Genomic DNA, 144,179 nt, shown 5'->3' with positions numbered 1-144,179 from the left:
AGTTCTCTGATTACAGCCTTTAGACGGCAGAACTATTCCACAGGTGAGGCAGATTTTACTGGTTGTCTCCCGGGTTACAGGTCACCTGCCTTCAAGCAGTGAGCACCAGAGCTAACTCTTGGGTTGCACAAATCTCACAGGCTCAGGCTTCATACAGCAGAGCTATCCTAGGGTTACACCAATCTCACAGGCTCAGGCCTCATACGGCAGAGCTATCCTAAAGGTACACAGATCTTACAGGCTCAGGCCACATACGGCAGAGCTATCCTAAGGTAAACAGATTTTACTGGCTCAGGCTTCATACAGCAGAGCTATCCCTAAAGTTCCACAAGGCTTACACTCTCTGGCCTCAGTCAGCTGAGCTACCCTTTGGTTACACAGATCGTTCAGGCTCAGGCCTCATACAACAGAGCTATCCTAAGGTTACACCTATCTTACGAGCACAGTCCTCATACAGCAGAGCTATCCTTAAGGGTCTACAAGGCTTACACTCTCTGGCCTCAGTCAGCTGAGCTACCCCTTTGGTTACACAGATCGTTCAGGCTCAGGCCTCATACAACAGAGCTATCCCTAAGGTTCCACAAGGCTTACACTCTCTGGCCTCAGTAGTCTGAGCTACCCCTTGAGTTGCACAGAACGTTCAGGGTTAGACCTCATACAGCAGAGCTATCCAAAGTTTACACCGGTGTCACCGGCTCACGCAGTGGAGTTATTCCTGGGGTTACACCAATCTTGCAGGCGCAGGCCTTGTACAGCAGAGTTGTCCCTAAGGTTGCACAGAGCGTACCTTTTTCCAGCCGGGGCAGCATAGCTATCATTAAAACTACACACGTCTTACAAGCTCAGGCAAGAAAAACTAGAACTGTTGGTGAAAGGTGAAAGGAGGCCATATTCATAGGCTACACAGATATCCAGGAGACACACTTCAGAATCAGCTTGAACATTTTACACAAAGCCACAGACACATACATGATATTATTGTCTTCAGTTCAAAAGGGTGGAATAATCATTTATGCACTTTCTTCTTTCCAGGCACTGGCTTCGATGCAGAGGATGGTGAGTACATTAGACAATTTATCTGTTTGAAATTCTTGTGTCACTCACTAACTTTCAGCCAGGGTCACTGGAATTAATCAGCAAAGGAGGGCCAAATTATGCTGCATAGCTGACTAAATTATGCCCCCCTAAAAGGGAAATTATTAGGTGCAACCCAGCGTATTTTTATGCATCACATTTTTTGCAGCATTATTTAACTTTTTTTATTTTAAAATACATTAATACTGCATGGACAGACGTTTCACACAGTTAGTATCGTTTTTTATATTCTGAAACATTGTTTCATAATCAAAATAAGGTACATCAGTTTAAAATATCTTAAAAACAAAAATAAAACACACCTACAAACATCAATAAATGACATTAAATATCCATAAAATCAATGAAGGGGGTGTAAAATCACAAGGGGCATTTGCAACCTGGCTTTGTGTGCCTTTTAACATTTTACTTCAAATTATCCAAGCTGCATACAAGAATTTAAAGGCGGCCACCACCTTGATCGAGGTCGTGTCACTTTTGCACAATCTATATGCCTCTCCTCTCGACGATAAACAGAGGGATCTACCCATGGGGATCTACACATCTACACACCGTTAGTACCATTTTAACACTTAAATGCTGCAACTATCTTCTAAAAGGTGACACGTTATAATAATAATCCACATTTGTAAAGCACACGTAAGGGTCTCTAGGCGCTGGGGGCCGTCGGGAAGATTAAGCAAGCTATTGCCCAGAATCACATGGTGCTGGGCTAATCTGCAGCCGGTGCCGGGGATCGAACTGTAATCCCCAGATTCCGGAGTCAGCCGCCCTAGCCGCGGCGCCACACCTCTTCCCAAGAGGTTAACGTTAACATTTGTAGAAGGTTTGTCGCTGCACGGTTCCATGTGTGGTGATTTTTTTCACTAACCTTTAATCTGTTTGAGTTGAAAATATTTTTGGGGCAAAATATATGAATTATGCAGCAAATGGTGGATAAGGTGGCAACTAGTGCAAATGCATAATTATGCAAAAATTGCCCGGTCATAAAATCATATAATTCTAGTTGCCCCGCTTATAGCGCCGCCAGGCAAGTGCAGCTGTATCCTACGGAATATCTTTGCCAAGTTCCACTAACATCTGGGTAGATTCTTTCTTTAAAATTGTGCCTATTGTAGTGCATGAATGCCACTTGGGGCACACTTGTTTTAGTGCAGTAGTGCATTTGTTCCCCAGCTAAGCTGTGTGCAAACATGCATTATCTCAGAGAATTTTCAAGCTAATGCATGCGCTCAGGACAATAAAAAGTAGCACCCAGACACCTTCTGTGCTCGCGCAGAGCAGAATACGCGACAGCATTTTGTCACATTGTTTATACATGACGCGATCTTCCCATATGGACGTCACGTCCCCTTCCTGTTTAGCCACATTTATGGCCTATAACTACACGCAGCAGTTCACCCCAGAATTTGTGCCTTAAAGAAGGACACTAAATGAATGACATATGTATGATAATGACTCTTGCATCAGTAGAGCGCTTGTAATGAAAGATCTCGTACCTCTCACTCATCATTATGTATCGCTGTTACACACCACTGAAGCGGCCTGTTTGGCTTTTTTTCCCAGTCCAGGAGGCAGCTTTTGGAATACTTTGCCTAGCTCCGGAGGGCTCACCTGGCGCATAATGTGTTCAGTCCAGTGGTCTCTTGATCAAAAGACCACATCTGGAGCAGTGTCTGCAGTTTTAGAGGCTGCATCTGGAATGTTGTGTCACGTTCTGGCTGCCACATCTGGAGTACTGTGTGCAGTCTGGAGTGTGGTTGTGTGATGGGGGTAGATCTGAGGAGTACAGGGTGCTGGTGATGGAAAAGATCTGGACAGAGCTGGAGGATATGAGATGGCAGACAGGTTTCTTGAAGCGACAAGGTAGATGGTCACTCTTTGGGCAGTATTAACTGATGACCCACTAGAAGCGCGGAATGAAGTTGGGCTCAGACACATGGGGCAGTAAATTCCTTCTTTGTTCACAGGTGTGCTCGAGGGCCTGGAGCGCCGTGACGTCAATGAAGACCAACCGCCATCGCAGAGCGTAGCTGATATCAAAGTAAGCAGTGGGCAGGTAAACTCTTGGAAACTTTGTGGGACAGCCCCATTTTGAAACCAGGACATTTCATAAACAAAGAAGAAGGAATACATTTTTACATCAACCGATGGGCACAGAATGACCGCGTTCGTCAACACATAAACGAGGGACTAAGGGAATAAATGCACTGTAATTTTTAACCCAGTATCATACCTGTTAATTAAATTGCTTTCAGATAATATATGGTTACTAAGTCCACACATACAAATGTCCCTCCCACTGTTTTCTGTCGACCCTCTTGAAAACAAGGACATGATCCAAATTGGACTGTGGGTGAACCATCTGGATTATCCTGGCAAATCCGGGTGCCTGGTCCTGCTACAATTTGGTAACACAGAACTTCTTCTCTCCTATTAGAAAAAAACTATAGTTAGTTAATAATACGGTTAGCAATAAAAAAAAAACACAATTTTTCTGAAGAATAAATATTGAACTCGAAAGGTTGGTTTCAGTTACAAGCCATCCAGAAGGTAGCCAGGATTGGACTGAGTTAAGATACATTAACCTCCCACCCTTAATTAGGGTGATCAGAATTTTTAAAGCCCCAAACCGGGACATTTCCCCAAAATAGAAGAAGGACTACAATTTACTTCAACCCAGCCCACAGAATGACAGTGCTCCGTAGCAGAGAATTACAGAAGATTCAGTAAGAACATACATAAAATACAATTTTTAAGGCCAGTAGCTTGCCTGCTAATTAATTGGCTTGTGTATAGCAGCTGCTAACTATCCCTGGTTTGCAAAACATAAAAAGATACCTCCCACTGTTTTTAGCTGACCATCTCTAGAAACCGGGACATGAGCTTAATTTCCTGAAATCTGCAGGAACAGCTGGTGAAAAACTGGGACAGTCGGGCAAATCCGGGTCCCCTGCTCACTCTACCCTTTATTAGCGTTTAGGTACAATGCTACTTCCAGCACCTGTTTCAACAAGTTATGTCTCGCAAGAAGATGCCTTATTCTCGGCTGATTTACTCCTGCACTAGACAAGGTATCCCTAGGTCAGCTCTTCAGTTGAACGCAATTTTTAGCTGTCTGTAGGTATATTGGAGAAATGTCCTGTGAATCCTGAAGCCCAGCCAAAGAGGATCCTTTGGTCCTATGCGTGTATCCTTGCAGTCCCCCTTATGCTTCTTGATGGGGGGCTTTGCTGCCCTATATTCACTCTGTATTTGTGGCCTGCAAACCTACAACCCCTTGTACAACAAACAAAGTTGAATATGTACTAATTTAAAAAAGATCTGGAATATATATATATATAATGCATGCCTAATGCAGGCAACAGCGGTAGGGTGAGGTTCCTTTTATTGCCTTTTGTGTTCCCCTCCCTAAGGTTAGAGGTAACATTGTTGAGGAAAGGAAGCAAACCATGTCCAAGTGCTTGTATGTTGCCATCTTGTGGCCAAGGAACTAGAAAGAGGACTGTGGAACTAGCATTGGGAAGCACCAAAATGGCTGCTCACTTCAGTGTCAAACTGTGTTGATTGGCAGATTTGTTTCTCCAGTCTCATGAGTCTGTGCTTGTTGGTTGGTGGTTCCAGAGTGGTATGCAAGGCACGTTGGAGGCTCCTGGGCCCGGCTCTGTTTACTATGCATATGTGGTCTCCAAGTGACAATAAAACATTTTCTTGAGGTGTGTGAGAGAGTGGTTGGTTGAATACAGAAGGATGAAATCCTTTCATGGGAGTGTTTTCCCCATAGTGGCTGGTTCTGCAGGAATGGTACCAGGGTCTTTGAATGATTTCATCAGCTGTACCAAGGTATGCTAACTGGGTGGAGACCCATCAAGTGAAATGACGATGCGGGTCTCTTATCCAAAGGACAGACCGGATGTCGCCAAACTTACAGTACTTGGGTGGAAGGATTGGGGGTTTGAAAAGCAACAGAACATTTGGGAGAGTGAGTCAGTTTGAGGTACATTTCTTGGTCAATAGAATTCTGGCAAACCTTTGGAATGATGTAGGGCCACTTACACAGTGGCAACTAATTTTCTAATTCTAGAGTCCGAGGAAATTTGCTTGCCACCAGAAAGAGGGGCCACAAAGTTTTAATAGATGTCCCTGCATTATTTTAAAAAACATTTACACAAAAATGTGTAGCCCTATTTGCAGTGGTCTGAATACTGACGTCAGCCAAAGCCATGTTGTCCGCAGAATTTAAAGATCATTTATTTCCATGCCCAGGCCCAGCTCCTTAAAGGGGCCATTCAGCGAATACGGTTTAATCCAATCAGACCTCGCCAAAGGGGGGCACCTAAATCCTGGTTGGTGGATCAGGGCCGGAGACCACTGGATATATTTTCTTTTAACTTGTTGGCCCGTTTAACCCCTTCCATGCTGATGACGAACCCCAGCCGTCATGCACTACGGTGCTCGTGTGCTGATGACGGCTGGGGTTCGTCACGGCCCGCCCCTGTTCGTGTTGTTTACAGCACACCAGGGGAATCGCGGCCGCATGGAAGGGGTTAAAAGAGAGACTCAAAACAAGAGAGCAGCAGACTGCAACTTGCCTAGTGTCCGGTGTGAGTTGCTGACCGAGCCACGGTGTTGTTTTTTGTGTGTCATATAGTTGTCTACTTATAATAGTGAAGCAACACAAAAATTCCCAGTATGTAAACGAAACACCAGGGCTGGCTGATAACCGTGCTTTAAATGGGTCGGGACTGGTCGGCTCCCGTTACCGAAGCCTCTCAGGTTCCTCCTCCTCAGTACCAGGCGCTCTCCTAGCAAAATGGAGAGTACTGGCACAGGAGAAGGTGCAGACAGACATCTGACAACAAGCGTCTGCCCTGCTTCCTGCTCAGCCATCTCGCAGCTGTTGTGTTAAAAAAAAAGTGTCCATCACTTAATAAGAGCACGTGCCCCCGAAAACCTTTGAAGGTGAATTGTCTGGACCTTCCCCAACTACTCCCCCCTCCTTGGAGAGGAGTCCAGCTCAGCCTGAAAAGCAAAAGGAGCCATCTGTATTTTTACCGCGTGAACTCGTTTTTCAAATCTATCTCTTTCTTCTTGTCCTAATAAGTTTAATTTGCTTCTTTCTCTCACAATTTTTCTGTTCCCTAAGGCCCAGCCTTAAGTGGCTCTGTTGCTCTCTTACTACCCCCCACCCACCAACTCACTGTTGCTTTTCCCGGTTTCCACATCCTTTTTAGGTGCTTTAAATTTGGTAAAATAATTTTGGTGGATCAGCAGCTGCTGTTTGCTGCTGGGCCACTGCACCATACAAAATAAACTTTTGCACAAGTAAAATAAAATGTTTTTATTTACCAATCCAAGTAGAGTCCGCCATCTTGGATTGGGTAAATGGAAAAAAAAATGGTGGCAGCTCATGCTTGGTGACACATGCACAAAATGACTCAGTGGCCATGACATTGAGCCATTTTTTAAATATTTAGCTATAGCAGAGATCTGATTATAACTGCCATAGGCTACAGATTTAAATCCAAGTGGATCCTGCTCAGACTTCCATGTTCATAGCATTAATACAATGATAACCTTTTCGGTTAAGTAATAATGGAAATTTTTACTTGGGCACCAACAGGCTTTTTTGTGATGTTAGGTATATTAATGTTTAAGTGAGGGAATTATATTTATTATTTCCTTGCACAGGACTGGATGAAAGAGCACATGGAAAGCGTGACGGGGGACCCTAAACCTTTGCAGGCGATGAGCGAAGTCTTAGATCGATTGGCCAAGGAGAACCAGGATATCCGACGGATGCAGGCCGAACTGCAGGTACCGCAACACCCATGGCATGAAAGTCCACATTTTGCATGCAGGTCTAAGTGCTGGCCCCACCCTCCATCCACAAGGTTTAAAGTCTTTCGTGCTTTATGTAGACCGAGCTACATCCCCCAAGGTTAAATACTGTCATGGTGCTTGGAGGTAGAGTTGCCGGTAGGCCCTTCCCTCGTAAGGCTTCCTCTCTTTCTGTGCATACAGGGCCGAACAGCAGGTACCCGCTCCACCATCTCCAGAGTTAAGGACCCTTATGGTGACTGCAAACTGAACCACCTCCCCAGCTTATATACCAGAATCTCATAGTGTTTGCAGACCAATCATGCAGGACCCCCACAACCCTACCCCAGAGCCTATAGAGACCGGTCGGTTGTGCATAAAGGCCAAGAAGTACGTACATCTCTACCAATCCGAAGTTGAAAGACCTCTATTGTGTATGCAGATCGAGCTATGGCCCCCTCCTCTTAAAGACCCTCCTGGTACTTGGAGACATGTGGCAGGTAGATCTTTACCCCCGTAAAGGCTCCAAACGCGCTTGTGTATGTAGGTCCTCCTCTACACCAGCCTCAGGGTTATGAATTCTTATGGTTTATCCAACATGAACTGCTTCCTTGGCTAATATCCCAGACACTCATAATGCTTGCAGGCCAAGTATGTGGTACTCCTCATAGCCCTACCCCAGAGTTTATAGTCTGGTTGTGCATGTAGGCCAACTTGCACATAATCCTGCCTTACTCCAAAGCATAAAAACCTCTATTGCGTATGCAGTTCGAGCTACAGCCCTCCAGGCTTAAAGACCCTCACAGTGAGTGCCAACCGAGCTCCACGTACCTTCTTGCACATTAAGGCTTAAAACCCTATCTATTGCATGCTGGTCAAGCAGCGAGGGATTCCCCCACTCGTCTCTGTATAAAGTACCTCTTACATGGGCAGCCATGACTGTGGTGCATGTGTTCAAAGGGCTGCAGGTCCCCACTCCCCCAACATTCAAATCCCAGTCCCCCCCCACCCCCCCTCCATCTCCGAATCTGGCAGTCCACATCACTAAAGCATATAGGTTGATCTGTAGGTAACTCCTAATTCAACAGCTATGCCTCGTCACCGCCCCATCTCACCTTCGACCTGTCCTCTGATATGAGTGGTCGATCTTGCTTTGCGGAGAAACAGCTTTCCCCGCTGTAGAAAATACAGGTAACGATGCCATCTTATAGGTACCAGATGACTCCATATCATTGTGAAAACAATGTTCCAGTCTGTGCTTTCATTCAATAAAACAATGTATTCTGGTAGCTGCATCCTTGACCCACCTCAGATGAACTAATTGCTTTGAATATACAGAGTTCAGTGGTATGTATAAGGAAAGAGTGAGCTGGCATATCGTCTGTCTTTTGATAGGGAGACACCTGCTGGCCTTAACCCTTCACACCCCTCTACCCTTCTTCCCAGGGTCACATACTTAGAGATGCTAAATGAGTCTCACATCTGTCCTATCCGCTAGTCTGAACCTTCCCAGCAGAATTGAATTCACATGATTAAAAATATAATATTAATTAAACAAAAAATAGAGCTGTTTGCCTTTTTGTCTTGTTGTAAATGCTCTTAAGTGGCAGCCAGGTAGTGTGGTAACCACACAAAATAGTAACATAAAAGTTAGCATCACATTTGAGAATTCTGTATCTACAAGCAAATGCCAAATTGATAAATGACATAATAAGCAAGTTCTTTGTACTTTTTAGGCTCAAAAAGAAGAGTTGCAGGCCCTACTAAATAAGAGCGAAGGGGAGAAGGTGTCAGTAGGTTCCCAACAGCAGAACCTTCAGGATGAGAACTTGAGGCTGAAAGAGTCCCTATTGCAAGAAGAGACTGCTCACCTCTCAGTGCGGGAGGAGCTCGAGGCCTTGAAGGAGAAGGTGCAGGTCTGGGAAAAGCAAGGCCTGGACCCGGAAAGCATCGCTGCAGAGAACGCTAAACTGAGGGCTGAACGCGATGCAGAGGGCCTGCAGATTGAGGGCTTCTTGGCACAGAAGGAGATGCTGGTGGCCGAGGCTCAAATGCTCCGACAAGAGCTGGACAAGCAACGAACACTGCTGGCCTCCATACGGCAAGATCTGGAGAACCTGACCAGCGATGATCCCGCTTTGGAGCTTGACCCGGCGGTCCAGCAGCTCCGGGAGAGCTTGGTAGGCATAGGAAGCAAACTTAAGTCAGAGCTGCAGAGGTCAGAGACCTGGGAGAAGAACTATGTTAAAGACCAAGAACGACGAAAGGAAAGACCCAGCTTTGTAAAGAAAGGTAGAAGCCAAATAAACGAGCCCGATGGTTTACCCAACACCTCAGCCTCACCCGAGGGGAAACAAGAAACCTCCACAAAGTCCTTTGAATCCACCTCCTCTCCTCTGAAGGAATCGGCGCAGGCCTTCATCCGGGGTGAACGAAAGGACAAATGGAAGGAGGCAGCAAAGGACTGGAAGGAAGGCAAGCATAAGAAGCATGTCCATTCAGAGTCCGAGGATGAGTCAATGCACAAGAGACACCATCATCGGCAGGATGATAACGATCCTCAAGAGCACAAGTCTTCTGAGTTTGTTGGGAGGAAGAACGAATGGAAGGGCATTGTGAAGGACGGAAAGTGGAGAGACCGTGTCGGGACCTGGAGGGAGGGAGCTGCTGACCATCACCACAATGGTATGGAAAAGAGGCAGGAGGACCGGCGTCACCCAGAGAGGTCCGGGAATGGTCATCACCCTCATAAGGAACACCATACGTCCCATGATGGTATGCAGGAAAAGGAAGGAGACTCCCAGGAGAACAGGCCCCAGTGGCAGAAGTCTGTAGAGGATGGAAAGAAAGAACACAGGCACCATGATCACAATAAATTTTGGAAGAAGTTCTCAGATCACCAGTATCGAGTCCCCGAGGGGTGCTCTGGCGTGACTGACTGCGCTCGTAAAGATGGCATGGACCTCTTTAATGTTGAGCTTGCACCAGTGGATAAGCAAGAGTTCACACAGCTGCTGCGGGAATATCTGGAACTACAAGAGTTAGCAAAGTACCTGCCAGAGCTCGACAAGTTCTTGAGCAAGTTCTTTGAGAGCGACATCTTTATGCACGACAAGATGCGCTTCCGGGACTTTGTCAACGATGTTGAAGACTACCTAGAGGACATTGCGACCAAGGAGAAAGGTGACGACGATGCTGTGGATGACTTTGACAAGCACGTCTTCAAACATTACTTTGGTGATGCGGCCATAAAAAAGAGGTGGGTAGAAACTTTATATAGTTTGTGTTTTGTTGTTGCACACCTGAGTATCACATTTTCTTCATAGTGGTTCCAATTGTAATAAAATGAGAACTATGAAGTCCAATGCAACAAATCTTCAAAACTATTTTTACTCCTGCAAAAATGTTCATTGCCCTAGTGCAAAGGCTTATAAAAGAAATATTGTTGCCCAAGACCATATGTTACGAATGAGGCTACATTTTACTAAACAGGAATGAGCTAACCAGTTCATATAATAAAGTTGTAGGTTTACCGTAGAAGACCTACTACAAGCTACTCAGTGCAAATCCCCACCAGACGCGGTGTCTTTCGCTCAGCCCACTCTGTAAATGACAACCCACACACAGAGCGACACCACGATCGATACTCTATGATCTGAGCAACATGGTTGAGCAGGGGAGCGAATTTATGACTAATGTGGTCTGTAATATAAATTTAAGCACACACCAGAGGTTGGTGATAAGTCATCAAATTTAATTTTTCTCTATTAAGGCAAACTGAGAAATGTGCATTCATCCTTCCACATTGTGAGTTTATAAACTCTGGTAAAGTGAGATTACTGGATGAAATTCTTTCTTCATGCATGTGTGCCTGATTAGAGGATGGCATTTGTGAGAAGTTGGCCTGATATGTAGTGTTTCCAATTCTGGAACCACTTGGTATCAGTCCAAACAAACCCCAAAGATGTCTGGTTGTAAGTCAACCTTGTTAGACAAGCTATCCTAGTGGTAGCATGGACTAAGCAGCCTTAAAGGCTTAACTTAAGAGGTCGTGTTAAGCGAGCTGTTTTACCACATACAATCCTGTAATCAAATGAAAGGACACCACACAAGTATATATTGTAAAAATATATGTATTTATTTCTAAATTACTCCCCAGTACTCTTTATGAGGAAAGGGGCACAAGCGTTAAATCAAAAGCACAGTAAAACATATAAAGTTGCACAATTATGGATGAGGGCGGGTGGCCACTCAGACCATATACAAAAAAAGTGGTATAAGGAACACTTATCGAACAATGGTTAGGCCTAGGGCCTAGAGATTCGCTGGGAGCAGTCAGGACTAGCAATGCTGAAGTCGGGAGTAGCCCACAGGAGACGGGTGCAGCACGGAAAGTGCGGCTCGCACCAATGCAAAGTCAATGGTGCGTAAAAGTTGGATAAAGTGAATTAAAAGATACTTCCGCTGAACCTAGGAACACAAAACTTTAGACACAGACCCTAGAGGTGTGTACCAGTGTAAGGACACCGGCGTTGCAAAGTTACCTCACCCACAGGCCGTGGGTGCACAGGGTCGAAGTGGCGTCGGATTCTGTCACGCAGGTTCTTGGTGCTTGAAGCTGATGCAGCTGCAGGCGCTGTGAAGCAGAAGTGTCCGGTGCGATCCAAGGGTGGATCGAAGTAGAAAAGTACCTGAAAGCAGAGGGGACAGAGTCTGGGTCACTCAGCAGTGACCAGGGTGGAACCAGGACGGAACCAGGCAATGTCGGGCGCAATCAGGCGGTTGTCGATAGGCTTCTCTCCGCTGTCACGTGGGCTCTGGGGCATCTGCGACGTCCAGGAGCAGGTCACGATCTGTCCCACGTAGGCTCTCGCCGTCAGCACCGTCGGCTTCAAGATTGCAGCAAACAGCACTTGGCAAAAGCAATCCACGCGGAACCGGGAGATTGCTTATCACTCGAACCAGGAGGGTCAGAGTGGGGGCTCCTTTTCACAGGAGCTGGTGCAGATCTGGAGCAACCAGAAAAGCAAGTCGTATTTCAGTTTTCGTCGGCACAGGGGCCACAAGCCAGCTGGCAAGTGACCGGGCCAACGCGTCGAGCCAACACAAGCAGAAGGGCCCCACGCAGCACTCGTCGAGTGTGGAGGGGTGAGCTTTGGTGCAAGTGGAGCTCGGGGCTGGGGCTTCTCAAACCCCGGTGTACAGCTTCGAGGGTCACTCGTGGGCTGCACGGTCAGCGTCTCGTGGCCTTTTCAAGATGGCGTGCCCCACACTTCCGGTCGCCTCCACGGGTCTCAGCTCTGCAGGGACTGTGGATCGGGCAGGGAGAAGGCAGGCAAGCTTGATCTCGTCGATCTCTGTCGCTCGAGTCCCAGCGGGGACTGCAACAAAGCAAGGGTCGAGGGCTGGATGGTACCTGTTTGCACAGGGTGGTCACTCCTTGACCACAAGGGAGATTCTTCAGTCTTCTCACGTCGTGTAGAAAGTCGAAGGGTCCAGAATTCGTTTCTTATGTTTCTTCAGGATGATCTGAGTTGCATTGGCACTGCTCCCCCTCTTATTCCAATCTGAGGGGTGGATCTCCTGCTAGGTCCCTCCCCTATGGGTGGGACCAGGAAGGGGGGTGGTTAAACCCCCTTTCCTTTGTCCAGGTCTCACTGGAGCTGGGGCTGGGCTGCCCCAGAACCGGTTTGACCGGATTATGCAAGGGGAAGCCTTGTGCTCCCCAGGCACTGTCTGGTTTCATTCAAACCTCCCTGCTACAATCCACTATCTCCTGTCTGGGGTGGTGTCACACCTCCCTGTGACAGGAAATCCTTTGTCCAGGCCTCCTCTGCTGAGTTTCGGTCAGCAGCAGGAGGTCAGACATGTGTCTGTGGCAGAAGCATCCATTTTGTGGATCTGAGGCTCTTTTAAAAATCAACCGCGTTTTAGCAAAAGTAACATGTTGTCCCCTCTAGAGGGGTGGAATGCTACCCCCGTCGCCAGGACTGGCGAGGGGGTAGTATTCCAAATCGTATGACACCTTACACGACATGTTTTGATAAAGCCAAACCAAAGTTGACATATAACCGCGAGGATTATAATGCACTTAATAGTATATGGTTTGGCATTATCCCGGAACAGCTAAGGGAATTGGTCCCGACAGCTGCAGACAGGCTCAGCTCATGCTAGAGCGCCATCTCACATTAAACCACGCACTCTGCCTTCAGGATTGTTAAGGCCTGCCATAGGAGTGGCTCACAGGTTTATATGTGTCCAGATAGGTGTAGATATAGGCATACTATATCTAAGCAAGGGGTGATTACACCACCTTGCCCCAGCTGAGTGATCAGCCAGTTGTGTCAATTTTAGATAGCCAGCCAGGGGTGGCAAAAGATATGCTGCAGCCCCTGGTAGGCCTTGGATGCACCTATGCCCTGGGCACCTATAGTGCTCTGTACAGGGGCTGATAAGGTGACCCAAGCCAATCTAGTTATGCACCTAGGGTACATGGAATCCATTTTACAGAGAGAGCAGATAGCCTGGGGCCCTGATTAGCAGGGAACCAGGCCAACTAAGTCGAAAACCAGCTAAACACAAGGCAAAAAATCTGGGGTAACCATAGTCAGGTAGCCACCTTCCTACACAACCCCCCCCCCCCCAAACGAAAGGAGATAAGGCTATCCTTGTCCAGGTAAGCCTTTATTGCCTGAGTGGCCATATAAGGAAGTACCTGCACTAGCATGGGTACCCCCTGTCTCATGGTCCACTAAGCAGTCCCTCACCCTTGGGGTATCAGAGGGTCTCCACCATAGGGAATCACTACCTTGGGTGTGTCTTTGCAAGTTAGAAGGCTGGTTTGGATATGGAGTTTTGAAGTGAGGCTCCACTAATTTAGGACTCAGCTTCCTCCAATTATCTTCCACCATGTGTGCCCTTCTCTCTTCAACTGAGTTGCACTGTGCTCTCAGGGTCAACCTCTGGCTACCTAAAGCTGGAGGCTGGGTCCCTCTGTTTGGCTGGCTGGAGGGACAGTTCAGGTTTGGGCCCTTTGGGTCCCAGGTTTGGCTGTGCCCAACAGAATCCATCTGTGGGAGGTCCCTAACTACTTTTAAGGGGGCTCCCTCAGGAGTTTTTAAAGTTTTCACCTCACTAGGGCTACTAGTTTTGGTGCCCCTAATCTGTTGATGGGGGTGCTTTATTTGACAGGGGGCCCTCCGGGTCTCACTGTCCTTCTTGTCCTCTGCAGCCCTGGGCTGACTAAGGCAAGGTAGAGAGGGGCAGGTTACCTGCTCCAGACTGGGTCCCACCTGAGAAGGGTCCACTGTCATCAGAGGCTCTGTCAGGCCAGGCCTAACAACCTCTGGGGCAGTTCCTTCATCAGGGGTAAGATCAGTTCCCTGAGGAGGCTGATCCTGTCCTACTGTCTGGTGAGGGGGAGATTTCTCTTTCTCCGCCATGCTCTCAGTTTGGGTGGAGTGATCCATCATTTCAGGCTTCACAACACACATATCTGTTTGAGTTTGGGCTGTGGCCATCACAGCCCCACCAACCTTTTCAGGAGGAGACTCAGTTTGGGTTTCTGCTGTTATCATAACAGCTTTGCTATTCTGTTTTGGAAGAGCTTCTTGTAAAGATGGGGCAGAGAGTTGCTCAGCCCTACCAACCCTTTCAGGAAGGACATCTTGAATTGGGGCTATAGCCAGTACAGCCCCACTAACCTTTCCATTTGAGTTTACCATTCTAGAATGGATTTCCTGTTCAACCTCAGCCCAGGCTGAGATTTCCAAATCATTACCCAGTAGGCAGTCTACAGGCAAGTTTGGTGACACTGCCACTCTCTTTGGGCCAGTGACACCTCCCCAGCTGAGACTTACTACTGCCATGGGATGATTTGTTTGGATACCATCAATGTTTGTTACCTGGTATGTGGCACCTGGTAAAAGTTGCTTAGAGGGGACTATACAGTCAGCCACCATGGTGATGCTAGCCCCTGTGTCTCTAAAAGCTTCAACTTTCAAACCATTGATGATGGGTTCTTGTCTATATTTGCTCAAGGTATTTGGGCAAACAGAGAAGTTGGCAAACCCCATGCCAGTCTCATAAACAAGATTATTTGGGGATGGGGACCTGGATAGGCCAGGGTCCCCTTGGGCTCCAAAAGTAAACCCACCCAGATTCCTGGGTGTGCTCCCACTTCCTGGGGGATTACTGCGGACAGTAACAGGAGGTGTTGGAGCTGACTTTGGAGGTATGTTTTCTTTATTGCCATTCTTGGGACAACAGCTGTCTGTTTTGTAATGCCCAACCTGTTTACAGGCATGACAATAAGGCTTTTTCTCAGTTGATGAAGTGTCTTGGGACCCACCCCCCTTCTTGGAGTTTTGGGGCCCTGGGGAAGTGTTTTCTTTACTTTTATCCCCACCCTTATCTTGAGGCTTGGTAGACTCCTTCTTCTGGTTATTGTCCTGATTCTTAGGCCTAATCCTGGTTCTGACCCACTTATCTGCCCTCTTTCCCAATTCTTGGGGAGAGGTCAAATCTGAGTCCACCAGGTGCTGGTGTAAGAGCTGGTTCTGACAATTACTTAGGATCTGCTCCCTCATAATCAAATTATACAATCCTGTGAAGTCATGTACTTTGCTGCCATTTAGCCAACCCTCCAGAGCCTTAGTTGCACAATCAACAAAATCAGTCCAGTCCTGAGTCTGTGTCTTCTGGGTGTCTCTGAACTTTAACCTGTACTGTTCAGTGGTTAAGCCAAACCCATCTATTAGAACACTCTTCAGGACTTTGTAATTGCTGGCATCCTCATGTCTGACAGTGAGGAGCCTATCTCTCCCTTTCTCTGAAAAGGAGTACCATAAGATTGCTGCCCACTGTTCCTCAGGAACCTGCTGTACCATGCAGGCTCTCTCCAGAGCAGTCATCCATTTGTGGATGTCATCCCCTTCCTGATAGGGGGGCACAATCTTTGTCAGGTTTCTACTATCATAGGACCTGGGTTTCTCTTTAGGAACTTTGCTGCCACCAGTGGCATCTAAGCCACACAATTTTCTTTCTCTTGCTAAAGCAAGTTTAGCTTGAGCCAAGGCTGCCTCTTCCCTTTCTATTTGGAGTTGGACAGCCCTCATCCTGGCCCTATGCTCTTTTCTCTGGGAGGGAGTCATCCCTCTTTGAGATTCTCTTGAGGCACTAGAAAGATGAGAGTCCCTTGATTGAGATCTCACCCTCCTGTTGCCTGGGAGAATTTGGTTATGAGATCTGGAGTGGTGCTGGCCCTCTCCATTCTCATGTAGGTCCAGGTTGGCCTGGTTAAGCCTGGCAACCTGTACCTGGTTTCCCCTCTGATCCTGATCTTCAGGCTCTTCTAAATCAGAGCCTTCCTCTTCCTCTTCCTCTTCTTCATCTTCTGGAAGATTCTCATTCTCAGGGGAGTGTATCCCTTCACCTGAATCTAAGGGAGCCCGACTCACCTTATCTAAGTCATCCTTTTCTAGGATAGCTATTAGGGAAGGAATGGTAGGGCCTCTGCCCCTTTTTAGCCCCCTGGCTGTGCACAAGGCACTCAGGTCTTTGTGGCTAAGGTTGTCATATCTGGATGTTGTCCCTATAGGATCAACTATTACAGGAGCAGAGCCTGAGGCTCTACCTGTATCAGACATGACTGCTAGTGAGGTGTAAGTGATGCACTTACCTACACTAAGTGGTTTCCTACTGTACCTTGCTAGTGAGTTGTAGTCAGGGTGTGCTAATCCCTTTAATCTACAACTACTAAGTTCAGTAGAACTTAATATGCTAAGCTTTTGATTTATATGTACCTAGAGGTACTTGATGTGATCTTTCAATTTGATAAAGATTGCAATGGTAAAACAAACAGCAAGCTCAAATCCGCACCGCTGCACACCAATGTGAGAAGTTGGCCTGATATGTAGTGTTTCCAATTCTGGAACCACTTGGTATCAGTCCAAACAAACCCCAAAGATGTCTGGTTGTAAGTCAACCTTGTTAGACAAGCTATCCTAGTGGTAGCATGGACTAAGCAGCCTTAAAGGCTTAACTTAAGAGGTCGTGTTAAGCGAGCTGTTTTACCACATACAATCCTGTAATCAAATGAAAGGACACCACACAAGTATATATTGTAAAAATATATGTATTTATTTCTAAATTACTCCCCAGTACTCTTTATGAGGAAAGGGGCACAAGCGTTAAATCAAAAGCACAGTAAAACATATAAAGTTGCACAATTATGGATGAGGGCGGGTGGCCACTCAGACCATATACAAAAAAAGTGGTATAAGGAACACTTATCGAACAATGGTTAGGCCTAGGGCCTAGAGATTCGCTGGGAGCAGTCAGGACTAGCAATGCTGAAGTCGGGAGTAGCCCACAGGAGACGGGTGCAGCACGGAAAGTGCGGCTCGCACCAATGCAAAGTCAATGGTGCGTAAAAGTTGGATAAAGTGAATTAAAAGATACTTCCGCTGAACCTAGGAACACAAAACTTTAGACACAGACCCTAGAGGTGTGTACCAGTGTAAGGACACCGGCGTTGCAAAGTTACCTCACCCACAGGCCGTGGGTGCACAGGGTCGAAGTGGCGTCGGATTCTGTCACGCAGGTTCTTGGTGCTTGAAGCTGTTGCAGCTGCAGGCGCTGTGAAGCAGAAGTGTCCGGTGCGATCCAAGGGTGGATCGAAGTAGAAAAGTACCTGAAAGCAGAGGGGACAGAGTCTGGGTCACTCAGCAGTGACCAGGGTGGAACCAGGACGGAACCAGGCAATGTCGGGCGCAATCAGGCGGTTGTCGATAGGCTTCTCTCCGCTGTCACGTGGGCTCTGGGGCATCTGCGACGTCCAGGAGCAGGTCACGATCTGTCCCACGTAGGCTCTCGCCGTCAGCACCGTCGGCTTCAAGATTGCAGCAAACAGCACTTGGCAAAAGCAATCCACGCGGAACCGGGAGATTGCTTATCACTCGAACCAGGAGGGTCAGAGTGGGGGCTCCTTTTCACAGGAGCTGGTGCAGATCTGGAGCAACCAGAAAAGCAAGTCGTATTTCAGTTTTCGTCGGCACAGGGGCCACAAGCCAGCTGGCAAGTGACCGGGCCAATGCGTCGAGCCAACACAAGCAGAAGGGCCCCACGCAGCACTCGTCGAGTGTGGAGGGGTGAGCTTTGGTGCAAGTGGAGCTCGGGGCTGGGGCTTCTCAAACCCCGGTGTACAGCTTCGAGGGTCACTCGTGGGCTGCACGGTCAGCGTCTCGTGGCCTTTTCAAGATGGCGTGCCCCACACTTCCGGTCGCCTCCACGGGTCTCAGCTCTGCAGGGACTGTGGATCGGGCAGGGAGAAGACAGGCAAGCTTGATCTTGTCGATCTCTGTCGCTCGAGTCCCGGCGGGGACTGCAACAAAGCAAGGGTCGAGGGCTGGATGGTACCTGTTTGCACAGGGTGGTCACTCCTTGACCACAAGGGAGATTCTTCAGTCTTCTCACGTCGTGTAGAAAGTCGAAGGGTCCAGAATTCGTTTCTTATGTTTCTTCAGGATGATCTGAGTTGCATTGGCACTGCTCCCCCTCTTATTCCAATCTGAGGGGTGGATCTCCTGCTAGGTCCCTCCCCTATGGGTGGGACCAGGAAGGGGGGTGGTTACACCCCCTTTCCTTTGTCCAGGTCTCACTGGAGCTGGGGCTGGGCTGCCCCAGAACCGGTTTGACCGGATTATGCAAGGGGAAGCCTTGTGCTCCCCAGGCACTGTCTGGTTTCATTCAAACCTCCCTGCTACAATCCACTATCTCCTGTCTGGGGTGGTGTCACACCTCCCTGTGACAGGAAATCCTTTGTCCAGGCCTCCTCTGCTGAGTTTCGGTCAGCAGCAGGAGGTCAGACATGTGTCTGTGGCAGAAGCATCCATTTTGTGGATCTGAGGCTCTTTTAAAAATCAACCGCGTTTTAGCAAAAGTAACATGTCGTCCCCTCTAGAGGGGTGGAATGCTACCCCCGTCGCCAGGACTGGCGAGGGGGTAGTATTCCAAATCGTATGACACCTTACACGACATGTTTTGATAAAGCCAAACCAAAGTTGACATATAACCGCGAGGATTATAATGCACTTAATAGTATATGGTTTGGCATTATCCCGGAACAGCTAAGGGAATTGGTCCCGACAGCTGCAGACAGGCTCAGCTCATGCTAGAGCACCATCTCACATTAAACCACGCACTCTGCCTTCAGGATTGTTAAGGCCTGCCATAGGAGTGGCTCACAGGTTTATATGTGTCCAGATAGGTGTAGATATAGGCATACTATATCTAAGCAAGGGGTGATTACACCACCTTGCCCCAGCTGAGTGATCAGCCAGTTGTGTCAATTTTAGATAGCCAGCCAGGGGTGGCAAAAGATATGCTGCAGCCCCTGGTAGGCCTTGGATGCACCTATGCCCTGGGCACCTATAGTGCTCTGTACAGGGGCTGATAAGGTGACCCAAGCCAATCTAGTTATGCACCTAGGGTACATGGAATCCATTTTACAGAGAGAGCAGATAGCCTGGGGCCCTGATTAGCAGGGAACCAGGCCAACTAAGTCGAAAACCAGCTAAACACAAGGCAAAAAATCTGGGGTAACCATAGTCAGGTAGCCACCTTCCTACAGCATTCTAACAGAGATATTTCCTTTTATTAATGTTGGTAATGACACTACAAGTAAGATTGCACAATCACAACACTACACTTTTCATTCCACTTTGCACACTTGAACACATTTAATAATTCTAGGAATTTACTTTCACTTCTCTGAGAGTTGGTCCCTCATTCGCCAAAGCTCAGAGTGCCTAGAATAGTGTTAAGCATTGGCATTAAGCACTGTATACAAAATATTGTCATTTACCTTATTTTTAAATAGTGTGCGTCTTCTGAAAAATAAGCGTCAACTTGTGGTGTTCACAAATTTCCCAAGGCAAGGAATGAGGAAGCGATCTTCACAATATCTTAAAGGGAGCTAAAGTAAGACGATGAGAGGGCATCCTTGGTGTACAGATCTCAGGATGTCACTTTAGTTGATGACATCATATTGGTTTTGGGACCAATTGTTCTATTTAACACTAGAAATACTTTGACAAGTGAAATCTTCCCGGTCTGCGTAGCAGGTTCATTCGGTGTACTGGCTTTCATCAGGCAAGCTCTCGTCCACAATACACCAAAGCTCAACTTTCTGCTCGGCTTGAGGTGGTTGCTGCTACCCTCCCCTAAAAGACTCCTTACAACATGTCATATTAAATTCAACATATCCAGTCAGTAGTCCGCCTGTGTTCTGTACTGTGTTTGTATCACAAGGATGTGACGAGTGGAAAGAACATGCACTCGCATTTCACTGCAACGTGACACGCAAGCACTTTCAATTCACCTTTATGATCTAAACACTCCGCAGAACTCCTGCATATAATTTTTTCACACCAAACTCACAGCAGAGACAAACAATGTAGTGCTGGACATGTTCAGTTTTTCCTTGCAAGCTAAAAAGTGGCAATACTCCACTAATCATTTGCATTCCTGCAGCTTTTCCTGCCTTTGTGCTGAGAAATCAGCTTCAAAGCACAACATTTGGAAGGTTATGAGGTAAGAAGGCTTTGTGTGTTTATTTAAGAAGTACATATGCAGTGGAATGTGAACAAACCTAGGCTGGAGAGTCTTCAAACTAAAAGGTGTGGGTGTATGTCCACGTCACCATTTAAAACTGGATTAATCTCAGTCTTTACAAAGTTACATTTGGGGTTACTTTCACAGCATATTTACTTGCTCAACCCTCCTCTCTGTCCCTATGTATACACAATAGTAATGGACTGAAAGCCTTTTGAGAGTACAGTGTGTGTCTGCGTTATCTGTTGGCGGTTCCTCTAATAACATATTGTAGGTCTCAATAATTCCTTTCTAGGTCCTCGAAGAAAAGCATCCACAAGACAAAGATTCATAAAAACTACGATGAAGACATGGGGCCAGTGCCCCAAAATGATCGGCCCAAATATGTCAAGTCTGAGCAGCGCATGAAGGAAGAGGGGCCGAGTGTCCACCACAAACTCTCCAATCCATTGAATCATGATAAAGAAATGAAGTATCCAAACTCAGAACAGCATCACAACTCTGGGCGGTCAAACCGTGGGAATAAAGCACAGTCCGATTACTATCTGAACAACTCAAAAACCTTCAAGCACCCCAAGGAATGCCAATCTTATAACAACCAAGATGACTTAGGACATGATAAGTTCTTTAAAAAAAAGCAGTCTTATCGCAAATACGATGACACTCAATATATTGAGCACTCGAGCGAAAGTCAGTCTTATCACGACCATGATAGCTTTAAACATGAAACATCTCCCAAAGAAGGTATGTTTTCTTACCCACATGACAACACCCAATCATTCAGAAATGGGAAGAAAGTCAAGCAAAGGCAATCAAATCACCGGCATGATGACACTAAACCATTCAAGAATGAGGAATATCCCAAGGATAGTCCACAAGGCCACCAGCATGCTGACGGCAAATCAGTAAAGAATGGGAAGAATAACAAGCGAAGGCAACATGACCAGCAGTATGATGATGCCAAGCTGTCACAAAATGAGAAGAATCACAAGCTAAAGCAATCTGACCATCAGGATGATTACGCAAAGCCATTTAAGAATGAAAAGAACCACAAGGAAAGGTCATCACGCCACCAAAATGAGGAATCCCACTCGTTCAAAACTGAAAACAAATTCAAGGAAAGATCGCCTGACCACCACAATCACGGCTCCACACATAAGGAGAACTTCAAGCAAAAAGAAAGGACATCTGACTACCACCATCATGAGTCCAACCATAAGGAGAACGTGAAACAAAAGCAGTCTTTTCATCACCATGATGATGCCAAAACCTTCAGCCGTGATAAGGACTCCAGAGAAAGCCAATCCATTCAACACCATCATAGACCCAAACATGAGAAGTATCAAAAGGAAAGTCACCCTCATCACCACGACTCCCCCCAGCCTTTCAACCACAGACACCCTATGAAGGAGGATGAACCTTATGATGACGACCACAACGTCAACACATTTATCCACAAAGACAACCTAAATAAGGAACGATACAAGGCTCAGGATGGAAAACATAGCCGTTCCAACCATGGAAAACACAAAAGGGAAGATCAGTCAAGCCACCAATACCATGACGATGCCAACAACTTCCATAATAAGAAGCACCACAAAGAAGGAAGGTCTTCCCACCACAACCACCAGCATGGTGGATCAAAGGCTTTCAAAGAGGAGCGGCCATCATATGATCACAATCATGAAGAATACAACCACGACCAGAAAAAAGGGCATAATAGGGGCAGACAATCAGACCATCCAAAAGTTGAAGGACACAAGGAACACAACCACAAGTAACCTTCAGGCCACGGATAAGCCCTCGGAGGATGGTGCAAAGTGGACATGCAAATTTGATAACTTTGTTACCAGAGGTGCCTCCTGCTCCATTCAGCAAAATGAGCATGATGTGTTTCTGCAATTTTGTAATAATCTAGTAATTTCTTTGTACACCTTATGGGTTCTTGTACACGGAGGCTACTATTGTTTGAAATGCAGCACCACTGTTATTGCTAGATCGTTAGCACTTTAATCAGAACTAGCTTTAGATACCTAGTTTTAGCGGTCTAACGTCTTGCTAAATTACTCGACTCTCCTAAGATGAATGAGTTTTTGAAGACGGTTACGAGTGCACGTGCCTCATTTATTCCTGTACCCAGCTGGGCCTTCTCTGTTAAAGCTCCTATCCGGGACTGTTCGGCACCTAGCCTAATGTTCCATGTCCACCATGTTTGGAATGGGAGCCATCGTCCTTACAGAGGTCTACTTCCAGATCTCTAGGCACTGTTGAGGTAGTAGATTCTCTTTAAGGTATTTCGATCTTCTGACATCCCATTGGACCTAGTCACATTCCCCAAAACCTTTGCCGGGACCGTCCTTTGGATAAATAGTCTTTGGCGCTGGTGTAAACGCAACATCTGGGTCATCTCTTTAATTCCCTATAATTTTTTTTTATCCTTCACCTTCGTCATGACTCGTCTTTTTTCATTTTTTTAGTTGTTTATTTACTTCGACAATCATCTTTTCCACCAGTTTAGGACTCTTGACAAGTGGCTGTGGTCATTTAATAGGTTTATCTTTTGGTACCGCCATACTCTTCCGATGTGCCTTAGGTAATGCAGAACACTGGCTTCTGCTATTGCTGTAAATTATAGGTACATGATTTTCATTATTGCTTCTTTTAATGATGTCATTCCTGCTGTGGCCATGGGTTAAAATGTATAAAATTAGCTCCCTGAGAGATGCTTTCCGGGGGTGGGGGTGCACTAAGTATTCTCCGTAGGTAAATCCTTGGGTGTTTTTAATTTCCTCAAATCCTTCTGACATCTAAAACCTCTGAAATGTATTTAAGACTTTGCCTTATTAAAATCAAATCTACTTCCCATAATGTTAGCTCCCAGCTCCTAAGGCATTAGAACAAAAGAAATCCTTCACTTGAAATTGACTTTATTTTTTATTTTTGGGAGAAAGTGGCTACCATTTTGTTTTTATCTGTAGGCATTTAGTGCTTGTGACCATTAGCTTACCTTAGCACTCCATATCAACTTACTACGCCTGAGGTGTAGAGACCTGACTTGTAACTAATGTTCAGAGATACATTGCTTGTAAGACGTCTGAATCACCTTTTCACCGCCCTCGGCACTCGTAACTTACAGGTAGGAAGTAGGCATAAGGACTACAGAATTCTGAGTTCTCTGTTCCTGGGAAGAGGGAGGAACAAAAAGGACTAAATGTTCTCACACAAATACTAGTTTCAAATTTGCTCAGTAATACAGTGATAATGTTGCATACAGGGCAGAAAATGTTACCTCAGCAAATGGACCTGCAGAATGTAAAGATTCCAGGAAACAAGCTACAACAAGTAATGGATTGGCTCGCTACTTTCTAAGTTGATGTAGTAAAACCTGTTGTTAGTACTGTTTGAAGGATACCAAGGAGCTAAAGCAAGGTCTTGCTTTTTATTCTTTTCCTCCTTTTTCTTTATCACACTCAACTTTCTCGTTAATTCTTTTCTTTAACCTAAACTTAGACTGCTTTGCCTAACTTTTCTGAATCTCCTTTTGCACCCTTCTCTTACACGTATTTTCGCTTTCTCTCTTTTATGATCTTCTCTTTTTTTGTTTCTTTCTCTTTCTTTCCTATTTCTTAAATTATACACCCCTTTTGTTATTGGTCCACATTTTCTCTATTCTTTTGATCTTTTTTGCTCTGTTTTTCCCCTTCCTACTTCTGTCTCCTTTTTTGTCTTGTTTCTTTCTTAATTTTCTCATATTCTTTATTCCTCTAGCTCCATTTGTTTGCAATATTTGTCGCTTTTAATCTACTTTTTTCTCTAACTTTTTTTTCTGTTTTATGCCCTTCTTTCCAGCTGTCTCTCTCTTTTCTTTGGCACATTTTACTTTAAAATGGTCTCTTGTTCTGTCTCCTGTTTATCTATTTTAATTTCTTTCCATTTTTTAAGTTTCTGTTTTGTTCTTTGTGTTCTGTTTTCCCATTTTTCTGCCTTTCCATTTTTTCCAACCTCTATCAAAGTTGATTTATCCATGTTTATAATCTTGTCACATTTTTGTTTACTCATTTCTCTCAATTTTCTTTCTCTTTTTCATAATTTTTCTCTTCTCACCGTTTCATTGTTTTCTTTCTATCCTTCCTCTTTTAGTGTTCTGCTTTCTCTCACTCTTTTGTTTTCTTTCAGCTTTCACTTTGTTCTCCTTATCATTTTGTTTCCTCTTTGTCTGGCTTCTTTTTTGTTTACGATTTGCATTTTCTATCCCCTGTTTGTGCTTTTAATTGTCTCTTGTTTTCTCATCAATAGTTCAGCTCCAATGTTCCAGCTTTTTCACCATCCTCTTCTTTTATTTCCATAGTTATCATTTCTCGCCTCAACTTTTCACATGTTCTACCTCTTTCCTTTTCGCTGATTGTCCTTTTTCCTTTATTTCTCCTTATATTTCCTCTTCCTCTGCTCTTTTTCTCTTTCCTTTCCTTTGACATTTCTTGTACTATCTTTCTGTATAGTTTTTTCTTTAAGTTGCTCTCCTTTTATTTCTCTTCCCACATTTCCTTTCTATCAATTCTGTTTCAACCATATATCCTTTTCTTGTTGTCTTCATTTTCTTATTCAGTGTTCTCTTTGTAACTTACTAAAATGTCCATTTTATTTGCTTTACATTTTTCTTGTACTCATACTCTGCCTTTCTCTTTATTTTTATTTGCTTTATCTTTTGTTTTTTCTCCCTCCTCTCTTCCCTCACTTTCTTTTCTCTCTGATCATGGCAAATTTCTTTATTTTCCCTCACTTTCTTTTCTCTCTGATCATGGCAAATTTCTTTATTTTTCTCGTCCTTGTCACTTTCTCTTCTTTGACCTTGTTTATTTTATTTCTCACTGTGATGCTTTTGATTTCTCCATTTCTTTTTCCTTTTTTGTTCTCCTCCATCTTCTCATTTTTTAAATGTTGCTTCATATTTTCTCTGTGATTTCTATTTCGCTCTGCTCTTTATTTCAATCCATGTTCTCTCTCATTGTTTGCTATTCCCATGCTCCTCCTTACTCTTTCAAATCTTTTTCTATTTCATTGGTTGTTTTTTTACTTTTTGGCTCCTCTTTTTCTCTTACCTCCATATGCTAAGTCTCCTCTCTTACTCGCTTCTCTTGCTTTTTTCCCCATTGCCTTTCACTGAACTTCTCAATTTTATGTTTTCTCTTTCTTTTTTTTGTCAACCTCTCAGTTTGTACTCTCCAGGCCAGTCTGCAATCTTTCACTCTGGCCTTTTATTTTCTCTTTGTGTATGTGTTCTCCATTCTTCTTTCGTTTCTCCCGTTTCTTTTGCTCTTGCTTTTTTTTTCTCCTCCCCCCTCCCCCCTTTTTTAGCTTTCCTTTCTAGTGTCTATTTCATGTCCTACCCCCACCATCGAAGTAGCATGCGTTAATGAAGACTGTTATCAGAATAATAGAAGCTTCCAAGGACTTTTTGAAGATGTCAGATTTCTTAATATTTATACTCATATGATAACTACCCTTACTCTAACACCACCCCATGTCTCCAGGTTGTTTTCTACAGACTGATAATGCACTGATATAACTAATTTATGAGATGTGACACTTTGAGATGTAATGCAAGTATTTAAATTGTGTTTGTAGGAGGGTGTCTATGTGCCCTATTTCCCTTTTGCTGCTGCCACTGAATCTTTCCTGAATTTCTGTTTAGTTTGGGGGGTTTTGCACATTAGATAGAGGGGAACAATGTAGAATAAAATAAGTTTGTGATCTGAAATTATGTTTGTGGATTTTATTTCATCCTGAAAGTGGCTTTAATATGAGAAGTAGTCTGCAGAATGTTGCTTAATATAAGTGTTTTTGTGCCGCACGCCTTCACCGCAAGAAGGTTTCTTGGTATAGTTGACAGGTAACTACTATGTAATGTTGCCCAGCTCAATAGTACTCCTTACATTCGACCTCAGAAGGATGAAAGGGTGAGTGAACACCAAACACATTTTAGATCCTTCAAGTTTCTGATGATGAACATTTGAAAATGTCCTTTGGGATCCCACGGCACAGATGAACTGGGGCCTTATATACAGAATCTGTTTTCGTCCTTCTGAGAATGTGTTTCCACTTCATTCATATAGGGTGTTTTTAATGTTTTTAATTGAAGTGTTGTTTAATTGTGTCAGGCACAGTGAGGATTGAGGTTTTAAGTATGTTCTGGGAAAGGACGAATCTGTCATGGAGTTCTGGGATCTTATGTCGCTTCTGGGAAATATGTCCTGAGGTCCTCCATAGTGGCCATTCAGTGTAAGTGGGTGAAAGTATTACATTTGTAGGACTGAAGTTAATCACGTGGCTGAGTCGCTTCACACTTGACTTTTTCTGACTCCACAAACCCATTGCTGCACATCATGCACTCAATGTATGTTTGCGTGAGCCTGGCGTGCGGATCCTGTTTTATGAAGAACAACATTGTCCAATTAGAGAATAGAATTGCATGCTGAACGTATATTAAGGAAAAAAAAAGTTTTGGCTTTTTTAAACAAATAAATTTTTTCATGGAAATAATCAATGACAACCCCAAACTCAATGTTGATGACCGCTTCCGCTCTTCCGGATTTTTTGCCAGTATTTATGGGGTTGCTAAAGTCTCTATTTAGGAATTCTGAATGACCCTGTTTGCAGCTTTTCTTGAAAGGGAGCCTCATTCATCCAGAAAGACTTGGAAAAGGTGTGATATTTTATGAAACGTCCATGGTGAATGCAAACAGGTATTTTCTGTACAGCAGAGTCCGAAGAAGGGCTTTTCAGAGCTTGACAGTGAAGGTTCCAACACGTGTCTCAAATAGTGGTGGCTCCTGCGGAACAGAAGTGGTGAGGCAGCACGGGGAGAAAAAAAAGAAAAGATTACTTCCTGCCGACCACCGCCTCGGACTGCTTCTGTTCCTGTTGACTCCCGGAAGTGCACAGGCTCCCAGACCCCTAAGCCAATCACGACGCTGTGGTCATGCTGATAATACTATTACCAGCATGAGAGAAGCACTGGGATTGATCTCAGCGGCCTGGTTTGGTGCTCGGATAGGGCCTGGGAGCCTGTGCCTATTCTCCACCTGGCTGTGGAATACAGATGAGTTGGAGAAACCTAAGTGCGCTCGTCAGTTTACCAAAAAGGGACGGTGCACAAAGCAGTACAGTTCAGTCAATTTCCAAAGGTCTTCAAAAAACGTTATTGTTCAATTTCTTGGTTAAAAAAGCCTCAGCATCAGCCAACGCGTTTCGTTCCTGTGGAACTTCGTCAGGTCGGCCGACCTAAGACGGCCGGCAAAAACCGACATGCGCACTTATGGTGTCCAGCACTCCTCCTCCCTGCTCCGTCAGGATAGCCTAGCCCAGCCCCATACTGCCTCAGTGCTGAAAAATAAAATGATAATAACATTGTTTTATTATAATTGTATTTTTCCTTTTTGCCCTGGTGATAGAGTAGTGGGGTGATGCTCTTCCGCCTTAACGGAGGAGCCGCTGCTGGTCTCACAGTTACATTCTTTTTGAGCTAATATCCATATTGTCCAGGATGCTCCACTTACCTAGAAGCTTTTTCTGTGGGCCCACTTCTCTGGTTGGCTGCAAGTCCTGTCACTCATTGAGAAGTGTCCATCCATTGTGTTTTGCTTTTCTTCCACCAAAAGCCTCACCTGTCTCAATCCTCATGTTGAGAGAGGTCTGTCTATGAAATGATGCTGACCACTGAGATCACTGAAAGCCTCTGGGCCTCAGCCATGACAGTGGGAACAGTGGCGGGAACACCAAGAGCCTGGAAAGGTACAATACTATGATTAGATATTTTACACTTTTTCAAGTTTGCATAAATGCTAGTACATCACAGCACAAATATAAAGTTTCAAGAATTTGGAGAATAGAAACCTTGGGCCTCATTTATGAGGCTGTGCGTCACTTTTACGCCACCGGTGCATGACTTTTTGTGACGCACCAGTGGCATAAAAAATGTGCCTTGTTGCGCCATATTTACAAAGTGACACATCTAGGTAGATGCGTCATTTTGTAAACCCCTGCGCCACATTATACCTGCGCCAGGTATAATGTATGCAAGGGGGGCGTATTGACGCAAGGAAGGGTCGTAAAAGTGATGCAGTGAAATCTATGAGATTTCACTGCGTCACTTTTAGGACGCCGTTGCGTCAAAATCTTACGCCTGCCTCACAGCAGGTGTGAGACTGACGCAGGCCCTTTCACATGGGGCTTGCCCCATGTGAAAGGGCGCATTGCTGGAGTTGCGTCACTTTTGTGACACACTCCAGCAATGCGTCACTTTTGCGCTTACAGATACATCAGAAATACTGACGTATCTGTAACTCCTTGTAACATTATGCGCCATACTGGAAATATGACGCATCAGGAATGTCGCAAGCAGTGCGCAATGAGAAGTGACGCATCGCTGCTTTCACGCAGCGATGCGTCATTTTTCATAAATGAGGCCCCTTCTCTCCAAATTTACACCGGCCTTGAAGAGGTGTGAGTTGTGCCGCAAATTCCTGACTATCCTTTTTAGTAGCTAGAGGTATGAATTAACAAGCATTGGCATAGCCAATAGGTCCCGCCTTTGGGACCTTATAAGTGTTTAGCCATGCAACAGTTGATGTTGCACCAAGGATATTGTGCTGCATAACTAAGCACTTATAAGGTCCCAAAGGTGAGACCTATTGGCTATGCCAATGCTTGTTTGAAGCTGCAGGCGTATTAACGTAATACAACATTTTAACAAAAATATTCTTGTGCATGGAGCCGTATTTTTATTGGGGCCATTTAAACATCTATAACAGAGTGTTAGACAACATAAGATGAAAGCAATTTACGGTGCGGTTCATTCTGGGGTTTCTTAATCCCTTAACTGAGCTGAAGGTTAATTAAAATGACCAAGAGTCACACAACCTAAGAAACGTATTGCTTTCCGAGGTTTCCTAAACTCGCACGAAGTTGCCAACTAACAAAACATGCGGCGGCGCTTTTAGATAAAGAATGAGTCATTCACGTAGGCAGAAATTGCTAAGTGTTAAACGAAGGAAGTACCCTATTACTGCAGTTCATTTTGAAATAAAGCAGCCTTGTATGGTGTTAGCGCCAGGACGCCCCTTCGCTGGGGCATCTGTGCGCTCTATAAATCCGGCTAACATAACATAACATAACAGCTCCAGACTATTAAATTTGGATGAAGATTTCTAAAAAAGAACAGTAATTTACCACTGATGTTCTTTTGAGGATTTCTTAGCGTCATCTGGAGCGGATGAACACATTTTGAGTTATGTTCACAGGTACTATAAATGCAATTTCAAAACAGAGTATCATCATGGTGCTTTCCAAAGCTCTCTAAACTTGTACGAATTTGCAGACTAACAAAACATGGGGCGGTGCTTTTAGGTGAAACAGTTGCGTGCACGGGGCCGCAAATTGCACAGAGATTACTTAAGCATCCACGACTAAGTGTCAAACTATGGAAGCAGTTTTATCACTGTGGTACTTTTTGGGATGCTGCAACCTCGTACGGAGCTGCAAACTAATTAATAGGGATGGTGATTCTAAAAGGAACAATCATTTCCCATTGCTGTCCTTTTGAGGGTTTTGCAACTTTGTATGGAGATGCTGACTGCATTTGAGTTTTATTGATCTTTGTTAACACATAAGGAAAATTATTAAGAATTATTGTTTGTAACTAATCCACCAGCTGCTATACCACATAGATAAAACAAATTGACGGGGAACATCGTTTATGACGCGGTTTTTACACCGCAGTGCCTTTACCCCACAGCTATTACAACGCAAGTCGTTACTACGACTTGCGCTGGATGGCGCTGTGGGATAAGGAATCTTGCAATTTTATATTCCAACACCTTCCCTACTGTTACGGGGACTGGTGTTGGAATATAAAATTATAAGATTCCTAAATCCACACCCTCCAACGCATGTCGTTGTAACGACTTGCGTTGTAAGACTTGCGTGGTAAAGGCATGCGTTGTTACAACATGCGTTGTAACAATGTACATCCCAATTTGACAAATGCAATAGCTCTCTCGCATTGCCGAGACCTATTGGCTTTGCCAATGTTTGTTTTCTTTATAACACTGCAAAAGAATGAGAAGGTTACAGTTACCTTGGCAACAAATAACGTCTTTGATACTAAGCAGTATATTACATTGAGGCAATTTGCTGTTCTACTACACATCTCTTCTCGATTTCTTGTGCAGTTGTGCCATTTCTGTCTTGTGTGCTGCTGCAATAATAGTTTGGCCCTTGTGTGTCCAACAATACTGTACAAATGAAATCCCCAGCAAAGCCTAGATGGTGCCTGTGCGATATACCTCAATGTATTTTAGCATCCTTTGATATGTAGTCATTTACAACTCATTTAAAATTCATTTTACACCGTTTCCATACTGTGTAGAACTAGCACTGTTGCATGGTAACCAAGCAAAAGCATAATGGATTGTTATCAGCGCAGCATAACAACACACTGCTTTATGCAGGAACTGAGAGTGTGTGTATAAGCCAATATGAGTTACTGCAAATTTACTGTACTAAGAAACCTATGAGAAGATGGATCAACGTGCTTCTGTTCTGGGTAAGGAAAACTAAAAACCAATGTTTGAGTAAAACACTTGAAGGACCCTGTAAAGATACGCAGAAGACCAAAATAACATTGTATGCATTGTTTTAGGGTGTATTTGATGGGTAGAGGAGACCATCAGATGTGGAAGGTCTTCAAATTATATGTGATGCTGGGCAAATTAAGGACATACTAAGCACCAATGGCTCACATTTTGAAGTTGATGCGATTGTGAACAGCACAATTCTTCAAATCTAAATCTGCAGCGATTTTGTACAACAAGGCTAAAGAGGAAATTTCAGGGCGTTAAGGCAGGTCAGAGTGTTGCCAGAGGTGTAGAAGAGGTGTACTCGGGGCATGCATCATCGGGCAAAGATCTGGAGGGCAACCTCTAGGTGAAGATACTACTTGTGTTGATAAGTGACGCGGTCGCGCTGCTGTGAAAGTGATCGCGGGCTGTAAGGGTGCCCGCGAGCAATGCACTTAATGAGCCATGACTAGAGAGGAAAGCAAGATGGCACCTCTGCTCGTAACTGTGCGTAACCTCACGCTCTAGGCCACACAAAAAGTTGTGGTCTGCTTTTTGAAGCCCACTTACTAAAAGTCTCGCCAGACAGCGCATACGCTGGCTCAGTCAAGACCTAAAAATATGGGTAGTTGCTTGGAAGATCCCATATACCTCCCCTGATACACCCACTTGACGCGAAGTAGAGCTCAGTGATCCATTGCATTACTTTAGAGCTATTTTCAATTAAAACAAGTTTTCTACTGGAAAGTAAATCCCAATTCTATACTTAGTTAATGTTAATGTTAATGTTAGTTGGGATTTGTTAAGCGCTCGTACGCCCGGAGGCTTCATGGCGCTGTAGAAGGAACCAAACAGGACAGTCGAAGGACAGGCAGTGCTATCGGTAGTAAGCTTGAGAAAACAGCCAGGTTAGTGCGGGTTTGCAATGTAAACCGGTACCTAGTGTTAGTAAATCTGAGCCTAAGAGAATAGGTCAGAAGCGAGAGCCAGCGATGTGCAAATATAAAAGGCCAAATTAAAAGGTTGATTGACTGACTAAGACTGAGTGGGCATGCAAACACAGCCAATTAAGGTTGAATGAATCTGGCATCAGCCTTTTCCCCACATACTGATGTCTCTTTTCTGATAATCGAAGTTTGGGAGTGTGGGCTAATTCTTATCCAGAATATAAACTGAAAATACCATGAAAAATTCCAAGAGGTTGCTGTATAAAACACACAAACAAGAAACATTCAAAGCTGCAATTAGCCATCAGTGGATCGATATGATTTGTTTTTTTTAAATATTGCAGGGATGGTTAACAACAAGAAACTATCTGTTGCAGTTCAAAAGCTTTTAATGGTGTATTCAGTGGTGGCCGCTATTTAATGGGGGTGGTAAATGAAGAAGAAAAAAAACACTTACCTGCAGGCTGTCCAGCTGCTGCTTCTCTCTCCTCTTCGGCTCCTCGACAGCAGGAAGCCGGAAGAACCCAGGCTCCTGACTCCACTAACCAATCACAATGCTCCATTGGAGCGTTGTGATTGGTCTGAGCACCGTGCGTTGGCGCTCAGACGGGGCATGGCAGCCTGGGCATGTTCTCCACCCAGGCTGTAATGCAGCCTGGGTGGAGAACATGCAAAGTGCGCATGAATGTTTGGGCGGCCCAAGATGGCCGGCCAAACATTCATGCGCACTTGGAGTCGGCAAACCACTCCTCCCCTTGGCCCCTGCTCTGTCAGTCCCACCCCACACCAGGAAACTTAAAACTAAAATGATAATAACGTTGGTTATTATCATTTTAGTTTTCCTCTAACTACTGCTCGCGGGGCAGTGAGGCGACGCTCCTCTGCCTTAACGGAGGCGCCGCCACTGGGTGTATTTTAGTGTCTCGAGACAGCATTGTATACCATACCCAGGGCCACTGGGATTATGCGATTGTGTGGCTGTGACGATTTTCGCATAATTATATATTTTCCTTATAATCTGCAGATTTTAAACCATAAAATTGTTTCTAGCTCAAACTGTTCAAAAAATGTTTAAAATGCAGTGGCACATGTTGCCGCATGGCGGAAGGCCCTTTGCAAAGCTGGAATGGTCAACTTTCTTCTGCTTATTGCTAAATGTGGGTGTTAAATTGGTACTATTGGGGTGCAACCAAGGCCCAGACAGTTACCAAGTTTAAAAATGACAAATAAATTAAGTAATACTATTACAAAATGTGTCTCATTATGCCGCATAATTTGCCGTTTCGTGCTGCATAATTTACTCAACCCTGCTACAGAGCCACACAGCACCCGATTTCCACCTTACAGTGCTTTCTCCTGACCCCTGGAAAAACTGCAGCAGATATATAGCTACAACATTAATCTTTTATTTATTTGTTGGCTGTAGTGCGAAGTGTTGCGCTGCGATGCACGCCAAGCTCTCTTGCGCACCTTTACATACAAGTGAGACAGACAGTAGTGGCTGCTACAGACAAGGGGGGGGGTGGAACGAGGGGGCTGGGGACGGAGAGATGGAGGGAATAATAACAAAAAGGACTTACCTTTTTACTGCTGACTTTCGCCTCTTCTTTCTCCATCCTCCTCTCTGCACGACAGGAAGAACACAGCCTACCAGAATCCCCTGGCCAATCACAACGCTGCCTTAGCAGCGTTGTGATTGGTTTGAGCACCATGGTTCGGCACTCAGTCAGGGGCTGGCAGGCTGTGCATGCTCTCCACCAAGGCTGTAATACAGCCTAAGTGGAGAACATGCAAAGTGCGCATGGCGCTTCGGCCGACCCGATTCGGCCGGCCTTAGCGTCATGTGCACTTTAGGTGCTACCACCACTGCAACCCCTGTGAGCGCGGGGAGCTAAGCTCCGCACGCCTCGTTTCCGCTGCAAGCTGAATTAAAAAAAGAAAATTATAATAATCAACGTTATTATTGCTTTGTTTTTTGTATTCAGCTTGCAGCTGAAGCGGTGAGGCAACGCTCCTCTGCCTTAGTGAAGGAGCCGCCACTCCAGATTGGCATTGCAAATGCTTGTTTCATCTTGCTATGTGTAGTTGCTGATTTACAGGAAGCTCTTGCTACAAAAAGGCTATTGACTAAAGAGAACAAAACCTTCTAGACTGTAAAACATGCAGAGAAAATTCCAATTCATTCCGGAATCATAAACTTTTTGTGAAGCTATTATTTTCCTTCATGTGCAATCCGCAGACAGAACATGACAGTGATACATCCTCGGGAGAGCAGAGTCTTTTTTGGAGCCCAGAAATACTCATTTCCTATTCGAATTCCACTCGTAGGATACGTAGGTAACGTGAAACTTTCTTCATAAGCGAAAGAGGCTTATTTACTAGTGTAACTCCTGTCTTGAAATTTTTGGAGGAAAGTGAAAAGATCCAGACAGGGTATACGTGAAATTTACTAATGACGGATAGGGCTGCCCTAAGGCGCTGCTGAGGGTATGTCCAGACTAGAGGTACCTTAAGTCCTTCGTGCGACGGGTGCCTGTTCGACGTGGTTTATAAATTAAAATCCTTTCTGGCGCCCTGCTATCTCCAACAGTTGGGAACTGCTGCCCCCGTGTGACAGAACTGTGAACTGCTAGACAAACTTGTTGAAATCAAGGACCTTATAGAACCGGACCTTGAGCTGATTGCGAGGTGAGAAGGAGGGGAGAGTTGGAAAAGAACAATCCTGTTCACTGGAAATACTGTTGTCCATAAAAAAGTAAGATTATCGTATTCCTCTTGGCCTCTGTCCTGTCCCCTTCCTTTGCCCAACCTCTCTTTTTCTCGATCCAGTTCTGAACGTGTGTTCGTTGTAACAGAGAAGATTCACATCCTCAGTCAAAACGATTTTAAACAAATGTTTGTCCCTGTTGGTCGATACTTTATTTTCTAATGTAAAATGTTTCTGATTTAAAATAATTTGAAACCTGCTTTGTATTAACCTGCCCTGTTGAAGCACATCTGTATTCTAGAGTGAATGTAATCATAGGTAACTATGTACAGAAATTGTAAAAAAAAAAGTTCTTTAATACTCTCCTCTGGGTATCCATCATTTATCTTAGGCTTAGCTTGTCTTAACCAAGCCAGTAATAAAATGTGTTTACCCAGCTTCATTAAAACACACCCCATATATATCACGAGGCACATCAAAGGCTGCAGCAGGGGAGTTGCCCTCCCCCACCCTTCAGGCACAAGTCCAAACTCCCTGCAGTGCACTGCCCAGTCCCCTGTATGACTCCACTGCCCTCCTCACTTGAGATGGGCCTCTCTTTCATAAGCACCTCTTTTCGGTTTGGAATTAGCAGTCAGCTGGCACAAGGGTCTCCCCTAACCACAGCTGTTGATCTCCAACAGGACCATCAAAAAGAGGCCGCAAGGCACGGTGCTGAGCACCTGGAACTGAATCACATCCAGCAGGACCAGCAGGCGGAGGCCTTCGAAAGACTCTGTGAAACTACCGGGTCAGTATCCAAGAATACTGGTTGTGCCCTTGGAAGAATACAACTTCCCTCTTCCACTCCTCAGCAGTCTGCATCACAAGAGCCCACAGCCCCTCGCTGGAAAGACTTGGGTGTAGAACCCGAGCCTCAGGATCTTTCCCAAAAACTGATCAGCGGGGCTGAGTTTGTGGAGTTTTCATCACACACAATCTAGTTGTGGAGTACGACGAGCATCAACCCCATCCTGCTGGCTTTCAGTGTCCGCATTGCGGTTTATGGGGCTGTGTTTTTGTGATGAGCTGCTAAAGCGTTGGCACCTGCACTTCTCAGTGCGCACTCCCAGCGACATTCCTGATGCGTCATATTTAATGTATGACGCATCATGTCGCAAGGAGTTACAGATACGTCAGTATTTCTGACGTATCTGTAAGCGCAAAAGTGACGCATTGCTGGAGTGTGTCACAAAAGTGACGCAACTCCAGGAATGCATCCTTTCACATGGGGCAAGCACCATGTGAAAGGGCCTGCGTCAGTCTTATGCCTGCTGTGAGGCAGGCGCAAGATTTTGACGCAACGGCGTCCTAAAAGTGACGCAGTGAAACCTCATAGATTTCACTGCATCACTTCTACCACCCTTCCTTACGTCAATACGCCCCCCTTGCATACATTATACCTGGCGCAGGTATAATGTGGAGCAGGGGTTTACAAAGTGACGCATCTACCTAGATGTGTCACTTTGTAAATATGGCGCAACAAGGCGCATTTTGTACGCCACTGGTGCGTCACAGAAAGTGACGGAGCGGTGGCATAAAAGTGACGCACAGCCTCATAAATGATGCCCCAGGTTCTGGTATTTATTGACCGGCCCTTGCTGCCAGATCACAGATTGCCATTCTATCACAAGCATTGGTGAATCCAAGGGCGTCTGGTTTTAATGTTGAAAGCTTACAAATGACATTTGTGATTGCCTGTGTCAGCATATTAAAGCCACAACTTTTTGATTTCTCAATGATACTTTATCAGTGTAGATATAGCCCTCAGGTAGACAAAATGCAAGTCCTGACTAAACATTAAAAAATACCTACTGCAAAAAAAAAATGCTAAATAAAGATAGGATGTCTTTATACAATGAGTAAATAACAAAGAATGTAATGTCTGGTGATTCAGTTTACTTTTAAGATGTAAAATAGTCCTTCGTGCATTACAATGCAAGCTTCCACTGGAGGTAGAATGATACAGCAAACGTCCAATAGCATGAGGTGAGAGAGCTCTCCTGGGTCATCCAGGCAGCTGCACTGTCAAGGCACACTTAAACACACTGACACGCAGTCTCAAGAGATTGCTGTAGGGTACATAAAGGGGGTAGCCCATATATACTACCAGACCTGGGTCAATCAGTACAGTATCAAAAAAAGTTTGGTCACGGTAGCAAGCAAAGTTCATAAAATCTTATAAAGTAGCAAAAACACAACAAAGAAACAGGATGGCTAGTTAGTCCACTATTGTATTTGTATATTCATACATGGTGTCTTATGCAATTATTTTCAAAGCATTGACATTAGAGCCACAAAATTGCTTGTTGTAATAAATATGCAGTATTATACAGTGCTCAGAAAGTGAAGAGGCAAGGAATCGGGATGAAGTGTTCAAGTGCGGATGGGGGACAGGGAAAGGTGATAGTGACATATATACATCACAATGTTCCCAATATCATACATAACTAGATAGCGCCAATAGACAATTCTTACGGTGTCGCAAGAGTTTGTATAGTGGTGATTGTCAACGTTTTGACTCCTCTAGTCAGGATAGGTAGTGGTCCTTGGGGTGTGGTCTTTTTCAGGACAAAGGGAGCACCTAAGAATAATACAAATGTGGGTGAGTGTGGGTATAACGAAATTGTGAGTGCTACAGATAAAAGAGGTAAAAATACCTACTGGTAAGGCGGAGGGGGATTAAGCTCCGCCGCACTCGAATAGGCAGTAGGGCTTCTATCTGATGAAGTAGGGATCCCAGACCCACCCATGCATGCGTTCAAAAAGGGCATGAACGTACGTGATCATGTTGTCCGCTCCCTGCTTGAGACACCGCCGAGCCCTACAATAGCGACCATGTGGAACCTCCCTAATATAATTGGATATTTCAAGTGTACACACTGTAAGGCTTGCAAGATGACTATAGAAACTAAGCTCTTCTCGTATATGAGTCATGATATTCAGATCAAGACACATCTTGATCTGTAAGCGGTACCTGGCTGCAGATCTACTAAACTGAACTACACTACTCATCTATGCTGTGTACCAGTCATTCTGGACTGCTACCCCACCTACCAAAGTGAGTAACTCCACTTTGGTTATACCACGCTAATACTTCATCTGAAATTTATATCCCGATCTCATGATGTTTCCTCTCTTTTTTAGGAACTTTGTCAAGCCCTACTACCTATCCGAGTGCGGCGGAGCTTAATCCCCGTCCGTCTTACCAGTAGGTATTTTTACCTCTTTTTACAGTAGCAATCACAATTTTGTTATACCCACAATCACCCACATTTGTATTATTCTCAGGTGCTCCCTTTGTCCTGAAGAAGACCCCACCCCAAGGACCACTACCTATCCTGACTAGAGGGGTCGAAACGTTGACATTCACCACTATACAAACTCTTGCGACACCATAAGACTTGTCTATGGGCGCTATCTAGTTATGTATGATATTGGGAACATTGTGATACCTCACGGAAATGTATACAACAAACAATGTTGATGTATATATGTCACTATCACCTTTCCCTGTCCCCCATCCGCACTTGAACACTTCATCCCGTTTTCTTCCCTCTTCACTTTCTGAGCACTGTATAATACTGCATATTTATTACAACAAGCAATTTTGTGGCTCTAATGTCAATGCTTTGAAAATAATTGCATAAGACACCCTGTATGAATATACAAATACAATAGTGCAGTGGTTCCCAAACTTCGGACTCCTGAGGACCCCCATTGAGTCACCACTGGAAGCCGGTGACCCCTAAGCAATCTGTATGAGTTACATTTCAAATATTAAAATAGTAAGAAAAAAACACGTGTGCACACAAATCAAATACTCAAATTACTAAGGATTTTGGGGCCAGATGTACGGCCATTTTATTTAGTGCCCCGCAATTGGCGACCCATTGCGAGTGGGAAATTGCGAGTCGCTAAATGAAATATACAACAGTGTGTTTAACACTGTTTGAGATTCCCAATGGGTCGGAAATTGCGAGGCTCAATATTAATGAGCCTCTCGCAATTTGCGAGCCCATTGGGAATGCCAGACCCCCCAGGGATGGCGGCCTAGTGGGCTCAGCAGACCACCATGTCTGGGACTGCTTTTTAATAAAGCAGTTTAAAAAAAAAGTCGCCCGTTTTCCATGCATTTAAAAAAAAAAAAAAAATTAAATGTTTTCGTTTCATTTTTTAAGGGCAGGCAGTGGTCCCTGGGACCACAGCCTGCCCTTAAAAAATAATTTTGCATGCATTTGCAAAGGGGAAGGGGTCCCCTGGGGACCACTTCCCATTTGCGAATGCATTACTATCTACTTGAAGTAGGTGATAATTGCGAGTGTTTTGCGACTGCAATTGCAGTCGCAAAACATTTGTACATGGTTTTGAGACTCGCTATTTGGAAGGGAATGCCCCTTCCAAATAGCAAGTTGCAAAACCTAATTTGCAAGCCGGAAAAAAAATTGCGACTCGCGAAATAGGCTATGTACATGGCCCAATAGGTTTTTGCATGTGCAAACGGGTTCGCGAACCCGTTTGCGCATATAAAAACGAGTCGCACATCTGGCCCTTAGTATTTTATATTGAAGGAATACCCCCTCTGTCACATGTATTTCCATTGTTTTATAGCATCTCTCATACCATTGTAGCATGTCGGAGCACTTTGCATCACACACATATAGAAACAATGAATCATACATGTAAATCAGTGTATAGAAAATGTTACAGAAGGTAAAGGGGACTACAAGGTGTAGTGTTCACATGTCATTCATACTGGTAGGCATTTTTAAAGAGTGCTTGGTCTGGAAAAGCACACACTCACGATTAAGAACATAACACAGTGGCTAGCATTGACTTTAACATGAAAAATATATTTCTTCCCAAATAAATCTTTTTAGCAGCATCAGGATAATGAATGACTGGGAAAAACATAAGCTACTACTGGTACCGTGCAGGTTGCAAGCAGCTCTTTGATGACAGCTTATAGGTCCCTCTGCTAGATTTCGATTGTCACTTATTAGTGCACAGTAACAAAATAATCTCTGTGACAAAAGCAGTAACCAAGGACCTATGCATATAAAATCTGCTTTTTAAAACGCATGTTACACGTTCTTTGCAGTAGGCACATTAACCCTCTGTGCTACATTAGTTAAGTCAATGCTGCCAATGAACAAAACTCTCCTCTCTCTCCAGCAGGTACATTAATCACTGGCATTATCTTGACACTTTTATTGTTGCTTGAACTCTGCTAATTATACAAGAAACATTGCTTTGCTTTTAAAACTGCTGCCTACGGACCCCCTGGGAATGTGTCACGGACCCCTGGGGGTCCAGGGACCACAGTTTGGGAAACACTGCAATAGTGGACTAACTAGCCATCCTGTTTCTTTGTTGTATTTTTGCTACTTTATAACAACCGCCTGAAACTGAACTCAGACAAGACGGAAGTCCTCATCCTCGGCCCATCCATCTCCGCCTGGGACAACTCCTGGTGGCCCCCTGCTCTGGGCCCCTCACCCAAGCCCATGGACCACGCACGCAACCTGGGCTTCATCCTTGACTCCTCCCTCACGATGGCCAAGCAAGTTAACTCTGTTACCTCCTCCTGCTTCAACACTCTCCGCATGCTCCGTAAGATCTTCTGCTAGATCCCCACTGGAACCAGGAAACAGGTCACCCAGGCCCTCGTCACCTGCCGTCTGGACTACGAGATCGCCCTCTACGCTGGGACAACCGCCAAACTACAGAAAAGACTCCAGTGCATCCAGAACGCCTCAGCACGACTCGTCTTGGACATCCCCCGACACAGCCACATCTCCGCCCACCTGAGGGACCTGCACTGGCTCCCTGTCAGCAAAAGGATCACGTTCAGACTTCTCACCCACGCACACAAGGCTCTCCACTACTTGGGCCCCGAATACCTCAACAACCGCCTCATGTTCTACAGGCCAACCCGCCAGCTCCGCTCTGCCAGCCTCGCCCTCGCCACCGTCCCACGGATCCGCAGAACCACCACCGGAGGAAGATCCTTCACCTACCTGGCGGCCAAGACCTGGAACACCCTCCCCACCCACCTACGACTCACCCAGGACCATCTCTCCTTCAGGAAGCAACTCAAGACCTGGCTTTCCGAGTTGTAGCATCCCCCCCCAGCGCCTTGAGACCCTAACGGGTGAGTAGCGCACTTTTCAAATACTCTTGATTGATTTATTAAGATTTTATGAACTTTGCTTGCTACCGTGACCAAACGTTTTTTGATACTGTCAAGAGATTGCTGGGCAGGTTATAAAAATCGGCTAGCTTGGTGGTGTTCCCAATAGCATCAAAGGCTTTTACATCAGCTCCGGGAGCAAAAACAGTTGTTTTAACGATCTTGTTGAATTTGATGACGCACCCATAGTGATGGCTCTTGAAGGCTTAACCTGTCTCTTTACAGAGGTGTCTCAAGACTATCTAGTAACCGTGATAGACAGAAGAAAATCTAATTAGGATCCACCTAGGGTTTCAAGTCCTGGGTAGGAGCGGGCTCCTTCAGCACGTTGTAGGGCAAGGTCTAAAGCAGTGGTGGCTAATAGCTGGAGTAGAACCTACTACAAAGAAGAAACAAAAATGACAGCGTCAGATGCCCGTAAAGCTCTGTTGTCGAATACTGCTGAGCAGGATAGGGGCGCCAGTATATTATAAGGTGTAAATTTATTTTAAACACTCAGTGGGCGTGGATCTTCATCAAAAGGGATTGGTCATGCAGATTGTCTGCCCTCTTTGGCGGAAATGTCCAGTTTGGCTCTGTACCTCTGGTCTGGCAGTCCTGTGCTTGACAAACCCACAAGAGTGATTTCGGCAGAAATGAATGTCAGACGACCCACCGAGCAATCATGTCATTTTTTAGAAACGAGCCCCCTAAATAGGGATTTTTTAATTTTTTTATTTTTTAAATCAATGACCCTGACTCACAGGGAGATTTTACCCTGTACTGTGCTGCTACTGCTATTTATCTCAGCCCAGGTCTGCTATTCTGTGCATGCCAGACCTGGGCATGGTAAAATCTTTATCTGAGAAGGAGCTCTTTATATAGGGGGGCCTTCCAGGTGCGCTTGAGGTGGCATCCTTGCAGCAGGTGGGCAGCCGGCAATGTTTGCGTTCCAGCTTCTGGAGCACAATCAGCGGTGGTCCCACTTCAAAGTGCTGCAGGGCATTACAGGGTGGGTGAGAAGGGAGCACCACCAGTTTGTGGTGGCACTCCTGCACCACCAAACCCCAAACAAGTACAAGTATTGGAATTCAACCTTTCACTTCAGAAGTAAAGTGCTCAACATTACCCATAATGACATTAACCTTTGGACTGCTTACTTCAGCGAGTGTTCGGAGTCTGTTCCAATAGCGCAGGCAAGTGGTGTATTTGGTTTAAATCCTAGAGATAAGTGATTCTTGTCTGAACTATTGCATGGTCAAAGGGGGAACATTGGCTGACCCACTCACAGAAAAAAGTAGTATTTTCACCTCTATTTTTATCTGAAGGTAGATCATGGCTATTTAAATACAAACAATGTGGTTAAAATGTCCTATAGGGCACCCGGTTTAATTAAAATTGATAATGCTGCAATTGTTCAAGTAGAATTTGTGTCGTCTACGAAGCCCCCAAGAAGAGTGTTCACAATCCACTTTCAAGCTGCACTTGGATGTTGAAAACATTCTGCCACAGTCTTTGAATATGGACATCCAAGTTCATTGTCCTGGGCTTCAGACCTATCCTTTCATTTTGAGATTTGTTGAGGGTGCATCTCATAATAGTTTGGCTAGAGTTAAGGATGATTTAGGAGCATATGTAAATGACCACAAGTTGAATCCACGTTTTACAAAGATGGATCTTTATTAAAAACATTTCCTGGGGATTCTCTGGGTTATGAATGGTGACCAAACTTTTGCAAAGAGGTCTACAAGATAGTATAGGCCTGAGGACCATGTGTAGACCTCGCAGGGGATGATCTCAGTCCTGGGATTGGCTGAGGAGGTTCTTTGTCAGAGACTGCTCGCTTACCGCAGAACAACACAGGACGCGGGAAAGCCCTCCACCATGAGACGTTGGACATTCATGGGCTCTGTAGGCAAAACCCCTTCTCCTTGGCCTCATGGGACATTCCTGGATGGACTCCTAGAAGGAAGGAAGATGAGCTATTAGATTATCTAAGAGTGAATGATGTGTGTGTCTGTATGCAAGAAACCTAGCTATTAATTGTGTGTGACCTGTAGAAGAGGGTGTTATCCTTCGAAGGACAAAGCCTGAGAGCCGAGGGGATCAAACTAAAGTGCAAGGTGTAAGATAAAATAGTAAAAATAAACCTTATTTGAACTAGAACAACCTGACTAATACAAAATCTATAATCCAAACGCCTATGGCAACAAGGATAACATATAGCGGAGGGCACACTTCAGGATTGGGGTCACACCTAAGCAGACTTCTAAAGAAGAAAGCCTTTGTAAAAGTAAGAGGGCCATGACACGCTTTTGCACCGAGGTACCATTAAGGAGTGGAATAATAAAACTCTTGGTAAAGCAGCGATAAAATCTGCAAAAAAATACAAAATGCGCCAGAGTTTGCAACGAGTGTTCATCACAGACATGCGTGTTGCACAGACTCGCCATTCCACGCTCACACACCCAACAAGCACAATACTCTGAACGAATTAGCGCTTTGTTCATTCCTGGAAAGAACATGTTGGCAGCGTACTTGGAATGTCCGCACCATTTGGTGAAGTCCTCGCATCGTTAGAGACTGCGCTACACTTAGGCAGCTGAACACATTCACGTATCCCAGGATGCTTGTTTCCAGTCCAGGGAGGACCTGGTTTGGCAGTTCTGGCTGGACTGTTCCCCTGAGGAGCAGGGTCAAAACTGATTAGCATATGGGTGGGTCTCAACTGGGGAGGCGTGGTGAGCAAAAGAATAGTGAATTTAACCCAGATCTAATATTGACTGGGGGTGAGTGTCTGAGAAGTTTCAGCGCTCCGTCCATCATCTTATTGTGTTTGACACATATTCTGAAACAGCATGTCCTATGGAGGAAGAGAACATACGTACGTGATATTTGGCAATATCGGCAGCCATTTTGAAGATTCTGAGTTTCCTCCTGGTCCATTGTGTCCTTGTTGGAGAATCGAGACACTGTCTTGCTCCAGCCAGGACCTTGTGAAAACTTTGGAAACTGTTTCTTTTCATTTTGCAAGTGTGTTCAAAGACGAAACCAAATGCAGAGAAGTACTCTCAGGAATTTAAATGTACTTTGGAACTAAACTTCAATAGTTTAAAGTACTATTTCAGTGATAGCTCTTAAAGTAGCATAAACTATATTTTTGTTGCACTTTCTATACAAAGCCAATTGATGAACAGTAAGGATCTTTGTCACTGTAATAGACTGTGGATATTTTACCGCTGTATATATTCTATTTCAGGTAGTGGTATATGCTTAGGAGAGTAATTCAGTGGCATCAGTAATGGAGTATTTGATCCTGTTGAATGTTGGTTTAAATTGTAGTTTAAGAGGCAACCTTAAATGTATATTAAAAACTGAGCGCATGCACTCATGTAGACAGAGGTTAGTTGCCTTTATGTGTGAGAAGGAAGCAAGATTATGAAACAAGCATTTACAATGCAATGGTCTCGGCATCATTAAAGGTAGAGCTATTGGCATTGCTCATGACATTTCTTTTTTTTTCTTTAAATCATAAATAAATGGCATTGTCATTTACATTGCCAATACACAGCACTCTGCACTCAACAGCACACAGCACTCTGCACTCAACAGCACACACCACTCTGCACCTGCACTCACTGCTCTGCACACTCACTCTGCACTCACTACTCTGCACTCACTACTCTGCACTCACTACTCTGCACTCACTACTCTGCACTCACTACTCTGTACTCACTACTCTGCACTCACTATTCTGCACTCACTACTCTGCACTCACTACTCTGCATTCTGCACACTCACTCTGCACGCACTACTCTGCATTCTGCACACTCACTCTGCACGCACTACTCTGCACGCACTACTCTGCACGCACTACTCTGCACGCACTTTCGCACGCACTACTCTGCACGCACTACTCTGCACGCACTACTCTGCACGCACTACTCTGCACTCACTACTCTGCACTCACTACTCTGCACTCACTACTCACTACTCTGCACTCACTACTCACTACTCTGCACTCACTACTCTGCACTCACTACTCTGCACTCACTACTCTGCACTCACTACTCTGCATTCTGCACACTCACTCTGCACGCACTACTCTGCACGCACTACTCTGCACGCACTACTCTGCACGCACTTTCGCACGCACTACTCTGCACGCACTACTCTGCACGCACTACTCTGCACGCACTACTCTGCACTCACTACTCTGCACTCACTACTCTGCACTCACTACTCACTACTCTGCACTCACTACTCACTACTCTGCACTCACTACTCTGCACTCACTACTCTGCACTCACTACTCTGCACTCACTACTCTGCACTCACTACTCTGCACGCACTACTCTGCATTCTGCACACTCACTCTGCACGCACTACTCTGCATTCTGCACACTCACTCTGCACCCACTACTCTGCACTCACTACTCTGCATTCTGCACACTCACTCTGCACGCACTACTATGCACGCACTACTCTGCACGCACTACTCTGCACGCACTACTCTGCACGCACTACTCTGCACGCACTACTCTGCACTCACTACTCACTACTCTGCACTCACTACTCACTACTCTGCACTCACTACTCTGCACTCACTACTCTGCACTCACTACTCTGCACTCACTACTCTGCACTCACTACTCTGCACTCACTACTCACTACTCTGCACTCACTACTCTGCACTCACTACTCTGCACTCACTACTCTGCACTCACTACTCTGCACTCACTACTCACTACTCTGCACTCACTACTCTGCACTCACTACTCACTACTCTGCACTCACTACTCACTACTCTGCACTCACTACTCACTACTCTGCACTCAGTACTCACTACTCTGCACTCTCTACTCTGCACTCTCTACTCTGCATTCTGCACTCTCACTCTGCACTCACTACTCTGCATTCTGCACACTCACTCTGCACTCACTACTCTGCATTCTGCACACTCACTCTGCACTCACTACTCTGCATTCTGCACACTCACTCTGCACTCACTACTCTGCATTCTGCACACTCACTCTGCACTCACTACTCTGCATTCTGCACACTCACTCTGCACGCACTACTCTGCACTCACTACTCACTACTCTGCACTCACTACTCACTACTCTGCACTCACTACTCTGCACTCACTACTCTGCACTCACTACTCTGCACTCACTACTCTGCATTCTGCACACTCACTCTGCACTCACTACTCTGCATTCTGCACACTCACTCTGCACTCACTACTCTGCATTCTGCACACTCACTCTGCACTCACTACTCTGCGCTCACTACTCTGCGCTCACTACTCTGCGCTCACTACTCTGCGCTCACTACTCTGCGCTCACTACTCACCCTGCCACTCTGCGCTCACCACTCTGCGTTCACCACTCTGCGTTCACCACTCTGCGCTCACCACTCTCTGCTCACCACTCTCTGCTCACCACTCTGCGCTCACCACTCTGCACTCACCACTCTGCACTCACTACTCTGCACTCACTACTCACTAATCTGCACTCACTACTCACTACTCTGCATTCTGCACACTCACTACTCTGCACTCACTACTCTGCACTCACTACTCTGCACTCACTACTCTGCACTCACTACTCTACACTCACTACTCTGCATTCTGCACACTCACTCTGCACGCACTACTCTGCATTCTGCACACTCACTCTGCACGCACTACTCTGCACGCACTACTCTGCACGCACTACTCTGCACGCACTACTCTGCACTCACTACTCACTACTCTGCACTCACTACTCACTACTCTGCACTCACTACTCTGCACTCACTACTCTGCACTCACTACTCTGCACTCACTACTCACTACTCTGCACTCACTACTCTGCACTCACTACTCTGCACTCACTACTCTGCACTCACTACTCACTACTCTGCACTCACTACTCTGCACTCACTACTCACTACTCTGCACTCACTACTCACTACTCTGCACTCACTACTCACTACTCTGCACTCTCTACTCTGCACTCTCTACTCTGCATTCTGCACTCTCACTCTGCACTCACTACTCTGCATTCTGCACACTCACTCTGCACTCACTACTCTGCATTCTGCACACTCACTCTGCACGCACTACTCACTACTCTGCACTCACTACTCACTACTCTGCACTCACTACTCTGCACTCACTACTCTGCACTCACTACTCTGCATTCTGCACACTCACTCTGCACTCACTACTCTGCATTCTGCACACTCACTCTGCACTCACTACTCTGCATTCTGCACACTCACTCTGCACTCACTACTCTGCATTCTGCACACTCACTCTGCACGCACTACTCTGCACTCACTACTCTGCACTCACTACTCTGCACTCACTACTCTGCACTCACTACTCTGCACTCACTACTCTGCATTCTGCACACTCACTCTGCACTCACTACTCTGCATTCTGCACACTCACTCTGCACTCACTACTCTGCATTCTGCACACTCACTCTGCACTCACTACTCTGCGCTCACTACTCTGCGCTCACTACTCTGCGCTCACTACTCTGCGCTCACTACTCACCCTGCCACTCTGCGCTCACCACTCTGCGTTCACCACTCTGCGCTCACCACTCTGCGCTCACCACTCTGCATTCTGCACACTCACTCTGCACTCACTACTCTGCATTCTGCACACTCACTCTGCACTCACTACTCTGCATTCTGCACACTCACTCTGCACTCACTACTCTGCGCTCACTACTCTGCGCTCACTACTCTGCGCTCACTACTCTGCGCTCACTACTCTGCGCTCACTACTCACCCTGCCACTCTGCGTTCACCACTCTGCGCTCACCACTCTGCGCTCACCACTCTGCGCTCACCACTCTGCGCTCACCACTCTGCACTCACCACTCTGCACTCACTACTCTGCACTCACTACTCACTACTCTGCACTCACTACTCACTACTCTGCACTCACTACTCTGCACTCACTACTCTGCACTCACTACTCTGCACTCACTACTCTGCACTCACTACTCTGCACGCACTACTCTGCACTCACTACTCTGCACTCACTACTCTGCACTCACTACTCTGCACTCACTACTCTGCACTCACTACTCTGCACGCACTACTCTGCACTCACTACTCTGCACTCACTACTCTGCACTCACTACTCTGCACTCACTACTCTGCACTCACTACTCTGCACGCACTACTCTGCACTCACTACTCTGCACTCACTACTCTGCACTCACTACTCTGCACTCACTACTCTGCACGCACTACTCTGCACTCACTACTCTGCACTCACTACTCTGCACTCACTACTCTGCTCTGCACTCACTACTCTGCACACACTACTCTGCACTCACTACTCTGCACTCACTACTCTGCACTCACTACTCTGCACGCACTACTCTGCACTCACTACTCTGCACTCACTACTCTGCACTCACTACTCTGCACTCACTACTCTGCACTCACTACTCTGCACGCACTACTCTGCACGCACTACTCTGCACGCACTACTCTGCACTCACTACTCTGCACTCACTACTCTGCACTCACTACTCTGCACTCACTACTCTGCACTCACTACTCTGCACTCACTACTCTGCACGCACTACTCTGCACGCACTACTCTGCACGCACTACTCTGCACTCACTACTCTGCACTCACTACTCTGCACGCACTACTCTGCACTCACTACTCTGCACGCACTACTCTGCACTCACTACTCTGCATGCACTACTCTGCACGCACTACTCTGCACTCACTACTCTGCACGCACTACTCTGCACTCACTACTCTGCACTCACTACTCTGCACTCACTACTCTGCACTCACTACTCTGCACTCACTACTCTGCACTCACTACTCTGCACGCACTACTCTGCACTCACTACTCTGCACGCACTACTCTGCACTCACTACTCTGCACTCACTACTCTGCACGCACTACTCTGCACTCACTACTCTGCACTCACTACTCTGCACGCACTACTCTGCACTCACTACTCTGCACTCACTACTCTGCACTCACTACTCTGCACGCACTACTCTGCACTCACTACTCTGCACTCACTACTCTGCACTCACTACTCTGCACTCACTACTCTGCACGCACTACTCTGCACTCACTACTCTGCACTCACTACTCTGCACTCACTACTCTGCACTCACTACTCTGCACGCACTACTCTGCACTCACTACTCTGCACTCACTACTCTGCACTCACTACTCTGCTCTGCACTCACTACTCTGCACACACTACTCTGCACTCACTACTCTGCACTCACTACTCTGCACTCACTACTCTGCATGCACTACTCTGCACTCACTACTCTGCACTCACTACTCTGCACTCACTACTCTGCACTCACTACTCTGCACTCACTACTCTGCACTCACTACTCTGCACGCACTACTCTGCACTCACTACTCTGCACGCACTACTCTGCACTCACTACTCTGCACTCACTACTCTGCACTCACTACTCTGCACTCACTACTCTGCACTCACTACTCTGCACTCACTACTCTGCACGCACTACTCTGCACGCACTACTCTGCACGCACTACTCTGCACTCACTACTCTGCACGCACTACTCTGCACGCACTACTCTGCACTCACTACTCTGCACGCACTACTCTGCACTCACTACTCTGCACGCACTACTCTGCACTCACTACTCTGCACTCACTACTCTGCACGCACTACTCTGCACTCACTACTCTGCACTCACTACTCTGCACTCACTACTCTGCACTCACTACTCTGCACTCACTACTCTGCACTCACTACTCTGCACGCACTACTCTGCACTCACTACTCTGCACTCACTACTCTGCACGCACTACTCTGCACTCACTACTCTGCACGCACTACTCTGCACTCACTACTCTGCACGCACTACTCTGCACTCACTACTCTGCACGCACTACTCTGCACGCACTACTCTGCACGCACTACTCTGCACTCACTACTCTGCACTCACTACTCTGCACGCACTACTCTGCACTCACTACTCTGCACGCACTACTCTGCACTCACTACTCTGCACTCACTACTCTGCACTCACTACTCTGCACTCACTACTCTGCACTCACTACTCTGCACGCACTACTCTGCACTCACTACTCTGCACGCACTACTCTGCACTCACTACTCTGCACTCACTACTCTGCACTCACTACTCTGCACTCACTACTCTGCACTCACTACTCTGCACGCACTACTCTGCACTCACTACTCTGCACTCACTACTCTGCACTCACTACTCTGCACTCACTACTCTGCACTCACTACTCTGCACTCACTACTCTGCACGCACTACTCTGCACTCACTACTCTGCACTCACTACTCTGCACTCACTACTCTGCACGCACTACTCTGCACTCACTACTCTGCACTCACTACTCTGCACTCACTACTCTGCACTCACTACTCTGCACTCACTACTCTGCACTCACTACTCTGCACTCACTACTCTGCTCTGCACTCACTACTCTGCACACACTACTCTGCACTCACTACTCTGCACTCACTACTCTGCACTCACTACTCTGCACTCACTACTCTGCACTCACTACTCTGCACTCACTACTCTGCACGCACTACTCTGCACTCACTACTCTGCACGCACTACTCTGCACTCACTACTCTGCACTCACTACTCTGCACTCACTACTCTGCACTCACTACTCTGCACTCACTACTCTGCACTCACTACTCTGCACGCACTACTCTGCACGCACTACTCTGCACGCACTACTCTGCACTCACTACTCTGCACTCACTACTCTGCACGCACTACTCTGCACTCACTACTCTGCACGCACTACTCTGCACTCACTACTCTGCATGCACTACTCTGCACTCACTACTCTGCACTCACTACTCTGCACGCACTACTCTGCACTCACTACTCTGCACGCACTACTCTGCACTCACTACTCTGCACTCACTACTCTGCACTCACTACTCTGCACTCACTACTCTGCACGCACTACTCTGCACTCACTACTCTGCACTCACTACTCTGCACGCACTACTCTGCACTCACTACTCTGCACGCACTACTCTGCACTCACTACTCTGCACGCACTACTCTGCACTCACTACTCTGCACTCACTACTCTGCACTCACTACTCTGCACGCACTACTCTGCACTCACTACTCTGCACGCACTACTCTGCACTCACTACTCTGCACTCACTACTCTGCACTCACTACTCTGCATCTAGCCGAGACCTAAAAACTCCACACATATTGCTTAACAAGATTCCTGCACTCCAGGCTTAACCCATTATTGATGGTACCTCCACTCAGTAAGGCTCCAACTCGGGGGAACTCCTTTCTGTCTAAGAAGCTAAAGTGTGGAATTCAATTCACTGCTCGAATAAGAAGATTGACAATCACCCCCAATTCCGAAAAGCACTTCGGACTTGCTTCTCCCCACCTCTGATAACACAAGCTACTGACCCGATACTCAAACAAACGGCAAGCGTAAATGCATGGCTGCATCTCCTCTCACACACACCGCAACCTTCCACATGTATGCGCCATGAGATAAGCCGAACCCTATTTGGAGCATGATTTCGAAACTCATGCCCCTCAACCAATCTCTCCCACATAGGACTGTACCTAGGGTAGAACCAGATGTGAGCAGTGTACTGTGATATTCAATACACTGACTGACTCCGCTAGCCCCTCATATGTCAGGAGCCTGGTCCATAACTTTACCGATCTCACTGCACTAAATCCTTACTTAATGACGTTATTCATCCTCCAGTCCAGGCGATGAGCATTGTTCTGTAAATGAGCAGGTTCTCTGTTACATCTCAGATGTCCAATTTACATAATTCTAAAATCAGTCAGCCACCTCCTGTCAGCAGCAACAAGTACAACCACCACACACAGCGCTTCTGCACATTCTAAAGCATTTGGCGACCTTCAAATAGTGTATTTAAAGAAAATGATAAGTTCCTCTTTGGAGACTCACGGAGCTGCAGATAAAATTATTTGAGAATCCTGTTGCTGGCAATGCACCGTAAAACCCCAGTTCGCAACTATGTGTCAGGAAAAAAAACTTGAGAGACCTTACCTAATAAATATTTCACCACCAACCACGAACAAATGCAATGCAAAGCCTAGTTTTACACAGTTGCACTGGTTCAAAGTGATATGAAATGCCAGCACCTTTCGTAAACATCCTCTCTCTGGGAGAATAAACCCCAAACCACCTCCATAAATTGTCTTTAACATCTATGCATTGTTAACCGCGGCTACTTGCCGGCCCAGGCTATTGCGCTTGAATGGTCCATTAGCCACTAATATACTCAGCACAATGCCTACCTGCCTACGCACCTGTGCCTGGGGCACTGGGCAGGCGGGGGCACTGTACCCGGAAAAAGAACCCCCACCCCTATCAACTACTACAGGACTTTTGGGGAGAGGGGAGCCGGACAGAAGGACAGCGACGCGCACCGTACCTGGGGTATGGCCGGCGGTGGTCTCAGGAGGCAGCCGCTAGCCGCTTCGAAATCCTCCGCGGTCCCCCTCACCCAAAGTCGCCCTTCAAATGTAAGGAGGCGGAGGACCCGTGCAGGACAGCACCTACTTCCGGTTTGGCCGGCAATGCTTCCGGGTCGCCGCAGGCAGCGCGGCGGCCCGCCCTGCACGGGGAAGGGAGGCAGCTTTCGAGGACAGCACCTGGCCGCGAGCGCGTTCTCGTGCGCGTGGCCTTAACAAATCGGCGCGCGCGGCCAGTGCTGTCCTCCTGGGAAGCTGAGCCGCTAACAATAAGGTCTCTGGCGAGAGCGAGCTTCGCTCGCTTCTAGCCGAGACCTAAAAACGTAAGTACTATCGATTACGTAGATATTATTTGTGTTTCAGTTCCAAGAATGAATGGGATCTGTCAATATTCCAGAGAGTATGGGCAGTAGAGGTATTCGGCAGGTATATCATTTGTATCAGTTGTTTTATTAGCCAGGGGTGGTCCCTCCATTTGAGCGGAGGAGCGTCGCCCCACAAGCCACAGACCTAGCTGAAAAAGAAAACATTAATAAAGTTTATTTATTACCGTTTTATTTTTCAGGAACCCATCCCAAACTGAGTCTCCTTGATGGGGCGGGACCAGCGATGCTGAGTGGCAGCAGCAGGGCCCTGTGCGCTCTAAAATACGCATGTATGTTTGGTCCTCCGTCTTGATACGGCCAGTCAGACATACACATTTCAAAGTTCTTTTAACTAGCTGTCTTAGACCGCTAGGTTAGAGAAAGCGCAGGCCTTCTTCAGTGGAGCGCCGAAGGAGGCCACTCCCTCCAATTTCCTGTTGTGAAAGCAATGCCAGGATTGGGTAGTGCAGTTTCCTGTATCTGGGGCTTCCTGGAAGACACCTGCGGGAGCAGGACGTCACACTGCTGCAAGGTAAGTGAATTTACCTATTTATTATTTATTTTTGTGCCCTCACCACCCTTGGTACAAGCCAGCCGCCACTAATATTAGCAAGTGTTAGATGACTCCATACAGAGATGAGTTATTAAGGATATCAATCTTGCCCTTTAAATATCCACTGTGACCCAACAGGCATCCGACTACCAGAGTGATAAGTCAGAGTGCCGATAACCAGCGTCTCAGTTTTCTCTCTTATCCAATACCCTTTTTCAGCGTCTGCTACTAACCGATATATTCCTTTTGTGTATGGTTGGCTGTTGATACGGAGAAGTGCGGCAATCTACATAGCTTCCGCCGGGTCTGTAATTCAGGTTAGTGCATTCTGACACCTTATCATAAAGGGCAAGTGCCGGGGGCGTCTTCTATAGGGTGACCAGATTTTGGAAACAAAATACAAGGACATTTAGCAAAAATAGAAGAAGGACTACAAATTGACCTCATCGGAGGGGCACAGAATGACAGCGCTTATTGACAGATTGGGTAAATGAAAGGGATATTCTGTCTAGTATGCAATATGGATTTAGATGTGGGAGGAGTACTATGGATCAGTGTTTAAATTTGCATCTTTTATTAGGCAAATACACCATGGCCAAGGAGGTTGTCTAACAATGGCTTTTATGTATTTATCCAGTGCATTTGATCTGGTTAACAGATCAAAGCTCTGGAATATTTTACTAGAAAAGGGACTTCATCCCTGATTAGTTTACTTTTATCTAACCTCCACCAAGATCGCACAGCTTCTGTTAGGCTATCCCAGGCTGGTGAATGTACCAGATCTTTTAACTCGGGCAGGGGTGTACGGCAGGGTTGCATTTTGGCGCCCCTGCTTTTTACTCTTTATGTGAATAATCTAGACAAATCGCTAGTAGAGGCTGCGTTGGATATTCCGCGAGTGGCCTATCCTCTATATGGGGCTGTAAAGATCAGGCTGGCATACAGATAGCTGAAAACACATTTTTAAGGAGTCTTTTGTCTGTCCCACAATCAACCCCATCGTATGCTATGCATCAGGAGCTAGGGATAGGTTATGTCACCTATATTTTGAGAACAGCTCCGTTGCTTTGCTGGGTCAAAACTTAGTTAAATCCCGAATTAACCCTGAAACACATGATTTTATGAGACTGTATAGCGCTGGATAAGTCTATTCAAATCAGTCGGTTGGCGTACGTTAAAAGTATGTTATCTAAACTAGGACGGCCAGAGCTTTATGAGGAACCTGATAAGATTCGGAAGGAGGACGTACTGTGGGTTAAACTGAATTTTAAGAACTTCTTGTCGGTGGGACGTGAAGAACAGGAGCTATGTAAACCCTTAGTTAGGGCCCATTACTTGTTAAAAACATCTATTAACATTGAACCTTATCTGTTAATTGTTAATAGTCGTACGCTTGTTGGCTTCTAACGAGGCTCCGTTTTAATTTGATTTATCTAACATTGGGGGATTATCATGGATGGTGTAATCCTGAAGATGCTGAACCCTGCCAATGTGATAATTTCTCGCCCCAGGACACAATACATTTTATGATGTTCTGTGACTTTTTTCCAATATTCGCCCAAGATATTTGTTACCTATACTGAGAGGATGGGGTTTCACCCAAGTTAGACCAGCGCTAGTTTGTATTCAATCTTTGTGTAACCCTGATAAAATTTTCAAAATTGCATCTTTTCTGGCGGCAGCAGTGAGGATCAAGAATAAGAGAAATTTGAGGTTGAGTTCATCTTAAGTTTCTGTTTGTGGCCTACTGCTAATTTTAGCTTAAGTATAGGAATAGGTGATAGATTTTTATAATGAATTGAAACATCACCTATGTATTTTAAATGTTGTCTAAAGATTTGTAATGTTGTTCATTCATGTCTGTGTTTTGTTTTTGTACTTTTATGATTTTAAGTAATCAAATAAAGTGGATTGACTGACTGACTGACATAGAAATACAGAACACGCGGTATCAAGGTAGTAAAAACAGTTTTAAAGCCCAACATCTTACCTTGTTAATTAAATAGTTTTCTGATAAGAGTTGCTAACTAGTCCTGCTTTAGAACGCATAAAAATGTGCCTGCCATGTTTCAATAGCCCTAAAAATCGGGGCATGAGACACATTTGCTAAACTCTGTTTGAACAGCTGGTGAAAAACCAGGACGCCTTGTCACCCAAATCTTCTGGCTCCTCATTGTTGATGCTTCTACTCCAAAGGTTTATAACAGTGAGCAACCCAAACTACCCTTGAGGGCTTGGGTAAATATAAATGAAAAGGTAAAGGATGCCTTCAAGGGAATTTGTTTTAAATCTATATTTGGATTAATTTGAAACAATTAGTAGGACAAATTAATGGTCCCAAGGTTTGAACATTCAACAATAATTACTTTTAGGTAACATAAATTTAACAAGCATTGGAAATGCAATAGGTCTCGCATTAGGAAAGTTTGAGCTATTGGTATTGTAAATGACACTTTTTTTTATTTATGTGTTGGTTTTGAAAGTAGCAAAATTAATAGCTTTGTCAGTTACAATGTCAATAGTTTTAACTTTTGCAAATGTGACACCTATAGCATTTGTAATGCAATGTGTGTTGTATTTACGTGACTTAGATGTATTGATATTACAAATAATAATGGCTTTTAATTTTGTAAATAATTAATACTTAAATAAAAGTTATTGTAATTTATAATGGCAATAGCTTAAACGTTTGTAAATAACTTTTGTGAAGATTATGTTCAGTGTATTTTATTGTGACGAAAATCCAAGAACATTGCATTTGCACCTAAACACACACATAGCCACACACATATAGAGGTGGTGGTGGTGGATCTGGGGGATATGGTGGTGGTGGATGTGGTGGTGATGGTGGTGGTGGTGATGGTGGATGTGGGGGTGGATGTGGTGGTGGATGTGGTGGTGGTGGAGGTGGTGGATGTGGTGGTGATGTGGTGGATGTGGTGGTGGTGGATGTGGTGATGTGGTGGTGGTTGTGGATGTGGTGAAAGTGGTGGTGGATGTGGTGGTGGTGGTTGTGGATGTGGTGAAAGTGGTGGTGGATGTGGTGGTGGAAGTGGTGGTGGTGGGTATGGTGGATGTGGTAGTGGTGGATGCGGTGGTGGATGAGGTGGTGGATGTGGTGGTGGATGCGGTGGAAGTGGTGGATGTGGTGGTGGATGCGGTGGAAGCGGTGGATGCGGTGGAAGTGGTGGATGTGGATGCGCTGGTGGATGTGGTGGTGGATGCGGTGGATCTGGTGGATGATGCGGTGGTGGTGGAAGTGGTGGTGGATGTGGTGGTGGTGGATGCGGTGGTGGTGGATGCGGTGGTGGTGGATGCGGTGGTGGATGTGGTGGTGGTGGATGTGGGGGTGGTGGTGGTGGTGGATGTGGCGTTGGTGGATGTGGTGGTGGTGGATGTGGCGGTGGATGTCATGGTGGATGTGGAGGTGATGGTGGATGTGGAGGTGGATGTGGTGGTGTGAATGTGATAGTGGATGTGATGGTGGACGTGGATGTGATGGTGGATGTGATGATGGATGTGGTGGTGATGGTGGATGTGGTGGTGGATGTGGTGGTGGATGCGGTGGACGTGGTGGTGGATGCGGTGGATGTGGTGGATGCGGAGGTGGTGGTGGATGCGGTAGTGGTGGTAGTGGTGGATGGGGTGGTGGTGGTATTGGATGTGGTGGTGGATGTAGTGGTGGTGGGTGTGGTGGTGGTGGTGGATGTGGTGGTGGTGGATGTGGTGGATGTGGTGGTGGTGGATGTCATGGTGGATGCGAGGTGATGGTGGATGTGGTGGTGGAGGTGATGGTGGATGTGGTGGTGGATGTGGTGGTGGATGTGGTGGTGATGGTGGATGTGGTGGATGTGGTGGTGGATGCGGTGGTAGTGGATGCGGTGGTGGTGGTGGATGGGGTGGTGGTTGTGGTGGTGGTTGTGGTGGATGTGGTGGTGGATGTAGTGGTGGTGGTGGTGGTGGATGCGGTGGTGGCGGTGGATGCGGTGGTGGTGGTGGTGGATGCGGTGGTGGTGGTGGATGTGGCGGTGGATGTCATGGTGGATGTGGAGGTCATGGTGGATGTGGAGGTGATGGTGGATGTGGTGGTGGTGGTGGATGGGGTGGTGGTTGTGGTGGATGGGGTGGTGGTTGTGGTGGATGTGGTGGTGGATGTAGTGGTGGTGGTGATGGATGCGGTGGTGGTGGATGTGGCGGTGGTGGATGTAGCGGTGGATGTCATGGTGGATGTGGAGGTGATGGTGGATGTGGTGGTGGTGGTGGATGTGGTGGTGATGCTGGTGGTGGATTTGGTGGTGGATGCGGTGGTGGTGGATGTGGTGATGGTGGATGCGGTGGTGGTGGTGGATGCGGTGGTGGTAGTGGTGGTGGATGGGGTGGTGGATGTGGTGTTGGTGGTGGTGAATGTGGTGGTGGTGGATGCGGTGGTGGTGGAAGTGGTGGTGGTGGAAGTGGTGGTGGTGGATGCGGTGGTGGTGGATGTGGCGGTGGTGGATGTGATGGTGGTGGATGTGGCGGTGGATGTCATGGTGGATGTGGAGGTGATGGTGGATGTGGTGGTGGATGTGATGGTGGATGTGGTGGTGATGGTGGATGTGGTGGCAATGGTGGATGTGGTGGTGGATGCGGTGGATGCGGTGGTGGATGTGGTGGATGTGGTGGATGCGGTGGCTGTGGTGGATGCGGTGGCTGTGGTGGATGCGGTGGTGGTGGTAGTGGTGGATGGGGTGGTGGTTGTAGTGGATGTGGTGGTGGATGTAGTGGTGGTGGGTGTGGTGGTGGTGGTGGATGCGGTGGTGGTGGATGTGGTGGATGTCATGGTGGATGTGGAGGTGATGGTGGATGTGGTGGATGTGATGGTGGATGTGGTGGTGGTGGATGTGATGGTGGATGTGGTGGTGATGGTGGATGTGGTGCTGGATGCGGTGGTGGTGGATGCGGTGGATGTGGTGATGGTGGATGCGGTGGTGGATGGGGTGGTGGATGGGGTGGATGGGGTGGTGGATGTAGTGGTGGTGGGTGTGGTGGTGGTGGTGGGTGTGGTGGTGGTGGATGCGGTGGTGGTGGATGCAGATGTGGTGGATGTGGTGGTGGTGGATGTCATGGTGGATGTGGAGGTGATGGTGGATGTGGTGGTGGTGGTGGTGGTGGAGGTGATGGTGGATGTGGTGGTGGGGTGGTGGTGGATGTGATGGTGGATGTGGTGGTGATGGTGGATGTGGTGGTGGATGCGGTGGATGTGGTGGTGGATGCGGTGGATGTGGTGGTGGATGCGGTGGTGGTGGTGGATGGGGTGGTAGATGGGGTGGTGGATGTGGTGGTGGATGTAGTGGTGGATGGGGTGGTGGATGTAGTGGTGGTGGGGGTAGTGGTGATGGGGGTGGTGGTGGTGGATACGGTGGTGGTGGTGGATGCGGTGGTGGTGGTGGATGCGGTGGTGGTGGAAGTGGTGGTGGATGCCGTGGTGGTGGAAGTGGTGGTGGATGTGGTGGTGGTGGTAGATGTGGCGGTGGTGGATGTGATGGTGGTGGATGTGGCGGTGGATGTCATGGTGGATGTGGAGGTGATGGTGGATGTGGTGGTGGATGTGGTGGTGGTGGTGGATGGGGTGGTGGTTGTGGTGGATGTGGTGGGTGTGGTGGTGGTGGATGCGGTGGTGGTGGTGGTGGATGCGGTGGTGTTGGATGTGGTGGTGGTGGATGCGGTGGTGGATGAGGTGGTGGATGTGGTGGTGGTGGTGGATGCGGTGGAAGTGGTGGATGTGGTGGTGGTGGATGCGGTGGAAGTGGTGGATGCGGTGGAAGTGGTGGATGTGGATGCGCTGGTGGATGTGGTGGTGGATGCGGTGGATCTGGTGGATGATGCGGTGGTGGTGGAAGTGGTGGTGGATGTGGTGGTGGTGGATGCGGTGGTGGTGGATGCAGTGGTGGTGGATGCGGTGGTGGATCTGGTGGTGGTGGATGTGGTGGTGGTGGTGGTGGATGTGGCGTTGGTGGATGTGGTGGTGGTGGATGTGGCGGTGGATGTCATGGTGGATGTGGAGGTGATGGTGGATGTGGAGGTGGATGTGGTGGTGGTGAATGTGATGGTGGACGTGGATGTGATGGTGGATGTGATGATGGATGTGGTGGTGATGGTGGATGTGGTAGTGGATGTGGTGGTGGATGCGGTGGACGTGGTGGTGGATGCGGTGGATGTGGTGGATGCGGAGGTGGTGGTGGATGCGGTAGTGGTGGATGGGGTGGTGGTGGTATTGGATGTGGTGGTGGATGTAGTGGTGGTGGGTGTGGTGGTGGTGGTGGATGTGGTGGTGGTGGATGTGGTGGATGTGGTGGTGGTGGATGTCATGGTGGATGCGAGGTGATGGTGGATGTGGTGGTGGAGGTGATGGTGGATGTGGTGGTGGATGTGGTGGTGGATGTGGTGGTGATGGTGGATGTGGTGGATGTGGTGGTGGATGCGGTGGTGGTGGATGCGGTGGTGGTGGTGGATGGGGTGGTGGTTGTGGTGGTGGTTGTGGTGGATGTGGTGGTGGATGTAGTGGTGGTGGTGGTGGTGGATGCGGTGGTGGCGGTGGATGCGGTGGTGGTGGTGGTGGATGCGGTGGTGGTGGTGGATGTGGCGGTGGATGTCATGGTGGATGTGGAGGTCATGGTGGATGTGGAGGTGATGGTGGATGTGGTGGTGGTGGTGGATGGGGTGGTGGTTGTGGTGGATGGGGTGGTGGTTGTGGTGGATGTGGTGGTGGATGTAGTGGTGGTGGTGATGGATGCGGTGGTGGTGGATGTGGCGGTGGTGGATGTAGCGGTGGATGTCATGGTGGATGTGGAGGTGATGGTGGATGTGGTGGTGGTGGTGGATGTGGTGGTGATGCTGGTGGTGGATGTGGTGGTGGATGCGGTGGTGGTGGATGTGGTGATGGTGGATGCGGTGGTGGTGGTGGATGCGGTGGTGGTAGTGGTGGTGGATGGGGTGGTGGATGTGGTGGTGGTGGTGGTGAATGTGGTGGTGGTGGATGCGGTGGTGGTGGAAGTGGTGGTGGTGGAAGTGGTATTGGTGGATGCGGTGGTGGTGGATGTGGCGGTGGTGGATGTGATGGTGGTGGATGTGGCGGTGGATGTCATGGTGGATGTGGAGGTGATGGTGGATGTGGTGGTGGATGTGATGGTGGATGTGGTGGTGATGGTGGATGTGGTGGCAATGGTGGATGTGGTGGTGGATGCGGTGGATGCGGTGGTGGATGTGGTGGATGTGGTGGATGCGGTGGCTGTGGTGGATGCGGTGGCTGTGGTGGATGCGGTGGTGGTGGTAGTGGTGGATGGGGTGGTGGTTGTAGTGGATGTGGTGGTGGATGTAGTGGTGGTGGGTGTGGTGGTGGTGGTGGATGCGGTGGTGGTGGATGTGGTGGATGTCATGGTGGATGTGGAGGTGATGGTGGATGTGGTGGATGTGATGGTGGATGTGGTGGTGGTGGATGTGATGGTGGATGTGGTGGTGATGGTGGATGTGGTGCTGGATGCGGTGGTGGTGGATGCGGTGGATGTGGTGATGGTGGATGCAGTGGTGGATGGGGTGGTGGATGGGGTGGATGAGGTGGTGGATGTAGTGGTGGTGGGTGTGGTGGTGGTGGTGGGTGTGGTGGTGGTGGATGCGGTGGTGGTGGATGCAGATGTGGTGGATGTGGTGGTGGTGGATGTCATGGTGGATGTGGAGGTGATGGTGGATGTGGTGGTGGTGGTGGTGGTGGAGGTGATGGTGGATGTGGTGGTGGTGGTGGATGTGATGGTGGATGTGGTGGTGATGGTGGATGTGGTGGTGGATGCGGTGGATGTGGTGGTGGATGCGGTGGATGTGGTGGTGGATGCGGTGGTGGTGGTGGATGGGGTGGTAGATGGGGTGGTGGATGTGGTGGTGGATGTAGTGGTGGATGGGGTGGTGGATGTAGTGGTGGTGGGGGTAGTGGTGGTGGGGGTGGTGGTGGTGGATACGGTGGTGGTGGTGGATGCGGTGGTGGTGGTGGATGCGGTGGTGGTGGAAGTGGTGGTGGATGCCGTGGTGGTGGATGTGGTGGTGGTGGTAGATGTGGCGGTGGTGGATGTGATGGTGGTGGATGTGGCGGTGGATGTCATGGTGGATGTGGAGGTGATGGTGGATGTGGTGGTGGATGTGGTGGTGGTGGTGGATGGGGTGGTGGTTGTGGTGGATGTGGTGGGTGTGGTGGTGGTGGATGCGGTGGTGGTGGTGGTGGATGCGGTGGTGTTGGATGTGGTGGTGGTGGATGTGGCGGTGGATGTCATGGGGGATGTGATGGTGGATGTGGTGGTGATGGTGGATGTGGTGGTGGATGCGGTGGTGGTGGATGCAGTGGATGTGGTGATGGTGGATGCGGTGGTGGTGGTGGATGCGGTGGTGGTGGTGGATGCGGTGGTGGTGGTGGATGGGGTGGTGGTGGTGGATGGGGTGGTGGTGGTGGTGGATGTGGTGGTGGATGTAGTGGTGGTGGTGGATGTGGTGGTGGTGGATGCGTTGGTGGTGGAAGTGGTGGTGGTGGATGCGGTGGTGGTGGAAGTGGTGGTGGATGTGGTGGTGGTGGTGGATGTGGTGGATGTGATGGTGGTGGATGTGGTGGAGGATGTGGCGGTGGATGTCATGGTGGATGTGGAGGTGATGGTGGATGTGGTTGTGGTGGTGGTGGATGTGGTGGTGGTGGTGGTGGATGTGATGGTGGATGTGGTGGTGATGGTGGATGTGGTGGTGTATGCGGTGGATGTGGTGGATGCGGTGGTGGATGCGGTGGTGGTGGTAGTGGTGGATGGGGTGGTGGTGGTAGTGGATGTGGTGGTGGATGTAGTGGTGGTGGGTGTGGTGGTGGTGGTGGTGGTGGATGCGGTGGTGGATTTGGTGGTGGTGGATGTCATGGTGGATGTGGAGGTGATGGTCGATGTGGAGGTGATGGTCGATGTGGTGGTGGTGGATGTGATGGTGGATGTGGTGGTGATGGTGGATGTGGTGGTGGATGCGGTGGTGGTGGATGCGGTGGATGTGGTGATGGTGGATGCGGTGGTGGATGGGGTGGTTGTGTATATTGTCTAGAAGCCTAGTATCAGCAGAGCTGGGCATTATTGACATAACAGCAGTGGCACACAGGTGGGTAACATGCACGTGACCTGGTGACCCTGGAGGCGTGAGTGGTAGGACATTGTTACACCCCTACAGTGTGCGTCTGTGTGGTGTGTCCTGGTGCGTGTCTGTCCGTTTTCACGTGCATTTATTCTGGGAAAGTCTGTGTGTCTCTGTCAGTCTTTGTTAGAAAATGGTTGAAGGGACATCTGTTGTAGAAGTGTTTGTGTGTTTGCGACTGTTTCCGTGTGAATGCGTGCCTGCGGGTGTTTATCATCATCTGTGGGAGTCTCTTTGCAAAACGACATGTATGTTCGTGTGTATGTGTGCTCGCACGTGCCTGCGTTAATGTGAATGTGCGTGCTATTGTGTGTAGTGTGTGTGTCTATATGCGTGCGAGTGTGTTTCTCTGTATGTGTCTGTGCGCGCGCGTTTGCACCATTGTGTGCGTGTCCGTGGGCGTGTGTGCGCAGGTAACGGCTTGCTGTGCACACGGTACACACTAGAACAAGTGTTCCCCTGGAGTGTAAAATAAATATGTGTATACTCTTCGCAAATATCCGTCCCGTTTGTCCAAATGAAGCCCGCTATTCGGGTGCATTTTGGGAAAAGGCCGTTTCCTGGACACAGTCTGCAGACGTCTCCCAACAATAGCCCCTTTACTTTAAAAGAAGACTATGACAGACAGCTTTCTTTAATATGGAAACGTACTTTACACACATAACTAAATACAATGTGCAAAATTGTATATACGTTCAGGACTGCAGGTGGAATTACAATTTGGAACACTTCATAAATGGGTGTCACAGAATAACACGTGTTTAAGTCATATATTATAAGGAAAGGTCACAGTGGGCAATAAACCTTCTAAAGAGAGCCTGTACTGATTATCTCTGAGGCTTCAAGCACAATGTTTGCACCAGCAAGCCATACCCTTCAAAATATTAAAACCCCTTTATATCCCTATAGCAAAAATCTGAACAGTTATTCACTATCAAGAAGGTGTGCCTACTGGCTTTGTTAAGGATATCAAAAATCAAGGGACAGGATTCCAGCCTGTGGTACGTGTGGTGCGACAATACCCAGAATCCTATTGCCTTTATCAAAATGACATGGACATTTCACTAAAATAAGCCGCTCCTATTGGCTTTAACATAAACAAACAAGGCCCATAGCCTTAGGCATGGTCATTTTATTATTTTACGTCATATGGCAGAGCAACTACTAATTTCCCCCCAGCACAAAGTAACACACACTTTACGGCCTTCACAAATGCTAAGATCCAGTGAGTGTTTTATGCATTTGTGTCAAGCTGCGGCTGAAGGAATTTATTTGCTGAGAGTTCTGCCTGTACCCGATTCACTGGGAAGGTGTTGAGCACTTCAAACTTTGCAAGATAAGGAAGAGGATGAGGGGGAGGGAGAAAGAAGACATCGAAACACTTGCTATAGTAGGTTAGTGTTGGCAAAACCAGGTGAAGGGTAGCATGAGCTTGCTGATTAGCCCACTTACTGCCTCGTCGGTGATGTATGGAACAAAGACAAAGCAAGCAGGAGAAAGTTTGAGGAAAAGGTAGAGGTCACTAAGCAGGTAGTATTTATAAAGGTGTGTGAAATGTGTGTAATTTTCTTTTCTTTTAGTTCGCATACATTTATGAAAAATGGAACAAAATTATATGTAATGATGTGATATGCAAAACTGGCATTTAGTGCTATAGTTTAGTATGACATGCATTATTGTGTCGATTTTTAGGTAGGAAGAGGTCTTTTACACAAACGATAGTGCAAAACTCACAGTCTGCAGACGTCTCCCAACAATAGCCCCTTTGCTTTAAAAGAAGACTATGACAGACGCGGGGCTCCCGGACACTTGAGGGCATTGCTGTGGGGAAGGAGAAAGGCGACACGGCGGGCAGGGGAGGGGGCGGAGCGGGGAGAGGGTGTGAAAGCAGCAGGGGCCTTTGAAGTGAAGCTAAGCTTCACTTCAAAGGTGTGGGAGGAGTGCGGCTGAGGGAACAGAAGGCGATTTGGTGATGTGCATGCGCATTTTAGGTCAATTGACCTAAAAGCCACGGGCACAGCACCAAATCGCCCAGTTAGGTAAAGTCGGTTTAAGACGCTATATATCGAGCTCCCTCTCAATGCCCATGCGCATTGAGATAGGTCGCTCGACCTAAAAAGATGCAGATTAATGTCAAACAATAAACAGATACAAAGAAACAAAACAGGACTAGGCGGGTGTATATGAAAATGTTGAATTTATCATCAAGTAAAAAGGCAAAAAATCTTTATATACAAATATATAAACAGGCCTACAGGAATATCAGTGGTAAATCAATATATAACACTGTAGGTCCTGCTAACACCTTTCCTTATAATCAAATAAGCAAATTAATTATTGGTAGGAGAAGGCGATGGTCGACGTTTCGGTCTCTTATGTGTCAATCTGCGAGACCATCTTCAGGACTATGTAGTTTATATTTGTAATGCCCTTAATGGGAGGCGGAATTTGTGAAAATGCCAAAATGTTACCAACGTCTCTGCCTACAGGCACACTTGGTGCAGGTAAAATAACAATCTGGATAGTATCTAGGTCAAAGCGGTCTGTATCTGAACCAGCGTGGCTGGTGCAAACCGTAAAGAAGACAAGCGGCGTGACCGCTGAAACGGCAATGCAGTCAATTGTGCAAATGCGGGGCTAACTTAATTTCCGGATGCAAAACTGTCGGGTTGCAGTCTTAGTTTAGATGGAAAATCGTGGAAAAGTGTTGAGCTCTCAACACTGACAGCTGCCTCCGCCTTGCTGCCACGACTTTCCGACTCTAACTAAGACTGCAACTAATCTGCATTCAAGTCGTCTCCCTTGCCATGATTTTCCATCTAAACTAAGACTGCAACCCGACTGTCAGTCGTTTTCTGCCGCTTGAGTAGATTTCTACTCGAGCTTCAGCTTTCTCAACGTGGACTGGTAGTTTCTCACCGCGAGCGGTCGCGCTCATATGCGACCACTCACAATTAGAAGCCAAACCTCCCCACGTTGAGAATCTCGCCGGGAGGTTTATTTTTTTCGCTCGCAATCGGAGACTTGATGTTGCTGATGGTGAACGAGGAAAAAGTCTTGCCGGGATGTCATTTTGCTCGCTCGCGGTTGCCAACTTGACATTGAGGACCGCGAGCAAGCAAAAAATGACCGCTGCACAACGCTACGCGTGTTTGCACTGTGCTACGTGCAATTCACGTAGTGCGAAGTAGCGCAAACTACGCGAGCGTAGCGTTGTGCTTCGCCCACCAGGGTTTCTGCCCAGCCTTCCCCTGTCTGCGTGTGAAAGTAAAATGGCCACCCCTGAGGTTGTCTACAAGGCTTATGCCTCAGAGAAGCAGGCCCACTGTAACCCTGGGCGTAGTTTTGCGTAGCAGCGCTATGCGTAGCTACGCGAAGTGCACTTCGCACTACGCAAGCTACGCGAACTGCGTAGTGCATTGTGCAAAATGCTGTTCGCACTGATTGCAGCTTTCTCAACGTGGACTGGTAGTTTCTCATCGCAAGCGGTCGCGCACACACGCGACCACTCGCAATGAGAAGCCTGACCTCCCCACGTTGAGAATCTCGCCGGGAGGTTTATTTTCTACGATCGCAATCGGCAACTTGATGTTGCTGATGGCGAACGAGAAAAAAGTCTTGCCGGGATGTCATTTTGCTCGCTCGCGGTCGTCAACTTGACGTTGAGGACCGCGAGCAAGCAAAAAATGACCGCTGCACTACGCTACACGTGTTTGCACTGTGCTACCTGCAATTCACGTAGTGCGAAGTAGCGCAAACTTGGCAAACTACGCTAGCGTAGCGTTGTGCTTCGCCCAGGGTTACTGCCCAGCCATGCCCTCCACTGCCCAATAGTTGTTGGGGCGAAATGAGAAGAAATTACAGAGAACACCTGGAGTCATTCATTCCAAACTACTCAGAAAAGCCAACATTCACTTCCATCTCTATGCTGATGATACCCAGATCTATCTGGAAACAACCTCTCTCAAAGACATAAAAAGACTTAATGATGTCTTGAAAGATGTCCAACGTTGGCTCACATGCAACCACCTGAAACTTAACCCTGACAAGACTGAGACACTCCTCATCTCAAATAAGGAAGACAACCCACAAATTGCCGAGTGGTTAAAGGCCATCGAAGCACTTAATGGAAATCTTATTCTAGAGGACTCTGTTAAATCCCTAGGCATCACTCCTGATTCAAAACTGAATATGACGAGACACATTAAGAATTCAGCCAAAAGTACGTTCCTTAGCCTCAGACTACTGAACAAATTAAAACCCTACATTCCGCCCAATGATCTCAAATAGGCCACCCAATCTCTGGTTCTGTCAAGACTGGACTATGGGAACACAGTCCTCTCAGGAATTCCAAAATCACACCTGGCTCCCATCAAAACAACGCTACATGCGGCTGCCAGAATGATCACCGGTATCAAGAAATATGATCATATCTCCCCCGCACTCAAGGAACTCAAATGGCTCCCAGCAGAAATGCGGATTAGCTTCAGAACAGCCTGCCTCGCCCACAAAGCCCTTCACACCGGCAAACCAGATTACCTGGCGAAAAAACTCATAAAAGCTGGTCAGTCCAGGAACCTAAGAAGCTCAAACTCTCTTCTACTCATCCCACCTAAGACCAGAAAGAAAACAAGCATTTGCAATGCAATAGGTCTCGCAATAGGTAAGTTTGAGCTATTGGTCTTTTAAAAGACAATATTTTTATTATGTGTTGTTTTTGAAATTTATTAAAGTAATAATTTGGTCATTAACAATGTTACTAGTTGTAACATGTTCAAGTGTGACACCTATAACCTGTGTTCTGCTGAGTGATGTTGTGGTGGTGCTGAGTGGTGCTGTGGTGGATGCTGAGTGATGCTGTGGTGATGCTGAGTGGTGCTGTGTTGGTGGTGATTGGTGCTGTGTTGTGGTGATGAGTGGTGCTGTTGTGGTGCTGAGTTGTTCTGTGGTGCTGCTGAGTGAAGCTGCGTTAGCGCTGAGTGATGATGTGGTGATGCTGAGGGTAGAAAGTTTTAAAAAAGAGTGTATCAGAGGGCAGAAGGTTAGAAAAAGTATGGAGTGGATACAAGATGTAGACAGTTGATAAATGAGGCACAGAACGCAGACCACAGCACTGAAGGAAGGAAAAGCAAACCTACTAAAATCATGATATGTACTGTACTTGTATTTCTTACAGTATGGAGTGAATACAAGATGTAGACAAATGATAAATGAGGCACAGAACGCTGGTCTCCGTATTTTACTGTTCTCGGAAGCTACCATATAGCATTTTTGCATGAGCTCAGGTTTTTAGAAGACCGGCTGAAATACAACCTTGTTCTGGCATACAGGAAGAGAAATATTGAGGAATGACATAGGAGATCACTCTGACTAATGGAGGCTGTCCATTCTAGGGATCTTGTACTTGAGACATCCATTTGTTACTGACCCTGTCTTTGTACATTTTTACTTCTCGCTAATGTGAATTTGTAGCAGAAAACACACACCATCAGCACTGCTGTGTACATTTGTCCGTAAACTGCTTTAAAATCACCATATCCGCATATGAAAAAAATGTTTGTTTGCAACAGGCCGTGCTTGCTCCTGAAAGCGCCCCATGGACAGGCTTTCGATGGTAGCTCCCCACTCCCCCTCGCGCACAGGATCCCACCCGCCTCTTATGCTAGCCTGTTCTGTATACGAGCAGGAAGTGTTAAACAAGATTCATGAATGTGGACCAGTGTTGTGTGTGTTTGTAGGGATTTGGTAGTGGCTGGATTGCTGAATCCAGAATGTGATGGGAAAGTGACGTGGAGAAACATTTGGTACAGTGATAGACAGCAAGACGTGCAATTGATTTTATATACAATTTTACAGATCTATACAGTCACATTTCCCATTCGGGGCACAAAGGGAGTCGCCTATAATCACACAATGTGCGATCAAGTTGAATGATGCCAAGATTAATAACACCTGTTTCAGAGTTTCAAAGACTGCGATTTAACCACTAGGTCGCATTTGCTCGACGTGTGGCTTGCCTATCTTTATACTGAGAAGCTGCACATGTGAATATGGCATAACTGAACCATACACACGTGTAGTCATATGAAACGATGCATGTGATATTCGAAATCCTCTTGCCGGCAGATAATGGTTGTATTGTCTGCCTTCCGGGGCCCGTTAATTATTGCAGCAGTTAATATTGCAGTCACACCATTTACATGTGATCTAAAGAGCAGCTTTTGATATTACAGAATTTAAGAGTCCTCAGTTTATCGACATCAGACGGATGAAATGTTGAGCAGGCCTGGTCATGGTTCACGCTAAGCATCAATGAGCATATCATTAAATACCTCCACTCTTTACTGTGAGGACTCCTCTCCAGCTGCCAGATGCTTTATGTGGGGTCACAATTAGTTTTTCTGACAGGCGACACTATAATCTCCCTCGACGTGCAAGAGGGGGGTGTCGTACCGGAGACAACTCTTTCAGCCCCTCCGGATCTCTCTGCCTTCACAAATGTTTTGTTTGCCATGGGAACAACTTTTTAATGCATGCAGCACGTGGGCTTGCAAAACGGATGCGAGATTTCAGGGACTGAGATGCAAACAAAACATAAGGTCGATGAATCTAAAGGGCGCCGAGTGCACTCCGGGCGAGAACTGTGCCAGCCTTTAATGGCTCCGTCTGTTGACTGGTAGGGCCCTGTGCTCTCAGCTATTGACTTTAGAAAGCATTGAGACTAAATACGTGTGGGTTAAACGGTGTCCTTCGCCTCCTTCGCGGCGAGGCTTTGCTGGAGTGGAGATGCCTTGGCCTCATGCTGCAGCCGCCTGAAGTGTCAGCAATGACCTCGGGGGCTCCAGGCAGTATTTGACAGTATTTGAAGCGCTGTTTAACACGGCCAACGGGAGGGAACAGGAAACAAGCACTAAAAAAACAAGAAAGAAGCTTTTAGGGGCGGGACTGCGGATCCCTTTGAAGCACGGCCTCCCGGCCGTGAACAGGGATGTAATTAGGGGGGAGGAGAAGTGGAGAAGTGAGGCCGAGCAACAGATGGCTTTGAAGTGGATGCGCTCGAGGCAGGGGATGGAAAGCGTGTGCAGCAGGGGGCGGAGCATAACGCAAAAGGACTAACGAGACGCATGGGGAGCAGCAGCCTTTGATGCCAGGGGGAAGGCTTGTGCATGAGAGCAGGTCACATGATTGTGATTCACGTGAACTGTCCAAAATCCTCTGGAGGAGAGGCCTTTTGGTTTAGCTGCGGAATAGGAAAGGGGCGAGCCCTAAAAACTGCTGATCGATCTTTCACCGGAAGCGCTCCCAAAATCTGGAATTCCATTCCCCCTCATATCAGAAACATTCCCTCTTTTGTAGAATTCAAAAGCCAACTCAAAGCCCTGTTCCTCAACCGCTCCTTAGGAAGTAGATAGAGGGGAGCAATTAACAATCATTGAGCTCCGCTCCAGCTCTAGGACTCGGAAGATCCTTGAAGACAGAATGTCATTTACTACAATGTGTTGCTCTTTCATTTTTGCGCTCCTCTGTGGATATGTCTCCCCTCTATTCTGTATCTGGTGATTACTTGTGCTGTACCTACTGTAAAGCGCTCCAATACCCTCGGGTCTGGCCAGCGCTATAGAAAACTTCTTAAATAAATAAGTAAAGTAACGACTAGAAAATCCCAAAAATATCTAAAATTAAAGTTTAACTGTGGTAAATTATAGACCAGTGCCTTCACCTGAGGTGGCTTATGCGGCTCCAGTATAAACCTATGTACAATCTGCAGGGTATAGGTTTGAATCCATGACTCAGCCTTTCATCTGTCCTAGGTCGATAAAATGTGCACAACTGGGCAGTATAAGGATCTAATATTTCATTTAATTGGCTGTGAGGTAATTCAATTTATAATCTATAATAAAAGGACAATCATCAAGCTAAAGGTGCCCGCAGATGGAACAGGTAAACTGTCGCCCAAAAAAATAGGCCTGTCCCTCGAGTGATGAATACGTGGGCATTAAGGGGCTCAACTAATACCCCCCCCCCCCCCCCCCCCCCCACCCCCTCACACTCATCGATCTTGGCGGGGGCGGTGACGGCAGCGGTCCTACGTGAGTTTGGTATCTGCTGTCCAGGCCTGCGGCCATGTTTGCTCAGCATTTTATCAGCCTCCGGCCATGTTTGGTTTGTGAAGCAAAGGAGAGGGCAGCTAATGGCTGATAAGAGGTTAGGGAGCTGCCGGCCTTTTACAGGTACGAGAGCAAAACTGGTCAATGTGCCGGGTGTAACCATCTTTTATTAAATGCTTTTAAGTAAGATTCCAGTCTTAAATAAATAGTTCAGAAGGTTAACGCGCCTGCTTGAGAGGTCCGTGTAAAACAGTGTAATTCCTAATTGGGCAGTTTCCCAGATGTATCTGTCTTCTGAAATAACCGACATGTAACCAGCTGGCTGCAGAGTTGAATCCGAACTGCGACTGCCGACCTACGATTTACATTTCTGTAATCAATAGCATGGGTATCGATAAGGGTAGCATAACACTTGCCCAATAAAGAAAATTCAGAAAGAAATTCCGATCCAAATGTTTTTTTTAATAAACAGTAGGAGACGTGGTATAGTGATAAATTGGTTGTCTATAAAACTCGGAAAATAGGATTCCAGTCCCCACTCCCCTAAATTGTGTGACCCTGGGTAAATATTATTTCCAGGAATCTCTGTACTTTTATTTGTTGGGAGCTGCATGAAAGAGGCGCCCCCCAGAATCGCTTTGTTAAAACATCTGCGGACCGATGATGCTTCCATTGCAGATCTGTGTGGCAGTAACTTGGCTGCAAATCAGTAATGGTGCAAAGTTCAGACATCCGTGGCCTCGCTGCACCCCCTACACCAGCATCAGTTCCCTATTATCTGATTTCACTTTTCATTGACAGCTGGGCAGTGGGCATCTACTTTTTTCTTTTGTTTCAAACCTATTTTTATTGATTTTCGTCTCATCACATAAGCAGGTTCCAAGCATACTGATCTCTGTAACATACCCATGTTTAGTAACCCCACCATGGTCTCTGTGCATGCATGACAACATATCTAGTCCAACAGGAGTAATTTGTCCAAAGTATGAGCAAGTAAACAAAAATAACTTTAGGCCATTACAGTTGCATATTCAGGTCTAGATGCTTAAAAGCAATGCATTTGTCTTCCCTTTGAGTGAACCTCCCGCCGCTGTTCACACTCCTACAGATTGGACTAGTGCTATGTGCCTGCTTGATGACATCACCCAATGCCGTATTCCCAGTGTGCATCTTTCATTTAATAACCTTTTCCTATACACATTGTTTTCTCTGGCATTTTCTGGTGTCTCTTAACACAAATAATGTTTCTCTTCTCAACCATTCACTCCCCATCTTCCTGCTCTCTCAATCCTCTCACCTGCCCCTCTGCTCACCACTCTTCCCTCTTCCCACTTTCCAGTCGACTTGCTCTCAGGAGTCCTCTTTCCCTCTGCAGTTAAGCTACCTCCAAACCTGCTGTGTTTGGTGCATTTAAACCTGAATTAGACCTTGGTGGAGAGAGTGCCCTCCTTCAAGGTGGCGAGGACTTAAGATCTGGCAACCTGACAGATGATAGTTCATCCTATTTGGAGATGTCTGCTATCCTAGCAGATATCTATGTACATTTGTGTTTTTAGAGTTTTATGTAGAGCGAACTAGACTCAAGACAGCGGGTATCAGAGCGCTTTACATGAGCACCAGTTTCGTTACATGTGGACAACTTCATTTTTGTTAGGCGCCGGGAGATTACGTGATTTGCCCAGAATCACAGGATGTTGAGCGTCGTTGCCGAGACTCTAAACCGCTTCCCTCGGTCCAAGGTCGATCGCTCTAGCCGTAAGCCTACATCCTCTCCATTGAAATAAACACCATCTCAGCAGTTCCCTTTAAGGGACAAAAAGTAGAATGGACGGCTGTTGATGATTTAAAAAAAAAAAAAATTTAAAACATTTTTGGGAGTCTGTTGAAAAAAACCCTGGCCGTTTTCTCCCTGGGTGTGATGGTCATGTTTTTTTCTGTCCATCACGGACAAAAAAGAAATCACACCACCGGCTATAAATAGAGTGGGCAGTGGGATATTTTTTCTCCATCTGTCCCTACGCCATCGAAGGTGGCTTACCTTCAGCAGAAAGCTGACAGTCCCGTCAACCCTAAATAGGGCTGGTAGATCGTCAGTTTAGCCGGCAGGATGTTCCATAGCAATTGGGACAGAGTACCCTGGCCGCTAAACTCTAAATCGTCCCCTAAGTCACTGCTGAAGCTGATCGTGGCCTGGAAACATTTACTTCCTCCCACACTTTAGGATGTCCATTGTAGGCCTGATCCATGGGTCATGGTATCTAAATTTATATTAAGAGAATATCTTTAACCCCTTCGATGCTGATGACGAGCTCAGCTCGTCATCTGCCACGGTGGTCGTGTGCGGATGACGAGCTGAGCTCGTCATCTAACGCGGCTTTTAGAAAAAAGCCGCGTAGCGGAAAAATAACTGCTGCAGCGATGCGGTTAAAATCCGGAATGGATCCAGCCCTCTTTGTCCAATGTTGGACAAACCCGAATTAGAAATTCCTTGTTAACGGGCATAGTTACCAACAGTGTAGTTGCCGGAGGCCCAGGAGCCCTGGAAACCCCCATTATGGCTGTCTTTTTCTACTAAACCGCAGCAAGTGACCCATCCTTTTACCTTGCTTACATTAGGCTCAATCCAGCCTTGAAATTAGGTACAAAGTATGAGGTTATTTTTTATTCCCAAATTCTCCCTTTGTTACTGATTTCCCGCTTTCTCTTCCTCCTCGTTTTCCCTTTTCAGCACTCTCCCTCTCTCTTTTACTTTGAGTCAAAGCCAGAGAATGAAAATTGAGTCCAGGTCGCCAAAATTATGTGTTGGTGCTCACCACCTGCAATCGCTGGAGCAAATTAAGCACTAGCCTCACTGTGACTCTGTGAGTACATGGTACCATCGAAGTTACTGCCCAGCAGGTGTTGGCGATTGAGGTATGCCATCCTCACCAATCTTCAAGGAGTAAGACTGTCGCAGTCGGAAGGGACTGGCATTGACAACATCTTGATTGACTGGTGTGGACCAAATATGCCATGGTGATAGTAGAGCATCTTTGCGTTCACTGTATGTTTACAGGTCCTTTTCGATTCACCCGCACTCTACTTTGTCCACTAGAGTGTCCGCAGTGGGTTGGTTATAGCGGCCTATTTGGGGATACTCCTAGGTTTAAATTGTAATGCTCGGGAAGCTACTGACGCCTGGAATGTTTTACTGACATGCAGCCATCTTGATTTCTTTCCCCTTTGTGCAACTACAAAAACACAGTGTGGCAGATTTACTAACATGTCACGCGACCCAGAGCAGCAGCCAAAGTTGCCACGCCATATTGTAATACTTAGCCCTCTCATCTCTACCACTGGATGGAACACAATCAAGCTGCCTCACACTTTTGCACCATAGTTCAAAGGTATATGCATAACTCTAGCATAGGGGCTGTACTGGAAGGGTGGCTTTCCTGTAAAAAATACTATGCTTAGACAAACTTTAAAAGTTTCCTCTCTTTGCATGTGTGCTGGACAGTGCAGCACACAAGCAAAGTCAGAAACGTTTGGCGAAATAAAGCATTTCACCTTTTCAACAGCAGCCTCAAAGGGACATTCATTTTTGGCACAGACATCTGTCTACAAATGTTCACAGATAGAGCTTTATGTAGAAAAAAACATGAGTGGCTTCATGAGAACGCCCATAGTACACCTCCTTGACGCAAAGCAGCACTAGAACTACTCTATGATACTTTAGGGCTACTTTCCAGCACACAGTGTTTTGTGCTGGAGAGTAAATCCCAAATACACATTTTGCGTCAGTTTGCATCATATTTGTGTTGCAAACCCAGCTCACAGAGTTTTTAAACGTGCCTGTGTGTGTTCCGAATATATGCTCTGTAAGTTTCATTAATATAGTACTCCACATACTGATAAGGCCCTACAGCTCTTTGGAGGATGGGTGACATGCTATTCCACAAGTTGTGCTTGGATGGACAGGTGTGGGTTTGTATTGTGGCAATGTGGGAAGTGCTTCTGTATCAAGCGTCATGACCAAAGTGGACCTCCTAATGTGTCATAAACTGCTTCAGTTACGCAGGAGGAATGAGACATAGAACTCTTAATATGATAATGCATAGTTGTGTGAAGTTGGAAGGATATGAGCTGTAAGTGTGGTCTGTGTGAGAGTGTTTTGTTGTCATGCGTAATAAGCTGTGGTTGCTCTTTTCAAGTTGGTGCAGTCATGTAGCTGCACTTAAGCATGAGATGGATCAAAGGAAATTTTTGGGGGCGTGTGCTTGTGTGTAGGAAAGTTGGGGGGTGGGACATGTACTTGTGTGTGTGTGTGTGTTTTTTTTATAACAAAAGATTTTATTGATTTTCCATAGTACCAGATGGGCAAAGCCCAGCAAGCAAAGTGCATTTGAAATACATGCTGCAAGGTCTCTAGGTACTGTACATTACCCACCCCTAAGGTCTGCGGAATATCTGACCAAAGAAAACTCCCCACCCACCGCCCCCAAGCACACACCACACATACTTTAGAACCATTATTTGCACATATCGTAGAGATTCCTGCCTACGTCTTTGTAGCACCAACACTTTAAACTGGTACATCGCTCGCCCCCAGCCGTTCTATAGGGTCCCGGGTGGCTGGCTGCGTCATTAATGACAAATCAATACCCCTGTACTTGACCCACCTAGCCCAGGTCTTCCCATGCTTCTGCGGGCAAGCCCTCGCCTGAAACACACAACCTCCGCTGGCATGCACCTACCCATGGCCGTTTCCCAGGTAGTTATACTGGGCGGGGACATATCTTTCCAGTGTTGTGCCAAGTCCCTCTTAGCTAATGTGAAATCAAGAAACAGTATGTGTCTTTTATACCTGTTCCCCTCGATGTCTTCCGTGCTGTGTAAAAGCGTCAGCCTGTGGTCCGTCGGGATGTCCCATGCCAGAACGCACCCAATGCAAGACAGCACGCCAGACCAGAAGAGCTGCAAAGCCCCGCAACTCTACACCGAGTGAAGGAACGACCCCTCGTCCATGCCACAACGGAGACTGATGGGGGACTGAATGGCCCCCATCTTCCAGAGGCGAAGACACGTGTAATATATCCTATTAAGATATTTAAATTAGATTAATCTGTATCTGGCAGAGTCTGCAGCGCCCCTGAGGCTAGCCAGCACCTCTGCCCAGTCATCGTCTGTCAGGGCGGGCAGGTCCGCCTCGCACACCGCCCGGGTGCGGTGAATAGTTGTCTTGGAGTGTGTAGTGAGAGTTTGATAAATTTGCCGGATTTTGTGGGCCCACCGATCCCCCATCAACAGACGACCTTCCAGCGGGTGGAACTCGGGTAATGACTCAAGATGCCGTATCAGTGGGGTCAATGTGTGTCGGAGCTGCAGATAGCGATGAAACTGTGATTTGTGAAGGTCAAAGTCCGCCTGGTGTGTGTTCTTTTATTTATTTCACTTTTGCTACCTTGGTGAGGATGATCCTGAGTCCTATGTCATTGATCCCACCTTGGGATTTGGAGATGTTCTGTTTCTTGGTCAGTACAATACTTTTATCTCCTGCGTGGAAGACCATGCTTCTATCCCACCTTCCTGAATTCAAGGAGATCTTGGTTGTTTCTCGTCTCTGCTGAGAGGGAGGTTCATTCTTTTGGTGAAGGAAGTTCTACTGAAGCGCTTCTTCTTGGAGGGTGTGATGGTCGGCAGTGGTGTCATTCTAGAGCGAAGGAGGTGTTTCCAATGTGCTGATGGTTGCAGGTTGCGGGCACCAGCACTCGTTTTTGGGGCCCAGGACTTCTGTTTTGTCATCAGACTTTGACTCAGGCGAAAAGGGAGAAAGAGGAGGAAGATGGCGATAGGAACACAGTGACAAAAGGAGAAAGCAGGAACCACAAGAGTGAAAAAAAGAGGCAGGAAGTGTAGTGGGTGGAGGAAGAAAGATGCATGAGGCGGAAGCAAGGCTTGGCGGCCTTGGTCGTCACTAACCTCAGCAGTGGGCACCTAAGAAAACTTTTGAGTCCCGGAATTTATTTTTATTGCAGTCAACTGAGTGAAGAGTTCTATTGTGGGAGTAGTTTTTGAGTTCTACTTGAATGAAGGTTGGGCCTATACTGTGCAGGTCCCTGTGGACAAAGCAGAGAGCCCTGAGGGTGGAGCATCTGACCATGTGTTGCAAGTGAACTACTTGGAGGACAGGCGTGGTGTCAACACGTAGGTGTAGAAGGTGTTTTCCTGCTTCTTTTTTGTATGTTTTTTAGATTTTTAAAGTCTTTGTCCAGGACTCTGTCTCTGTGGATCATTTTTGGTCACCACATCATGCTGATTACCTCACAAACTCTATGGCAGGGACATTGTACAGCACTGATCTCTGCACGAGGTTTATCAACACCTTCAGGTACCTTATGGTAATTGTAATCTGTTACCTGCAAAGTACACACAGACCCTGGTACATCATCCCACTAAAACATCTCACCATGAAAGCAAAAAGGACACCTCTCCCTCCAGGAGGTGCAATTACTCCTTCAGGTACATTTTTGTTCTTCAAAGCACTGAAACATCTCAGCATGAACAGCAAACAAGGCCCCAGGACGCTACTACGAAACCGATTTTAAGAGCAGATGTGTTAACAAACCCCTTTCAAGTACATTATTGTACTTCTAAGCACCGAAGCATGAAAGTAGACAAGGCCCCAGGAGCTGCAGGGACCCCAATCTCAGCAGCAGGTGCATTAACACCTTGACGTATATCATTGTACTTCAACCCGCTGTAACACCTCACCATGAAAGCAAAGAGGCGCCCCCTGGAGCTGATAAGAGCTACCCAGGGACCCCCACTGCCCCCCCACACACACTCTCACTTCCCTCACAACCTCCAGCGCGGGGGACGCTTCACTTGACATTTGTCGTCATCTTTAACCACCCTTTGTGGTGTTCAGATGCTAATACGTTCGGCAAATAAACCATAAATTGTGTCTCAGAAGAGGCCTTATCTGGGGGTCCTCCTTGCCGCCTCGTGCGTGCAGAGTAAGCAGTGTGCGCGCACGTGGGCCTGGACGGGCGGGGACGGTGCTCGGGGCGCGTGCGGGGGCGACAGACAAAAGATGCGGGGCCTTATAAAGACGTCCAGGGGATGCACCAGGCCAGGGGAGCCAGCCGGTGGGTCAGGGGCGGAGGAAGGAAACCTGTAGGACGAGCAGAGAAGTCTTTCTTTTTTAATTACAAATATTGAGAAGCCGAGTCTTTAGAGCAGTAAAATGGCCGCCTCAGGGTCAGTCATTCTTCACAAATGGCTGCTGTTGCTGTCAGCCTGCGCGGTGTGGCTGAGCCCCAGCTGCAGCGGAGACTGCTTCTTCGACGCCAAAGGTAAGGGGAAACAACCTTTACAACGCAGTCATTACATCGCACTACACTTATAACGCAGTCATTACATCCCAACATTCATTACAACGCATGTCACTACAACCCAGGCATTACAACGCATACCATTACAACGCATGACACTACATCGCATGTCATTACAATGCAGGCATTACAACGCATACCATTACAACGCATACCATTACAACACATAGTACCCGCTACACTATCCAACACTTACCCTACTGTTGCACCCCCTGGAGTTAGAATAGTAATTTTTACCCCTACACTATCCAGCACTTACCCTACTATTAAACCCCCCTGGACTTAGAATAGTAATTATTACCCCAACACTATCCAACATTTACCCTACTATTACACCCCCCTGGTGTTGGAATAGTAATTTTTACCCGTACACTATCCAACACTTACCCTACAGTTACACCCCCTGGAGTTAGAATAATAATGTCTACTCCTACACTATCCAACACTTACCCTACAGTTACACCCCCTGGAGTTATAATAATAATGTTTACTCCTACACTATCCAACACTTACCCTACTGTTGCACCCCATGGAGTTAGAATAGTAATGTTTACTCCTACACTATCCAACACTTACCCTACAGTTACACCCCCTGGAGTTATAATAATAATGTTTACTCCTACACTATCCAACACTTACCCTACTGTTGCACCCCATGGAGTTAGAATAGTAATGTTTACTCCTACACTATCCAACACTTACCCTACAGTTACACCCCCTGGAGTTATAATAATAATGTTTACTCCTACACTATCCAACACTTACCCTACTGTTGCACCCCATGGAGTTAGAATAGTAATGTTTACCCCTACACTATCCAACACTTACCCTACAGTTACACCCCCTGGAGTTATAATAATAATGTTTACTCCTACACTATCCAACACTTACCCTACTGTTGCACCCCCTGGAGTTAGAATAGTAATGTTTACTCCTACACTATCCAACACTTACCCTACTGTTACAACCCCTGGAGTTAGAATAATAATGTTTACTCCAACACTATCCAACACTTACCCTACTGTTACAACCCCTGGAGTTAGAATAATAATGTTTACTCCAACACTATCCAACACTTACCCTACTGTTGCACCCCCTGGAGTTAGAATAATAATGTTTACTCCTACACTATCCAACACTTACCCTACTGTTACACCCCCAGGAGTTAGAATAATAATGTTTACTCCTACACTATCCAACACTTACCCTACTGTTGCACCCCATGGAGTTAGAATAATAATGTTTACCCCTACACTATCCAACACTTACCTTAAATGCAATGTAATGTTATGCGTTGTAATGGTATGCGTTGTAAAGGTAGTATGCAATGTAATGGTATGCGTTGTAAAGGCAGTGTTTTAAAATGCAATGTAGCGTCATGTGATGTAATGGCATGCGTTGTAGAGGATGTTGAGATGTAAAAACTGCGTTGTAAGTGCATGTGTTGTAAATGTATGCATTGTAAAGTCATACATTCAAAGGTAAGAGATACCTAGTTACCTACCCATCATAACAATCATCAGAACAATATTACTACTGTTAATAACACTACTATCACTTCTACTACCGGTACTACTACTGCTGCTAATAACACTACTATCACTTTTACTACCGGTACTACTACTACTGCTTCTAATAACAATACTATCCCTTCTACTACCGGTACGACTACTGCTGCTAATAACACTACTATCACTTTTACTACCGGTACTACTACTGCTTCTAATAACACTACTATCACTTCTACTACCGGTACTATCATAGCTACTATTAATAATATTGCTACTGCTGCTAAGAGCACTATAAATCCTACTACTTTTAATACAATAATGCTCTTATTACTGCTACTATTAACAATATCGCTACTGCCTCTACTGCATAGAATAATATCACTTCCACTACTGTTACTGCTACTACTAATAACACTACTGTCACCTCTACTACCGGTAACACCATTGCTAATATAATAATATTGCTAGTATCACTGCTACTATTAATAATACTGCTCCTGCTGCTACTTCGAAGATCTCTATAATTCCTACTACTAGTGCTTTAACCCCTTCGCTGCGGCGGCAATTGCGCCGCAGCGCTAAGGGGGTGGGGGGGCCGTGCGGCGCTCCCGTACTCGTGACGGAACCGCTCCATCACGAGCCTCGGGTGCGCTTTGCTGATGACAGAGCGGTTCCGTCACGGCCCGCTCGCTCAACAGAATGTCCAGCGCAGGCGGGGAATCTGCGCCGCGCATGCGCGCCGAGCAGGCCGTGACGGAACAGCTCCGTCATCAGCACAGCGTGTCCGTGGCTGGTGACGGAGAGGTTCCGTCACCAGCAGGGTAGGGGTTAAGTGGGCCGGGTCACCCTGGGTCTGAGCACCAGCAGCTTTTTAAAGGGGGCCTCGAAACAGGTCTCTATCGGGCTCTGTTTTGTGCCTTGGCACAGGGGGTCCTGCAGTGACTGCAGGCACATCGATGTCTGCGTGCTCACATGGCTCATTTCTTATTAGTGGAGAAGTTACGTCATGACGTCATGCCAGGTGAGCGTTGTAGGGGAAGGGAAATCCTTTAAAGAGTCATTTTCTCACTGGATTTCCCTTCTCTTTTTGAAACTCAGGAGCAGCAACATTGTCGTGGTGTCACCAGGGCTTTAAGTATAAGCTTTTCCATATTATTTACAAGCCATAGTTGCTGCTTATTTATCTTATGCAACTAACAACCATTGGCAAAGACAATAGTCCTGACTTGGTGCAGGTATGATGTTACTTGTTGTATCATATATCTGGATGCAATGACAGAAACAGCAAAATACATGTCGGCAACACACCATGCCAAGCACAGATTTTTAGCTTGCTTGTGTTTTTAAGCCACGCCCTTAATTACACTGGCCACGCCCCTTTCAGAGACCTCCCAGTTTTTTCATCCCACTTAAAGCCCTGCCTACTACTGTTACTACTACTACAACTAATTACACTACTATCACTTCTACTATCGGTACTACCACTGCTAATAACACTACTGCTAATATAATAATAATGCTCGTATCACTGATACTGTTAATAATATTGCTCCTGCTGCTACTTCTAAGAGCACTATAATTCCTACTACTGTTGCTGCTACTTTTAATACAATAATACTCTTATTACTGCTACTATTATTAATATTGGTGCTGCCACTACTGCATAGAATAATATCACTTCCACTACTGTTACTATTAATAATAACACTACTATAATTTCTACTATCTCTACTACTACTGCTAATATAATAACGCTCGTATCTGTGCTACTAATAATATTATTGCTGCCTCGGCTACTACTACTGTATAGAATAATTTCACTTACACTACTGTTACTACTACTCCTAATAATACTACTATCACGTCTACTACCGGTACCACTACTGCTAATGTAATACAAATGCTTGTATCACTGCTACTATTAATAAATATTGCTACTGCTGCTAATTCTACTAAGAATAGTATAATTCCTACTTCTGTTGCTCCTACTTTTACTATAACAAAGCTCTTATTACTGCTACTATTAATAATATTGCTACTGCGGCTGCTACTAGTGATAACAGCAGCGGCCCATGCAGGGAAGAGTAGTGGGGGGTTGGGGCTGGGTGGGGCCGGGTTGGGGGGTGATTTCAACAGACAACGACGAGAGGAAATTAATTATTTATTTAATTTTCTAATTTTCCCTCGTGGTCATCTGATGAAACCCCCTCCCGCCCCCCGCCCCAACCCAGCCCTACCACTCTTACATGCACGGGCTGCGGCTGGATAAAAATATCAATGCTACTACGTGTAGTCTACTACTACAAATGCTAATAACAATAATCCTACTGCTGTTGCTACTACCGCTGATAGTAAAAAGCCAAAGGTTCCGGAGCTGGTCTCCGGCCTTGGCCAGTCCTTGTCCTGTTATGGTTTCTGTAACTCTTTATTGTTGGAGAAGCTTATGGGCACTCACTAATATTTGCACAAAAGTGTCCAAAAGCATAGAAATAAATTTGATGTGAAAAAGCATCTGTTGGCAAAGTAGTCCCTGACACTCAAGGGGACTACTTTGTGTGTGGCTGTGCCCCTTGTGAAACAGCAGAATGCTGTCAATCACATTGAAGCAGCCAGTGCTTGAAGCCGACCCATTCTGCATGCTGCAGTGGGCTGAACAAAAATTAGATGACGACACAACAACTGACCAATGGATGAAGAGGGCCGGCTGAAATCCCCTATATGTGCGTATGTGTGTATGTATGTATGTATATATATATATATATATATATATATATATATCCAACGTCGCTTAAAATTGCTTCTCCCACAACAAAGAGACCTATAGTGGACCCAGATACTTGTGCCAATCAAAGTTTCTTTATTGTAATTCGACCAGCCAGTCCGTGATTAAGCGTTTCAACCCCTATCGGGTCTTGATCATACATATATATATATATATATATATATATATATATATATATATATATATATATATATATATATACATATACTATACCTCCACTTTTAGTCTACTACTACCACCTCTAATAATATTAATGACATTTCTACTGCTGCTAATGCAAATAATGCCAATATTTCTACAACAGTTAATAATACTACCACCACTAATAATCTCACTGCTACAGCTGTTGCCATTACTGATAAAAGATAAATAACATTTAGGAGTTGCGCCGATCGATTAAGCAGCTACTTTGGAACCAGTGAGTGCATTTGTCTCTGGGTACTGTAATGGCTGACATTAGAGTAATCCAACTCAAAGGCTGGGTTTTGAGGGCTCGGGGACTTAAAGATGCCCTATAATGTTCTAGATATGGATCCACCACCTCCTTAGGTTTATTTGTCAGGGTTACACTACTAGTTTGACACAGATGATAGGCCTTCTTAGTGTAGTGCTCAGAGGTTCTGGGAGTTCTCCTAGCAGTCTGGGGATGTTGAAAAGCCAGGAAGGTTGTGGAAGAGTCACTGAAGGGACTGAGTGGCTGAGTGATTGACTGCATGAATTAACGTTTGCACAACACACACTTCAAATCCAACCACATCTAGGCGCTTACCAGGAGCTGCCTTCATCTTTGGTAAGGCATATTCACCTACATGCAAACCAGATTTCAGTGCAGGGTTATGGGACTAGGCTCCACCAGATTGGACCAACAGGTGGGCTCTCGTCTAGCCGTAAAGAGGTGTATGATGTCACAACAGCACAGGGCCGACTTTAGGGCAGTGCGACCGGTGCATCCGGATTGGGCACTACCTGTAGAGGGGTGCTAACCTCAGGAGGGGCGCTATGTGTACCACTAATTTATGATTGGAGAGATGAGGGGCACTTTTGCATGGTGGTTGTGAGAGAATTCGAGGAGTTGGTCATGGGTGTGGCGCAGCCCAAAATTATTGTCGCACCGGGCGCCACCTGTGCTAGAGCCAGCCCTGCAACAGCTCTCAAAACCCAAGTGGATGCAGTGGCGGCCAGCCTCAATTAACACAGGTGGGGCGAAAGGCACACTGACGGGCACTAATAAAAAGCAGCTGAGCCCAAAGCCGAAGCTCTGAATTGTGGTCCGTTTTAAACTGTGTTTATAACGGGCCACGACTGAGAGCTCTGGAGTTGAGACTAAAGGTACTCCGAGTTTCTCACAGTGCCTGTCAGTGAATTAAAGCAACTTTTTGTTAAAAAATAAATAAAAAATATTTACTTACCTGTTGCCTTGTGCTAGGTGCTCCTCTTCATCTCGGCAGCTCAGGATCCCAGGACTCCAGCAACCAACTCCCCTCTACCAATCCAGATGCTTCTCTTAGCAGCATGAGAGAAGCACCAGGATTGGCTGGAGAGCGCTGGTGTGACCCTCCTTAAAGCACTGGGGTTCTGTGTTTGCTCTCCACCCAATTATCTGAGACAGCTTGGGTTAGAGTGTTTAAAGTGCGCATGTCAGGCTGGCCGTTCCAAGTGACATGCACACTTTAAGCTAAGTGCACAGCATTCCTCTCTGCTGCTACCCGCCACCTAACCTTGGCTGCTGTCGGCACGAAAAATAAAATGGTGATAGATGTGTTTTATTACCATTTTATTATTCATGATTCCTGCTCTCCAGTGGAGGGTCGACGCTCCTCCGCTTTCATGGAGGCACCGCCGCTAGATGGATGTCATTAAACAAAGAAGCATTCAAGAATACCTATTGTTGGTGATTGTTAGGGATGCAGACCTACACAAGGAAAATAGGAATTTAACTGTATTCTGAATGTGTTCTTTGATAGCTAATCTGTACTGGGGCTGCAGGAATCAAATTGTCCTATATTTGTTGTGAGAAGATTATTCAATCCTATTTGTATCTTTGGCTTTTCCAGCCTGTAGTCTTGCATTCATATATTTAAAAAAAATACAAATAGAAGGTGAACAACATAAGAACACAGAATACGCTATTTCACATCTTAAATGGGATTTTTTTTAAATAGCCCTGTTTTGGCGTTTTGCGCTTTTTAAAATCTACTTTTATTGATTTTATTTTTATATGATGTCTTAGTTGCATTTCAATCAACTAACAATCCTTTTTACAATACTGTTAGACAGCACATGCAGGGGATACTGTTCACTGCAATAACACCAAGGTGATGGACAGAATGCTTGAATTACCTCTGGACTCCTGGTTATTCCCAAGGTATCTAGAGCACGGATGGGCGGAAGATCCTTCAGGTACCTTGCTGCCGCGAGATGGAACAAACTACCCATGGCATTGAGATTAGAGCCATCAGAATCAATTTTTAGAGCCAAGCTTAAAACTGCACTATTCGCTCAGTAAGGTATGCCACTTCTGTAGGTTCCAGTAAGAGTCTCTCCTCAGCGCGGGGACACGCCGCTGTTGCGTCACCATGCGCTCTACAAAACCCCCTAAATAGAAATAGAAATAGAAATTAATCTTAGCAACACACGTTCGGGTCGCATCCCAATCCATTCTCATAATCAGGGCGAAACCGGTCCTAGGATGCTTGTGTTACGGTTTAGGGAGGGCCTGGCCTGGTAGTTCCGTCTGGACTGTTCCCATGGGAAGCAGGGTCAAGACTGATTTGTATATGACTGGGTCCAGCCTGTATTCTGGTGTGGTGGGTGAAAAACGATGGATTGGGATGCAGCCCCAAGCGACAGCCAGTGGCTGAGATTAATTAAAGCTTTCTACCCATCTCCTTGTTGTTGTCGGAAATACTGTTCAAATATTTATGTGCATTGTAATTTATTATTATTTTTAGAAGTTAGAGTATTTCATATATCTTTCAGCACTACAGGCAGTTGCTTCTTTCCACCCTATGGTCCCCTTGGTTTCCACTGCATGAGTCTTTACTTCCTTACTTTTCTACTCTCTGATGTTTATGGCTTTTTACATTCTTACTGATGCTGCATTTAACATCTGGGGCGAGAGTGACCACCCCACTCTTGGTCACTGCAGACACTGTCTCCAGCACTGAAATTGTAATCTACAAATCAGTGATTTCAGGTGATCAGACTGGACGCGAATTGTTCTAGTAAATGCATATAACATAAGATATCTTACAGTTATTCTTACAGTTTTTACACCGTAGAAATTGCTAGGCGCACAAAGTGTACCCAGCAATTGACTTAACAAGTAAGAGAGATTTTAAAATCCAGTCTATGAGAATTAAGTAAGTGTACTATCACATTTCTAAATTTCTTCGGGGCAGGGGTTTAATAAAAGAAACTTGTAAGCTGACCGTCAGAATCTGCCCCTCACAACTCCATATCATTTTTGCTACCACCCCTGAAACCCAATGTATGAGATCGCAGATGATTGGCTTCAATTTTCAGCACTGCTGGCAAACGTCACACCCCAGCAACAAAGTTAGTGCCACATAAAGGATTACTCATGGAAGTCACAAGACTAGATCCCAATACCGGATGCTCACATTGCTTAGTTATATCATGTCACAACAAGACTAGACCCCCATGAAGCCCACAGTGAAGATAACCTGCAGCTGTAAGTCACCAACGAGGAGGACGGGAAGCGCATGGTGAACAGGAGCAAAAGCCACCAATCACCTACAAGGACTGGTACAATGTGAACAAGAACTTCATTATAGATTAGAGGGATGAACAACACTCTCAGAATTTGACCGCACAATTAAACTAGTGGTACAAGCAAACAGACAGTGAGGGGGGGGGGGGGGTTGCAAGACCTAACGCTTCCTCATTTTGGGCCAACCATTAACAAGCTTTTGAACTACCAAATGATGAATGTTGCCCAATATACGAAACACTGCAACATCACATAGGTAGGGGAGGGTGTGATGAGGATTTGATAAATGTGTTAGGAGGGTATGGTCTGTGTGCACATGGGGTACAAAGGGTGACCATGTTGTTATTAAGAATGATTGAATAATACATTTGGGACTTGGGGTAGTGCGGTGTACTGTAGATAGTCTGGTGTTGGTTGGCCTGTAATGGGGACGTGGTGCATTGATGTGCGGTCAGGCGCGGTGTGGCATGATGCAGTCTGTTGACTTACAGTGTGTCGCATCATACTTTATAATGTGTAGTCATTCTCATCGAAGTATGCACCATGTACATTGCCCAAGTGAGCTACAATGCTTGATTAAAGGCGGCTGTGCCCAAGATGCACATTTGTCTATTCCACAGAGTATGTTCTATGTACACTCTTTGGATACAAATGATGTATTAAAAATGTAGTGTTTCAGTAAAGGACCCTGTTCCATGAGGGCAGATTTCTTTGGGCCTTCAAAGCCAGGAGCTGGTACCAGAACAGCCAACTAGACAGTTGTTGCCATGTGCCACACAGTATCAGCACACTTCACTTGGACTAGGAAGCATTACACTAAGGTGGTTTCCAGTTTGCGTATGATATCACTGAAGTGTTGTAATACACTGTGGGTTCTGCTACCTTCCCTTGATATGGAATGTGACACAGAAGACTTTGGGGGTCATTAGGATGGCGGGCGGACTTTGCCCGCCCGCCATCCTCACGGGGATTGGGACCGCCCGCCATAAGGGCGGGGGTCCCGTGGTTGGTATTAGGATGTGCCCAGCCTGGCGGGGTCAATCCGCCCGCCATCGTAATAGGGTCCTTTGTGTTCATTCTTGTGGAGGACAGGTTTAACTTCTCAGCTGCTCAGGCTGTACCCCACATCCCTCCCAAGGGTACCATCCTTACACAATTCCTGTAGGATCATACAGTGGAAATTATTCCGTGGTGTGGAGAAGCACCCTGGTGCCAAGTACTTTAGCCAGACTCCAGCTCTGAGAAGGCAGTGCACTAAGAGTGCAATGCATGTCACTCAATAAGAGTCGTATAGACCAGCTCAAGTGCACAGAATGTCTGTAATATTGTCCATGTTTATGTTATACAACAGAACATTAAAGATTATTCAGAGTCTAGTACTCTTTATGGAGCTCAGAAGGATTCAAGGCCAAGTGAGGTTGACTATGATTCCAGCTTGCGAGTTACACACTAACCTCGTAACTCCCTGAGATACCTCAACAGTGTTTCTTTTTTTCTTACAGGTACCTGCCAGCACCAGGGACGTGAGTACGGCATCGGGGAGACGTGGATGAGTAAGGAATGCTATCAGTGCATCTGTCTGAACCCCTTCGGAGTGGGGTGCTGTGACGAGTAGGTGCAAAGACTTAAGCAGGGGGAAAGAGACAAAAGCTGGGGGAAGACCAGAGGTCCCATGGTCCTACTCTATATTGGCAGAAACAATTGTTTCTTTCATCTAAAAAGGTTCTCAATCAGAGCAATTCATGTTTAATCAATGCTGAAAGCGAGTGGGACATGTATGATGTTCTGACACAGTACTGATTGATCTCGAACGTCTCTGAGTCTGTCTGCTTGTGGGATGCTCATGATTAAAAGAGGTAAGCTCGAGTCTCAAACCTATTTGCCCATGTGAGCTTGAGTTACTTGTGCACATAGTTGTTTTATGATTGGAAAACGTATTTTACTTTGGTAAAAGAATGTACTCACTAAAAGATTGTTTGTATGAGTTGATCGATCAGTAAGGGTGGGAGGTCTGTGATGCTTGGGTGTTATAGGACGGCAATATATATATATATGTGTGTGTGAGTGTGTGTATATGTATATATGTATTTGGAGGGAGTTCTGTGTTCATATATATATATATATATATATATATATATATATATGCAAAATAGAAGCAGAGAACTCTGGGTTTTTCTCAAGCTTAGGTCGAAAGAAGCTCCTGTATAGAGCACCCTCAATACCAGCGACACTCTAGATGTGCTCACCTGAAATGTCTGCTTTTCCAGCAAAGTCTTTAAGCATAGGATTAACACAGTGCCATTTATGCCGAGATAGACAGGGACAAAGTGTTTTGCCAATTCAAAAGCAACGTCTTAAGAATAGGATTAGCGCAGTGCTATCTACGCCGAGCTGTAAAATGACTATAGCCTTTTACCACTCCAAGCCCAGTATTACAGCTTTGGATTGGTAAAATAACATCCAATAATAATAATAAAGGCATTTGTAAAGCGCCTGGTTACACCATCCCGGCGTGTCCTCGCGCTGTGGAGAAAGGACTATCATAGACGAGCACAGGCCCTACAGTGACACAGGAAACTAATTACTAAACAGATGAGTTTTCAATAGTCGCCTAAAGTTAGTTTCCGACCTCTCCAGCCTGAGGCCGACCGGAAGTTTGTTCCAGTTTTGTGCGGCTAGGAAGTGGAATCCAAGCCAACCTGAAATTAATAAAAGCAACCCCTGACACGTGTTTCACTCTCAGAGCTATTCAGAGAGGTATAGCTTTGTCCAGACACAAGGGAGCACCCAGTATAAGTCAAAACAATACCCTTTCAGGCATAGAGTGACGCATAAATTATGCAAAAATGGAGAGAATTCTGGGTAGTTCACAAGTTTAGGTGGAAATAAGCTCCTGTATAGAGCACCCTTAACATCAGCGACCATCTAAATTTGCTCACCTCAAATGTCTGCTTTTCTATCAAAGTCTTTAAGCATAGAATTAGCACAGTGCTATCCACGCCGAGATAGAAAGGCACAATGTATTTTGCCATTTCTACAGCAACGTCTTTAAGCATAGGATTAGCACAATGCTACCCATGCCGAGCTGTGATGTCTAGAGCATCATTCATGACATGGTCAGTTGTCATTCAGTGATATGAGTGATGCAATATGTCAGGTCATAAGCAGTGCATTGTATATATGTATGCACACATTTTTCACCTACCCTTGCCCCCTCCTGTCAGTCAGGGCAAGAACAAATATATTTACAGGGTGCAAACCATAAGGGAATAATTACCAAAGCGGTGCAAATGCATTGGAACACTATTATCCATGCGGGAAAATATTACCGCCGTAAAAAAGAAAAAGTTAGCAGGTGCATTTGCACTTGGTGGTTTGTTATTTATATGATGTATATCTCACAGGCAAAAATGGAATTTACAAAAGTTTTCCTGGAGCATGCCTGAAAACCTATGACTGGCCAAGTGTTACCTTAACAGCATTAGCAAATTACAAAAAGGTGCAAATCTACACCAATGCAAGTTAGAAAAGGTGCATATTTTAAACTAATTTTTGAGAATCAGCCAATCAACATCTATGGTTAGAAGCTACTCTTTGTTCTTATCATACAAGAGGGCTTCAACTAATTTGATATCCAATCATATATCTTTTAGATTCATAAACTTATTGTGCGAAGAAATACATTCATAATTTAAAAATTCTTTAGGATTCCCACAGCATGACCCTCTATGCTGCATCCCAGAAGTATTACGAGAATGTTATTATCCAGCCTGAACTTCTGTACTACAGAGAGTAGGCATAATGTGTGATTTATAGCCCCAGCCTAGCCTTCTGGACTTAGGCCCTACAGATCATTTAATTTGCCCTGCCTGAACTACTGTGTGCAACCTAGTTGTGTAGCCCAAACCTGACCACCCTATGATATTTCTATTTTTCTCCCCCACAGCATCCAGCAACCAGTTGATTACCCAGACTGGTGCGAGGTTATCCGTAAGCCTGATTCCTGCAGTGTGGCCGTCGTCATGAAAGCAAATCGTCGTGTGCCCTGCACCAACAACATCGCTCGCGAGCGACTAGCCATGAGGGGCCGTGAAGACTGGAAGGAACCGGACTTCTTATTTTGAAGGCTGCACCATGTTGCCTACTTAAAACGAAACCATAGAATAATACACATTGGCCTTGCGCCAAGCAATCGTTGTTTACATTGACTCTGCACAGTTTGTTTTAATGCATGTCATTATTAGGATTTGATTAATTTAAAATAAAGTATGTTTAACATTTCAAAAAGACTGCTGTAATGTTCTGGTATTTGTGTAATTGACACAGTGATGGAGCTGTTCCCCAACCTTACTGCACTGGGACATACACCTGTTAAACAAATTCTTACTTTCAAAGAGGAAAATGTGCATGTTAGGATGATGATTAGATTTACCATTGACTTATGTTAGTTGTAGGGTTGTTTTTAGTGGCCCAAAAGTGCTTCAAACGTTTTTGGCTGGATAACTGACAGAATATTGTAAACAAAAATATTGCGTGGACAGAATATCATGTCAAAAATATCGAGAAGGTAAGTGCAAATCGGTAAGTATAGATTTACTATTCTTAACTCCACATCTACGTACCTTTAAGATATATATATCATCGTGGTACATAGATGTGGAGTTATATATGGTAAAACTTTGCTCACCTATAGAAATTTACCTTTACAATATTTTTGTCCTCAATATTCTTGACACAATATTTTGTCCCACAATATTTTTGTTTCTGAAATTTCGTCTAAGGACTGCTTGGATGGGTGTTTGTGATGCTTCCTGAAATAACACTGAAGCTTATCACTTCACTTTCAACTGCTCAAAGCAATGTCTTGATTCTCTTCTCGTCTTTCTAAGGCATTTCGTGAAGATCCAATATACCTTTATCAGACTTCACTTTCATACTCCAAGAAACACTTCTGCATATAGAGCTTCAGTGTTCTCCATCTCCAAAATATGTGTAATAATCTTAGGCAAAGTTTATAAAAAAATGTAATAACGCTCCTGAGAAAATGGAAATATGAGGTAATGATGGTGATTATTATTATTATTGGAAATATGGGGAAGTGATGATGTGATGGTGATTTTTATTATCAGTTCTCAAATGAATTACATAATGCTGAAACAATTATATTAAACAGCATTCTATTTTTACCCTCTACTGAATGTTTTAAAACAGGCTATGAAAAAAATATTTGGGGTCTCCATCTAACTCTGGCATATCTTCTTCCGAAGGTATTATATTGAGTACCATCCAAAAGGGTGAAAATCGCTTGCTATTTCCAGGGGAGGCAGAAACCCCCGATTAACATTCTACCAGTAACCAATTGTTATTAAGAGTCCAAGTAATGCAGTGTGTTCAATATAGAAAACTGAAAACACATGATTCTCCTGTGAGCAGTGACCTCAAAGACATGCTCATAGTGAAGGACACGGAAGGAGGTCCTCGGGAAGGGTGAGGATGGGTTACCCCACCTCTAATCCCAACAAATGTGATCTTTGTCTGTACGTGGAATACGATAACCAGGTTGTTACTCTCTCAACACCAACTCTGCTTCAGGTTAATTAATTTTCTCCTAAAACACCTCACTGAGGTGAAACCAGGATTTAACTAGAAAGGTGTTCATCACATTCAACAAAGCAGACTCCGTCATAGCTCCGCACCTCCGAGACGTCATCAACTGCTCCCTCAACTCCGCCACCTTCCCGGAAGACTGGAAACACGCTGAACTCACCGCCCTTCTGAAAAAACCAACAGCAGACCCCACCGAACTCAAAAACTACCGCCCCATCTCACTTCTTCCATTCCCGGCCAAAGTCATCGAGAAAGCCGTCAACAACCAGCTCGCCACCTTCCTCGAAGCCAACAAATCACTCGACCCCTCACAATCTGGCTTCCGAGCCAAACACAGCACTGAGACCGCCCTCATCGCAGCAACAGACGACATTCGAACTCTACTGGACAATGGAGACACAGTCGCCCTCATCCTCCTCGACCTCTCTGCAGCCTTCGACACAGTCTGCCACAGCACCCTTTTACAACGCCTCAGAAACATCGGAATTCAAGGAAAAGCACTGGAATGGATCACCTCGTTCCTCACCGGAAGAACCCAGAGAGTCCGCCTCCCACCATTCAAGTCCGAGGCCTCTGAAATCATCTGCGGCGTACCTCAAGGATCCTCACTCAGTCCCACCCTCTTCAACGTATACATGAGACCCCTCGCGGCCATCGCACGCCAACACAACCTCAACATCATCTCTTACGCGGATGACACTCAACTAATCCTTTCTCTCACCAAGGACCCCAGCACCGCCAAAACTAACTTACACGAAGGAATGAAAGAAGTCGCCGAATGGATGAAACAAAGCCGTCTGAAACTGAACTCAGACAAAACAGAAGTGCTCATCTTAGGTTCATCCCCCTCTGCATGGGACGACTCCTGGTGGCCGGAAGCCCTCGGAAAAGCACCCATCCCGACAGACCACGCACGGAACCTTGGCGTCATCCTGGATTCTTCACTCTCAATGAACAGACAAGTCAGCGCCGTATCCTCTTCCTGCTTTAACATTCTTCGCATGCTCAGAAAAACATTTCGCTGGATCCCCTCCGAAACAAGGAAAACAGTCACCCACGCTCTAGTCACGAGCCGACTGGACTACGGAAACACCCTCTACGCAGGTACCACCGCTAAACTCCAGAAGAAACTACAACGAATCCAAAACGCCTCAGCCAGGCTCATATTAGACATCCCACGCAACGAACACATCTCTGGTCACCTTAAAGACCTCCACTGGCTACCCGTCAATAAGAGGATCACTTTCCGACTGCTTACCCACGCACACAAATCACTCTACGACATCGGACCAGATTGCCTCAACTCTCGACTGTCCTTCTACACCCCCTCCCGCCAACTTCGCTCTTCCAGCCAAGCCTTCGCCACTGTACCTCGCATCAACAAGACCACCATGGGAGGCAGATCCTTTTCATACTTGGCTGCCAAAACATGGAACTCACTCCCCGCTTACCTTCGCCTCACCCAGAATCACCTAGCGTTCAGAAAGCAGCTTAAAACGTGGATATTTGACAAATAATCCCCCTCCCCTTCCTAAGCGCCTTGAAACCCTCTGGGTATGTAGTGCGCTATACAAATTTTATGACTTGACTTGACTTGACATGGTATTAAAAGTGGCCTATTACTGATATTCCTGGAGAAGCTCTCAGCGGATGGTAAAGATCTTAACATGTTCCAGCCTTCTTAGATCTTCCTTCCTCACAGATTTCATTGAATGTTGAGCAGCAGCACAACTTAACATACTTATGCAAATTTCAATTAGGATTAAGACTGAATTGTTGTAGAGTGGCCACCTTCCTACATGTTGCTGATGAGGCCATTTGCATTCTTGATACTGTAAATTCTTGTCTACTTGTTCTCATTGGCCCTCTCTTCCACTTTGGGCACAGTTAATCACCTCCACCCTAATTAAAACCATCATGGACATGATGTGGTCCTTAACTGATAATAGATCTCAGCAGATCAGAAGCAGGAACTTCTTTTCCAGTACAGTTAACTTGATGAAAGAAGTACAAAAAGGTTCCATTCTGGCTCCTACTCTTTTTAATCTGTACTTTAAACCCCTTGAGGTTATTCTCAAGACTTCATGGATTTTGTATCTCCAATACGCAAATGATACCCATCATTATCATTAGCAAGAGAGTCGCTTTTTGCACATAAGGCATTGTATAATGCAGGACCTCGAGCTATTAGAACCAAATTTCAGTGGTACCAACCAGCAAGTCCTCTACGCTCTACCAAGAACAAACTGGTGGTCATTCCTAGATTTCAGAAGGCAAGATGGGGGAAGATCCTTCTCCAAAGCCATAGCTAAAATGTGAAATTCCCTTCCACATCATCTAAGCACTGTCGGAAATCATTTGGCCTTTATAAACCTGGCTTTTCTCTATAGAATGACCTTCCTTCTTCTTAATTGCCTTTATTTTCATGCCAAGAAGGACGATCTGGCTTGAATTTTTGAGCGGTTTACAAATTTATTTTCATTTTCTTTATCACAAGATCTCTTCACCGAATCATAGTTCATACGTTGTTCATACACGATTAGATAGCATTCCACCTCTGGGGCGTATTATATATACGGGGCATTTTCCTTGGTTGTGCCATATTAAGATGAATATGCTGCCCCGTTGGCAGTCGCAAACTCGTGCTGCCCTGGTGGCAGCGCATTCATATGAAAAATGGTACGGCTGATTTGAAGCTGCTATGTGTTTCACAGTGCAGGTGAGAATCTGCCTGCACTTTTAAAGGGGATTAGAGATCCCGTTGCAGGCAGGTTCAGTGAGTGAGTGACTGCACCCACCTGCAAGGGGATGTATGGGGGTCTATTGGACCCCCCTCAGAGATCTGTTATCAGGTGGTGCACTGTCAGTGCGCCTGCTGACAGCTTCTTTGCCTCTGTGCCAGCATCTCTAATACGGCGTGGGCGCAGAGGCAAAGGGATTCCCCTCATTTGAATGTGGCCACACCCCCATGCAAATGAGGGTACGCCCTCTGATGATAACGCTGGTGCTTCATGTGCGCCAGCACTATCAGTGTTATAGAAGGGACACACAAGCATCTGCTGCCCTTTCTGTGATACCAAAGTGCCCCGGGGGTTACGTCAAGCGGGTGCAAACGCCTGTTGCTTCCCCAGGGCACTCCCATAATACGCCCATTTCCTTCACATTGAAGGACACAATGCAATCTTCGATGAACTCCTTCAACATTCAATTGTCATGCAGTGATTAGCAATGGCTCTACAACCCTAGCATTTACTCCTAACATAGGATTAAACCTTCAATTGCCTGATAATGCTTTGGCAAAAGTGCTTGTTTTGAATTCCAACCACTGCAGAAATTCTACAGTGCACCCTAGAACAAGACATCAACACAGGTCAATACCTTATTCTGCTGCGATTTGATTATAGAAACTCACTATGGGTGTTTACATTCCGCAGCTCACTTTGTAACTGGAATTAAATGGGAGAGAACACGGAGCACAAGAGAGGGGAAGTTTGCTGACGCGAAGAACACGTGGGAGAGAGCAACACAGAGAATGGTGCTGGCACATTTTCTGGGGGCAGCACTCAAGAGAGAGAGAGCAACATGAAGGGTGGGGGCAAGGGTTGTTTTGTGGGTTTGGGGAAACACAATGGTGTGCGCAACAAACAGTCGAGGAACACCTGAGGAAGAGAGAGAAAGAGAGAGAGAGAGACACTGAGCGCAAGGGTGGTAGTTTTTGGTGGGAGAAGCACACAACGGAAAGCCTAAAACCAAACGCAGTGATCAGGGCATTTGCCATTGGGTACCAAATAAGGGAGAGATCAACAAGGAGTTCTGGTGCATGGGCGTTTTTGAAGAAAATGCATGTAGAAAAACCCACAAGGGAGATAGCAGCAGAGATCGCAAGGGAGTGCTTTTGAGGGGAAGCAAATTAGGGAGAGAACAACATGGAGTGCAAGGAAGCACATGTCGGAGAGAGCAACACAGAGCATGAGAGAGAAGATGAACAATGGATAGCACAAAATGCAGCTGCGGCCGCTGCAGGTAAGAGCGGTGAGGTGGTGGGGCCGGCTGGGGGAGATTTTGAGAGATGACCACATGGGAAAATTAATTATTTATTTAATTTTCCCTTGTGGTCGTCTCTTGAAATCCACCATCACCCCCCCCCCCCCACGCTCCCCCTCACCCAGCCAGCCAGCCAGCCTCACCGCTCCTACCTGCAGCGGCTGCCAAAATGGGAGTGCAGGGAGCCTGGTGAGTCACAATGAAAATCACATAAAGGAGAGAGCAACAAGGAGTTAGGGTACCAGGGTGTTTTGCCAATGGGATATGCATATGAGGGAGAAAGCAACATGGAGTGTGGGGGAAGGAAGAAGCACACAAAGAACAAAGCAAGAATGAGCATGGGGCACACAAGTGAGAGAGCTGGAAAACACAGGCACTCTCATGCAGTGCTCAACCAAAAAGAGAAAAGTGAGGATACAAGTCAGTGAAGTAAAAATAATAGGCTATACTCAAGAAGAGGCAAAAACATAAGATGGGACAAAGCATGCCATTGAATAAAAAACAAGCAAATCAGAGTGACAATAAAACCAACCAAAGGTAGGCAATGAGTGGGCTGTAAATTTGTTATACTCTAACAAGAGGCTTTCGCAAACCTTGTGCTGTCTTGTAGGTGAGACCTAAAGACAAAAAATGATTATTGCATCATGATAAATGCGTGTACGTGTGTGGTAGTAATGCATACATGTGCACATACAAATCATCACAGCATCACGATCAGGGTACGAGACGGGGGTACAACAAGAAGTTGGGCCCCACTGAAAAAGATGCTGAATTCGTCCCAAACACCAGGACACTTTCAGCAGTGCCTGCACATTGTTATCTGCTTTCAGTCACAACAACGTGCAGGCGGGGATGGGGCTCTCTTTTTTCTGACTCCTGCTGGCTCTTAACAAAGGCCGAGTCTGAGGGGTCATCAGGCCTCTTTTTGTTCGAGTTTCCTGGACGGCAGGAGCCTCACACCTAGAAGCAAAGGCAGCAGTGGGGAAACAAAGGCTCACATCTTGTTAGCACTTCACACTTACTTGAGAGGCAGCTTTTTACTTTGTACAGTTCCCTGATTAGGAGATATGCAGGTTTTACATACTCATGTCCGACGCACACACACACTTGACTGACACAACTGAAATAGGGCCCATAACAGTCTCAGACCATGCACACATATCTCTCTCACTAAGTGGCAAGCACAACGAAACACCAAGCAGGAGGTGGCGCCTTAACAGTGACATACTCGAGAACCCCGCCAACATTACCGAAATAGAGGCAGCGATCAAAGAATATCTCCTGTACAATGATACAGAGGACACAGAGGCAGCAACATTGTGGGACGCACTCAAAGCAACAATAAAGGGAAGACTCATCAATATTAAAGCACGCATGAACAGGGGCAGGAACAAAAACATCAAAGAACTAGAGGAGCAGATTAAGGATTTAGAGAGGAATCACACAGCCAATCTAAGAGACAGGAACACACTCACAGCACTAACAAAAAAAAAATATGAGGTAAATAGAATCTTAAGCGAGAGAGCCTCCACATGGATCAACAAATACAAATCCATTAACTTATGCCCGGCCAACAAAGCAGGGAAAGCCCTGGCTGGGTACCTGAAGGCCAAGCAAAGGCAACACGTAGTAGCAGCAATCACTGACGCCGACAACAAGACACACACAACCAGCAAACAAATCCTCGAGACTTTCAGGAAGTTTTACAAGGACCTATACACAGCTGATGCCTCACTGGAGGCAGACGGCGGAGCTAAACTGCTAAAGAAGCTCGAGCTACCCAAACTAAGCGAAGAACAGAGAGAGGCCTTAGACCAAGGCATAACAAAAGCAGAAGTAGGGATGGCCATAGACGCACTAAAACCGAACAAAGCCCCAGGGCCGGACGGTTTCACAGCTGCTTTCTATAAACAATTCCAACCGTTACTCAATGACACCCTAGTCAGAACTTTCCAGGCATGCGCGGATAAAGGCAATATGACTGACTCAATGGCAGAGGCAAACATTATTGTTATCCCCAAGGAGGGGAAAGACCCCCAGTTCCCACGTAACTACAGACCAATCTCCCTTATCAACGTGGACTGCAAAATCTACGCAAAAATCATAGCAGCGAGACTAAACACATATCTCCCCTCGCTCATTCACAAAAATCAGGTGGGCTATCTGAAAAACAGACTCTCGCAAGACAACACCAGACTGCTATGCCATCTAATCAATCGCACGGCTAGCAGTGCGGAGAAGGCCGTCATGATCGCATTAGATGCAGAAAAAGCCTTTGACAGAGTCTCATGGCCCTTCCTGAACCAGTGCATGCTCAAGTTTGGACTGGGCGAGAAGTACAGGGGAATGATCATGGCCCTCTATAAAAACCCTCGGGCTCGAGTGGTGGTGAATGCAGCCACTTCGGACACATTCACACTAGGCAGGGGAACAAGGCAGGGATGCCCCCTCTCACCAGGGCTTTTTCTGCTGGCCCTGGAACCACTCCTCCACATGATCAGAACAAACCCCCGGATCTCGGGGGTGCAGATAGAGAGGCAAGCCTTCAAGCTAGCTGCATATGCCGATGACATTCTGATCACCACAAACAACCCACAAGAGTCGATTGAAGCACTCGTACAAACAATAGAGGAATACGCGCATGTCTCAGGCTACAAGCTGAATAGGGAGAAATCCGAATGTAAACCTATGAACTGCCACACCACCAGGTCTGTACTGGGCTTGTCAGGCCTAACGTGGCAGAAAAAAACACTGAAATACCTAGGCCTACTCTTCGGAAGAGACCTAAGAACAACACTAGATCACAACGAGGAGGCGATGTTAAAAAAAATAAAGTCCAGTCTAGACACGTGGGGCCCCAAATTCATAAGCTGGTGGGGAAGAATTGAGACAATAAAGATGATGATCACCCTCATGCTAAACTACATGCTCTCCATGCTGCCTCTCACACTCACAACCGATTTCCACAAACGCATAGACAAATGCATCAACGTTTTCCTCTGGGGAGGAAAAAAACCAAGAATACGCCTAGCTAGACTCAGACTTAAAAAAGAACAGGGCGGACTGAATCTCACAAACTACAAGGCTTTCCAGGCGGCATGCCTTGCCAAACAGGGACTACACTGGATAACCCCAACACCAGAGTACACGCCGGTATGGTTGGACCTGGAAAGAGGCATTCTAGGTGGCGCAGATCCGATCATGGCTCTTACGGCGCACAAACACCCAGAGGTCAAAAACGCGATAATCCACAACACAAAGACAGCGCTGCTGAGAGTAGACAGAGAAATGGCAGTGAGTATCAAGGGCACCAAATGGGAGTCACTGTGGCACAACACAAAAATTACTTACAAGGGGAAAACACTTAACAGCAAGGAATGGTACAGCAGAGGCATCACAACGCCGTCACAACTAGAAGCAGGTAATAATCCGCTCACCTACAAGGCAATACAGCAGACAACCTCACTACCGAACAAGGAGTTCTACGAATTCCTCAAAATCAAAGCGGCTGTCACCAAAGCAAGCCTCTCGAAACAGACACCCACCATCATACAATACACACAAAACCTAAACAAGACAGGCCACCAAACAGCGCAAATTTACAAATTAATCACACCGCGCACCACATCTCTGAACAACAAGACACTAGCCTTCTGGGAGCAGACCATACAAAGACCCCTAAACGAGGAAGAAAGAGCCAGGCTATGGACGGCAGCGTCCAAAAACAAAATCACGCCACAACTAGCACAGACCAAATACTGGTTACTCCATAGGCTGCATTGGACACCAGCGAAACTAGGGAAAGTGGGAGCTAGCGAGAGTAGCACATGCTGGAACTGCCAGAGGGCAACAGGAGACTTATCCCACATGCTATACGAATGCCCCAAAATCAAAACTTTCTGGAACAAGGTCTATAACCTCATAGACACAGTCACAGGAAGCAAGACACAAAGAGGACTAGCGGGGATAGCCACCGCCTTCCTATCAGCAGAACTTCAGTCCAAAGAAGTACGAGACCTGGTCGATGTACTTCTGACGGCTGCGGTGAAAACTATCCTGGGTAACTGGAAGGACACCAGCAAAGCCACCTTCAAACGCTGGTTCAACTGGGTCACGTTCCTCCGGGGGGCTGACAATATCACTGCCAAACACAAGACGGCGAATCACACCGCTAAAGATAACATGTGGGAAGCTCTCGACGCATATCTAGAACAGTGACCAACACCCCCCCCCCTCCTTTCTTTCTCTTCCTCTCTTCTTTTTCTCTCTAATGGCCCCACCAGGCCGCAACTTTGCAAGATCGGTACAAGTATTACGAATGTTTTGCCTTTGTTTTGTATACGAAAAATTTACTTTCAATAAAGAATATTTTGAAATAAAAAAAAGGAGATATGCATGCACGTGTTGATCTTTCCCAGTATTTGCACAAAATAAATAGCATTTATATAGCGCTTACTACCCCTGAGGAGGTGTAATATTTAAATATCACTATTTTGCCTTTTAAAGCACTATGGGTAGAGGAAGCTTTACGCTGACAAAAGGTAACATTTGTTTATGTGAAGCTTACAAAAGTGTACATTTTCTGTCTAAATCAGGAGGGTTTCCAAGTATACTCGAAATGTGCTCAAATGTACTCATGATAGACCTGATAAATATATATGTAAGGGCTTAAGATCTGTTGTCTAATCTTGTGATGCCACTTCCTGTGATGTCACGTGCCACCGCGCCGTGATGTCAGGCGCTGTGATGCCACCTGCATTCTGATTAATTAGGTTAGTCCCCCCCACTTCTTTTTTAGGACTTGTGCCCTGATCATGATACAAATATGTGCATGCTTCCCAACACATTTATCGGCCTGAGCCGCCAACTTTGGAGCCGGGGAACCTGGTTCGAGTCATGGCATTGACTCAACATCTTGTGATTCTGGGCAAATCACTTAATTGCCCCGTGCCTTCCCAAAATGAATGTGCCCTTGTGTGTAAAATAACTGGTGCTCTTGTAAAGTGCTCCAATATCTTCTGGCCGAGTTCGCGCTATATAAATGTGCAACAACAAAAAAAGACAAAAAGTGCGGTCGCTTGGTTTTGCCAATGTTTGTTTAGTTGCAAAGGGGGCGGGGTAGCAAACAATTTATTGTACTATTGTTTGGCAACTCAGACGTCTAGATCTGCCAAGTATATTTACTAGATTTTTAGAAACATTTAAAAAACATGATACCCCTTAACTGTTTACGAATAGCACACGTTTAGAAAATCACTTTTGAATTGGACCTTAATATTTATCGAATATTTAATAAACATATCTCCTGAACTTTTGAATTTGACCTCCATATACACCTTCTCGATAAATTTCTGAAACCATCGACCTTTCAAGATGGCAGCGACAGCGACCGGCCCTGGGAGGCCGGCTTCCGCGCCCTCTGTTTACATACACACAGTGGCTCGAGGGTAGCACGATGTGGGCGAGGCTTAGCTCTGGGCTGGAGAACCAATCGCAGGTGCTCCGATGACGGCCTGAGGGCGGAGTAACAAACATCCGACCAATCAGTGAGGCCCGACATGTTGTCGGCGGCCAATGAGCGGACGCGGTGAGTGTTGTGCTGGATTTCGTAGCTGCTGTCCGTTTGGCATCACTGGTTTTGCCATGGCCAAGGGACCGTGTCTGGTGCTACTCTGCAGCGGGAAGAGAAAGAGCGGCAAAGACTACGTCACTGAGCACCTGCAGAACAGGTAGGTACACAACATGGAGGGAGGGGGGCAGTAAATGGAAAAGTTAAAATGGGTTCATGCTGGAAGATTACGAGAGAAAATGGAAAGAGGGGATGTGGGAGTTCGGAACAAACACGCCAAGTCAATTTATTTTATATTATTAAATGCATTTTTATATAGCGCAGACTTTACCCGAAGGTGTCAGAGCGCTGTACAGTAGAACCAGTTACGTTACATGAGAGAAATGTTACAAAATAAAACGTCACAAAAATAAGCAGGAAACTAGAAGAGGTAGGATAAAACCATAGAAGGCAAGAACACAATATCAAACACATCAAGCAAGGGTGAGGAATGTACAAGAAAATATTGCAAATGTATAATGATGAACAAACTTCCTAGAGGGATCTATCTATATGTAGCATCTGAGTCAAGGGAGTAGCCAAAGTGGAGTGGTGAGTATTAAAAGAGACAAGGTGGAGGGGTAGCTGAGGATGGAGAGGGTGAAGAGAGAAAGTAAAGGAGAAGGAAGCCACCTTCATAAATATATCCCCGTTGAAAATTTGACAGAATTGGTGCTGGAAATGGCAAATGTGTATCCTGGGAACACGTAAATCAGAGTAATGACGGCACCCGAAAGAGGGCCGAGTAGCGCAGGCCTAAGTCACGAGGAGTGGAATCGCTTGACAGTTTGTGCACTTTCTGAAGACTTCCAGGCAGACGTTTGACTCAATATACAAAAGCATAGAGGGTTAATGTGCCTGCTGTGAAGTTCCATGTGCAATCTGTGCGTCACAGATTTGTATTTCATGTAGATAACTCAGTGCGTTACTGCTTTTGCTGTAGAGATCATCTTGGTCACACGCCACAAGTTACATTCTTTGAATTATAGTTTAGTGAATTATGAATCCGCGTCATCAAGCTACATACTAACTGAAAGGTCTACCTGTAGAACCTTGCATCTTTTTCTCAACCTTTCATTAATATACGATTGTTAAAAAGTGTTCTTTTGTGTGGGAATAAATACTGTCACCATTACTAGTGCAATTGCAGGGTCGGTTCTAGGATTATTGGGGCCCTGGGCAGAAAGTGAATGTGCGAGGCCCCTCTAAAGTGCATAGAAGTGAGCCACTCAGTGCTGTTTGTATCTCAATAAATGCCCCTGAAACCGCAGCCCCTCCCTCTCAGCCACCTACAAGCAACTCTTAAGAGCGCATCAAGGGCTGAAGGTGTGAGAGTTGCTTATCTCCATACTGCCAGGGAGTTAGCCATGCTGCTGTGCCTCTGTGTGTGTGGGGGTGGAGGCCTAATTACTGAACAAACCTGAGTAATGTGTCTTCTTGCAACTGGGAATGGGGGCCCCCTCCCCTCAGGTTCCCCTTGCTACACCATAGCAGTGAGGCCAGGGGAGAGGGGTCTCCTAAGGTGGCACCTTTTATGCCATGGTCTGACTGTCGCATTGGTGCGGGCCCCAAGTTGGAGTGCTGACTATGGGGCCCTGCGGTACAAAAGGGGGTGGTGATGGACGGAGAATCTGAATCCATCAAACACTCACGCCCAGTCAAAAGATCTGGGTTTAATCCATCACCGTTCTTTAGCCCACTCTGCCACCCCAGTTCAGACATGGCTATATGCAAATCAGTCTGACCCTGTGCCTCATGGGAACAGTCCAGCCCAAACTGCCAAGCCATGTCTTCCCTGGACCGAAAACAAGATTCCGAGGACTGGTTTCCTGCATTCCAGCCGTCTTCAGCCCGGCTTGCTTGAATCCAGTGGCAAAGTGAGCAAGGGACTCACGTCTGAGCATACCCTGCCACACTTAATGCGGCCAAAAGCGGTACAAAAGGGGGTGGTGATGGACAGAGAATCTGAATCAATCAAACACTCACGCCCAGTCAAAAGATCTGGGTTTAATCCATCACCGTTCTTTAGCCCACTCTGCCACCCCAGTTCAGACATGGCTATATGCAAATCAGTCTGACCCTGTGTCTCATGGGAACAGTCCAGCCCGAACTGCCAAGCCATGTCTTCCCTGGACCGGAAACAAGATTCCGAGGACCGGTTTCTGGCATTCCATGGGGCCCTGGGCAGCTGCCCACACTGCCTTTGCCAAGGGCTGGCCCTGTGGAATTGGCATTTATTGACAGATACATCTGACACTCCTAAAGTCCATGCACATTTTTTACACGTAGTTGTCTTTTTTTCCTCAACGGTATTGGCATCAAGGTGTTGGGCTCTACCTAGCTTCCAACCAGGAATACTCTTGAACAAAAGGAGTGCTGATTGCCCTTTAAGTGAGGAATGTGAGTTCAGGGCTGGGTGGAAGTGAAAAAGGAGTTGTGCCTCTTTCCCTGCTCGTTGCTGCTCTGAACGCAAAGCCCAGCAAGTGTGGGCGCAGCTCAATGTGTCTTTGTGTTGGCAAATTGCACCAGGAAAGTAAGTAAGATTTTATTGCAAAATTAATTCGGACCGTTGGGCTCGTTAGCCGACACGCTGCCTGCGGCGCTTTATATCAGAGTATCTTCACATCGTCAGGAGCATACCGCTGGCTTTTCATGCGTTGAACTCATCGTCCTTCATGATGCTTCACTCCGGTTAAAACCGCAAACAGTTTTTGAAACGTCCCATTATTATGTTCGAGCTTCATCCTATCTAGAACGGTAACGCCTGCCTGTTGAATCGAGTAACAAGAAACTTTGAATCGTCCGTCTACAGCATTTATCAAATATATAGTACAATCGGTCCGGTATAGTGACTGTTGTCTCCAAAACCAAGTCAAGACGCTTGTGCCTATCTGCTTTTCGACATGTAACGGTAACGCCAGCCTGTTGAATCGAGTAACTTGAAACTTTGAATCGTCCGTCTACAGCATTTATCAAATATATAGTTGTTATACCTTTTATGAAGGACATTTGAAGCCGTAATACATCCTGACTCTTCTCTCGAATTGGGCTTCTTTGTGCAATAGACGGCTACCTGATGAAGGCATGTATGCCGAAACGCGCGTTGTGAACATCTGCCGCACTGCCTGAATCAATGCTCCGTCCGTTATTGGATTTGTATATATTGACTGTTAATATCTGCTTTATAAAACGATTGTATATGAATCATAAATTGTACATTTGATGATAAACAACATAAAATATAAAATGTTATACTTCTAAATTAATAAATATATCACTATATCTTCTGTCAGTGTCCATATTGTGTTAATAGGGTGTCCCTTGTTTTATATGATAATTACTTAGCTCACTAGCAAGTTGGTACAGATATGTAGATAGATATAATTTTCTAGCTATTACCTTTCTTACTTTAGTTAATTTCCCTATGGTATAGCTAGCTATTCATGTAGGTGTCCCTTGTTTTCCTTAATAGCTCTACCTAGCTTCCAACCAGGAATACTCTTGAACAAAAGGAGTGCTGATTGCCCTTTAAGTGAGGAATGTGAGTTCAGGGCTGGGTGGAAGTGAAAAAGGAGTTGTGCCTCTTTCCCTGCTCGTTGCTGCTCTGAACGCAAAGCCCAGCAAGTGTGGGCGCAGCTCAATGTGTCTTTGTGTTGGCAAATTGCACCAGGAAAGTAAGTAAGATTTTATTGCAAAATTAATTAAAATTGCAGCACTAGGAAAGGGCATATTTCAGTGGGACCAACCGAGATCTGGGTTAATAATAGTTACTGGTTGCAGGCAGGGTATGACTGATCTCCATCTTTTGCAACACCTCACAGAATCTGAAAATCTGCCAAAACTCCTTGAACGTTTCAGTAAAAAGTCAGCAGTCCTATTGGCAGGTTAGTAACAGTGGAGTAATCGAAAGCAAGAATTAAAACCACGGGGTTTAAATGGCGAGAAGACATACGTGTTATAGAAGATGAAGAATGGGCTAAGGCTATATCCATCAGACTGAGGGTAATACAGTTTAAATATTTTCATAGAACAAACTTTGACACAACTAAACTTTGGACCATGAGGAGGCGGTAGGCCCAAGATTTCTGCACTGTCCTGCAGAAAGGGTAGACTATTTGCATCTGGTCCTGCTCAGTGGTTAGCCATAACTGGTCCAAGATACTTAAATCTGTCAGCTAAATCCTCAGTGTCAATCTGGAGAAGGACACTAAGCATGCAATTCTGATTATTGGGGCGGGGACTGGGGTGGTTCCCTCTGGTATCTGAACTTGGTGGATACTGGGTTACCATTGGCTGAACGAGATATTGCCAGTCAATGGATAGACAAGGTTGCTCATGCACTACAAGAATGTTTACTTGGCATGGATTACTGCACAACTGCTGAAAAAACTGAACACAAATCAAGTGTGTGAAAATATAGCATAAAATATGGGACGAATGGCTTAATTCCTGTCACAAAGTGTAACTATTTGTTTACTTGGCTTGGCTGTGTACACTCTTATTTTGGTTCCCTTAAAGTACTATCCTGATAGAAATCAATGTAGATTTACAATGCTCAGATAAGTTTTCTATCTTCTGGGTTTACTGCAGTACAATATCTAGGTCATGAAAATAGGCTTACTGGGTGGCGCTGACCCACTTTACAAACTTGGTAGGAACTGCAGCTGACAAATCTTGCAACACATCAACAAGAATTGTTTGCACATACTTGGCACTAGCATGTCAGCCAGGTAAACAATCACACCAGAAAGTCATTAAACAAGCCACATGAGGACCAGTACTACAAAGAAGAACCACAAAGAACAATACATCCAGCTGATAGACCATATGTGAGACAAATAACATAGGTTAAATGCTCTCCAACACAAAACTGAGTAGCCTCAGACTTGAAATGGATAATGTCGGAATGAATGAGCCTAAAAATCCAAATAAGCCTTGATCTGCCATGTGTGTAATCTGGGCGGACTACAGGCTTACCAACACTTATTTTACACTTTCTCAACATTCTGAGACACCCAGGACACCTGTGTCACCTTTCATTCTGTAAATTGAATGCTTCCAACAAAATAAGTCAAAATTCTGGCTTGTTGTTAGGAAAGGATCCAAAAACAGGAGTTAGCGAAACCTGTTACCAGCAGAGGAAGGATGTAGACAATAGACTAAATCTGTATTTCATAAAAAAAAAGAGAAATGCAACAAATACTAGTGGGGCGGCGGTTGCGCAAGGGGGCGAGGGGGGCGTTGGGGGGGGGGGGATGCATGTCCTTATATTTCTGCTATTTCTATGTGGGGGGTGATATTATTCATTTTACACACTGTTGACAATGATGCTGATACATTGATTTTGGCAGTAGACTTTGGATGGCAGGGCTCTGCATTTCTTGTGTATTTAACAATAAAATCTGTTTTCAAAAAAAGAAATGCAACAAATAACCTTTGTATGTACTTATTTTGGCATTACTTGTCAGACTTGACATGTGGGTGTTTCATTTTTGTATTTGTATTTCATTGTAGAAAAGGGAAGATCTATATGGGTGAGGGGGAAAAGAGGATCAAAAAGGTGTGTGGGACGAGAGCCAAGGCAAAACAAAATGTCAGTATGTGAAGTGGCAAAGCAAAAAGGGCTGGGGCAGTAACAGCTAGGCAAATGTATCTAGTAGAGGGTGGTTAGATATCATGTGGACAAAACATGATTGGTACTTTCGGTAAACATCATCTCAGTTTCTCTAGACCATCGATGTCAGTCACCTTCGCCAGTAAGGTTCTGATTTTCCTCAATGACAGGTTAGGCCCAGATGTGTGTGCCATCCTGCGCTTGTCTGGACCCCTCAAGGAGCAGTATGCTAAGGTATGACTCTTGTCCCATTACTGTAGCTTTTTCTTCCATCAAGGTTTGCATATCCCTACAGGAACACTGTAGCACAGAGTTTGTTTTCTTTTCGTAGGAGCATGGACTTGACTTCCAACGCCTTCTGGACCCCAGCGAGTATAAGGAGAAATACCGGTCCGACATGATCCGATGGGGGGAGGAGAAGCGAAACCAGGACCCAGGATTTTTCTGTAGGATCATCGTGGATGGGGCTGCCCAGCCCATATGGGTAAGCAAACTGGGGCTGATGTCTGTTGTGCACTTGATTCACCAACTAGCCCTTACCTTGCTTAAAGTTTTTTTATGGGTTATAGAAGGTGAAACAGGTGGGACGTAAATATCAGTATCACCAAAGCACTGCCTAACCTGCGAACGGCCAACGTGATCGGAAAAACTTACCCCTGCTCTGCTCAGCTCCATAACCGCGCCGTGAGGGAAACGGCCAGCGCCCACACCGCCATCCACCGCCATCCACCCGGTCCACCCGGTGCAGCTGCAGCTGGGGAACTACATCACCCAGCTGCCCCGGGGGTGGACGCGGCGGAAGTGACGACGGACACGCGCCAGGAGGCGCTTCATAAGCAGGGAACGCCTCTCGCACCCGCGAGTCGCGCGCGGGAGAAGCCCGGGAAAAGGGCGGGCCGTCTGTGGCCGTCCGTGGACGACTGTGGTCGGGCGGGCCACCCCCCTAAGATCTCCTCAAACGTAAGTGTTCTACCCAAGCACAAATATGGGCGATTCCACTACTACAAACACCCATATCGATATATCTTCCCAGGGTGCTGATACCTCTGCCTCTGTCTCTCTCATTACATCCTTCGAAACATTGATTGAAACTGCCTTCAATGAAATTGTAGAGACCGAGAGGAGGTTCTCCATGGGCTCATTCGTTACCAATAACATATCGAGTGCTACTGGAAATAGCCATATTATCCCTGAGGTTACTGTGGTTAAGCCATCACTTCCATCTGTAGACGTGCCCATTGTTTTGGAAGACGAAAACACTGTCACCTATATAGCTGCAGATTCTGTCCCTTTAACAACCGCTGCTGCTAGCCTACCGGTACCTCAGTTCAAAGAAACTATCCCTATTAGCATACCTGTTTCCCAGGGTGATGTCATTACTCTGGATATCACGGACTCCTGTAGTAACAAACTGGGAGGGGAAAAAAGAAAAAGAGGTACTACTAAGCAAAGTGCTAATAAAAGGAAACAACCTTCATTGAATAAAAGTCAGCCTACTCCCCAAAGCCTGTGGAATAAACAAAAATCTTTGGGGGTGGTAACTGTACCTATGGAGGAAAAAGACTCAGTGGATATAGATAGCACTTCCCTTTCGCCCACCATTCACCCCGTGGGAATTTTAATACTATTTGGACCCAAACAACATTAATGGGAGATAATTATAATCTCTCCAAACAAAATGGGAACCTTATTGAAAATATAGTGGACACTATTTTTAACCGATTGGAGAAACTTATGATCAACCAATTTAATAATGTTTTTAAAAGATTGGACAGATTAGATAACCTGGTTAAAAATGATGAAGCCAAAAGGAAGGGGTCTATTATTCTGGATCAAATTAGAGCCGACCGTCTCTTAAAAGATCTTGAATCCTTAAGCAACACTCTGTCATCAAAAACACAGGCCGCCTGTATTACATTGGATAAGGGCACGAAAAACCTGGAAACGTCATCACCGTCCATTACACAACCTACAATCCAACCGCGAACTGTTAATACAGGGGTCAAGTGTGCAAAATCTAGTATAGCTGCTAAAACCATCCCAACCCCTGCACCTAGGAAAACTACCCCTTTGGTTACTATTAACAAAAATGCCATCAGCAAGGATGACGGCCTTACCCAACCTACTACAGCTACAACATCAGCTGCAGTTCACAACACAGGTTCCACCCAAGTAGGGTCCAATAAGCCTCGCAAACACGAAGGGCCTGTGTTTCCCCTACACTTGCCACCGGATGCCTGCCCGTTCGTTCTGGTTTTGGCAGGAGTACCAGTGCTGAGGGAGGATCAGGGGGAAACCTGGGTACAATTACGAAACAAATGTATAGACTGGCTAACTAAACACAAGGGGGTTGGATATGACATATCAAGAGAAATCCTATCGGTTCGCAAGGTGCCTTGGATTGGACCACTACCTAAAGATAAGGACGGGGATTGTGTAGTTCTTAACTTTAAAAATCCTGGAACTGTAAGACATCTGCTTAACATAAGTGGTAACTGCTCAGCTATTTCCACGGTTGCAACTATGCTACCTTTAAGCTACTTTTACAGACAGCCACCTATGCAATTTCGACCGCCTTTAATGCATTTTCACCCCCCACCCAGGTATTCTCAGCCACCAGCTATGCATTTTCAGCCAGTTGCTTTCCCTTTCAACACATTTAACAGATTTGCACCTTTGTCAGGTTTGGATATGTTGGATTGACCCTCCCCAATTAAGCCAGCCAACTCAGTTGTTCCTTTACCATCTTTCACCAATGGAAATCAGGTAGCTTTAAATTCCTTGACAGGGATTTCAGGAAGAGGCCAATCTATGAACAATAACCCCTTGGATTCTGTACTTTCTGTTGTAAGTTGGAACATAGCGGGTCTTAATTCCAAACTGAAAATCAAAGAATGGTCTGACTGGGTGAACACCAATTGTGACTTACTGTTGCTTCAAGAAACTTGGTGCTTAACTAACCCCACAATGGAGGGCTTCTGCTGTTATAACTTAAAGGCCACAGCCTCATCCATGGGACGCCCAAGCGGGGGGTTATCTATTTGGTCTAAGATAAAACCTGGGGTACAAACCAAACCGATCCCAACACCAGGCAAATGTTTTATGGCTGTGAAATACATTAACAGGATGATTTTATGTATAATTAATTTTTATAATAATGACTTTGCTAATCATCCCAATGGAAATTTTTTGTCTTTGTTTAACTTTATTGATGATATCGCGGAGGGGCTGAAGTATGGGTACTATGACGGTATTTGTATAGGGGGAGATTTTAACGCCCATATGTATCGCACTAGTGCCCCATGTCTAAATGGTGAGGAGTTGAAGAATATATTAGCATCTCGTAATCTAGTAAATGCTATGGAAATTGCTGGAACTAGTGCTGAAACCAAACTTGCACCCACCTATATAGGTCAAGGCTGCGCCTCCACGATAGATTATATATTTCTTTGTCCATCCCTGTGTAATATAACTCGAAAAGCTGAGGTTATTTGCAGCGCATATAGTGACCATTATCCGCTTAGAATACATCTAGACCATCCTCAGACCACAAAGGCTGCCTCGAAGACTGAGAGTGGGCCACAAAATTTGGTATTGTCTACTGATAGACTAAAACTAATATGGAAAGGGGTTGATAATAAAGCTATCCTAGCCAAGGTAATCAAAAAGCATCCACTGTTAATAGACACCTGCTTGTCATTTGATAGTACTGGCGAAGTATTGGTTGTTGCATTTAGTAATCTTTGTGGGGCAGTGAGAAGGGAATCTTCTAAACCATCTAGGCCCAATATAGATCACAGCCCTCGCTGGTTTGATTCCGCGTGTTCAAAGGCCAACAGGAAATTGAGGGCGGCTTTACAACAAAATCCTAGGGATTTTAACCTAGTGAGAGAAATAAGAGCCAAATATAAACTCGCCCTACGGACAAGAACTGAGGCTTTAGTGGTTAACCACTGGGAGTCACTCACGCGGACTGCTTTGTTAAAAGACACCGCGGGGTTCTGGAGAGAAGTCAAATCACTCAGGTCTTTTGGTTCTAACATCCAACCAATCAACTGTAACATAAATGGAGAGGTCTGGGTGGAGCACTTCTCCAAAATCTATAATATAGCAGCCCCTACTATAGATTCTACATTGTCATTAAATAATGCTGAACAACCGAACTTCTCCATATCTGAGGTGGAGGATGCAATTTCGGATAGTGCTAGTAACAAAGCCCCTGGCCCAGATGGTCTATCCATCGACCAGATTAAATCGGAAATTAACTTTTGGGCCCCTCTATTATGTAACTTATTTAATAATCTGACCGACAGCTCCATCCCCGAATCCTGGTCGAACAGTGTCATCGTACCAATATTCAAGAAAGGTGACAGGGCCTATCCGGCCTGCTACCGTCCGATCTCACTGATCGACAATACATTAAAAGTCCTTGGTAGGGTACTATTCAAGAGGATAAGGGAATGGGCTGAGGATAATAATGTGTTACATTGCAGCCAATTGGGGTTTAGAAGCCACGTGGGTACGGTTGAGCAGTGTCTCAACTTGAACCTAATCATGGCCAAATACATTATTGTTAAAAAGTCCCCACTTTATTTAGGTTTTATGGATCTGAGTTCCGCTTTTGATTTTGTCAACCGTTCCAGGTTATGGTCACAATTGCTCGAATATGGTTTAGATGATTCATCAGTATATTTTCTCTCATATTTACACAGGGATCTTAAGGCAAGAGTACGCATCAACAATGATGGTGAACTATCTGGTGATATTTCCATTAAAAGAGGAGTCCGGCAGGGCTGTGTACTCGCCCCTTTGCTTTTTATTTTATATATTAATGGGCTGAGCCCTGCCCTGAGCAAGAACTCCAAGGATGTTCCAATTATTAATGGTTCCCCTATTACCACCTTACTTTATGCGGATGACGCGGTATTAATGGGGCGTACCCCAAATGCTTTGCGCTCATTAATTACAGGGTTTGTTGTTTTTATGTCTGATTTAGGTTTAAATACCAATTTTAAAAAATCATTTATTATGAATTGTGGTTCAAAAAGATATAACATCCTCTCAATTAAAAGTGGTGAAAATGAATTAAAATGCACTAGCACTTTCCCCTATTTAGGGTTATTATTCTCCAACACAGGCTCGTGGCAGCATCACACTGCCCACGCAAGAAATAAGATTGGTAAATCAATTAATTCAATTTTATCTCTTCGCCAACCGAGAACGGCTGATGTGATTACCCCCCTGTTAAGCATCTATCGTACCCAATGTCTGCCAACTGGGACATATGGATCTGAAGTGTGGGGTTATTGTAATAGCCTGCCCTTGCAGCTGGAGGAAAATAGATTTTGCAGGAAGGTGCTGGGTGGTATTTCCTGTGCGCCAACCTTCATTTGTCACCAAGAACTAAAGTTACCATATATAGCTGATTTTATTAGGTCAAGGCCTACGCTTTTTTGGTTAAAAATATGGACAAATCCAGCGGCTTCCTTGACCCGTAGTATAATCTCAGATTGTCTATCTCATGAACGATCCCATCTCATACCTTGGCTAAATGCGGTCAAGACTAGCCTGATTAGCGTGGGACATGGCTCTTTGTTCAGCTCCCCAAATACTATTGTGCCCGCCCACAAGAATAGTGTAAAACGGGCATTGTATGAGATATATAAAGAAGAACGTATGAGAATTGAAATAATGAAACCAGCTATCACTAAATATCTCCCACTAACTGAGACAGGTAATGATGTTTTAAATAAACCCCACAAGCCCTGCAGATATTTGTCATTACCGATAGGAAGATGGAACCGGAGCCTTTTATTTAGGTTCCGGGATGGCAGTATTGTAAATTTACTGAGCTTCCCACTCGGCTATAATAAGAATCTAGAAGAACTTGACTGTCCGTGTTCTGTCGGTGGGAAACAAAGTTTACTGCATTACTTTATTTTCTGTGGCCATTATAAATTGTATATCCATCATTATCTAATGCCAATTTTCAGAAAATACAATCTAAGAGACTTTAAATTGGCATTGAAATTTTTGCAAATGTTACCAACCGATGATGTCATATTCACTATAAGCTGCTTCATAAAAGCCTGTGTAAAATTGAGGGCAAGTATGGAACATGCATAATGGCCTTCGGATGCATAACGCACTTTAAACTCTAAATATAAATTGTATAGAGGTTTTATTATTTGTATGGAATCAATGTTATTGGTATTATCTAAACAGAAAACTATGAATGCTCTTCCAAATTGTTTAATGTCTTATATCTTGTATCATGCACTTTATGCCACATATGCTGCTCATGCCTAATTGGGCTGTATTTTAACTTTTATATATGTTTTTATGTATTTTAAATGATTCATCCTGTATGTACTTTTATGGATTTTTCATAATCCGAATAAAGATCATTTCATTCATTCATTCATTCAAATATCAGTATCATATTCAACTGAGCTAGCCTGACCATGCCCAGCGCTCGTTAAGGACCCTACCCTCTAGACAAAGTGCTTTAAAATGTGCCAAACAGTACATTAATTTGTAGTACATTCTATCAACTATATTGGCCAAAAAAACTGTAGATTTCACAGACTGTTTTTAGCAGAAATGCAAGAAAATATTTCTGTACTTAAGGGTTTGTTACAGTAAACAGAATTATTTGTGCAAAGCAACACTATTATTTCATTGGCATGTGTAGAGTGGCATGAAGTAGGACATTGGAAACTGGAATGTAGTAGAAAGTTGTGTGGCGGCATAAAGTGGAGTTGAGTGGCGTAAAGCAGAGTGCTGTAGGGTGGAAAGGTGCAGAGTGGAGTGGCTTAGAGTGGAGTAAAGTGGCATGGAGTGGCATAGATTAGAGTTGATAAAGTGGAGTGGTGTTGAGCGCAGTGCCATGGAGCGGCGTGGAGTGGCATATAGTGTTGTGTAATGGAGTAGCGTAGATTGGAGTAAGCATGGTATTGTAGTGTACTGTCATTACAGACAATACAGTTTCAATTGAAATTACCTTTACATTTTGTAGACCTACAGTTTTTGTGATAACTATACAGTACAAAGACGATAATGTGAGGAAGTCAGCATCTCCTAATGTATTGATTTGTTTTGATTATATTAAAATATTTGGCTCCACCGCACTTCAGAGTTACCCAAAAAAGTGCTTCATTTGTGCTTTCCTAATTCTGATATATTCTGAAATATTTGTACAGTTTATTTATAGACATTTCAGTTTTGTTGTGTGCTAGAAACAAATAACTTCCTTTTGCATCCCCAGGAAGATTGTCACATAAATCCTCTTACTTTGCAGTCAGAGAAAGACAGAGCCAAACATTTGCCAGCTCGCATTTATTAGCCCACAATTATTAGTGCCCGATTGCTTATGATTTTTGTATCGTAGCGCTATATTGCGAAAGTGCGCTTTCACGATCATTCAATTGTGCTGTGCTGCCTTTGCCTAATTAAATAATTTGTGCCCGATTGTGCCGGTGCCACTGCCAATTTCATCGCGCTTATTAGGGTTGTGCCCCAATCCTGTTTCGCTTTTGGCTTGCTGCCATTTTGTTGTTTATTCTTGTGCCTCCCTGCCCGGCTCTCCACCACGCTCCCGCCTCCCAGCTGCTCCTCCCTCGCCCCTCCCCCCTCCACTATCCACTTATGTCAGATGCCTTTGCGAGCAGCATTCACGTGCAGCGATCGCGCCCCATGCGCGCCAAAGGTAAGCCCGTCTACGTCCGTCCGCGCCTGGACCGCGCCCAGCGCCAGACCCCCTGGCCCCCTCAAACCCCACTCCACCCGCATTACGTACAACGCCGCAACCCTATCAGCACTTAATCCCGGCAGACTCCAAAACTGCAACCTAGCCGCCCCCGAACAAACCCATGGACCCTTCACCTGCCACTCCTGCAAGTTCGACTGCATCAGGCCCCACACCAAATCCACGGACTCCAAACAGAGCTCCGACACTAACCACCTAAAGTGCATTCTACTCAACACCCGGTCGGCCCACAGACACTCCATTGAACTCTGGAACCTACTCGACACTACATCGCCGGACGTCGCCTTCCTTACAGAAACCTGGATGAACGCTTCATCAGCGCCCAACATCGCCATAGCCATCCCGGACACCTACAAGATCATCCGAAAGGACCGCACCAACCAATTAGGAGGAGGCATCGCCATCGTCCATAAGAACACCATCCGCATCACAACCAGTTCCGACGATAATCTCGCTAACGCCGAACACCTTCACTTCCAGATCCACACCGACCCCAAGACCACACTCGGAGGCACCCTCATCTACAGACCACCAGGTCCCCGCACACAATTCAGCGAAGACATCACCGACTTCATCAGCCCACACGCCCTCCCCTCCGAGGACTACATTCTACTGGGAGACCTCAACTTCCACCTGGAAAAGAAAAACGACAGCAACCCCACCACCCTTCTGGACAACCTGGCCAACCTCTGACTCGAACAACTTGTCGATACCCCCACCCAATATGCCGGACACACGCTCGACCCAAACTTCACCTCCAGCAAGCACATCTCCTTCGATCACACCACAGCTCTCCATTGGACGGACCACAGCTGCGTTCACTTCAACTACAAAAAGACCACGACCCACAACCCCCCCACAACCTATTCCCTGAAGAAATTGGAACAAAATTACCACCGACCAGCTCTTCACATCGCTTCACCAAAACCCTCCTGCCAAATCATCGGACCCAAACCAAGCAGCCACCAACCTCACACAATGGATCACCCACAGCGCAGACGAACTAGCACCCTTGAAAAACCATCAAATCAAGCAAGGTCGCAAAAAAGCCCCCTGGTTCAACGATGACCTTAAGAAATCCAAGAAGTTCTGTCGCACCCTCGAGAAAGCCTGGAGAAAAAACCCAACCACTGACAACCTGGCCACTTTCAAGAACGCCATCCGCAAACACCACCAACTGATCCGATCCACCAAGAAACAGCATTCAAGGATCGCCTTGACAACAATGCCCAAAACAGCAAGGAACTATTCAACATCGTCAAAGAATTTACCAACCCCACCTCCGGCACCAACGACATCACTCCCTCCCAAGACCTCTGCGACTCTCTATCCTTTTTCTTTCACAACAAAATCGCCGACATACATAACAGCTTTAAAAACCAGTCCGAAGACCAGTCCACTCCACCCACCTCCGAACCAAAACCGCACTCAAACAACCTTTGCGCCTGGAACCCAATCACCACTGAAGACACCATCCGCCTGATGAACTCCATCCACTCAGGATCGCCAACCGACCCATGTCCCCACCACATTTTCAACAAAGCAGACTCCATTATCGCACCCCATCTCCACGACGTCATCAACTGCTCCTTCAACTCCGCTACCTTCCCGGAAAGCTGGAAACATGCCGAACTCAGCGCCCTTCTGAAGAAGCCCACAGCAGACCCCACTGAACTTAAGAACTACCGCCCCATCTCACTCCTCCCATTCCCTGCCAAAGTAATTGAGAAAACCGTCAACAGTCGGCTCACCGCCTTCCTTGAATCCAACAAATCCCTCGACCCCCTCACAGTCCGGCTTCCGAGCCAAACACAGCACCGAAACCGCCCTCATCGCAGCAACAGACGGCATTCGAACTCTACTAGACAACGGAGAAACAGCCACCCTCATCTTACTTGACCTCTCCGCAGCCTTCGACACAGTCTGTCATAGCACCCTCATACAACGCCTCAGCAACGTCGGAATTCAAGGAAAAGCATTGGACTGGATCATCTTGTTCCTCGCCGGAAGAACCCAGAGAGTCCGCCTCCCCCTTTTAGATCAGAGGCCACCGAAGTCATCTGCGGCGTACCACAAGGATCATCCCTCAGTCCCACCCTCTTCAACGCATACATGAGTCCCCTCGCATCCATCGCGCACCAACACAACCTCAACATCATCTCCTACGCAGACGACACCCAGCTGATCCTCTCCCTCACCAGAGACCCAAACACCGCCAAAACCAACTTACACGAAGGAATGAAAGAAGTAGCCGAGTGGATGAAGAACAGCCGTTTAAAACTAAACTCGGACAAAACGGAAGTCCTCATCTTCGGTTCATCCCCCTCTGCCTGGGACGACTCATGGTGGCCTCCGGCCCTGGGAACCGCACCCATACCTACGGATCACACACGTAACCTGGGCTTCATCCTGGACTCCTCCCTCTCGATGACCAGACAAGTCAACGCCGTCTCATCATCATGCTTCAACATCCTACGCATGCTCAAAAAAATCTTCCGTTGGATCCCCACCGAAACAAGAAAGACTGTCACCCACGCTCTGGTCACAAGCCGACTGGATTACGGAAACACCCTTTACGCCGGAACCACAGCCAAACTACAGAAAAAACTCCAACGCATCCAAAACGCCTCAGCCAGACTCATACTGGACATCCCCCATCAAGCTCACATTTCCGGTCACCTGAAAGACCTCCACTGGCTCCCCGTCAACAAGAGAATAACGTTCCGTCTCCTCACCCACGCACACAAAGCCCTCTACGACCTAGGACCCGAATGCCTCAACACGAGACTGTCCTTCTACACCCCCACCCGCCAATTACGATCGTCCAATCAAGCCCTCGCTGCAATTCCGCGCATCCATAGATCCACCATGGGGGGGAAGATCCTTCTCCTACTTAGCCGCCAAAACCTGGAATTCCCTCCCCACCCACATCCGCCTTACACAGAACCATCTCTCCTTCAGAAAGCAACTAAAAACTTGGATATTCGATAAGTAAAGCACCCCCCCCTCCCTCAAGCGCCTTGAGACCCTCTGGGTGAGTAGTGCGCTATACAAATTTCTGAACTTGAACTTGAACTATATCTGTCTTTGCACAGCAAATGTGACAACTTAAAAGCAAAATTTTAAAGGCCTGTTTATTGCTCATTCACGTCTGACTCCAGCATGGTCATTTTGGTGGTGCTTCTCCCTCCTCATTCCCTTACTTCCAGCGCCTATGGAATGGGCCTGAAACTAACGAAGAGGATCTTTTTAGGGGTGGGGGGTGGGAGGGGTTAAATAGCGCAAACTCGTCCCAAAGGTATCAGAGCAATTTACATGAGCACCGGTTGCGTTACAGTCTGACATATTTATTTTGTTAGGTACGGGGATATTATGCGATATGCCCAGAATCACAGGATATGGAGAGTCGTTGCCAAGACTCGAACCTCGTTCCCAGCTTCAAGGTCGATCGCTCTGTTAGGCCACATCCTCAACTGTATTGTTTAGGTTATGCTATTAGGACAGAGCATATTCCACAAAAATGGAAGAGAAGAAAAAAAAAAGAAAACATGCCACTGCTTACACATAGTGGCTTGCAATAAAAAGTTTACCTTATTCAAATAAATAGAAATCCAAATTAATTTTAATTGAATGGTACTGATGTATCCTAGCAAGCCGGTGTACTTGGATCATATAGAGATACACTTTTTAGTTTGAAGTCACATCGCTGGAAAATATGATACTTATTGAAAAGAAAAATATTACTGTCTTTAAACTACTGTAACTAGATAGAAAAAGTTTAAACACACAAGGGTGACTGAAATAATAAAAAAAGGAAAAAGAATAGAAATGAAAAATTGGCAAAATGAAGTATTATCCCATCATCCCTGGCATTGACGCCATGGCATGGTAGACGTGCAGTGTGTTTGGGAGGAGGTACCCCTGCTATAATGCAGAATACTATCAATCACAGTGCTTGAGAGGCAATGGTTGCTGGGGGCTAACCTGTTGCCCCGTGCTGTATGCTCAGGAGGGCTGAAGCATAATGTGATTAACAGCTGGACACACATGCGTATATGGATGGCTAACCCAACCCTCCTCTTTGGATGCATGCATTTATGGTTTATTTATGTATTCGTTGTTTGATTACACAAGGTTGACAGACTGATGAAAGCTATGTGTAGGCAAGACCAAAAAACATTCAGATTTATGTATAAATGGAACCTTTTACCAGGTGTGATAATTGCAATGCAATTAATCAAAAATAGCTGAATAGGAACAAGTAGGTTGATAAAATGTCTAGTGTGTTTAGAAGATCCGTTAGATTGATTAGTTTATGCAGTCAGGTGTCATATGGTTACTACGTTTCTATATATTGTGTTAAGTTAGCATGTGCTTATTAAATGTTTAAACGCCATATTTTCTTTCTGCTTCGGTTTGCACACGACACCTAATTGTTATTGCAGCTTTTAACCTAGACGAAAGATGTGATTTATTTGAGAATAATATGTTATTGCACTGATATCAGTCGTGCTTGGTACAATTGGTACAACTGTCTGCACACTGAGAACTGCACACTCTCAGAATAACCTAACACAGGTTGCTGCAGGCCTGATCCTCGCACCACGTTAGTCATAACACAAATAATGTTTGTGCCAACATTTGGCTCTACGTGGGTTTAAGATACAGTTACAGGGAATGAATCAACACACTTGATGCTGAGCATGCTGAGAGCTGGTAGCTGTTGATGTGATCTCCTCCTACTGAGAATTAGAGGTATGGGTCCGCCCTGCTAAGAACCCAGATGAGACCTTCTTAGATATAATATAATATGCTAATTAGGGTGCGCGAAATATAGGTGATACAGAATTCTATAGATTTTTGCATCATAACATGTTATCACCTTTTGCTTACTATGGATTAGTGACTATGCTGCTGACTCTGATTTTTATAATATGTATGTTGATATTATACAAGATACTGCGTTTGAGAATGCTGCATTGAAAAATAAACATTTCAAACTTGCACTTGTTTTCATTGCCTCCCAGTTTCGGTTTGGAATGATAATATAACGAAAGAGTGTTCATGTGTTCCACGATACCTGAGGTATTCTAAGTTCATGTTCTGGATTGTCTAAGTCATTGGGAAGTATTTACTACCGATGCGACACTGTAGCTAGCTTGGTAAGGGGATTTCTGAAACAAAGGTGAGTTGTGGGTCACCCTAACTCACCCAGGTTCTAGGTCTCTGTGCACAGTTCTGTGAGAGAACGGAAACCCTGCGACATGGCGCCCATACGTTGATTGGCCTTATATCATGACACTCGAGTAGTATATCATTCAAACCTTAACGCCTTCATTCCCGTTTCCGGAAAACGGCAGTGTCGGAAAAACCTACCTATTTTTGAAATAGGTGTTTTCAAGCTTGAATCTATCTAAAACGGTTTCTTTGAATTACTACCCAGTTGTGCTACAAAGTATTATTTGTTTTTTCTCGTTCCTGTGCTGACATGGCTCAAGCCGTGGACATCCCGCAGCATAGTCGCATTGCGGTGCATGACCATTTGCGGATGTATGATGTTCCTCTGGAAGACTTGGCTGTGGTTCTGGTGGTGAGTGCGGAACATGCTTACCCGTACGAACTGTTTTATTCGTGGGTGACATTTCCGGCAGTGGACGCTAATTCTGGTGTGTTCCACTCATACACTGCTTCAGATGTACCGGCTGCGTACGCTCCGTACAGAGCACTGGAAGTTCCTATTGACGCTTGGCAGCATGGAGTTTGGTTTGGTTGCACCCTACCGCACGCTTTAACCGCTCCGAGGTTAGGCCCATTGTCCATTCCGGGCACTCCTTGGCCCGCTTTGGCTGGCTTTACTCCTCACCCCGACGTGCCACTTGTAACGTGGGGGAACTGAGGCGGCTGAAGTCGCGGTGGAAGTGATTAGAGCGCTTGTTCATTACACTAGCCGTAATGTTCAGGACGCGGCCCCTAGAGGCGCACAGCTTCGAGCAGAACATGCTGGTCTGAAAATCAATCCGGTCATAGTTAATTCCGTGATGGATAAAAAGCCCCAGGAAAAGGACGATTTTCCGTTCTGGCTTGCTGAGAAGTTCGGCCAGCTGGAAGCTGTGTTTCCCAATACGAGTCCGGGTGATAAACACCGGATTCTTACACTAAGTTTGCCGAAAGATCTGGCTCCTGACCTTGCTGACTGTGAGACCTGGGGAAAAACTTTTGCAGCGGTCTATTCGAGGTGCTATGGCTCCCCGTCTGTGACCAATCTAGGTGGGGTCCTTAAACGTGTTCAAGACGAACACGGACCAGAGACGGCTGTTGAATTGGGCATGCGCCTGTGTGGCTCCTTTGATGTAGTTTGCGATCTGATCCTTGCGAATGTCAAGGGGGATGCAGTGAACTTTCAAGTTGCTAACGCATTAGCGTTGGTTCCCGAGGCCGACCGACCCCGACAGTTGGCAAAGATTATTGTGACTGCTTACAGAATGGTTGGCCGCAATGCGAAGGGGGTTAAATCTTTTCCTGAAAAGGAGAAGAAACAGCCCCAGGGTCAGACATCGGAAACTAGTGGTCAACAAAAGTCCAAAAAGCAAAATTGGCCTAAAAAGCAGAATCAGGGTAAGCAACAACAACAACAAACACAGGTTTCTGCTCCTGCGTCTCCGTTGCCTGCGCAGTCGGATCGTGTTTATGATTTGCGCGACCGCGCGATGATTAAATCGCCTGAGAGGTTTCAGGTTTCTGACCAACGCTCTCCTCGTTCCTTTCAGGACTCATCGGCTCCGTCAACCGGTGGTGGAGGGGGCGGCAGGGGCCGGGGTGGCCAGCAAGGACGTGGTCAGCCCCGCCCGCGTGCCAGTGGAGATCAGCAGGAAGGCTCTACGCCCAAGAGACCACAGTTTACCACGAAGAAAGTCGCTGCCCTGACCGCGCATCGTTATGCCCCAGATAGTGAGAACGCGGCTTCGGAATCTGACGTGGGCTCTGACCTTGCTGGACAGCGCAGCAGAGATTACCATAGTGAGAGAGGCCCTCCGTCCACTGTTGAAGGTGACAGCGACTGATTCTTATGTTGTGATTGAAACTGCTGATACGCATGTTGCTCCCCCTGAACGACTTTTGGAAATTGTCCTGTTAATTGAAGGTGACATGCAGCGAACTGTAAAAGGGGTATTTTGGGAAAATCTCTCGTCTGCATATGACATTTTGCTTTCGGAGGCTGACTGGCCCCCACCTTTTGTTCTCGCAGCTCCGCGAGGGGAGGAGGTAATCCTACCCAGCTTCGCGCACACTGTGCCGAGGGTGGAGGCCCTGCATTTTGCAGAAGAGTGGGCTCTGGCGCTTGTGCCGGCTGTGTACCACAATCAGTGTGGCTGGGATAAATTGTCACCAAGCCACGAGATTCCTTTACGGTCGCAGCCACAGCCTCAACCTCAATATCCCATACGGCGTGAAGCGAAAGCTTCAGTCGCAGCTATCCTTGAACAATTGGAATATCAAGGTGTAATTGAAACGTGTGTGTCACCGATGAATAACCCCCTGTTTACTGTGAACAAGCCGGACGGCTCATATCGTTTGGTTTTGGATTATAGGCATTTGAACTCGCATTGCCGTAACTGTGCAGTACAGAATACGCATGGCTCTGCGTTAGTGAATAGTCTTGAGCGTAAACGGTTCAAAACCACGCTTGACATTTCCAATGGTTTTTATGCCCATAGATTAGACGGTCTAAGTTCCCAATGGACCAGTTTTACATGCGCCGGTGTGCAAAAAATGTTTAAACGACTCCCAATGGGCTACAAGAACAGTCCTGGAGTTTTTCCGCACGCATTGTCTCTCTTTTGGAGAGCTTCGATCCAGTTGCTTGTTCGTATGTGGATGACATTTATCTCGCAGACGACTATCTTTGGGAGCATCTGTGTCGAGTAAATAGCATAATTTGTAACTTTGCTGACATGGTTTACAAGTTTAACTTTGCAAAGTCGCACATTGCAGAGTACACAGTGTTGTTTCTAGGTTACGAGCTTAACCATGAAGGGAAGGGTTTAGCACCCCATTTTCTGGAGAAATGCGCACAATTGTGCTCTCCGACAACACTGAAAAAATTACAATCTCTTCTGGGCTTTCTGAATTTCGGGAGGACATACATTCCGGAATATGCCCAGCGTATCAAACCTTTGTATGCTTTGATACAACCATCTTTTTCCAAATCATGCTGGCTGCCTGAGCATTCGGACATTCTGCAGTCTTTGCAGGCTGATTTGCTCGCTTCTGAATACTTACAGACTCGTGATAACCAGACCAACCTGGTGATAAGAATTATCCCTGGGGCGGTGGGTTTCACGTACCTGACTTTTAATGAAGGAGATACAGTACCTATAGCTTACAAGTCACACTTGTACACTTCGGCTGAACTGCGTTTTTCCACTGTGGAGAAAGTTTTAACGGCTGTGCAGATGGCAATTCTTAAGGAACGTGCCCTGTCACAAGGAAAGCGCATGTTGGTTGTTACCCCGTGTCCTGCCTTAGAGGCGGTTACGAAAGCCAGTGTACCTAATTCCAAAGCTTTGCACCCTCGGTGGATTCAATGGGCTGCATCCTTGACGTCCCAGGATGTCACGTTTATTTTTTACGCCACTTTACAGTCACAGGAGTATTTACAGTATGAATTTGTTCATCCTGCTCCATTAGCAATGCGGCCGTTGGAGGATTTCCATTGCATCATTTACACTGATGGTTCGGCGCAGGTTGCGCATGGCTCTAAACATGCCTACGTTTCCGCTTGCGCCATTGTGGTCGGTGCCATGGTGAACGATGAGTTCGAGTCCAGTGTCGTGCACACGCAGACGCTTGGGGACTGCACCGCACAATTAGCAGAGCTTCGTGCTCTGATGCTTGCATTAGAGTACGCAGATCCTAGTGTGACGACTTTAATCGTAAGTGACTCTTACTACTGTGTCCAGTCTTACAATGAAAACTTGTTCTTTTGGATTCAGAATGATTTTCGTGACTCCAAAGGTAGCACAATAAAACATAAAACGATCTGGGTCCGAGTGGCGGAACTTTAAAGAGAAGTTGCCACTCGTCTTTGTGATTCATACTCTCGGTCATCAGCGCGTGGGGGTCCACGCTGTTGGCAACTCGCTTACTGATGAAGCAGCGAAGTCAGCGGTATCAAAATACTTAGTTGCAGCAGTCACGAGGTCCAAAAGCAAAATAGATGATGACATCTTGGCAGCTATTGCTGCAACGGAGAAGGGAAGTAAATATCCTGCGGGGTTCCCTTCTAAATACACATACCACTTAAGTCCCGATAAGGTTCCTTATGTGAAAATCCCTGAAGTTGGCGAACGTCTAGTTCCCAACTCGGATCGCAGAGCTGCTTTGATTACAGCGGCGCATGAAGGTGTGGCGTCTGCGCATGCGGGCGTCTCGGCCACTGTAACTCAGCTACAACAGAGATTCTGGTGGCGGGGACTGTACAAACAGACGCGTGAATATGTTCTTCAATGTGACATTTGCCAGCAGATTAAGCCTTCGACTGCTGCGCGTCCGCCTCAGACACAGTTGTACATCTCGAATAAACCGCTTGGATGTGTTTATTTGGATCACTGCGGTCCATTTTCTTCTGATACTGCGTATAAGTACATCTTAGTTGCAGTTGATTCATGCACACGCTTTGTGTGGGTATGGCCGCATCGGAGCGCTGATTCACGTACTGTCATTAAGGATTTGCGAGTCTTTGTGGGAATTTTTGCCTGTGGTACCTTCCATTCGGATCAGGGTCCGGCATTTGCCTCTAAGGCGTATAAGGATGCTATGGGTTCGATGGGGGTCCAAGTCAAATTTTCGAGTCCCTACAGACCCGAGGGTAATAGTGTAGTTGAACGAATGAACCGCGACTTAAAGCAATCTTTGACAGCTCGAGTTATAGGCACTGGCAGAAACTGGTTAGCCCACCTCATAGGCGTGCAGCGTGCGCTTAATAATCTCCCTAGAAGGTCTCTGGGTGGGCGGACCCCATACGAAATGCTCTTTGGTATCAAGATGTATGTACCTGACCTTGATGGGCCGGACTACAAGGCCCAGGCCGGGGCCTTTGACGTAGATGAACATTGCAATGTTTTACAGAATCTACAAAAGACCAGAGACAGTCTTGCAAAGGAACATTTGCCCTCCACATCGGATGATGCGCTGCAGATCCCGGTAGTTGGCTGGCTACCCCAAGTTGGAGAACTGGTTCGAGAGAAGATCGATAACAAGAAAGAGTTTGGTCCCTCATATTGAGCACCGGTTCGAGTTCTTGGAGTGAAGGGCACAAGAACAGTCATTTTACCACCACTTCCAGGTCGTAAGGAAAACAGATTTATTTCTATTGACAATGTCAAGACACACAGGGTGGCCGATTCTTCATAGCATGACACCGGCTGTATCCTGTCCTTCCATGGTGAGGCACTCTGTGCTGGCTATTACATCTGGTGCAGAACAGGAGGTGTCCCTCGAGATGCCTGCCATATCCAGTCCTTTATTAAATACTATTCCTGATACTAACATTGATGAGCTAAATTACACTTATCCTGCTGATTTATCGATGCCTGATTTACAGACCCGTTTGGCAGACCAGTCCAGATTCTCTTTTGACTCTGTTTCGGAAACTTCAAAGAAACCCACAAACATTGCAAGATATGCCACGTTGTTTAAAAAACATTTTTTAATTCCGCCTTGGACATACATTTGGTTGATCCTATTTTCATTCTATCTTTTTATGTCAATTGGTTTTGTGTTTTATTTTTTCCGCCTGATTGATGGTCACTACGTTAAAGAAAGAACAGGAATTCGGTACCTTAATGGAACATTGGCCCCTCTTTCCTCTTCACATTCTGCGCACAGACTGAAACGAAACTTAAATACAGTTAACATTACTGCTTGGCCTGTCCTTGATGGGATTGTGTGGGATGCGGTTAGGTTTCAGATACATGGGCCTACTGAAGTGATTAATGTTCCAAATGTGCTTAGAGTAAACATGGGAGATGTAATTAAACAAGATATACGTTCTGATGATTGGGATATTCAGGCCGTAGAAGCATTATTCTCTGATTTAAAGTATTATGCTGCCTTCGATGCTGAAGATCTGTACACAGATTCTATTAATTATGGTGATTTGTTTTGTTTTCAACACTATGGTAATCATTTTTTACATAAGACAAACTCCAGGAGGGTTGCTGTAAATTATACACAATGGGAACATTGCCCTACTCCATTTGGGGGCAGTTCCAATACGTTTCTGAAAAAATACACCTATTTTACAGACTTTAATCAATCTAATCCCGAGTCATTTTATTTTAAAATGACACAAAAGTCCATGTCCAAAGTTAGACTTACCGATACAAAATTGCTGTATTCGAAGTCCTTTCTAGACAGGTTGGCTGTAGATGGCTACGAGTTTTGGAAAGGAACAATTGACCTTAAATCGGTTTGGGGTACCAAAAATTGGCAGGTACAAGGCACTGAGGCTTTGCACCGTGCATGTCTCATCCCGAATCACATGTTGTTTTTAAATTCATCCATTTTCCAAACAACATGCTTTGGATTGGCTACTTCTAAAAAATTGAATACACCAACCATCCCAGATTTAGAGGAATATACAGGTTGGAGTAATTTTACTGATTTGTCCATTCAGGAGTTGCAAACTCTTTTACACAATTCGTCCTTTAACATTTCCAGTTTGGATTCCAAGGGTTGGCTGGTATGGCATAGGAGTGCTGATTCTTGCCAACACCGTTTTCTGGGTTTGGCTAAGGGGTTCACAAAAGTCAGACTCGGTCCCCGTTTTGAAGAAGACTATACTGTCACGACTTATTCTGTGGGGAAGCTGTGTCAGAAATGGTTACAACATTCCACTTTGGCTGCAGTTAAACTACATCTGTCTCTATTAAATGATAATGTGGATTTGAACGATTTTATAAAAGGCCCAGCTAAAGGTAGATCTAAACGATGGCTGTATGCGATTTACAATGAAATTTGGAAAGTTACCCAGGTTGAGGCTGCTAAACGCCTGAGGGCTATTGATCAAGCAAATTTAGAGAAGGTGCTTGCAGTTGTTGATAACAGCATTAACACGCTTTCTTCCCGAATTTACACGTTAAACAATATTGTGTCTTCTGTTGTTGACATTGTACATGATGAAGTGTCCGTGTTATATCATGGTCAAAATCAATTGCGTTCTGTGATGCAATTTGCGTGGACACTACAGACTCTGAAGTCTGGTCGAGTTCCATGGACTTTTATGAACGTCTCATCATTATTTGCCCCGTTTAATCTGACTGAAAAACAGCGCATGCTGTCAATGAGAGATGCAACATTTTCTATGTTACATATTGAAAAATTAGAATCCCTGCCATTTTCGGTGGCTGAAGTGACTGCAGCAACATGGCTTATTCATGGTGTTATAACATTACCTTTTGCTTTGTATAAATTTACAAATTGTATGAAATATATAGCCATCGGGCGATATGAACCATTAGGCAGCGCTTTCCTCCATGAGACATGGTCTTTACCATACACTTACAGATGCCTTAAGGAGGGAAATGAAGTGAATCTGAATGGTGAAGAATGTACACAGTCGCCTGACCGCTCACTAATATGCAGACACATCTAGTTGCATGGTTCTTGTAATCAGGACAAACCTAATTTGGCCTGTGTTTTGAAAGGGACACCAGTTCCTGCAATAGTTCCCACGTTCACGTTGTTGTCCAACGGTAGTTATTTACTTTTGAATAACGAGTTTTGTTGTGGGTTAGAGGCTGGTATCGCTTATGTGGTTACCGTGTCAGAAAGGGTGGTTTGCTGCAAGAATGTGTTGTATCCACCCACGCATGTGAATTCAGAAGTTTTAATTTGGCCAAGAATACCAACCTTGAGAGCTGAGTTCAATAGTTTAGGCCGTATAAGAGCCCTTTTGTCTCAAAAACAGGTGGCCCTGAGCTCTGCCCGCGAAACTTATGTCCTTCACATAGCAAACACACGCACAGAAGTACAAGCACTTTTAAGTACTGATTTGCCGTTTCATTTCTGCGAGCTGGTTCATCAAATCTTCAATGCCTCCTCCACAACGAGCCTGGCTCATTTTTTTAAAATGGTTAGCAGTGGTCTCGTGACTACATTTGAAAAAGTATTTGGTATTATCCCTGCGTTCTTTCATTCTATATTCGCTAGCCTGTTTGGCGGATTTCCTGTTTTGCTGGCTTTGGCTGCAGGCGTTCTGGTGATATTTTATTTTATAAAACATGGATGCCCATCCTGCGCAAGGAAACGCACAGCCCCTACTGATGCAGTTTCGCAACCGGATGCTTGATTATTATGGATCATTGCCGCTTGCGACATTAAGCACGGCTTTTGGATTATCATTCAGATTTTCCTATTTCACCTGTGTCCAGCCTGTGTTTCATTGCCTGAGCTGTGATTTCGACTGGGCCATTGATTTGTGTCTCTGTTTACCGACTTCTCCTGACGTCAACTTTGATCAGCTGATGTACCCCGTAGTGGCTCACGAGTTGGTCTGTTCTGGCGAAAGGGTTATGGCTGTGGCAGTGATGCATGGACTAATGGGTCAGTGGGACATATTCGCAGCGGCGCATGACTTTCTGGCACAGAGCGTTCTCGAGAACCCACTGAGTTGTCCTCTGATGTTGCTAGAGGAATCAGTGTTGGAGGAGCACGTATGTTCTTTCCCATTGCTTAATTGGATGGCTGAACTGTTTTCGGATGATGGCAGTGATTTCATGTTGGAAGCTGTAGCTACCTATTTTGCATATTCATTCAACGAGGAATGACTCTGAATACTTCTATCATTATGGCACGTGACTTTTTAGTAATTCTGAATGGTGCCTTTTTCAATACGAACATTCGATTTTTTTTCATATGTTCTAGGCCTATTAATTGAAATTAGGCCTCAAGTTCGACTTTTTATATTTTGTGTGGCCACTATAGGCATTCATACATACATTTTTGTGTTTTAAATTTTACATACATTTACATACATTTAGCTTGGCTCAATATCATTGAACTCTGCTTTCATGTCTTGCCTCTCATAGAGTATTGGCTTATATTTTTCTCTTTTAACCGTCCTCGGATCATTGGGGGGGGTGTCATATGGTTACTACGTTTCTATATATTGTGTTAAGTTAGCATGTGCTTATTAAATGTTTAAACGCCATATTTTCTTTCTGCTTCGGTTTGCACACGACACCTAATTGTTATTGCAGCTTTTAACCTAGACGAAAGATGTGATTTATTTGAGAATAATATGTTATTGCACTGATATCAGTCGTGCTTGGTACAATTGGTACAACTGTCTGCACACTGAGAACTGCACACTCTCAGAATAACCTAACACAAGGTTGCTGCAGGCCTGATCCTCGCACCACGTTAGTCATAACACAAATAATGTTTGTGCCAACATTTGGCTCTACGTGGGTTTAAGATACAGTTACAGGGAATGAATCAACACACTTGATGCTGAGCATGCTGAGAGCTGGTAGCTGTTGATGTGATCTCCTCCTACTGAGAATTAGAGGTATGGGTCCGCCCTGCTAAGAACCCAGATGAGACCTTCTTAGATATAATATAATATGCTAATTAGGGTGCGCGAAATATAGGTGATAAAGAATTCTATATATTTTTGCATCATAACATGTTATCACCTTTTGCTTACTATGGATTAGTGACTATGCTGCTGACTCTGATTTTTATAATATGTATGTTGATATTATACAAGATACTGCGTTTGAGAATGCTGCATTGAAAAATAAACATTTCAAACTTGCACGTGTTTTCATTGCCTCCCAGTTTCAGTTTGGAATGATAATATAACGAAAGAGTGTTCATGTGTTCCACGATACCTGAGGTATTCTAAGTTCATGTTCTGGATTGTCTAAGTCATTGGGAAGTATTTACTACCGATGCGACACTGTAGCTAGCTTGGTAAGGGGATTTCTGAAACAAAGGTGAGTTGTGGGTCACCCTAACTCACCCAGGTTCTAGGTCTCTGTGCACAGTTCTGTGAGAGAACGGAAACCCTGCGACACAGGTTTGATAAAAACATGTTTTTTAAACAAATGTTATTGCTTTTTACATATACCTCCGTCATCCCTCGGTCATCTTTACAGGTAAACAATTTGCAGCTTAATTTTATCTCGTTATTGTTAGAAATGGGGGTCTCTGGTTGGCGCATGTATGTACTTGCGACAAGCAGGGACCCTCTCCTCTAAGTCAGGGTAAAGGATTACTCTCAGGAAATAACCCCTGCTCACCCTCTAGGTAGTGTGGCGCAAGCAGTCAAGGCTAATCTCTGGAGTACATACGGTTAAGCATTTGAAGCATCCCCCACAATGACCCTCAACCCACCACACAGGGACACAAGACTATAGGTTTGTAAAAATATATAGGCTTTATATAAAAACGCTCAAGCAGGCTTCAAATACAGGTTTTACAATTCCAGTTACTCCTAAGATGCCACAGTTCTTAATATTCCAGTGTCCAGTCTTTAAAAGGGTGGAATACTGTTCAAAACTACTTCACTGTACTTCAGTTACTGTTTTTAAGGTTAATGTACTGTTCGTTTGAGGTCTCAGCCCTCCTTAGCGCTCCTGTGTGCCTCGTATGCTCATCGGCAAAAGGGCCTAATCTCGCGTGAGACGCGTACACCGCGGCTGATCAGGACAAGGGGTACGAGTCGTATTAAGCTTGTGCGACTCGTACCTTCAGGCGTAGGGGCACAAGAACGTTTACAATTACCAGCAGGGTGTGTGCACAGCTCGAGGCGTACCAGGGGCCTCTGGTCAAACAGGCAGTGCGAGGCGAGACTCGCACAGCGCACAAGTAGAGGCGTACCAGGGGCCTCAAGGCACACAGGCGGTGCGAGTCGTAGTGATAGAATGCGACTCGTACCGTGATTCGAGTTACAGTACCTTTGGTCTCACTTGCAGGTTCGGGGCGGACGGCTCTATGCTGCGGTCCGACGTTGCGGTGCATTCCTGGAGGGCGAGGTGGCACGGAGGCCACGGGGTCGCTTCTCCGTCGGTTGGCGGTACTTCGGGGGACTCAGGCTCACAAGTGCAGAGTCTTGGGGTCCTGAAGAGGTGGCGGCGGTTTGGTGGTGAATCCAGCGGCGATCTCCCAGAGAGGGGGGGGGGGGGGGCAGGCGAGCTCCGGTGCAGGCAGTCTTTGTGGTGTGTTCCACATCTCGGGTGCCTCAGGTTCACGTTACTTGTACCAGCCGGTCCAGTCTTGCGGTGCGACTTAGGGCTTGTAGCAGCAGCTCGCGGTGCTTGGGCCAGACGGGGCAGACCTTTGCGGTGCGAGTTGCGTCGCAGGTGTCCAGGAGTCGCGTTGCTCGGCGGGATGGAATGCACAGGCTCTGAGAGTGCGGGACAGCTTCCCTGTCTCACTCAGGTCTCCGGAGTCAGCGCTGAAAGGGTTGGTCACACCAGCAGCAGCTTCTTTCTTCAGGGGGTAAGCGCCCACTGTTCCTGGGGCGCAGTTCAGGGGGCAAGTTCACAAGCAAGCCCTTTGAGATCTTTGTAGCAGAATGCACCAGTTGAATAAAATAAAGTCTTTGTCTCCTCTCCTTCTTGCAGCAAGGCACCCACCACAGGCCAGTCTCCCAGGTCAGAGACAGTAGTCCTCCATGCAACTTTCCCAGGTCCTTCTCTTCAGGCAGAGTTTCTTCTTAGCGCAAACAGGATCTAATTTCATAGGAGCAGGGCTCCTACTTTTATAGGACATTTCTTTTGTTCTTGCAGGCCAGGGGGGCCTTTGCCTAATCCAGTCACTCTCTGAGCACTTTGTTTTGCAGGCTCTGGTTTCTCCTTTCAGTGTGCAGGGCAGGGACATCAGACGCTCAGCAAGGGGTGGAGCCAGCATTGTCATGACAAGTACAGTCAGGATCACTCTGATGACAGTTTTCCCTCTTCCTGGACCAGGTGCAGGGCAGAGTCATCAGTCGCTCCCCAGGGGGTGGAGCGAGCATTGTGGTGGCAGAGCACAGCCCTATTCAGAGTCAAGGGGCACTCCCTCCACCCATCCTGGTGTAATCCCCCTATTCACCACCTGTCATCCTTAGCCCTGTCACTCACAGAATCCAGACGCAGATACACATAAGAGCAGAGGCGGGCTGAAATGGTTAGGCAAGCAAATGCCTACTTTCTAAAAGTAGCATTTGCAAACACAGGATATTAAAATAAACTTTACTAAAAGAAGTATTTTATTATTCTGAGTTCAGGCATACTAAACTTGACTTTCTACCATGTTCCCTGAGCCTGCTGGGATTATTATAGAGTGTAATAATTCCAGCAGCCCATTCTGGCCTATGAGAACAGGTAGCCTTACAATAGAGAAAACCGAAAATGGCTGTAATTCACTATTAGGACATGCCACACTCATCAGGGCATGTCCTACCTTACGCTTACAATGCACCCTGCCCTTGGGCCTACCATAGGGGTGACTAATATGAAGTTATGGGAAGGTTTAGGGACTGGCAAGTAGATGTACTTGCGCAGTTAGCATGACAGTACCAGACTGCAAGCAGGTTCTTCAATGGCAGACCTTAGACACATTTTTACTAGGCCGCTTCTGTGGGTGGCACAACCAGTGCTGCAAGCCCACCAGCAGCATTTGTATTTACAAGCCCTGGCACTCCTGGTGCACTTTACTGGGGACTGACAGTAAACCAAATAAGTCAATCATGGACACCAATCACATATACACTTTTCAGTAGGGAGAGCATATGCACTTTAGCACTGGTCAGCAGTGGTAAAGTGCCCAGAGTCATTAAACCAGCAAAAACAGGTCAGAGAGAATATTGGAGGAAGGCAAAAAGTTCAGGGATGACCCTGCCAAGAGGGCCAAGTCAAACAGTTATACATTCCTTACATGTGCAGATAAATTGCATTATTGTTGTTCTCAACAATGTTAAGTTAACTTTTCTTCATATTCGTACTCGGTTCCATTCATTAACTCAGGTTTGATAATTGATAGGAGACCTGTTACATCCACACAGGCTGTGGCATTGGAAATCTTCACGTTGGTTCCGAAAGGAGAGCAGACTACTAAAAAGGTTGCTCCTTGTAACAGTCCTCCATCACGTTGCTGTAGCCAATGCAAATACTTACAGGACATTGTTCATGTTAGTGTATTCCTTTTCACTGTAAGGGTTTCATTTACGGAACCGTGTTGCTTACAGAGGATGGGTTGCTTTCATTTTGTTGGCACAGTGCAGACAGTATGACGATAAACCCTTTATGAAGGTTTAGTTCTTCAACATAGTTTTTCCTCATGGTCACTCTTCCGCATCGACCTAAAGTGAATGGGACTTCTTCAGTGGAATCACAGTAGAAGAGAACAGTATTGCCTCAAGTTGGCACTGCATATCCCCAACAGCAGCTCTCCACTGATAGGGGTGTTGCTTTTCAGGCTCATGCAAAAAACCTGCATTTAACAGCTGTTCACGCTTTGAAGATCAATTTTAGCACGTAACACAGTGTGAGGGCCGATTTTCTTCAAAGGACAATTCTTTTGTCCTCCCACCGTTCATTAATCATATATGCTTGGGGGTGGCCTGTGTGAGGCACGCATAAGGGTGGGCAAAATGAGAATCTCATCCGCTGGTAACTACCTGGGGCCACATTCCACTCCTTTGTTCCTGAAATTTTCGTATTAGAGCCGGACCAAGGTTGATTTGTCTGTGGTTGGTCTGTTAAAGTGGCACGATAGACAAAAATCGATGAACTGCAATGCGGCAATTATCAGTGGCTTCAACGAATTCAAACATTCCACCCTTTAAAAATGTAGACACCAGGAAGGAGCCAATTTGCAGTGCTCTTTTTGCAGTTGACTTTGTTCTAGCGCATTCTTGACATATGCATGGCAGCAGGGGGCTTGGCCATGCTAATTTGGCTATTTCTAACGTATGCACAATGACACACTCCCCATTTAAGGCACTGTCTGGTATCCAGGTGTGTGTATGTACATGAAATGTTTTTGTCCAGGGCATTTTATCGTTTTTTCCTATGTTGTCCATTCTCCTTCTGACCCGACTGGATGCAAGTATTTGCAGAGATGCAGCCACTTTCTGGTGCTCTTCACCTTCTGTTCTCTTCTTCTGCAGATAGTCAGCGACACGCGTCGGCACTCTGATGTGGACTGGTTCCGCAACTCCTACGGAGACCTGACTCAGACCGTGCGAGTGCAGGCATCCGAGGCGACCCGAAGACTACGGGGCTGGGTGTTCACACCTGGTAGGTGGCTCAGTTGTACATGTGATCCTGCATTTCAGAGCAAGATACGCATCTGAGATGGAAAACGCTTGCTAAGAACTTATGCAGTGCTGTTGGTTCAGCAAACTTGTGCTAGTACAGTAGTCCCTCTATTTTTATCTGTTTGTAAAACTGTAGTCTCTCTTTATCCTTTCTGTTGTGTATCAGCAGCATCGCAGAAGGTGGCAATCAGCATTACACAGTGACACATTTGCACAAGTGAGCTCTTGTGTATATTATTGCTATGCTTTATATGTTGGGTACCCAAAAGCAAAATTCTGGTCATACTCAAAAACTGAAGAATCTAGTTTGGCTAAGGATGTAAGGCTCACCTCCAATCTGAATGAAAGGGAGGTCAGAAGGCCACAAACTATTGAGCTGTTCTGTCACATGCATCATCCACAGGAATGTAACTAAACCAGATTCTAGCTGAAAGTGGTCCCACCTAAATCCCAGGATGATAGTATAAAAGCCAAGAGCTTTCAGATGGGACACATCGCTAGTTTTTAGTGACTTTTAATCTGGAATAGTCTGTTATACCCTTAACAGGAAACTGCTGAGACACAAAGTGCCTTTCCTTGACTGAGCTCAAGTACATATATGGAAGCGGTGTCTGTACTTGTTTTGGGTCTCCAGCACATTCGGCAGAGACCGAACATATGACACTGCAAAGAACGTTTAACACAGGCTTACATGGTAGTTTGGATAGATCTATTAATGACCCATCCCACGCACTTGTTTTTACCTTCCTGCACACTAGGGAAGTCCCTCCCAGCACTGTAAACCCTCCCTCATATGAGATGGCTGAAGCAGTTGTCTCCTCTAAGCAATGTCTTGGTATCCTACATGCATGTGTAATTGATTTGTGTGCTGTCCCTTATGGGTGCAAGTGTGACTTCTAAAGTAGTTTTACCCTCATTGCATAGTAGGGTCATCCTATGGGATTACGTTGCAGTGAATTATCTAACCATAGCAATGCACTCTCCCACTGGTGAGGGTTGGAGTGGCTGTCCACCCTGTGAAATGCGATTCCGTCCTCCAGGAAACCTCTGGTCACTGGTGTCCTGCATCAGGTGAAGCAGGCTGGTGGTCTTGCCTGGCTAGTGTAGTGTTGAACAGGCTATGGCTGTAATAACTGATTATCCTGGGTAATTTATGGCCTTACTGCTAGAGAGGGCTGACATATTTGCCTCCTTTAGTTAGTATAGTGCCATTCATTCTAGGACTGTGGTGGCAGTCTCCTTTGGTTGTATGTTATACTTAGGTGTGAGTTAAAATAGTCCTCCTATGGTCAGTGCCGGGCTTTGCTCAAAAGATGAATTGACTGTATCCTTCTGGCTAAGCAGCTTGCCTACCTTTGTAACTCCCGGAGTGGCTTGATGGTAAGGACAGGCTGCCCCATCTTTCCTTGAGAGCTTATTGCATGCCTTTCTTTCCAGATACATCCTTAGTAATCCTCCACATGTTTCTCCCCCTCCTTCTCCAGGGATTGATGATGCAGAGTCTGAGTGTGGGCTGGACCATGGCGTGACCTTTGACTGGACCATCACCAACGACGGAGACAGTGAGGCCCTGAGCGATCAGCTAGACACACTGGTGGACTTCATAAAGCTGAAACTGACCCAATGGGAGCAAGCATCCTGAGGACACACAGACCAAACTATTGGCCACTGATCCCGGATCTAACAGATGAGCAGAACATGCCCACCTCGTTCTAAAAAGAAAGCTAGCAAGAGAAAGGAGCACACGTAATCCTCTTATTCGCCAGGAGATGAGGGTGGCATCCTCTGTACTTTACATCAAGGAGGTTTTGGTCTGGAATGATGGAGAGGTGAGCATAAGTTCATAGGGACATAAAAAATAAGAAGTTTGCAATGGAAAGGGCATGAGATCTATAGAATTAATCACCTAGGAAGTTAAAGGAAAGGGCAGATCCAACCTGGGCTTCTTACACTGGTTGTCTATGATCTGTGCAGTTCATATCTGCATGTCACATGAAAACAAAAACAAATCAACAGGAACTCTTACTTCTGGAAAAATGTGTTTGCAACCTGAAATGTTCTACCTAATATCAAATTCCAAGAGATTCCTTTTAAAACTCATGTGGAATAAATCTGACTGTAATTCCCTACTGAGCAGGAAGTCGTGATGTCCGCTGCCTAGAAAACCAATGGACTGTTTGTGGCATTAAACGTGGTAAACGTCTAATGATCTATTGATTGACAAAAAGGTGACAGAACTCAGATTACCGAAGCAAAAGGAAATACATGGGACATCACAAATAATCTAAGACCGCAAAGGGATTCCACGCTTTCTATGAAAACGTATTATGACAGCCTAACCATTAAATTAAACTTGCAAGCAAGTGGAACATTAGTTCAAGTGCATTGTCCTCCAAAACTCCCTAATCAAGCGATGATGGAGCAAGATAATAAATTTGTGCCAACGGAAGCCTTGACAGACATGGGTGTGTGTCATAGTATTGAAGCCAGTAATTTTGACCTGCACATAGATCAACTCCACAATATTGACTACCGGTATATTGTCAAGATAAACATTTAAAATAAAATATAGATTTACTATTTTCTACTTATGACCTTGATAATATGTTAGGAGTCCAAATTGTGGCATCGATATGGGTGCAGGTCGATGTTGAGGCTACGATATCGTGGTAGAACTCCCAGCAAATCCAGATGGCTTACCTGAGAACGTTATCAATATTTATTGAAAACCAAATAAACATATATCCGTCTATGTATTGTTGTCAGTTGTGATGTACACTGTGAATACAAGGACAGAAAAATGTATTAATTATATGATTATATGTTGTCCTACATATAGGTACTGAGAGAAGAGGGGTCCCATTCTGAAGGTTGTACAGTGCCCCAGGGAACAAGGGAAAGGTGATACGGTGAGGATAGTGTGGATGGGGAATTGTGACAATAAAATCAAACAGTGATGTAGACGCTTTTGTAGGTCAATTAGAACAAACAAACTAACATAAATTCAATATATCACTTAAATGTAACAGTTTTGGTGTGAAGCTGATAGAAGAAAACCAGTTGTCGACGTTTCGACCCTCAGGTTGTGCAGGGATTAATTGTGCCCTTGCTGCGGGGTCTTCATCAGGACAGGGCGGGGGCAGGCAACCTAATTAGTCGTTGCTCATCATCACTGTAATAGTGGAGTGGACGCTTGTACCTCATTAATGGAAACATGGAATCATTTAAATTTTAGGATCCGCGTTATGGCAGGAATCGAATTAAAGGCCCGGGGACGCTGGGCACTGGAGATCCTGAGACTAATCCGAAAGGTAGTAGAATGCAGTTGGCGTCCCCACGTGGTTATAGGTGCTGAGATTATTTCAATGCGCACCGTCAAAGTCAGAGTCAATCTGGCGTCTCGTCTGCTCGCGTCTGCAATGCAGTGACTTTGTTTGGGTGAACCCCCTATTGATACTCTACATATAGGAGCAATGTATCTTTATTAACAGAGCTATGTGCTGTCATATATATTTGGAAGAACACTGCATGAGTACGTCGCTGTATTAGAAGTGTCGCGCTCTCTAGAGTTTGACCATTAACACGTTTGTCACAAAGGGGCATGAACATAGAAGAGCAGAACTTCCTTCCTTGTGGTACTGTTGATCCGATAACGCCATCTTGCATTTCACCACACCTGGCTGACCCTGTGAGGTTGGTAGCAGTTTCCTAAACCAGTAGATTTTCTGTGGCTTAGTTTAGAGATTATATTCTCTTGCAACCTCCTATATATTTTATCTCGGAAATCTCAAATCCTGCTGATGTTTGTGTATGCCGACTACTTTACATTTGTACCGAATTCTTCTCTACAGGGATGATATCTAAGAGGACGGGTTTTAATGGAAGGGATTTAGATCCTCTGTACTGTATCCCTGTGTTCTGAAGTTTATTTTAACTTTATAGCAGTGTCTGCAAATTATTATGGCAACTACCATGTCTTGTGATCAGTCCTGTCCACTGGTTGGAACATGAGTTTATCAAGTAGTTTATTTTGAGGAATAATTATTGATGAATTGCACGTTTTCTTTCCTACAGCTAAGAGTTCCACCAACATCTTTGGGTCGAACACTTTGGACCCTAGCACTTTAAAAAAATTGTATTTACAAATTAAGCACTGCCTTAAAGGGTGGATAAACGTTTATGGTCTGGTTATTAATGTGATCACATCTTAAAAGATTCACTTTTAAAGTGACAATTAGAAGTGATTCTAAAATTCAGTAAGAGTTGCTTAATAATTTCAAACTTCAAACCAATTGCTCTTATTGGCTTTAAAGTGTGTGGAACAGTCTGTGTGACCAGGCTCAGGAAACGCATGTGTTCCTTACTAAATCCCATCGGTGAATTTCTAAAAGGTACTCTTGTTTATCGTGCTACCAGCCATGCACGTAATTTTGAGAGCGCATTAGTTTTACTAGTTGGCCCCATATTCAATTGTATCAATGAGTGTTTTAACCCTTTCCATGCTCATGACGAGCTCAGCTCGTCATGATGCACGGTTGAGCTGTGCTGATGACGAGCTGAGCTCGTCATGATTAGTAAGAATGACGAAAAGTCAGCATAGGAGGGGAAAACACCTAGCAGCCAAGGTGTTAATCAATACTCAAAGTCCTCTATATAACTTACCTGAATATGCTCCCTACCTTCAATCATTCATAGGAACAAGTCAGTGTTACACATTTTGCCGCTCTTGTCTTAGTTTGTACTTCTACACCTGATTATTACAATATTAACAAGCATTTGCAATGCAATAGGTCTCGCATTAGAAAAGTGTGAGCTATTGTATCGTAAATGACAAATTTTTTGAATGTGTTGGCTTTGAAAATATATAAATTAATAGCATTGTTATTCACAAAGCCAATAGCATACACTTTCCTAATGCAAGTCCTATTGGCTATGGCAATGCTTATTGGCAGCAAGCAAGGACTGGGCTGTTCTGGTGCTGAGTGATGTGGTGGTGTATTATAGTGATGTGGTGGTGTCCCAGAGTGACGTGGTGGTGTCCCTGAGTGACGTGGTGGTGTCCCTGAGTGACGTGGTGGTGTCCCTGAGTGACATGGTGGTGTCCCTGAGTGACATGGTGGTGTCCCTGAGTGACGTGGTGGTGTCCCTGAGTGACGTGGTGGTGTCCCTGAGTGACGTGGTGGTGCCCCTGAGTCGTGTGGTGGTGCCCCTGAGTCGTGTGGTGGTGCCCCTGAGTCGTGTGGTGGTGCCCCTGAGTCGTGTGGTGGGGCCAGTGAGTCGTGTGGTGGTGCCCCTGAGTGATGTGGTGGTGTCCCTGAGTGATGTGGTGCAGCAGCACAGAGACTGAAGCTAAGAACACACAGGGTTGAGTTCTACAAAGCGCGTTCAGTTTATCAAACCACAGAATGATGGAGCCGGGAAAAAGCAAGGGGAAACAGGAAAACACAGGGAGAGTGTCTAATGATAGAGGCGTGTTATAAGCAGGGGAAAACCCAATCAACCCTTGTAGGCTTGGGCACTGTACGGTTAAGGTCAAAGTATGCTACAAGGGACTTGATTAAGAAAGTAGTCAGTCTTAGTTGTACGAATGTAACACACTCAGAGGAATCCACAGGATATCAAACTTAGTGCACAATTGAAATAAATCAGTGGAAGGGTAAAAATAGAACACACAGAGGAGAGAAATATATTCAATTTTTTTATATTTATTCAAGAGACATAAGGTTGGGGAGACAAATACAAAAAGTGAATTAAAGCAATAGTTATGAACAGAGGTAAACAATAATTTCTCTACAGTTCACAACTGAAAACATCAACTCATGGTGGATTTGACAGACATCCAAAATTAATTAATAAGGAATGGTCGTGTGTTTGTGCGAAATCAACGTGACTGGAGATGATGGAAGTGTCGACGTTTCGGTCTAAAGGGCAGTCGTCCTGTAGACCATCATCAGGACAGAATATTTAATTGCTGTAAATACTCCGTACATTAAAACAATGAATGTGGATTACTAATAAAGCATGTTAAAAGTTATTAAAATCATACATACATAAAAAACTCCATGTGTCAAATAATAGCTTCATGTCTAATCTATACAAAACAAAATACCCCTTCCTGGTAATGTTTTGGAGAAACAATCATTAGACAAACGATAATGAATTTGACTTAATCCATTTTAATCGAGACTCATACAGTCAATATACGGATGCTCAATGTGTTAAAAAAGGCAAGAGAGACATAGTACATATCTTGTCCTTGAGAAGACAGCTGACAAAAAATGAAATATTTACATTTGAACAGCATTAAAACAAGAATAAGAGAAAATATCCTGTTAAATCAAAATACAGTCTTATTGTCATATCAAAAATGAAAAAAGCAGTTGATTTGTCACCTGAACTTTCTGAAATGCGCCTTATTAAGATGGCATTGGGCGGTAAATTAACGTGGAGCACGGTATCAAATAGAACTTGAAAGAGTGCAGAACTTCTATTAGTATACGGTGACTGAAATGAAAAAAATTATGATAGAGGCAGCAAGGGCTGGGGCTTGGACAACAATCCAGTACGGGGTCGAGAAGGCACTGAATGGGAGAACACGGAAAACACCCAGGGCTAAGGAAGGAAGATGCAAGCACATGGGAGAGCAGGCGGATGGGGCTTGGACAGCAATCCAGTACAGGGTCGAGAAGGCACTGAATGGGAGAACATGGAAAACACCCAGGGCCAAGGAAGGAAGATGCAAGCACACGGGAGAGCAGGCGGATGGGGCTTGGACAGCAATCAAGTATGAGATCGATAAGGCACTGAATGGGAGAAGACGAAAAACACCCTGGGCCAAGGAAGGAAGATGCAGGCACACGGGAGAGCAGGCGGATGGGGCTTGGACAGCAATCAAGTACGGGGTAGAGAAGGCACTGAATGGGAGAACATGGGAAACATCCAGGGCCAAGGAAGGAAGATGCAAGCACACGGGAGAGCAGGTGGAGACAAGCTCTCGGCATTGCTGTGGCGGGGGGGGCAGGAGCGCATTCCTTTGAAGTCTGATGCGTGGGCGGGGGAGCGGCAGCCTTTGAAGTCTGATTGGGGGTCGAGCGGCAGCCTTTGAAGTCTGATGCGAGGCACAGACAAGAAGTTGAAGTTAAAGTATTTATTGAGCATACGTCTACCAGGCGGTTCCTTGGCGCTATGGATGAAGACCCAGGGGGGCAAAGGGTGGATACTTAGGACGGGAAGGCTTGTGAGAGAAGTAGGGTCTTCAAGACTTTACGGAAGTCAAGATAGGAGAGCTTGGATCAGATCGTGCAGGGAAGGGTGTTCCAGAAGGTGGGTGCAAGGACGGAAAACTTCATTCCCCCAGATTTTTTCTTCCTGAAGCGGGGTACAGTTAGAAGGAACTGGGTAGAGGAGCACAGCTCCCTACTGGGAGCATAAATTTTGATTGCCGAATTAATAAAGGCTGGAGCAGTTCCAGCGCGAGCCTGGAAGGTCGTGCAACCCATCTTAAATAGGGCACGCTCCCGGATAGGGAGCCAGTGCAGGGATTTAAGTAAAGGAGTGACATGGTGGAATTTCGGGAGGCCATAAATGAGACGAGCCACCTGGTTTTGGACCATTTGAAGACGCCGAAGGTCATAGGCAGGGACCCCATTGTACAAGATGTTGCCGTAGTCGAGACGTGACAAGACCATAGCCAGTAGGATCAGTTTGAGAGAAGAAAAGGGGAAAAAGCGAGATATCTTACGAATGGTGCGAAGAACTAAAAAGCAAGATGACACCACTGAACTGATCTGGGAGTGAAGAGTGAGGTGATTGTTGAGAGTGATCCCTAGTGTCTTGACTGAGGAGGAAGGTGAGGGAGGGGTACCCAAGGAAGGAGGCCAAAACAATGGTGTCCATTGGTGGTGTGTGACGTGGCTGGCGTTGTGCACGCGCATAGTTCACATGAACTGTGTCTAATCCACCGTTTTGGTAGACTGTTTTTTTCCCCTTACTATAATCTTGCCGGAGCAATGCGCAAGCGCATTGGCTCAGACGAGGCCTAAAAACTACTAAAATTACAGATGAGCATTGGGAGCATTTAGTATTAGCTATCTCCATAGGAATACTACCTCCTCGTAAACTTCAGTACCACCTGAACAGAGACTGCCAAATTAGGTCGTTGTTAATAAATAGTTACGGAAGACTAGTTGTTCCTCAAAAAGAATAAAATAGAATTTTGACTCTTCTCTCTTCAGCTAAGTGCCCAGTGATGTAAGCATAGCTTGGTGTCCCATAAAAGTTGAACATTTGAGTAAAATGTTTGCCAGAGACCACAATCTGTGATTATAGACTTTATTTAGGGGTCTATAGCCAATAGACACCACTATACTTTTTATGACGAGGTAAGATCAGGTAAATGAAAGAGATCGTTGTGCCTCAAATCTGCTGAGTGTGATGCCTATAAACCGCCTTTCAGTATTCTTCAAGTATGTATTGGCCAATGGCGAGAAATGCAGACATGAGGTATGGCATGTGGGCATGTACAGCTGTGTGCACGTGTGGTTTAGGACACAGGCAGTGGAGACTGGTTGCAATCTGCGACTGGCTTCTCTCTTTTCCTAGAAATCCTACAATGAAACGGACACATTGCTGCACCCCTGAAAGCATCCATAATATGTTCCAATTTGGGTATAGCCCTGGTTGGGTCCGGACAACTGCTGACTGACGGAAACATCACTTTGTCTCCCTATGGTCATTGCTATAGGACTGGTCGCTTAAGCCCTTCTAGAATAGGATTGGAGAGTGTCCCATGTCTATCTCCTAAGATGATGGACCTCTTGAACCCTCAAATAAACTCAAACACTTCAGGGAAAGGAGCCACCAGCACTCTGCTAGCTCAAGCCTTTGAAGCCTTTTTGAGTTTTACAGATGTGCCTTCTTTAGAAAGAGAGCAGAAAGACTAAATAGGGACAGAAGACTCGAACCCTGGCACTGAACAGCGATATGCTTGGACGAAGAAAGATGTAAAGAGAGACAATGAGATCTAGTGATAAGCACTGGGCTAGGGAGATACAACAGTAAAATGGAGACACTGACCTTAGAACAATAAGATACAAGCACAGAGAGATGCTAACACTGACACAAAGTCACAAACTGGGGCTAAATGGTGACTAGGGATATAAACACAGACTGTCAGGCAAACATTGAGAACTTAAAAATGAGACAACAACACAGTGACTTTGGTACAGTGAAGCCCATGCACTGTCATAGAAACTGGCACTAGAGAGACACTGGCAGATCGACTAAAACGTGTAAGTGGAGACAGAGCTTTTTGGGAAGAGGAAAATTGACGCAAACAGGTAAGATACTAGCCATTAGTTCTGGAAACATACATTTAGACCAGTGTGTTCTGAAACTTGGCAGGAAGACGCAAACACTGAAATTGAAACTGGGAGATACAAACAGGTGTTTGCAGGACACAGATATTTGCTAAAGAGGCCCTGAGATAGGCAGACCATAATAGAGATAAATTCAATAAACAATAGGGTGACCCTGTGTCCCTCAAAACCTGGGTACGGCTTATACAGTTAATTCAATCATTAAGATTATTTACTGCAATTCTCAAATTTAGATGTCGGAACAATTTTTGACATGAGGAACACACAAAAAACAAGGACAATAATGGGTGGTGGGTATAGCGGTATTTTATATAAATTCCATCATTTTATATATACCCACACAATATTAAAATGCTGTCACCACAATGTGACATTTAAAGTGCTGCGTGATCAAGTGACATATTGTGCTCAGTGATAAAAATTGGAGCGTATTGTCTGAGTCATAAGAATATGTACATGGGAGGCTAGAGTGTTTAATGGGAAAACCTCAGTTTAATGGGAAAAAACTCAGTTCCTCTCTGTTCATTGGTACAGGAACATTCTGGATAGTATCCAATAAATCCTTATTTGGTTTTATACCATCCTTGCTCGCCTCATGACCCAAATAATTCAGTGTTTGCATTTATTAAACTCTGCTGTCAGTCCATTCTTTTGCAGCGTTGTCAACACTTCCCTCTAGCGAACATCATGTTGCTCCCTGTCCTTCCCCATCACTAGTAT

General features: G+C 45.7%; 3 protein-coding genes across 6 annotated transcripts in view; all 3 read left to right on the top strand.

The window, feature by feature from the left end:
- The window catches only part of PBXIP1 (PBX homeobox interacting protein 1), a 120,767-nt gene extending 94,480 nt beyond the window's left edge, over nucleotides 1–26,287 (top strand). For all 3 annotated transcript variants that reach the window (XM_086947359.1, XM_086947358.1, XM_086947360.1), the window contains 5 exons: nucleotides 1,033–1,056; nucleotides 3,066–3,139; nucleotides 6,787–6,912; nucleotides 8,652–10,174; nucleotides 20,825–26,287. In XM_086947359.1, the coding sequence (XP_086803485.1) occupies nucleotides 1,033–1,056; nucleotides 3,066–3,139; nucleotides 6,787–6,912; nucleotides 8,652–10,174; nucleotides 20,825–22,310 (3,233 nt within the window). In that variant the 3' untranslated portion in view covers nucleotides 22,311–26,287. The remainder of the gene's footprint in view (nucleotides 1–1,032; nucleotides 1,057–3,065; nucleotides 3,140–6,786; nucleotides 6,913–8,651; nucleotides 10,175–20,824) is intronic.
- Nucleotides 26,288–77,860: 51,573 nt separating this feature from the next.
- LOC147673500 (prostate-associated microseminoprotein-like) lies at nucleotides 77,861–90,416 on the top strand. Its single transcript, XM_086947361.1, has 3 exons — nucleotides 77,861–78,064; nucleotides 87,632–87,740; nucleotides 90,076–90,416. The coding sequence occupies exons 1-3, from the start codon at nucleotides 77,956–77,958 to the stop codon at nucleotides 90,251–90,253; spliced, it is 396 nt and encodes a 131-aa protein (XP_086803487.1). The 5' UTR covers nucleotides 77,861–77,955; the 3' UTR covers nucleotides 90,254–90,416.
- Nucleotides 90,417–101,379: 10,963 nt separating this feature from the next.
- On the top strand, nucleotides 101,380–136,834 carry PMVK (phosphomevalonate kinase). 2 transcript variants are annotated; one of them, XM_086947357.1, is made up of 5 exons: nucleotides 101,380–101,509; nucleotides 107,173–107,236; nucleotides 107,334–107,486; nucleotides 133,933–134,062; nucleotides 135,567–136,834. In XM_086947357.1, the coding sequence occupies exons 1-5, from the start codon at nucleotides 101,424–101,426 to the stop codon at nucleotides 135,722–135,724; spliced, it is 591 nt and encodes a 196-aa protein (XP_086803483.1). In that variant the 5' UTR covers nucleotides 101,380–101,423; the 3' UTR covers nucleotides 135,725–136,834. The 2 variants fall into 2 exon arrangements, with proteins under 2 accessions (XP_086803483.1, XP_086803482.1); XM_086947356.1 differs by having other exon boundaries at nucleotides 101,390–101,509; nucleotides 107,110–107,236.
- The last annotated feature ends 7,345 nt before the right edge of the window (nucleotides 136,835–144,179 follow it).

The sequence above is a fragment of the Lissotriton vulgaris genome, chromosome 12 (genome assembly GCF_964263255.1).
Source record: "Lissotriton vulgaris chromosome 12, aLisVul1.2, whole genome shotgun sequence".
In the NCBI taxonomy this organism is placed as follows: domain Eukaryota; kingdom Metazoa; phylum Chordata; class Amphibia; order Caudata; family Salamandridae; genus Lissotriton; species Lissotriton vulgaris.
The sequence above is the reverse complement of the archived record's forward strand: the minus strand, read 5'-3'. Positions and strand labels throughout refer to the sequence as shown.

Bases quoted from the DNA above. Each gene is read 5' to 3' on its own strand.
- LOC147673500 (XM_086947361.1), top strand. From the start codon at position 77,956: ATGGCCGCCTCAGGGTCAGTCATTCTTCACAAATGGCTGCTGTTGCTG. The intron at 78,065-87,631 runs GTAAGGGGAAAC...TTTTTCTTACAG, and splicing joins CTGCTTCTTCGACGCCAAAG to GTACCTGCCAGCACCAGGGA. The intron at 87,741-90,075 runs GTAGGTGCAAAG...TCTCCCCCACAG, and splicing joins GGAGTGGGGTGCTGTGACGA to CATCCAGCAACCAGTTGATT.
- PMVK (XM_086947356.1), top strand. From the start codon at position 101,424: ATGGCCAAGGGACCGTGTCTGGTGCTACTCTGCAGCGGGAAGAGAAAG. The intron at 107,237-107,333 runs GTATGACTCTTG...TTCTTTTCGTAG, and splicing joins TCAAGGAGCAGTATGCTAAG to GAGCATGGACTTGACTTCCA. The intron at 107,487-133,932 runs GTAAGCAAACTG...CTTCTTCTGCAG, and splicing joins GGGCTGCCCAGCCCATATGG to ATAGTCAGCGACACGCGTCG.